A 121,896-nucleotide genomic window follows, 5' to 3' on the forward strand; every position below is an offset into this window, starting at 1 on the left:
TCGTCTTCCGACATGGGTCGAACCAGTTTGACACAACATAGAATCGATACCGATGATCATCCCCCGATCAAGCAACATCCAAGACGTCTACCGTTTGCTAAACAGGAAGAGGTACAAACACTTTTAAAGGATATGGAAGAAGGCGATGTCATCGAGCCTTCAGCAAGTTCATGGGCATCTCCCATCGTCCTAGTCAGAAAGAAAGACGGCTCAACAAGATTTTGCGTCGACTATCGCCGGTTGAATGAGGTTACGAAGTAAGACAGTTACCCTCTTCCTAGAATTGACGACATTCTAGACACTCTTTCTGGAAGCAAGTGGTTCTCAACACTTGATTTAAAGAGTGGTTATTGGCAGGTAGAAATACACCCTGAAGACCGAGAAAAGACGGCATTTACTACGAGTCAAGGGCTTTGGCAATTCAAGGTGATGCCGTTTGGACTGTGTAATGCGCCGGCAACATTCGAAAGCCTTATGGAGACTGTTTTGAAAGGTCTTTCCTACGAAGCTTGTCTGATATACCTGGACGATATCCTCATCGTCGGAAAGAGTTTTGAAGAGCTCTAGAAAATCTTAGAAAGGTGCTTCAGAAACTGAAAGAGGCCAATCTGAAGCTGAGTCCCGCTAAATGCAAATTGTTCCGAAAGGAAGTGACTTACCTGGGACATGTAATCTCTGCAGAAGGTGTGTGCACGGATCCTGAAAAGGTGACAGCCGTTAAATCCTGGAAACGTCCCGAAACTGTCCATAAGCTGAGAAGCTTCCTAGGGCTTTGCACCTACTATAGGAGATTCGTGAAGAACTTTTCTTCCATCGCAAGACCACTTCACAAGCTGACAGAGAGCAAGCAAAGATTCTTGTGGACAAAGGAATGCGAGGATGCATTTAACAACTTAAAGGAAGCTTTAACATCTACTCCAATCCTGACGTATCCTCAGCTCGACAGACCATTTATTCTCGACACCGACGCGAGCAATGAAAGTGTCGGTGCTGTTTTGTCCCAAGAAATAGACGGCCAAGAACGTGTAGTAGCTTACTGGAGCAAGTGCCTGTCTAAACAGGAGAGGAATTACTGTGTCACAAGGAAAGAGTTGCTCGCCATAGTCAAAGCTGTAGAACATTTCCATCGTTATCTATACGGGAGAAAATTCCTCCTCCGCACGGACCATGCCTCATTGGCCTGGCTTTTAAATTTCAAAAATCCTGAGGGTCAAATAGCCAGGTGGATACAGAGACTCCAAGAATATGACATCACTATCCGCCATTGTAAGGGATCATCACATGGAAACGCCGACGCCCTGTTTAGAATACCTTGCCAAGAAAGCTGCCGATATTGTTCCAGGGTGGAAGCGAAATACGAGCTGCTGACTCCGGTCGCAAGACAAATTACAACATCAACATCGGCTGATCGAGAACCGTGGAGTGATCATGAATTCAGGAAAGACCAGCTGAAAGACCGCGACATTAAATCCATAATTGATTTAATGGAGTCATCAAACAGAAAACCTACCTGGCAGGACATTTCTATCTGTAGTCCTACACGGTAAAAAAAAAAGTTTGCTCTTTACAGGCAAAAGTTTTGTAAAGTTACAGAAATCGAAAAGTTACAGAAGAATTTCCTGTAATGGTAACAGGTTGAAAGCAAACTGTAGCGGTGACAGCTGATTTGCTTGTAGCATTACAGATAATGTTTCAGTAGCCGCGCGGAAGAATCACGTGACTGACTGGAAATTAGCCAATCAGGAGAAAAGTGTTTGAAAGCTAGTTGCAGAAAAAAAACATGGCTGAATGCATGTTGGTTGCATAGCTCAGGTAAGTAAGAAAATGTTTACAATTACTACATGAAATATTTTTTGTTCATTTTATGCAGATTTTTCTCATGCATTTTGCACTGTTATATGTAGTGAGTAAGTATTTAAACGTTTAAGCTTTGCGATTAATTAATATCAGTGTTCGTAATGTCTAATGAGTTGAAAGAGTGCAAAATATTTATTCCAAATGCAGATCTAATAGTAGTATTTTGTTATTGTGCATTCGATAATTACGCCTTAAATTGCCCGTATTATTATTTAAAACTAATTATTCCAAAATTTAATCACTGTTTGTGGTATTTAATTGAAATGGTAATGTTGTTGTTGAAAACAAAACTAATCATGTTAGCGTTCTTTTCCAATCGTCTGACCAAAGAACGTTTGATATCTTTTTCCTGGCAGGCCTTGCGAGAAACGTTTATATAAACATTTAGAATTCTGAATGTAATGTATATATTTTTTGCTTACTAGATTTAGTTTATTCTTTTTCTAGGATTACCTAATTAGTTATACCTGGTTTATAATTCAGTCTAATATGTTAATGTACGAGTGTGTTATGAAGTAAAATTACAAAAACTTTAACAACGCGGTCGAGAATCTCGTTTATTCCTTTAGTGTAATAATATTTTTTTCAGTGGTAGTAATTTCTTACGAAAATATTATAATTCCAAAATGAATAATTATATTGATAAAAAATATGCCGTATCATACTTTTCGTAATGTTTTGTTTTACTAACTAGATGCAACTTAATTATTCCATATATTTTAATATACGAATATCAACAGGGGAAAAATGGAAATGACCTAAAATATTTTTCTAACAATTCGTTAAACTAATTATAAAACAAAACTAAAATTTTGTGCATTATTTCCAAAAATATCATTTCATTAATATTTTATAAATGACAACATATATTATATTGTATATATAACTACCACTGCATACTTATAAGTTTTTAAACATTTAATGTAGAATTTATGTTGATTTTATTTTGCCCAATTTTAATACAGTTTTGAAGTATGATAGTCTTGTTACTAGGATAGCATGAATCTGCTAATACAAGTTTAATACATTTCTTGACGAATGTTTCTCTTATTCATGTAATATAATATATAAATCATAAAATAAGTTTTCTTAAAAATAAATTATTATTTTTTATTGGAATTTAAAACAATTCTGTATCTATATGTTGTATTAAAAATAAAATAATAATGAATTTTTAATGAAGCATTGATTTTAGCATTAACAATGTAAATATATATATATACAGTGTCTCAAAAAAGTGATGGGACACTTATGCTTTACAAAAGGAAACTGCAATAAAATAAATTAAAAAAACATGTAAATTTTTTGTGGGTGTGTTTCATACTTAAATTTAGTAACAATTATTACATAACATACATTTTCTCAAAATATTAAAATATTAATTTAATAAAAGTACAATTGTTTAGAACGGAGCAGAAAATGGCTCACTTAAGTGATGGGACACTACGTACTATGCAACAAAAATCGTCTGAAGTAAGCAATAAAAATATCTTTTGGAGTATTTATTTTTACTCAAAAGCAATTGCCAATAATTTATAAAATCGGCCCACCAGCGGCCGAGCGGTAAAGTCGCTGAACGCTGGTAGTTCGGTCTGAGGTTCGAGTCCCGCGAACGGGCTGGCTGCATGGGCGTTTTCGTGGTTTTCCCCATGTGTAACATGTATACGAGCCAGTTTCCCTTAGAAAGTCCTCCACGAAGGCATCCCTCCTCTTAGGCAGATAGCCCTAGTGTGCTTTGCCATAATTAAATAAACCAAACCAATTTATAAAATCGTCTGAAGTATTTCTCTCCAGTTTGTTTTGGAATTTTTGTGTTTTTTAGCTCTGTGCAGCCATGAATGCTAAACGAAAAGAAACTTTGCCTGGAATTCGAAAATTAGTTATTAATTTGCATATTGAACGTGGAAAATCTATTAGAGAAACTACTGAAACAGTTAGCCTGTGTCATTCAACAGTTTTCAATATCATTAAACGATATAAAAAGAATCATATGATTCAGGATAAAAGAAGACCTGGCTGACCATCAAAGCTATACAATGGAAAAAAGCGAATTATTGTTCGAAATATTTAAAAAAAATCCAAGAATGAGTGCTTCTAAAGTTGATGCTGATTTACAAGCATTATATGGAGTAATTGTTAATTCTGAGACTATTAGAAGAGTAATTCGATCTACTGGATATCACGGTAGAGCAGCCAGGAAAAAATTCTTCCTAAGTGAAAAGAATAGAAAACTCAGACTGGCTTTTGCAAAATCCAACATAAATAAGAATTCTGATTACTGGAATGAAGTTGCTGATATCTGCTGATGAGAGTAAATTTAATATATTTGGTTCTGACGGTAGAATCTTGGTGTGGAGAAAACCCAGGGAAGAATTTCGCAAACAGAACTTGGTGCCAACAGTAAAACATGGTGGAGAAGGAGTTATGGTATGGGGATGTATGTCGTACGCTGGAGTTGGTAATCTTGTTTTTATTGACAGTATAATGGATCAGTACAAGTATATTGACATTTTAAATCAAAATTTGAAATCTTCAGCACGAAAATTGACCCTTCATAACGATTTTAAATTCTACCAGGACAATGACCCCAAGCACAGTGCTTTGAACGTTAGACTCTGGCTGCTGTATAACTGTCCTGAAATAATATAAACACCCCCACAATCTCCACAATTAAATCCCATAGAGAATATTTGGCAAGAATTGGAATCAAGAATTCGCAAACACACCACTTCTTTAAAACAACAATTAAAATCGGTGCTTCAAGAAGAATGCGGTAAAATCACTCCAGAAATCACAAAAAAATTAGTCGAATCCATTCCAAGAAGATTAAATCATGTTTTAAAAGTAAAAGGAAGTCCAACAAAATATTAAAACCTTTTAAAAAGTAAAATTTTTGGATAAATATTTGATGGAAAAGTAAGTGTCCCATCACTTAAGTGAGCCATTTTCTGCTCCGTTCTAAACAATTGTATTTTTATTAAATTAATATTTTAATATTTTGAGAAAATGTATGTTATGTAATAATTGTTACTAAATTTAAGTATGAAACACACCCACAAAAAATGTTTACATTTTTTTTAATTTATTTTATTACAGTTTCCTTTGGTAAAGCACAAGTGTCCCATCACTTTAGTGAGACACTGTATATACACACATGAATAAATGGAAATGCAAGCTACGTTTCCTTACAAAACCTCCTATGAATATATTCTTCCCTTTAGGCTGATAGCCTTTGCATGCTTTGCCATATTCTATCAATCCAAATGATGCAAATATGCAGAAAATTTTACTTTCTTTGAAAATTAATACCGGAAATAAAATTCAGTGCATTTGTAAACTACATTAGTTCTCTTATAGCTTGGCATTTAATTGCCCAATGATTTACTAGTCCAAACTAAGGCAGAATTCAGATATCGTTCAAATAAAAGAAAATTAATAAGATCTGATTTTTAGACGTATATATGAAGATTTATTTTTTTAAATATTATTTTAAGTCAACCAAATTAATTTCAAATTTAAGTAAGTATTCATGCCTTTCAGTAGCATTATTTTTGTTATCTTAAATTAAATAACTGAATGCAATATTTCTTGTTAATAAAAGAAAAGCAATGTTATGAAAGACTATCGAAGTGGATTTGCAAGTTCTAATTACGAAAGGTCCCATGCCTTAAGGGGTCATTTTTAAAAATACTTAATTAAAAAAATATTTAACGTAAAACTTCCAAACTTCACACATGTGGAATATTAATTCTATATATTTTATCTCATTCTTATGTTATTAATTAATTTCATAGCGACACTAGTAGTAATTATTAATTAAATTTTATGCAATTTCTGATCTATGTTTTGATTTTGTTATAATTTACGTTAGTTTACATAAGATTTAAAATTATGTAAGGTACAAAAACCTTCTGCATCTATTAATATACGCTGAAGTGAATGAAATTATGCCAGTGAAATTTTTTTAAATCAAAAACAAATTTCTGTGGAAAATTAAAGTTATAAATTCTAAATGCAAACAAAGGAGTGAATTTGAAAGTTATCAAATAAGCCAAAGTGTTGGTAATTTTTTCAGTTTTGCAGAAGAATTTTTATACTTTGCAGAATGGGAATATGATGTTTTGTTTTGTTAGTATTAATTATTACAACTTACATTGCAACACGTAATTTAGCTTAAAATTTATTTGAACTTAATTTTCTAATTTATTTTGATCATGTATATTTCATGTGACATAAGTCTTTGAAATGAACTTAATTCTCATCCTATTTATTTACACAATTTTTTTAAAGAAGAAAAAGTCACATTTGTTTTGCTTAGTTGCACACGAAGATACATGTCTATATATAGAGAGAGAAAGAGGAGTTATGTTTACTTTCAGACTTTTTTCCTCCTTTTATATTATAGTATGAAAATCAAGGGGGAAATTAAGCAATCAATTTAATTTTGAAGGATGTAATTACTATAAGATCATAACCAATCAAAAATATTCATGAATGAACTACTGGTAACTATCATAGTATTATTATTTAAAAGAAACCTACATTCCAATAAGAACGCTTAGTAACATAACCATTTAAGTTATCTGATGAAAGTAATTTTCATTCCTACTTCCCTATACTTTGAATTTCACTCTTAGTATTGCCCACTGCTACTCCCTAGACCTCAAAGCATTTAATGCATCTGGAACTGCAATTTGTGTCTTCTTCTACAGCATGCAAGTTATCACCGTTTAGTTTGTACTGCCACGAGCAATGATCTTCAGAATTACCGTATTGCGTTGCATATTCCACCCCACCCAGCTTTTTTAAAATGGATTTATCAACATAATGATTGTTTTCGTCATACTAACAAAGTCAAACTTTTGCACACTTAAGGCCCCGTTGAATCTTTCTCTTCTAACTGTTGAATATTATGTCAGCCTAATACAAACAATGATCTATGATAGTGAAAGCAAATACCAACTGCCATTCACTGTGCAACTTTGCCAGATCAGCTGAATGTTCACCCTAGCAAGCATCGGACCACAACCTTCTCTAATTATTTATGTATGATCTGAGGCCTAAGGATTTGCAAGAATAACAATGAGAATGACAGAAGTTCAAATTATAAAGAAGAAATGAAATAACTTATTAGATGTTGCAATTATGTGTATTCTTATTGAAATAGAGGTTTCTTTTAAATAAATAATATTGTGATAGTAGTAGTTTATCCGTGATTACTTTTCATTTGTTATATTCGTACTGTGACTGTGTCCTTTGGAAATTAAATTATTCGTTTAATTTTTTCCCTCTTAATTTTCGGAAGATAAAATTAGTAAAAATAAGTGGGAATATGGCATCAAGAGCATTAGATATCCCCATTTTCTTGAAGCTGTTCACTATTATTGTTTCATCAATGATAGGCCATGCACCCAAAATCCACTAGCAAATCAGTTAGTAAGATGAAAATGACCACTATGCGGACAAAACATTTAGGATAACTTGTTTTGTGAGCGCCTTAAGGAAGACAAACATTACCTAAATCATTAAACCATATTCAGAATCCTGTGCTAAAAGAAAGCTAGGGGGAAAATGTTGTCCGAGTCCCAGTGATTCCTTTGGACGAATATGTAATATTGTTTTAGAAATTTAAGGTAATAAATATAATATTTTTCGAATGCTAAAACAGTTCGAGAAATTTATTCAAGTTCTGAATTCTGAATGTATGTGTACTGTATATTATATTTAATAACTATGGTGGCTTCATTTATGAAAATATTTGAATATTGGCTGTTTTTGTACAATGAACCTTCTCTAAGCTAGCTATACGTGATTCCTGAAAATTTTGATTTTTAAATGATAGTAGGCATCCTAGAGAAGTTATGTTTACTAATTAGTTATTTTATGAGGAATGCTGGTTAAATTAAAAAAGTGATTGACTGAGGTAGCTTGTCGTAATGAGACGGTTCACTGTAATCCAATTTTTTAAAGAATTTAAGCTGTTCTTAATTAATTAAGATATTATAAAGAAATATGATTAAAAGCGTTATATAAGCACATGTTTAAAACATCTATTAAAATAAATTTTATAAGCTTTTTAAGAGCATGATTATGATTTTAAAAGAAATGTTTTTTTCTTTATTTAGGAGACATGGTTTACAAAGAGGGGAAAAACCTTTCATTTTTTCCAAGCAGTCGAAACGAATTTTTATGAAATGTTTATTAAATTATATTATGTTATTTTTTAATTAATTCTTTTTTTCAGGTTTTATGCAAAGTTTATGAATTAAGTAATAAATTATTTTTACTTCTGTATTTTAATTAGCATATTAGTTGCTTCATAGTGTTTCACAATAAAATTAGAAATTCAATAAACTTCTTAATTAACATGCTGTAATATAGAGAGAGCATAAAGTTTGTTTTCTGTTGTCACATGTTTATTTCACAATTTTGTATGCGAATCTCGAAATTTATAATAACTAGGAATACTTTTTTAGTATCACTTTCGAAATGGTAAATATTAAGCTTAGATTTATTACATATTATGTTTGTAAAAAATTATAGGTAAAATTAAAATGCATTAAATTTTAAGCTAAACTGAAGTATTAATTTTAGAAATAAATTTCTTAAAGGCATAATTGTATTAAGAATTTTAAGGGAAACAAGGCTTTAAAAATTAAGGTCAGTTGGCAAAGTTTTATGCTTAATCAAAAAGCATGACATTAGGTTTTTAATGAAAGACTTCTATCTGTTAATTCAAAGGAAATTATTTGAAGGTAAGTAAAAAAGTTATGCATTATTTTAAACAATAGCAGACTGTTCACAAACACTGAGTGCAGATAAGAATAAAAAAAATTAGTTAGACGTTGTAATTCAAGCGTATGAACAAAATTTTGAATTCCTTATAGTAACAAAATGAAGTTCATTGCTATGTTGAATTCTTTAATTTACTGAAAATGTCATTTTTTAGAAGGAGAGAGTATATTTTTGAAATATGAAGAACAGCTGTTCTGAGTTCTTCATAGAAATATTTCACAAAATGTCTTTTACTGTAATAATATGCAACACGCAATATCAACATGCAACACGTTTACTCATATAAGTTAAATTTAAAGCAACATGTGTCTATTTTAGCTAAAATTACTAAAAAGAAAGTTCTCAACATATCTTATTAACTGACACTAAAACATGCAAATAAAACATACTATTTTTTTCAGCTATTTTACAGGGCAAATCTAAGGAGTAGCATATCAGTTTGAACTTTTAAATTAATCAAAATGATAATATGAAAGGCCTTTCAATAATATCAGACATAAGTTTCTCTTCGTAAAACAAAAATACTCTTCAACAGACTAATGTTACTTTTTTAACAAAGAACATTGCTGTTGAAAGCACATCTTTTAAATTAATGCTATTCTGAGGTCAAATTGACTAATTTAAAAAGCCAAACTATTATGCTTCACTTGCATATATCTGTATAATGATATACACATGCAGATATTGTTTTACTCAAAACATCTTGATTTCAGTATATTTTATTATAATAAGCATCATTTTAGACAAAAAAAATTTATTACTTTTATAGGCATATCCTTTAGTATTATCTATGAAAAATATATTCTACATACATAATTACTTAATGGGATATTAGAAGGAAATAATCTGAAACCTTTACAGATACAACCATTGGAATTTTACGTAAGAAAAGTATCTTCTACTCACATAATATCTTGCTATAATAATACAAGCAAATAACCTGTAACGGTTACAGATATATGTGTTGAGATTTTACATGAGAAAAACATGTTCTTTTTACATAATTATTTGCTGTAATATTACACGCAAATAATCTGTAACCATTACAGATATATCGTTTGGGATTTTACATGAGAAAAACATATTCTTTTTACATAATTATTTGCTGTAATATTACACGCAAATAATCTGTAACCATTACAGATATATCGTTTGGGAATTTACATGAGAAAAATATGTTCTACTTACATAACTATATGCTGTGATATTACAAGAAAAAGATCTGTAACCATTACAGGCAAAACTCTTGTAATGTTACAAAGAAAACACCTGTTTCTGTTACTCAAATAACCCATGGCATCCCAGTTTCCATGAGTTTTCTTAGTAACCTTACAGATTTTTTTTTTACAGTGTACAACCAAACAATATTGGGCACTCTGGGATTCACTTCACATTCCAAACGGCGTCTTTTACCGGAAATTCGAATCGGATGATGGGAAGACGTTCCGATGGCAGCTGATACTTCCAAGATCCCGCATTCCTGATGTCCTTAAAGAACTACATAACAGCCCTACGGGAGGTTACTTTGGAATAATGAAGACCTTACAGAGAGTTCGTGAGCGCTTTTACTGGAATAATGCAAAGGATGACGTGCAAAAGTGGTGCCGATCTTGCGATGCCTGTGCAGGTAGAAAAGGACCGAGAAAACGTAGCCGAGGCAAGCTGCAACGTTACAACGTAGGTGCGCCTTTTGAAAGTATCGCTTTTGACATCTTAAGACCTCTGCCACGAACTGCAACAAATACATACTCGTTGTCATTGATTACTTCACCAAGTGGCCTGAAGCGTATTCTATACCTGATCAAGAGGCTGTTACAGTAGCTGAGGTGATGATACAGCACTGGATTTCCAGATTCGGAGTGCCTCTTCAGTTACATTCAGATCAGGGAAGGAATTTTACCTCGGCAGTAATTAAAGAACTATGTAAACTACTCTGCATTGACAAACCCCAAACGACGCCATTACATCCCCAGTCGGACGGCATGGTAGAGAGGTTCAATCGAACCATCCTTAATAACCTCTCATTAGTGGTTTCCAGAAACCAACAGGACTGGGACAAGAAATTACCACTCTTTTTACTGGCTTACCGCAGTGCTGTCCACGAGACTACCGGCTATTCCCCATCGCAGATGCTCTTCGGTCGTGACCTTCGTCTGCCTTATGATCTCTTGTTTGGTCGCCCTCCGGATGCTCCTTCATCGTCTGAGGAATATATTCAAGATCTCCAGGCCCGGTTTGAAGTGATGCACAACTTTGCACGAGAGCGAGTCAACTTGGCGACGGAGAAGATGAAGACCCGATACGACACAAGAGCTACTGAACATCAATTCCACGAAGGAGACAAGGTGTGGTTGTGGAATCCGACTCGACGGAAAGGACTTTGTCCGAAATTACAGTCACCTTGGGATGGCCCGTACACAGTCCTAAACAAGCTGAATGACGTCGTGGTTCGGATTCGTAAGTCTTCGAACTCTAAACCTAAAGTCGTTCATTACGACAGGTTAGCTCATTGCTATGGCCATAGTACGTAATGTAAATAATTGTAAATAGTATAAGACCATGGTCCTTTTTGTTTTTAAATGTGTATTTGATTTTATTTGTATTTAGTATTTGATTTGCATTTAGTATTTGATTTGTATTTGATAGCATTTGATTTGTTTTATTTATTGCATTTATTGTTCATGTTTATTATTGTGATGTAATGCTTATTAATGCATTTATGCCACAGTTGTAAGTTTAGCTTCCTGTCCAGGGATTGTACTGCCCGGAACGTGCAGTTCTTGGGAAGAGGGCAGTGTTACGAATTTGGTATTTAAAAAGCTAATGTTAGTTCAATTATAAATTAAATGGTTTTATTTCTCGCGCAGTGCAGCGCGTGACGAATATTAAAAGAAAGCTAATCCGGAAAATTGAAAATACAAGAGCGCGTGCATTAAATAAATAAATATCTCTTTTTGATTTCGAGAAAGTACTGGAAAATTCTAGCGCGTGATTTTAAAATATTATAAAAGGAGGAAAACATCTCAGTTTGTAGTAGTTGCTTAGTTTGTTGTTGTTTAGAAAACTGCTCTTGTTGATTGTAGCGAACTCGCGGATTAGCGTTCTTTAGCTGTTTTGAATTACGTTCTATTGGACATTTGAGTAGTTAAAAGATAACTACACTGTGAGATAATGTAATACTTCATGATAATTTGAGAAAATTTAAGCATTTTTGTTGTGATAATAATAAAATTTTGTTCATTTTTCATCGGACTTGTGCATTCATTTCATAACGAACCCGTACGCACACAACAATATGTTTTATAAGTTAAATATAAGGGTAAATGTGTAAATGGAAAGTGTAAAAATTACATTTGTCAGACATAGTTTAGTGAATCCTTTGAATAAAAGTAAGACGTGTAAAAGAAAATCAGCGAAGTTTTGTATAGTTGGCCAAAAAGTTGGTATAGTCATTAATAGTTAGTACAATACATTAGAAGAGAAAGTTCTGAGTATCTCCAACTTAGTAGTAAAAAAGTAAGAAATGTAGTATTAAAGTTAAACTATATAGAAAGAGCATTGTGCGTATTGGTTTAAAATTACAGAAAATATTATTCATCCAGAGTGAAATTATATGCATGTAAATTCCAGCTTAAAATTTCAAAGACTGAGAAATGTAGGTAAGTTTACTTTTGGAGAAATGGAAATGTAACATCGTACTGTATTTAAAACAAGGGGGAAAAGTTAAGGGTAAAATAAAAATGTAACAAGGAAAAATTTTAAAGGAAAGAAAAAAACTAAAATTTACGTTTGGAATTAAATGCATTAGGGAAAAAACAAGAAACTGCGTTTGTGCAAACGAAAAACTGAAAAAAATTTAATTTATGAAACTAAATATTACTTTTGTAAAAATAAATAAAGTTAAAAATAAAAAGCGAAAAGGAAAAATTAAATTTGAAAAAATAAATATTACTTTTGTAAAAAAATAAGTTTAAACAAAAAAACATTTTTAAAGTAAGAAAGTTAAATGTAAAGGTTTAATCCTAGTATCCGGTGCACACGGGATTTGGCGACTTTATGATGAGCAGTAAAAACGGGACATATAGGATGAGAGTAAACGGGTCATTCAAAGAATATATATAGTTATACATAGTATATACTATGTATATAGTGTATATACTCTGTATATACACACATATTATATAGTGTATAGTCTATATACATAGACGTTCTTTGGATCATTTTTGGTGTTGACGATAATTTTCAAAATCGCGCCAAGGCTGCACCGTATACTAGGATTTTACCTAGTCTACGGATTTAAAAAATTAAGTAAAAATACAAAAAGGAATAAATTTGAAAAAAAAAACCTTTTGCGAAATAAAAAAGTGAAAAGGAAAAAATAAATTCGTAAAAATAAAATATTACTTTTGTAAAACCAAAAAAAAAAAAAAAAAAAAAAAAAGTTAAATATAAAAAAAATTAAAGTAAAAATACGAAAAGGAATAAATTTGAAAAAAAAAAAAAAAAAGAAAAACTTATACAAAATAAAAAGTAAAAAGAAAATGTAAATTCACTTTTGTGGAAGTAAACGTCAATTTGCGAAAATTAAAAAAATTATGTTTGGAAAAGGGAAACATAGAAAAATTAATAAATTATCTAAATAATATATTAATAAATTAGTAAGTATGAGAAGAATAAAGAAAACAATTAAAAATATCCCAATAAAGTAAAAAGAGAAATTTAAAATGTGGGAAAATCTTATATTTAAAACAGCAATGAATAATGTAATGATTAAGAAACCAAAAGAAATCCTTGCCGTCGTGTAAAAACAAATGTGTGCCGCGATTTTCATGTCAAAGCGCATGCGCAGACTTTCAGACTTATGACATCAATGGTGCAAATAAGTCAAAGGACAAATAGGGTTTCAAATAACAAGTCTGATAAGATGACCGGGTAGCCGTGTGGTAACGTTCAGGTCTTTCATCTCGGAGAGGGCGGGTTCGAATCCCGCTCGCGGAGTTATTTTTAAAACTCACAGAAAATAATATTAAATTCAATAAAATTTAATTAAAGGTAATAATTAAATAAATAATGACGTACTAAATAATTAAGATACTTATTAAAAAGAGTAAATAAGTAAAATTAATGACATACAAAATAATATTAATATTAATCAAATATCAAACTAATATGAATCACGTGTCAAATAATTAGAAATAATAAATTAAGAGGGATGTCATTCCAAACACGTGGTTCAAGAGTTCGTTGCCACAAAACCTAAAAATATATATTCGATGCCACAAAAAATAAAAAATTTTAAACATAAAATCGTTGCCACAGCATCAAAACGAAACTTTGATGATGTCATTCCGTCTACGTCATTGCTTCCATCTACGTCACTACCGGTTGTCACGTGATTCAAGATAGCTGTTACCACGCCCCTTTTCTGTGACGTCACTTCCGCCGGCTGAGTACCTCCGCTTACTACTGTTGTGCTATCTTGGAAAAATTCTCCAGATAATCCTATATTTTGTCCATAAACCATTTCAGCAATGGTGTATGCAGAATCATATAAACTGCGAAACTAGGAAATCTGCGTGTTGAATCAGATTGTAGATAGTGTTACGAATTTGTATTTAAAAAGCTAATGTTAGTTCAATTATAAATTAAATGGTTTTATTTCCCGCGCAGTGCAGCGCGTGACGAACAGCGCGTGACGAATATTAAAAGAAAGCTAAGCCGGAAAATTGAAAATACAAGAGCGCGTGCATGTAACATTTAATAAATATCTCTTCTTGATTTCGAGAAAGTACTAGAAAATTCTCGCGCGCTATTTTTAAATATCATAAAAGGAAGAAAACCTCTCAGTTTGTAGTAGTTACTTAGTTTGTGGTTGTTTAGAAAACTGCTCTCGTTGATTGTAGCGAATTCGCGGATTAGCTTTCTTTAGCTGTTTTGAATAAAGTTCTGTTGAACGTTTGAGTAGTTAAAAGATAACTACTGTGAGATATTGTAATACTGCACGAATATTTTAGGAAATTTAAGCATATTTGTTGTGATAATAATAAATTTTTGTTCATTTTTCATCGGACTTGTGCATTCATTTCGTAACGAACCCGTACGCACGCAACAATTTTTGGTGTCAGAAGTGGGATTTGAATGCCAATAACAAGAGCGATGGAAGAGCAATTAAGGCAGTTGATATCAGCCTTTGCCTCGTTTAAAGAAGAAATTAAAGAGGAAATGAAAATTGGGCCAGGAATCCGTTAAGGAAGAAATGAAATTGGGCCAGGAATCCGTTAAGAAAGAGATGAAATCCGTTAAGACGAGAGGAAAGCAGGTCAGGACGAAATGAAAAGAGAAATTACCTGCGTAATAGAAAATAAATTTGAGGCTATGGAAGGCAGAATAGACGCGGTCGAAATTAAAGTTGTACAAATTGAAGAAAACGTTTCTTCTGTGAAAGAGCAAATAGAAGACAGAGTTTCGGCCGTGGAACAACAAATAGGTTACAGAGTTGATTCAGTCAAAGAAGAAATAGAAGGAAAAGTTTGTTCCGTAAGCAAGGTATTATGACTTTGCACCGGGCCTTGTAGGGTTCAACTCAATTTTGTTTCAATGGCAATAAGGTTTTTGTCAATTGGAATGATATTATTCGTCATCAACAGTCCGGAATAGTCGGCTCCTATTAAAAATCCGATATCTGGTGTATCTCTACCAGAATTACAGATTTTGATTTTATGTTCTCGAAGTGAGAGCATATATGTTTGAGTTTCACTCTAGAAGTGTATCCACAAGTTTTGTCTTTATCTAAAACCGATAATTCGTATTTGAATTTATTTTCCGTTTCTTGTATTTCGATATCAAAAATACCATGGACCTGAGATTCAGTTTCAACTCCACCAAACTTGTGGTGCAGCTTAAAGCACTCATAAGAATTATGTGTTTCCTTGTCACACCAAACACAAAAATTAAGCTGTTTCTTCTTTGAATCTCCTGCATAAATACAAGCTGCTGTGGTTGGAACCGAGTCAAATTTGTCTGGAGCAAAAAACTTGTACGGGCCAACTGAAGATGCTCTTCACTTTCAACTTCAATTCGGAGAAAATGCAATAAATTTTCCAAATTTTCAGTGTGTGCAATACTTTCCCTACGCTGGTGAGATCGCTCCCATGCCCTCAGAATTTCTTCAGGTAGTGAAGACTCTGCAAGGGCATACAGCATAGCTACATAAATCTCACTTTTTACCCCCAACGTCTCCAAAGTTCTGAGTTGTGTCTCTAACTTATCATATAAGTTGGATAGAATCATATTTCCTTTTCTGCCAACTTTAGTAATTCGCGAACATAGATTTTTACCAGTAATTCGTCTCGTGCAAATCGAGATTTTAGCTGCTTGAGGGCTTCTTTATAATTCGCGCCTGAGGGAGGATAACTATCTATGAGCTCTCGCTGGGGATCCAACGACCGTTGCTTGTAATAGGTACTGAAATTTGTCATCGTCATCTATATTTACATCTTCGTCGATCTTCTTAAACTGTCTCCAAAATCCTAACCAATTTCGGGTCTCCCCATTAAATTTTTGAAGCTCCAACTTTGGTAATTTAAAGTTCCTTTTCGTGGAATTTTCTAAAGTTCCAGGTGTAATTACAGGAGTGGAATTCACCATTTTATTTTCCACTTTTGTGTTTAAACTGATATATTTATCGCGATATGTTTCATTCGAGTCAAAAATCAGCCAAATATTCATTTTCGTTTTCACTTTTCAACAAAAGTTCCGAAATTTGTGATTGAACTTCATTTAATCTGTTGAATTTTCCTTCCAACTGTGAGCTCAATACTTGGGAGTTGATTAACCTCCACGTCAGGCTTTAGAATTTCAGCATCTAAAACATTGGCAGCAATCGTAAACGATTGCCTTAGTGGCTTACGCTTTTTTAATAAAATTTCCATGATTTTAAATTCAATATGTCCAATATATTCAAATAATAAAGGATATAGTCAAATAAATTATAAACTCACTTGATAAATTCCAATACGAAATCGATGTTTCGTTTTCAAACCGTTGTTTCGTTTTCTTCAAATAACCATTCCGTCCTGTCACCGGACGCCAGTTGTTTGAAATTAATCAATTTCTTTACTTATTTAATAACTTCTGACGAATGGTAATATATTTAGCAGAGAAAACCTTTTTAATTAACAACGAACTATTTTATTTAGCATTCTAAACATAACAAAAAGAATAACATTCAGTGCGTTATCACGCTCAAAGTAATATATAAAAAAGCATCGCTGTCGCCACAAAAAATCTACACTATAATGAACATATTAAATTATTGTGTATTAACACAGTTCGTGCACGTTCCTTAACACTCTCTGCCTAACTAAATACGAAATTAAGAGGGAAAAACTATTGACAGATTATTAAAAAATGTACTACAAAATATCTGAATTTAGTACGAAGGTTTATAATTTACAAAATCTTGATAATAAAGAAGGCTTCCGAATAGATATGGGGTCTAGCCAGGACACCGGTCGAGATCGATATCGGAAAACCAGTCGGGATTCTCTTTCCACTCGACAGCAGAAGGGGGAGCGAGTCTGGCCCCTTGAAATTCCGTCGGCGAAAATTGAAGTGGAAATTCCGTGCGGAAGTGACGTTTATTGCATAGCAACCAGTAGATCTCACCTCTACATTGCTCGAGGCTCAGGGGAAGAGGGTAGTTTGTTGTCAAAGCGGCTGTTTCGCACGTGTTTATTTCTGAGGATGGCGATAGAAAAAAAAAAAAAAAAAGCAACGAGTTCCAGTAAATGGTGAAATTTTCCGAAAAAATCCGCTGCTGGATAGCACATTTAGTACAGAAAATGGAAAAAAGAAATGGTGAACGTTAATGGATATTTTAAGCGCAGAAAGAAATGGCCTTTTCAAAACTTCACGTATGTGAAGAAACGTAAACATAATTTTACGCATGATCTTTTGCAAAATGGAAATTTTCTATAAGGTTACATGTTTGTAAACTGTTTGTTAACAGAAATTTTATGATTAAAGTACTTTATTTTGTCTGAAAAGGTTATGCAACAACGTCATAAGTCAAATAATTGAAATATAGCATCGCGTACGCGTGTTTAATATTCCTAATGAAAATAATAATTCTTAAATTATTCAATACTAATTCCAAAAAAATTTAATTTTTAGCAACCCATGATTATATCAATAATTTTATTTATTCAGGAATTATGCTTATCACGTAGCTACAGATATACTATGTATCGTAGATACTAATAAGCAGAAAACTGGTTTGATGCATTAAAAGACGATTTACTAGTGAGTAAAAATATAACAAATTTTTAACAAAAGTAATAGGAAGGAAAATAAAAAGAATTATGGTTAAATCATAAAACATATCATCTTGCACACACACAAACATATATACATATATATATATATATTAACATATGCAGTGAAAGGAAATAGCAGTATATATTCCTATTTATGCTCTTTTTAAGTCGATCCCACTAGCGGCCGAGCGGTAAAATCTCCGAATACTGGTAGTGCGGTCTGAGGCTCGAATCCCGCGAACGGGCTGGACGCATGAGCGTCATTACCAATGTATCTGTCATTACCAATACATCATTGGTAACTTCCGGAAGCAGCGAAGTTTAAGGCACACAAAATCTGTTTTAAATAAATATATATATATGTATATAAAACTGTATTATAAATCTATTAACAGATGCAGTGAAAGAAATTGCAGCACATATACCTATTTATACCCTTTTTTAATCGATCCCACCAGCGGCCGAGCGGTAAAATCGTTGAACACTGGAAGTTCGGTTCAAGGTTGGAATCTCGGGAAAGAGCTGGCTGCATGGACGTTTTCGTGGTTTTCTCCATGTGTTACGTGTATAAGAGCTAGTTTCCCTTATAATGTCCTCCACGAAGACATTCCTCCCCTTTGGCAGATAGCCCTCGAGGCTTTGCCGTAATTACATAAAACCCAAACCAAGCACTTTTTAGATCTGAATAAAAATACAGAAAACTGATGTAATATCTAAAAGTAGACCACATTAAAAAATCTGATAACTAATTAAAAATCATGCATTATATTATTTACAAGAATTTAGTTTAACCGAAAATTATATAGGAATTTAACTTGTTTTATATAGGAGATTCTAAAAACTATTGGAAATTGTCATTGATATCGGTACAATTAAAACTACTTAAATAAATGTTTTAACTCAAAGTAATTTAATGTAAATGTTGAATTTAGGATGTGCATAGTTTGAATTATATACTGCAGATTCTTTAATGCATGTCTAATGTATTACATTTTTATACACTACAAATTAAAATAAAAGTAGAGGGAAATACATTATAATTTAAAACATAAAATTTCAAAATTTACAAATTACTCATCAAAACATGAAATTTAGTACATTGATATATACATTAGTTTAAAAATTACAATTTTAAATTAAAAGTATGCACCCCTTCTTTATATGTGAAATAGGAAAACACGAAATATACTATTTTCACTAAAATTTAATTAAGGCATTTGTAAAGTAGAATAAATAAATAATGTAGAATCGTCAGCATCAAATGCGTTATTTCTATTGCGAAGTACTCGAGTTTTTCCCAAATTTTAATAAATTAAAATATCTATTACGCACACTTCCAAAAACAATCCGTGACCTCCGCCGTCCTCAGTTTAGCTCTAAAACGACAGTCGGAAACATAAACGGCAGCTGTCCAGCTGACGGAAAAATTTCCAACGCGTCGATCTCTGTAATGATTGAGCCCCCCCCCCCGTTGGTCGACGTAGAGAACTCTGCGAAACTACTGGCTAGGATCTGTACCTAAACAGTCTCGGCCACGGGGGTATAAAATTTATGAACTTGGTGGTTCTGAAGGCTCTGGGAAAGGTCACTTATTGGCCGGCCCCGGAGTCTGGCACGTCCTAGCGCGGCGTGGTACTAGTAACCCGGGGTTCTTCCCCGGGGTCGCTGGGTAATGTCCCGCTGCGACGGCCTCGCCCAAGCGACTGGTAGGAGCATTAGACGACCGGTGCTGCCTGGGGTGCGTCCCCAGGTGGTGCGCTGCTCTCCTGGAGGGTAATAGTGGAGGTTGAACCACCACGACGTGCCCAAAGGGGGAGGGGACCCGGAATGAGATTGAGTTCTCGATACGGGGAATGCCTTAATCTTCTGTAATGATTGAGACGATGACACCAGACTCGCTCTCTGTCGAGTAGATCGCAAAAAACGACCCGTTCTTCTATCTCGACGGTGTCCAGACTAAGGCCCTACTGTTCTAGATTTTCAAGAACTAACCCTTCTCCTAATAAACTTAAAATAAAATAACTTTACATATAAAATTCTACAGCGTCATATTTATTTTCAAAATTCAAAGAACTACAAGAAACTACAACAAAGATCAGAAGGTTGCCACTCTTACAGTGATAAACTATGAAAAGAAAAATAACAACTGAAGCTGGGTTCTAACAATACTCCCACCTTTTGATTGATGACATATACTTAATCAATCAAAACAAAATATAATAAAAAATACTGTTCACACAAATATTAAGGCTAAATAATAAACAAAAAAAATTAAGTTCTTAAACTTCTACTCTAAAATAACTAAAGTAGTGTTCAAGTTAGAAATCTAGATGGAATTTTAATTTGTCGTCCACTTCTAGTCACGACAGTCTTAATGTCCTTTGATAAATCTGCAGCTGAATTATTCTTTGGTAATTTTGAGACTAAACTGTCTTCACCCTGCGTCTCAGTTTCATTTGCCTCATCTGACTCCAAAGATGAAGGTATTTCGAGATGGAATATTCTCTGGATTGGTCGAACTAATTCTCCAGACATGGTTTTGACACGAACTACTCGAATGCTGCCTTCTTTTCCGGGATATAGTTCAATTACTTTTGCTAGAGGCCACAACACCTTGCGTTTGTCATCACATTCGATAAGAACTATATCACCGATTTCTATCTGTTGAGAAATCGGCACTGTAGATGGACGTTGCACTAGCAGGCCGAGATATTCATTTCTAAATCTCTTTCTCAAGAGCTCTCGTAAACTCTGTAAATGTCTCAGTTTCTTGTTGAAATCAACTTTATCAAGATGATCCAAGTCAGGAACTCCAAAGACTGGAATTTCACCTAAAAACAAGGACGGTGTCAAAGAGATGAGATCATCAGAGTCCTCTGACTAAGTGAGTGGTCTGCCATTCACAGTTGCTTCGCAGTCGCACAGCACACTCATCAATTCTTCATAATTCAGACATGACTGGCCTAGGACTCGACGCAAAAGCTTCTTATTCATTTGAACAAGTCGTTCCCAAAGCCACCCCACCATGGTGCTGCGGGTGGACTGAACTTCCAGTCGATCTTGTTTGTGGAGGCTTCTATCTCAATGGTATTCCAATTAATCGATCTCAAGAGATTATTGGATCCGACAAAATTGCTTCCCTTATCGATATAAATTATCGATGGCCTCCCTCTACGGACAATAAATCTTCTAAGACAAAGTAAAAATCCTTGAGTTGAAAGGGACAAAATCAGTTCCAAATGGACCGCCCTGAAAACAGCACATGTGAAAAGTAAAATCCAAGCTTTTCTTTTATCCTTCAAAATTAATGGGACAGCTAAATCAACGCGGACAATCTCGAAAACACGAGCCTCTCTAACTCTGTTTTCTGTAACTCTCTCTAACTCTGTTAGAGTAGCAGGCACAGTCTGTAGTCGTTTACCTCCATGTCTCCTGCACCTGACACATGTATATAAAGCTTTTCGAATCGTAGCTCTACTTTTCAGGATCCAAAACGTCTCTCTAATTATTGACATCAGTACGTGAATTTCTGCATGAGACATAGAGATATGTTTATCAATTATCAATTTCTCGGCAATCTTATGATTCTTCGGAAGTAACATCGGATAAATAAAATTTTCATGGTCTTTCCTTTCAGTCAACCTACACCTGACACGTAAAATGCCTTCGTCATCTTTGAACACACTTATTGACTTCAGCTTCTTAATATCATCAGATGAATCATGTTGAATAATCTTCACGATAGATTTCTCAGCCCTTATCAATTCATAAACTTTTAACTCTCCTGATTCTCTTTCTTCTTTCCTCTTTCGGGTATTTCCTATGAATCTGTGTATCCATCCAATCATTCTAAGTATTTTCTTATACTTTGAAAAATAGCCAAAGAATTGTGAAGACATATCGCTAACATTGCTTAACGAAACTATAACTGCTTTACGTTTTTCAGTATTAACCTCTTCTTTATTATCGATTGGGATAGAACGAGGTCATTCTTCTTCCGGCAGTGCCAACCAAGGTGGGCCCTCCCACCACCTTGATTCAATGAGTTTCTTCACAGAGCATCCTGTTGATGGCATATCGACTGGGTTTTCCGCATCTGGTACATGATGCCAATTTTCATGATCCGATAGGATTCTAATTTCTGAAACTCTGTTATTCACAAAAGTGCTCCAAACTTCTACGTTCTTTATCCAGAACAGTGCTGTTGACGAATCGGTCCAGTAATATTCCTTTGAAATTTCGACCTTAAGGTTAATCGCACCCCAATAAGACAAGCAAGCAATTCAAGTCGTGGTATACTTATTTTTTTTCAAGGGAGCCACTCGTGCTAGGGTCACTTGCACTAAGGTCACTTTGATTTCTTTATTTTGACTTCTCATATATACTGCACTTGCATAAGATCCCTGTGAAGCATCGGCAAACGTATATAAACTAAAAGATTGTCCTTCTGTCATTGAAAGTAGTCTCTGGGAATCTTCACAGAGGATAACAAGGGCAATTCTTTGACCCACTTCAAGAATTTTCTTTTAATTCCTTCAGGTAGCTCTGCATCCCAGCTCAATTTAGTTTCCCAGCTCTTTTGCAGGTATAACTTTGGAAGGAGTGTAAAAGGGCATGTGAAACCTATTGGGTCAAAAACTCTCTGTACAATCGATAGAACGTTTCGTCTTGTCACTGAGAGATCAATTAAGTTGATATTAGGGATGTGACAAAACAAAGAATCTTCATATTTATCCCACAGAAGACCAAGTACTTTCAATGGTTCGCTCATTGTAGATTTTCCACTGTTCAGTTCTGTTTGCTCCCACCCTCTTAAGTCAAAGTTAGCACTTGCCATTAACTGAGTTGATTTTGCAATAAAGTATTCTGCTTCTTCATTCGAATTTATTGAAGTGACACAGTTGTCAACATAGAAGGAATGTTTCAATTTTGTAGCCACTTCCTTCAAAGAAGGTTCCCATTGGTCTAAATGAGAGTTGATCACTGCTCCTAAAAGAAACGGACTGCATTTTAGTCCGAAGACTACTCTGCAATGGCGAAATTTTCTTATTTCCTTTTGTTCCGAGGTTTTCCACCATAGGAATCTTAGGAAATCACGATCAGATCTTTGAACAGATATTTGAAGAAAAGCTCTCAATATCTGAGATAATCCCTATTTTTCCTTGCCTAAATTCAAGAAGCAATCTAGGTATTAATTCAATTAAATTTTGACCTTTTGGTAAACAGTCATTAAGTGACAGGAAATCCTTTTGCTTGCACGAAGCGTCAAATACAGGCCTTACTGCTGTTGTACAGTTATCTTTGAAGACCGGTCTGTGGGGAAGATAATGATTGTTAACTCGTTTCTCTTCTTCTGTTACTTCTTCTATTACTCCAGATTCGAGCCATTCTTCGAACACTGCATTGTATGTTTCAAATTTATCTTTCAACTTGAGCTTCTTTGTCGTGGAAATCAATAGCTTTTCAGCAACTTCTCTGTTACTTGGTAAAGCTTCTTTATCGTTGATCCAAGGTAAACTGACTTCATAGCGATCATCCACCCTCTTCAGAGTCTTATGAAAGTGATCCCACACTTCTTCTTCTAACTCTGAGCCAGTTTTACTTTCTTTGGCATCTGTAATTCCCAGTGCTTCTAGCTTCCACAAGTTTTCTATGTCACTGCTATGAGTCAACATCGACGTTATGGTAGAAGACATGGACAAGGAGTTTCTGAAACGTTATCTTTTATCTTTCCCATGATTGTCCATCCAAGTAGTGATTCCACAGCAGTCAGCCCATTTTCTAATTTCTGAATTCTTCCGGTTAACAGAACACCTGCTACGTCAGCTCCAATAAGAACTTCTATTTTCAAATCCTTTTTTCCTACATCAGATACATGGATATTCTTCTGTCTTAGTTCTTCTATCCATGGTCCAGGCTGTAAACTGACTACTGGTCCACAAATCTTCGACTGTTCCAACAAGATTAGTCATCTAGAAAAATCACCTCTTAGGCTTCTAACGTTCACTCCATAGCGTTTGTGAATTTCTCTCTTTGTTGTTACTCCTCCAAAAGTGCATGAATTAAAGATTCAGATCCAATTACGTGGCACCCTATGTCTACAGCAGTCTCCTTTAATATGTATGAACGTTGCGATCCTGTATCGATAAGCACTCTTACTGTCTTCTGCTTTTTGTTTGCGTCTATATTAATTAATAGTGTTTGAAGAAACACTTCATCTAGGAAATTAGTGCTCGCAAGTGATATGTTTTGTGTTTCCTCTTCTTTATTCTTTTCAACATCATTGCTCTTTTGATTGGTGGGCAAATCCGGACACATGACACCCCAATGTCTTTTCGAGCATATCATACATCGTACATTTGTCTTACATTGCTTGGCCCTGTGTCCAATTTTGAGGCAGAAGAAGCAACCCTTCTTTTTCTTAATTTCATCATTCTTTTGACTCAGAGGCATCTTCTGAGCAACAAAGCAATCTCGACTTTCATGAAATTTTTCACAAAATATGCAAGAATTCTTCTCACTATAATTGGTAGCTTTATTATGGCCTGAGAATAAATCATTTGCTGTAGGCATGAAATGTTCACTCTGGTACATTTTATCTCTTCTACTTTCTCTCTTGGCACCCGAATCAATTAATTTAAATCCAGCTTTTGCCAAAGAAATTCTCTGCTCTAATTCCACTTCATTCTTTAAAAACAATAATAATTGTTTCAATTTATCAGAGTGAGAATTTTCTGCTGTAATTATTGATGCATAATTTCTAAGCCAAACTCGTAAAATTTCCTCGGGAATGCAGGATTCCACGAGCGGAAACAGCATTGCAGCGTATTTATCGCTTGTCATTCCTATTGACTCCAACGATCGTAAATACGACTCTAACTTGTCATACAGTTCTGATATACTGCATTTTCCCTTTTGATCAGTGACATTTGTAACAATCAAACCTAATAATTCCCGAATATAGAATTCTACCAACAATTCTTCCCTGCCGAACCTATTTTTTAAGCTTTCTATAACTTTTTCATAATTTTCGGCAGTTGCATGGAAGCTGTTTACAATATCCCGTGGTCTCGTACCGGGTACGGTCGCTTGAACGAGATAATGCATCTTATCCTCGTTTTTAATTTCTTTATCTTCATGTATTCGCCGAAATTGCCCCCAAAACGGTAACCAATCTTCAATTTCGCCACCAAATTGTTTTAATTCTATTTTAGGTCATTTCAGTTTCCGTTTGTTCGAATTCGGCGGAACACTGCCAATATAGTGTCGTTTGGCGATTGAAGAATAATTCCGTTTCTACTCGTATTAAATCTAATTTTTCTTTGTATTCTTCAATTTTCGCCCATTCACTTTCAAACTTATCATTTGAAGAAAATTCTGAATTTAATATTTGAGTATCAAATGCATTAAGTTCAACAGATAAACGTTCTAAAGTAACTGTTTTGAGGTCGCTGATTAGACTCTATATTAAAGACAAATTTTACAACAACAACAACAATTTTATTTCGTGGACTGTAATATAACTAAAATTCTAAATCGAAAATGATAAATTCCCGACCATACGGGATCAAAACATGTATGCTACGCAAGGAGTTCGAATCTTAACTAAATTGCGCAGAAACAATGCGCTGTACATAACTTATATTGCCGCGTAGGAGGAAACATACCGCCCCACGTTGCAATATCTATGATATGCAAACTAAATCTAAGTATACAATTCAATATCAAATGCTAACAATTCAGCTATTCATTTTTTTAAGCATTAACAAAAGACTTAAAGTTAGTAAATCATTTACAGAATGAAATAAACAATTCAGAAAATTCTATAAAGTTTGAACATTTGCAAATTTTTTCAATAATTATGGTAAGTATATCAACATTTCAAGCAGTAAAAATATTGACAAATTTTATCAAAATTACCAAAATATAAGTATAATAAAGAACAATGCATATTTTATTGACAATAGAAATTAATCCTTGAAGTTATCCTCAATAGACAATAAACAAATTTTTGATATTGGCCTTTTAATTGGACCAAAAATAACTGCTAATCGTATTTTACCATCTTTGCCAGGAATCGTCTGATCAATTCTTCCTAGTAACCATTTAAATGGAGGTAACTGATCATCTTTAATAATAACCATTGTATTTTTCTTTATATTGTCCTTTGAAAAATATCATTTCTTTCGTTGTTGTAAGTGATTAAGATAGTCAGTTATCCATCGTTTCCATATAATCTGTATCATTTTAGTTAACTTTTGCCATCTTGACAATCTGCTTTCTGACAAGTCTAAAATTTGAGGTTCTACAATTGAAGGTTCGTAATCTGAAGGTTCAGACGATAAAGGAGAAAGAGGTCTCGAATTTAGTATTCCTTCAATTTGATCAATTACGGTTAAAAATTCTTCATATGTTAGTTTTGCATCGGAAATAGTTCTTTTAAGATGAAATTTGAAAGACTTGATTCCGGTCTCCCAAATTCCACCAAAATTGGGAGCACGAGGAATAAATTTCCAAGAGATATTTTCAGATGCCAAATACTTACCCAAAACTTCATCAGGGACAGTAACTAAAGAAGCAAATTTCTTTAACTCTTTGTGAGCTCCTACAAAATTAGTTGCATTGTCACTAAACAGACATGAGCTTTTACCTCTACGCGAAAAAAATCGTTTTAAACATGCAATAAAGGCTGCAGATGTTAAGTCAAATACTATTTCTAAATGAATCGCTTTTGTAACTAAGCAAACAAAGACTGCTATATAAACTTTATGTAAACTACCTTTCCTTTGATTTCTATATTTGATTAGAAAAGGGCCTGCAAAATCTATCCCTGTGTTATGAAAGGTTAGATTTGGATTTACACGTTCAGGAGGTAAATCGGCCATTAATTGGTCTGAAATGATAGGTTTATGACGAAAACAAATTACACACTCGTGAACTGTTTTTCTAGCTAAGTCCTTGCCACCAATAGGCCAAAACCTTTCCCTAACAAAATGTAATAATGCTTGAGGACCAGCATGAAAATTTTTCAAATGATAATGAATAAATATTAGCTTGGTAAGCTTATGATTTTTTGGCAATAAAATTTGATGTTTAGAATCATAATTAATTGTGGCATGAGTTAAGCGACCGCCCACACGTAATATATCTTTTCCATCTAAAAATGGATTTAAAGCTTTTACCTGACTTTTGATTACTCTCTGATCTTGAAGTGATTTAATATCCACTGCAAATTCTATTACCTGAACCATTTTTATCAAGTGCATTTCCGTATCTTGATATTCAGTGCTACTAATGGGGCCTGTTTTCTTCACTGGACCTTTCAGATTGGACAGAAACCTGAAAATAAGACTTAAAATTCTAATTAGTTTAACATAATTATTTGTTAATTCAAAAAAGGTATTCCAAAACAAGTTTAAATTGCAGTTCAAATTAACGTCTAAAGGTTTTTTATGTTCATCCTGATAAGAAGGAGAATCTATGAGAGTCTTGTCAAGTTCAAATAAAGAAGCATCGCTAAGTTCGTTCTGTTCAGGACCATTCCACCACAAGGAAGATGTCACAAGTTCATGAGGATAAGCACCACGAGAAATCAGATCTGCCGGATTATTTGCTAATGATACGTGCTTCCAGTGCCGCGGTTCTACTAGTCTTTGGATTTTGGAGACTCTATTTGCAACAAAGGTCTTCAAAAGATGAGGAGAAGTCTTCAACCATGACAGTGCTATCGTTGAATCAGTGCACAGAATGATGTCATCTAAATGCATCTTCAATGAGTTGCTAACTTTCGAAATCAGATGAGCCAATAACAAACATGCATAAAGTTGCATCTTGGAATAGATAAAGTTTTCAATGGAGCCACACGAGATTTTCTGGCTAGTAGATGAGATGACGAGGCGTGATCTTCATCGAGACAAATTAAGTAGACAATGGCACCATAAGCGGCTTCCGAAGCATCTGCATATCCAATGAGTGAAATCTTGCTTGGATGATTGGAGAGGATGCAACGATTAATTTTTATGTTTTCCACAGTCTTTAAATTTGAAACTATCTGTTGCCATTTGTGAGCAATATTTGCGAAAAGTGGTTCATCCCAACTCAGTTTTTGAACCCATAATTTCTGTAAAAATATCTTGGCTTTGGTGATTACCGGACCAATCAGTTCTAAAGGATCATAAAGTCGGGCAATTGTCGATAAAATGTCTCTTTTGGTATATGATGATTTCTCCTTGATTGAGACTTTAAAGCTGAATTCCTCCTTCTGAGAATTCCATTTAGCTTTAACCACATTATCACTTTTGGAAGAGAATGGAAGCTCAGAGCTTGTAGAAGGGCTATCCAACAGTTCAGGAGAATTAGAGTTCCATTTGTTCAAAGCCATTCCACAACTATGAAAAAGCTGTATAAGCTGATTTTTCAATTTCCTTGCTGAGTCTATGTTTGATGAACCAGAGATGACATCATCAACATAACAGTCTGACTAGACAGCTTTGGCAGCTTCAGGATATTTATGCATTTCGTCATATGCAACTTGCTTTATGCATCTAATGGCTAAAATGGAGCACTTTTAGTACCATAAGTCACCGTTTTGAGTCTGTATGTCACAGGTGAGTCGCTCAGGTTTCTCTTCCATAAGATTCGAAGTAAGTCTCTTTGGGATTCATCAACTAAAATTTGCCGGTACATTTTTTGTTTATCCACAATAACTGCAACTTGATGTTTTCCAAATCGCACAAGAATATCAAAAGTACCTTCTTGGACTGCTCCCGCTAAAAGTAAATAATTCAAACTTAATCCATTTGAGCTTGGGGCACTATCATTAAACACAACTCTTAATTTTGTACTTGACTTCTCTGGTCTATATACTCCATGATGGGGGAGGTAATATTCAAGTTGCGGTTTTGAATTATCATCGACCCTTTCCATATGGTCCAAACTTTTATATTCTGTTATGAAATCTTGATATAAATGTTGCAATGTAGCGTTTTTGCTAAGACGTATAACTAATTGATTGAGTCTAATGTTGGCTAAGTGCTTTGAATCTCCTAATTGTTCATCTTTAATAGACATTTTTACGATAAATCTGCCATCTTCATTTCGTCTGTGTCTTTGAAATGTTGTTCACGGAATTCTTCTTCTTGGCTAAGCATTGGCTTTTCTTCACCAATATTTTCCACTAACCAAAATTTTTCTACTAATCTATCAATATTATCAACATTGCCGAGAAGTCCACAATAATTGTGACAATTTTCAAAGAACCAGTAGCTATATAACCAAACACAGAATTTCTAAAAACGAGCGATTTAGTAGAAGATTTAACTTGGCCATTAATAAAAATGTCATAAAATATTTCTGCTCCTAAAAGCATAACTACACTAGATGGAGTTGCACATTCTGGATCACCCAAACTTGATGTATCAGGAATATCTATACTTTCAATATTTAATTTTGTAGAAGGTACTAAATATGTGATTTTATTTACAACTAAAAAATTTAATGAAGCAGAGAACGAATTATTTCCATTAAAAATAGAAGCAAAAGTACGAGATTTAATGTTTGAAATTTTCCCATTTAAACTAGAAACGGGAATATTTATTCTTTCCTTTTTTAAATTTGCACGCTCACAGAATTCCTTTGTAGCAAAATTTGACATTGAGCCTGAGTCAAGAACTGTTCTTGCTTTAACGAATTGGCCATAAATATTTCTAACCCAAACAATCGCAGTTGAAAGGAGAACAGTTTTATTTTTCGAAAAAAGACACGCCGATAAGGCTTTTTCTGTTGATTTATTGCTATTCAAAACAGCCTCATTTTTGCGGTTCTCTGGAGAGGGCGTAGTTTCACTTTGCTTTCCCCCACTTGTTGCAGACGACATGGATCCATCATTCCGATGAAGAAGTGAATTATGTTTTAATTTGCAAACCGAGCAAAAGTGTCTAGACTGACAGGAAGTTACTTTATGATTTGAATGTAAACAATTAATGCACAAAGAAAGCTTTTTAATCATTTCGTATCGTTCCATTGGATTTAATGCTAGAAATGTTTCACATTTAAAAATTGCGTGATTATCTTTGCAAACCGGACACATAAATTTATTATTATTCGTTTTTATCACTAACGATCGAACCTTATTTGGAGGAATGTTTTGTTTTGTTTTTGCAAATACAGTTTTGTTTTGCATATTATCTAACATCTGGCATCGCTTTTGAAGAGATGTCATGAAAGAATCCCATTCACATAAATCATTACTATTTAATGACATTTCAAATTGCTTACGCGATTCTTTATCTATTTTATTGAGAATAATATTAATCAGCAAAGCTTCACTTAATTTATCCATATTTAATTCCATAACTTTTAATGCTCTTAAATGTTTCTTAACTTTATCAATTAATGAGCGTAAATCTTTAATACTCATTATTTGCATTCTTACTACATAATGAAGTATAAAGACATTTCAGGCTTACCTGAACATTGGTAATATCCATCTCGATTTCCTCAAAAGCAGCTTCGATGTCTGATATTTCTTCATCTTTACACACTTTGTAATAATTCAAGCGAATTTCATCAATTTGTTTATTTAACTTGTGCACTTTTTCTTGCAATACTTCTATTTGTTCGAAACCAAAATCATCACTTTTTCCACTGACAGACGACTTTAACTTCGTTATTAGAGATCTAATACCACCATGTTTTCTGTTCAACGTAGTTACGTTTTCATTAGACATTTTTATTCTAATTAGCTGCGTCTCGACGATAACCAATGTTTTGAGGTCGCTGGTTAGACTCTATATTAAAGACAAATTTTACAACAACAATTTTATTTCGTGGACTGTAATATAACTAAAATTCTAAATCGAAAATGAAACATTCCCGACCATACGGGATCAAAACATGTATGCTACGCTAGGAGTTCTAATCTTAACTAACTAAAATTGCGCAGAAACAATGCGCTGTACATAACTTATATTGCCGCGTAGGAGGCAACAGTAACAAGTTCCGTTTTTACAGATTTTGCATCAGGAATTTCCTTTTCTAATTCTTGCGAAATTGCATTAATTGTTCTCGTAAAAGACGCTCTGACAGGTTTTCGTTTCTCAATTAACGATTCCATTTCAACAAAAATAAATTCAATAAAGTCAAATAGAATTAAATTCTATAAAACCAATAAAATTACCTTGACTTGTTTTACCGATCACTTCCGTCGTCACCAAAATTGTTCGAGATTTGCAAGAACTAACCGTTCTCCTTTCTCCTAATAAACTTAAAATAAAATTCTACAGCGTCATATTTATTTTCAAAATCCATAGAACTACAAGAGGTCGCCGCTTTTTCGGATGGCCCAGACTGTACTTTCCCCATCGATGACGAATAGCTGATCCCTTTGGGAAGTGTCTACCCGTACGACGTCGGACGGCTAGCTCAAACATGGTAAAAATGCTAAACGTACGACTGGTTGCGCAGAGACCATCTGCGCATGAACATGCCTCCAATGTGCCATGCGAATCGAGCGCCATTTTGTTCTCGAACGTGGTCTGATGGTGTGGTGGTGAGTATACGAGTGATATCTATTGTTCCAAATTTTAAGTTGAAATTCAAATAAATTAAAATTCTAATGCTTTTTCCACTTAAATGAATAGCCTTTTTTTAATTTAATTGTCTTTTTGATTAATTTTAATCATTATTTTTTTTCTTGCACAGACCGCAATTATAGGCATAATTCTTTTTCTGCTGAATGTATAGGTAAGAATTATTTTTGATTTTGTAAATATTTAATTAATTTTGAATACAAAATTATTTATGAATTGTATATAGTTTATCGGTTTGTGTGTGCAGTTAAAAGGAAGAAAAAAAAATCGTGTCCTTTATGTACTTATTCACCCATTTTTCTTATTAAATACTGCGAAATGTAATATATTCTTGTATTTCTGTGTTCTTTTGAACAAATATACTCATTTTTTCATGTTCTCTTTGATAGCGTATTAATAGTAATGTTAAATATCTGGCTGAGCAAATATTTTGGTTATCTGCGCTCAACTTTCCAGACATTATTGGAAATCAGCTTTAATAATGCATCTAGTTGAACATGCTTAGCCAGAAACATTAACATATTAACTTCAGCCTAGCTAGAGCGTGTAGTAATAATACCAAAAGTCTAACATTCTATGTATATTTATTGTAAGCAATTCTAGTATTATTCTGTTATTTGTAGCGAAATTAAAAATTGCAGCAAGAAGCAGTAGCTTTTGCTGTGATGTGGTTTTGTTATTAAGCCCAGTTAAATGTTCTCTTGCCTGTATGCAGCGTGGTGTGGGTGTGATGCGGGTATTCTCATTCTTGATTGTAAGGTAAAATTTATAATCCATTATTTGCTTAAATGAATAGGTTTTCAGTTGTAATTATTTATGTTAATTCATTTTTTTAAAGCAAACTGGTGAATGCGATCTGTTTTACTTGAATTTCTGCATGTATAGGTTAGTAAAAACTATCTTTGTAATTATTTAATTTCAGTACAAAATGTGTATTAAATGTATATAATTTGTGTGTATTATTAAATTTCAGAATGTAGTCGCAGATTAAATAATTACATGGTTCTGTTCGATTCAGGGTAAGAAATGAATATGGTGTACTTCAAAGGTATTCTTTCAATGCTGTGCGCATAACTCTATTTTCTTATTCAAATATAATTGTATGGTGTGGCAGTGATATTGATGTGCCCTTTTTTTTTTTTTTTTTTTTTTTTTTTTTTTTTTTTTCCTGCTGCTTATGTGCTTATTTACACAAATTTCTTATTACATTCTGTGAACAAATTTATAATTTTGTTATTGTTATTGGATGAGCATTGGTACTAAATGTCTAGCTGAACAAATTAATATTTAATATCAGCAAATATTTCAGTTATGTGTTCATTTGGCAGCATTTACTGCAAACCAGTTTTAATGTTGCTTATACTTAACCAGAAACATTAACATCGAAGTTGAGCCAAAGTATGTTTTGCCAGGAAGCTAATGTGTGCTATTTTTTATGAGATTCTGGCCATGTCTAACCATATGCTTTTGCAGTGCCTTTTTTATTTTTTTGTCTGCCATGGTCCATATAATTTGTTTTTAGGATTACAGTATTTTTAAATTGTTAAACTTGTACTCATCTTCAAACATGTCTTTTCACAACAGCAATATGGTAAAACTAGATATTATGGTCCAGATTGGTGAGTTTTAAAAAATTGCCAAATCGATTGTTTTCGTGCTCATCACATCGCCGGTTACAAATTTGATTAATTCTGTAAACATGCAAAAATATCTAAAACAGGACTTCAAGAAAAACAATGAAGAATCGCCCACTGCTTGGTGCATTTTTAAGAATTACACATCCTCGGTATCCATGTACACATCGACCAATTTTTTACTTGAAGAAACATCTTAGAATTGCAGAACTGCAGAGTCGTAGGCGAGAAGTTGAGTATGCAGCTGAAATCATAGAATGAATGTCAGTTTGTGTTTGCTTCACTGTGTTTTAACAGTTGTGTTAAGTTGGCATTAAGGTAAAAAATTACAAGAAGAAAGCTTCAATGTAACCTTTGTATGTATTTATGGGATTTTGTCTAAAGTCCCTATTCTGTTTTGACATTCAAAGTTAAAATATGCATCAGATGATTGTATAGTTCATTAATGCCATATATTTTGTTAATTTCACAAAACTGGATCAAATTATTTCGTAACAGTAGTATATAAATTTCATAAAGTTGCCAGCTGGAATGTCCTCTGGAGCAGGATTTTTAATTTTCTTTTCTGTTTCAAGGGCAAACTTGCTAGCAAATTCCAATCTGTGTAATTATTATCATATATTAACTCATTAAATGCTGTGGTGCTCGTTTGGTTATCATAAACAGTTAAAAGTCTTTAATTTGGACTCTTCGGCGATTTCAGATTATCGGTTTTTTGTATTATAGCTCATCAGTTTAAATCTTTTAAGATGGCATGCAGAAATTATAAAATTAAAAATATGAAATAAAGAGCAATTTTGATCTAAAGGGTATCAAAATTTACAAAAAAAAGTTTAATATTTATTTGTTTACTTTATTTAACTTTCTTTCAACGTGTGCATGCGTAAAGCATACGTTACGCATAGTCGAAATTAGAAAATTGCAACCAGAAAACTATTTCATGTGTATTTGTGATATTTATAATGATGAATTTGATTTAAATCATATCAAAGACGGAGTACATCGAGATGAAATACTACATTTAGTGAGGAATTATAAGCCGAATAAAATAAAAACATCTGCCCTGAAGATGAGGATAGTGCTGACAGATCAACTTCCAGTTCATTACACGCTGCGACGTACCCCCCCCCTCTCATGCAGAGCAGCGCGAAATTGATAAACAGATTTCGGAATGGTTAGAGAAACAAATCACCTCTCTGTCACTTTCTTCATGCCTTTAACCATTTTTTGCAGCAATTCCACTTTTTGTTTGATGGACATCAAAACATGCTTTCGCTTGTAAATCCTTTGATATCTCCAGAATCGGAAACTCTTTTTGACATAATCGAAAGTTCAAGCTTACTTTTTATAAAATTGCTCTAACAGTCTGCAAAAAATAATAAGCCGGATCCAATTAGAAGATTAAGGAACAACGCGATATGCAACATTAACTGAAATAGATCATTTTAGCTTAGCTTATACCGTCCATTATACATTAAACGCATATGCGCATGCGTTTAAGCATGTGCAGGAAGTTTGTAGCTTTGAGGTCCAGATTATAGATCATTCCGGATTAAAGACTTTTGACTGTACTTTAAGCCACCTAGTAACACCATCTAGCTATCTTGGAGGGGGAAAAAGGCAACATTCAAGTCATCCACTGAATGTCATTTGTAGAAAACCTAAAGTGATCACTACCTTACGCTCTTATGCTGAGCTCATGTTCATTTCCACATTCCACTCTCCTCTTATCACAAAAGCGAAACATGTGTTTTGAAAATGGATTAGACATAGTGGATTGAGGCTAATTTTGGTCATTGTGATTTCACTATATTATTTGTGAGTGTTGATTAAAGCGGTTATTTACTTCTAGCAACAGTCCCTGCTAGACGGGACTTTCCTGGGAAATAAGATTTTTAGTAGCACTGGTTTAAATGGGAGGATTCTTAGAAAAAAAAGAATCCCACCTAGTTACAGAAACAATGTAGCGGCTATGTGATAGTTCTTCAAACCTCGCCAAAAATGTCTCGGCTGAAACTCTGTCCTGGGTAGAAATGAATCAATCAGATGAAAGTTCTGCTTCTGAAGGATCACATGGTCCCAATCTGAGCGATAATCGATTATTGTTTGGCATTGTCTTTGTAGTAAGTGAAAATGGTAACCTAGCTACATGGGTTTCCTGGAAATGTGCGGGTTCTGAGAATTGCCCCTTTCGTCATCCAGTTCGGCATAGCCGAAAGATAATGCGATTTTAAAAATTAGATAATGCTTTTTTTTTTTTTTTTTTTTTTGTTTTGTTTTGTTTTTGGTCAGTGTAATTTGTATAGATGATGGACACAAATTCATAAAGCCGCATTTGGAGATTACAGTTGATACTGAGTAGAATTTCAACAGGAATTTTATGATTGCATTGTACAAGAAAAGGCTTGAGAAAAGCTTTGAAAGAATTTAAAGATAATATGGGATTCTCAGAACCTCTGTAATTCTGCCTTTGAAGATGACGGCAATGATTTTATAAACGTGGAGCTTCCTCCACAGCAGGTTCATGGAGTTTTCTGATGATGGACTAGAGGCAGAATGAGGCATTGCTAGGAGTGAAAAGTGTTATTTAAGATTCTGTGCTTAGCAATGAATCATTACGGGCATTTCAATAGAGATTAAAAATTGTCTTCAGTTAGTCATTTATCTTCAGTAACATACGAGAGGATGCTGAACAGGCACTGGAAGCTGTAGACACACTAATGTTTGTGAAAAATGCAACACCATGAAGGAATTGTCGGAAATGAATGAAATTTATTCCGCATATTACCGATAGTGATACAAGTAAATGATCACATTTACAAACGAAAAAAAACGAAAGTTGGAAAATCAGTACTTTGGGTTTCTGTCATGCTGAGTGAGAGCCTGTACACATCGTGGCATTGAATCGTATAGGTTCTGAATGTAATCCTGGGGAATGGCTTTGACTTGATGTGAAAGTTCAGTTTCAGTGTGTGCCCCACTAGCTGTACGTGCAAGTCGCTAACCGATGAAATCCTAGGCATGCTGATTGAGCAACATATCTGGGGAAGATGCAAAACCTGTTGTACCTTAAAGAAGGCTTGTGCACAGGTATTTTTTTCCCCTAAAATATAGTGCCTGGAATGCATCGAATAATGCATACTCTGTCATCATTATACTCCAGATTGTAGCCAGATTTGTTGGAGAAAGCAACTTGTTGCCACAGAGCACGCCACGCACTGAGTTGCAGTGCTCACTGAAGTCGGTGGCATATGTTACTCAGTGACAGGGCAATCCTGCGTAGAGGAACCGTTGCATGCAGTTCATGTTGCAGCAGACAGTGACGAACACTTGTAACCGTGCTCCAATATTGTACTAACATATGAGAGGATGCTCTACAATCCATCACAGCCATGCAGATGAGGTGTTTGTCGTCCTGTGCTGTTGTGTGCCCCATTGCCAGGTTTGTTCCTTACCTTTGTTCCATACCTTGTTTGGTTCTCGCTGTCCGTTTCTTCCAAACATGCATCACTGTTGTGGCATTGTGCTGCGTGCGGGCTGTGATTGTTTGATATGAAAGTCCACCCTCTTGCGTACAGACGATGTGGCCTCGTTCAAACTTGTTGGTATGGCATCCTCCGCTGTTGACGAGGCATACTGAGCACAAATTAAATGTTCACTGCAGACGGAGGATGATAAACAGATTTCAGCACAACTTTACAGTCCTTTAGTACTGCCAGTTCTCATTTCATGCATGCATAATCCCTTTGTAATTCTAATTCTTTATTTGTGTGTCTTAACTCACTTTACATTTCATGTAAGTTTGGTTCAAAGTGCATAATTTCTTCATGCTTGTGATATTCACAAACATGAGTGTATATTAGGTAGTCCTAACTAAAAAAGCATCTTGAAATAAAAGTATGCAGTTGTCCAGATCAAATGTTTGTTTTACAGAAAAATATAAACAGCTTATGCATACATGCATTGTTTTTATAGGATTCTGATCATACCTGAATAATAATTTTTCACTAAGTTGTATTTTACAATAATTCTTTCAAATAAGTAACAGTTACTTATCCATTATTTTAATTAAAAGAATTTTGTATATATTTTTGTTCTTATCAACTAATGAAAGGGATGTATATGTATTAATTTTATAAAATTCATGTGAATGTATGCAAATAAATTGTTTATAAATGCCACATAAGTTTATACCTCCTTAAACCATTTTCATGTGAAACAGAAGCCTTATTCATAACAATATAATCAAACATACCAAGGTATAATTTTATTAAGACCCTGAGTTACATCAGTATGAACTTATGATGGAACTATTGGAACAATACTCATCATGATTTGAGGATTACTTATAATTTGTCAGTAGGCATGTATGAAAATGGGTTTTGTAATTAATATTGAATGTATAACTTTTTCTTTTCATATAAATACAGAAGGATTTCATGCCTGCAGATAATGTATTACAAGAGGCTGTTGTGTGCCAGTGGACAAGCTGGTGAGAAGCTGAACACTAATAGCTTGAATCCTGGTGAATGGACTGCCTGCATAAGCGTCGTCATGATTTTTCCACGTGTAATATGAATGCAAGCCAGTTTGCCTTAAAGCATCCTTTCTCGGAAAATATCTTCTAGTGTTTCATCACAAAAATCAGTCAAAAACTGTTTCTCATGATTTGAAAAATGCATATAAAGGAAGTCAAATTTAATTGATAAATTGTGCATGCTGAGATTGTATACTATATCATATACATTTTTAATATATTTTTTGTATCTCTAATGTTGAGAATTTTGGTGTTTTAATTTAACCCTGAATAAAATGTCAAGTACTATAAGCAAAGTAAGCAGTATTGTATTTGATGTCAGAACAATATTTTTTTATTTTATACTTGTATATTTTTGCTTATGATTGGAATTTTAGTACAAATTATTTTGGCATGATGTGGCCTGTTCTCATTTAAAATGCATTTTGTATTTTTTTTCTTCTATTATTTGCATTATAATAGTTTGGCCATAACAACTATGGATGCCAAATCAACATGTATGGGAATAACTGTATTAAATTTTGAGAAAACCTTTAGGTGTCATTTATTATAAAGGTTGAGATGATTGTTTTTATAAATTCGTTCATTCTTATCTATTTAAGAATTATCATTTAACATAAAAATATGAAAAAGAATAATATATTATAATACTAAATAAAATATACTTTTATATATATATATATATATCCAAGCTCACTATATGCACACTCAAAGAGATACATTTCTTTTTTGTGATGTATGTGATGATAATTTACTGTTAAGTATCTTAAGTTGTTCATAAATAGTGCTCATTTTTCATAATGCACCAAACAAACCTCACATAATTAATTTAGTAAAATATTATTGCAGAGACATATTTTTGAAATTGACATTAGTCCTCTATCTGTCCGTCCCATAGGGATAACTATGGGCCAGCTTCTGGGCAGATTCCTACTGTCATCTACAATATGCCCAAGCCCTTCGCCAATGACAGCTGCTTCTCAATACCCGTATTTCACAATTAAATTCACGAATCTGATCTGGCTGAGTTTCACATCAGGGAAATTAAAAAAGCAAAATACATTCATTACCTAAAACCATTTTTCTCCAACTAGCTGGATGATTATGTGATTGGTGTGCATGGATGGTAATGTGAAAGGATATGATTAGATTTCTTCTAGGTCATAACAGTTTTTAATAATGAAAAGCTCTTGTTCTTTTTTCTTTAAATTCTTGTTTTTTTTTTTTATTATTATTATTTTTATTTTTTTATTTCAATGCACACTTTTTTAAAAAGTAAACTGAATTAGCTGGATGATCACTACGAGTTTCATGACATATTTAAAAGTAAAATATTGCATCTACATTCATTTTGAATAAATTGTTATTACTATAGTCTGCAATCATTGAGTTCATTTTAAGATTATTTGTCCTTTTTTTGTTTGTGGAATAGGAGGCTGTATTGTTTAGATTTTCTGTTTATTTAGCCAGTTTTCTATATAATGGCTAACATAAAATATAATTTATGTTAGCCATTATATAGAAATTTATGTGCCCTGTTTTAAAAATTATGTATATCTTAATTTAAGTTTGTCTCATGTCAGATGAACAATGCTGCTAGTCTGGTTGAGAAATTAAGAAAGTCTGACCATTCCATGAAAAATCTTTTAGAACAGCTCACTGATTAAAATACATATACACACCAATTAACTGTGCTCATCAAAAGTGCTGTATTATTTAATGCTTCTTCTCATGAGCAAAATTCAAAGCATTATTTCTCTTGTTTTCTGTGTATGAAGTTTGTAGCAAAATGGAATTATTTTTTTTTTTTTAAATTTCATTCACTGATCTCACTATTTTTATATGTCTGATAATGATCTACTGCATAAGTAATATCTATATGCAAACATAAACCAAAATCTTGCTTTAGAAGAATTCCACCGGTTTCGGTTCTCGAATAGATAAGACCACAGAATACTGGTGATACAATTTAGGTTTGAATTCTATCAAATGGGTTAGTTACATCTCTGTTTTTACAGTTTTCGCTATGTTTAATACGAATACAAGTCAGTTTCATTCAAAAAGTGCTCAAAGAAGGGCATCTCTTCTTTTAAGCAGATAGCCCTCAGGACCTTTGCCATAAAAATTCAACAGCTGAGCTATATACAAGACATAAACTATATACTAAAAGATAACATAGTATACAGATGTCCATTTTATAACTTTCAAATGAAGTGGTCGATTTAAATTTCACATCTAGTGCTATAGCAATATATGTGACTTGGGTAAACAGCCAGTTGATATGGTCTAAGGAACGGGGTTTTTAATTTTATTTTCTTTTCGTATAGCAAACTAGCTTGCCTATGCATATATGCAAGTCTAATTTATTTTTTACAAAAGATTCATATTAAAATACATACACATATGACAAAGAAATGTATGCACATAAACTATAACTAATAAATCAATTGAGCAATATGTGAACATAGATGCTAATGGTTCAAGTGTCGTGTAGCAGGGTATGACTGCAAACCCTATAGTGATGCTGCAAACAAAAATTAGTGTCTGATTCAAAGCAGGCATAAAAACTAGTATACAGTTTGTCCCCATATGACACAAAACAAAAAGTATGTAATCAGAAAAAATATCATGTAGACATTGATTTACCCAACTTATAAGCTTCGGTAAAGGCCTTATCATTCGCCTTAAATCTGTAGAATGATCAGCACCCTTCTGCTTTGGAAACATCTCCAGAAAGACATGTTAACCTAATCCACACTACAGCAGAACATGTGCCTCTGCACCATTACTATCGAAACTGCAATTTCAGAGTCACTATGTACACTAATCTCGATATTAAAACACTGGTAGCTCTATTTGCGATTGTGCTACTGCAGATGAGTGTAGAGTACCATAGAATGGTGATGTATAATATTAGGTTTATTTAGGAGAAAAAAAAAAATCAGAAATGACCTATCCTGGATTCGAAATCTGGGCTTAAAGACTGCCATCCAGAAGTGCTTCTAATTACATCATGAAAGCATGCGTTGAGAAAAAAAGAAAATTCCGTACATTCTTCCCCATTTAAAAGGCAGTTGGGGAGGTGGTAACCTAATCGCCACCTGCTGGTGGTGAAGAATTATCGTCTACCACATTTTAGTTTGGGAACCACTTGGTTAGTTGGTTGAGCCTTTAGGTATTTATTTCAAATAGAAAATATCAGCGAATGACCGCCCCAGGATTTGCATTCTGGACTTACCTATTGCCAGCCGAACGTGCTTCTAATTAGAACACGAAGCCAAGCGGTAAGGAAAGAGAAAATTAGTGACTTAGTATCTTATTTTATTTTGGCTGCACACAGTTCCTATATGTAGCTAAGCGAATTTCCCGGTCAGTAGCATAAATCCCAACCTTCCTAGTGGACAGCGGGCTTCCGCTCCTGTAAAATATTGCGATTTAAGAAGTCATCCACGATAGCTGATCAGTTCTGCAATTATATAAATAATAAAAATTAAGAATGAAATGGAGAAATTAATGTAACGTTAGTACAAACAAGAAGATACAACAAAAAGATCAATTAGGAGATCACTTAAGGTCCGGTATTGTACAGCATGCACATATACGTGGCATGACATCTATGGGGTGTAGGAAAGGGTATAAAGCATAATGTATGCTCAAAACATGAAAGGAAGCTACTGCACGGTACATTTGGTTTTAACAACATCGATTTGTAGTCTCAGCGTGACAGTTCTATAGACAATATCTGGACGACTTTGTCTGGAAGTTTGAAAGAAGGCCAAAGTGCGACTATACACATCATGTCAGTAGTTTGGATTACATTTCGAACAAAGGGAGCAGCTATCTGAAGGTTTAGTAATGCTCATCGCCAAATTAAGACTTTTATATGCCCGTAGCACTTCAAAGATTTTGCTGCCTCCACATACCCATCTATAGTATAACGCCTCTTTCTCATCATTCCCTCTTTCTTGGGCTTGGATTAACTGCACTATGTATTCCCTTCTAAAATCTGCAGTGAGAATTTTATTTTTGTGGAGCCTTTGCACTCTTTCTTTGAATCTTTAAGCACCTTTTTGTAACGCCGCTTTTACCTGATGCCCTAAGCACGTGCTTACTTTCCTTAATGGATAATCCAACTCTGGTAGTGGTTTTCCACAAACAACCACGCCAGGATATGAAGAACTGATATCTTCTCTTACAGATGATGAGTTGTGTTCAGTTTATTTAGTTATGGCGAAACATTCGAGGGCTACATGTCTAAGGGAAGGGATGGCTTCGTGAAAGACTTTCTAAGGGAAATTGGACTGTATATAGGTTACACATATGGAAACCATGAAAACGCTTAGTTAGCAGCCAATCTGCTCACCGGGATTCGAGCCCCGGCCCGAGTTTATCGGCTTTACCGCTCGGCCACTGGAGAGCCGTCTTTAGATGATGCGATATCTATGCTAATGACTCCCATCATCTGGTGGTGGTGACAGTGGGTGACATCCTAAGATGCATGCAATCTATTACTAGACATCCAATATGGCTAAAGACTTGCTATAGTTTTCAGCGCCTAAAGACAACTGCAGATTTCGTACACCCTTCTGTTTTCTAAGTATGGAAACTGTTTCATTCTAAAACTTCGTCAGTTTGGCATTTCCGTGACACTACGCCCAGGGACAGTTGTCCACTCTAGCCCCTAGTCGGAGGCAGTGTCTTCTGTAGTGTTGCAAACAAAAGATTTGAGTAGCTCCAGTGGAGTGGCGAGCATAACTGGCGCCCGGGGCAAAATACCTTTTTGGCGCCCCCTTCCCGAAAAAAACACAGTGATATGATGAAAATCTTGTTTGGAGACCATTTGGTGCCCCTCTGCGACCGGCGCATCATACACCCCCTTTACGCCACTGAGTAGCTCAGCAATCGAGTTGAGCTTTAAGGATAGCAGCAGTCGCTGGCAAGACTAAACAGGGAAAGGGGGGTGTCATCCAGTTTTCTAGGACAATAGAGCAGCCGCTGCAATATTATATGAGGGGTTATCATCCAGGTTCAAGAATAAGATAACACCTTTAATCTTCCGATATTTAGATTATCTAGCCATTCTGGAAGTCCAAATATCTAGATAAAGCAGAGATTACGCAGTCGTCCCTCTAAGATCATCGAAAGGAAACAGTTTGCAAGTGCTCAAATTTTCGTTTGTGGAAGTGAAATGCTTGGTCGCTATATGAAGCTCCATACATCTGAAGAAGATTAATTCACTACTGACTGCAGTTGTGCTAATGTTCTTCTCCTCACGTGCATCTTTTCCAAGATTCTTCGCGAACAATAGTGCTACACTTCATGGTATACCAACTGTCGCTAGCTTGTTAAGGAGTGAAGATATAGTACCTGTCTTAGCGTAGGCATTCTGAAGGCTGTCGTATGCTCCAACTTAATATATGGTGTATGGTCTGGGGACTTTTGACAGCCCGTCGCTAGTGCCTTTCAATGCTTTCATAGCTGTAATCAGCCCTGCAAGAAGAATTGAACATAATTTCTCAGAAATTCGTGGACGATCTCGTACAGAGCATGAATATACAGTAGAGAGACTGCATCACAATTAAGTAGGATTATATTCCCTAGTGATAATTGAGTTTGTGTTACCCTTATCATATGGGCATTCACCTTCTAATTTGAGTAGAATACAGATGTATTTCGAATCTGCTTTTGTATCTTTTGCATTCCTTTCTTAGTCAGGGTTGTCACATTTCTCACTGTCTAATACGTTGACGATGTTATACTATGCTTTGCACCATTCTAATTACTGCTTGCACATGAGACATAACATGCGAAAATCTGTCTGTCTCAACCAATATACACCAATACCTGACAAAGAATCCAAGCACGATATTTCAGTAGGATAATGAACGCCACTCATAGCTTATTGCCCAAGACTGGCTATGTCATTTACTGACACTTACACAACCTACCTGCTCCAAAAATATGTCCCTTGTTGAGCATAAACCTACCAGTAAATTTGGTGAATACTGTTAGTTCGACTGGTTTGAAATTCCAGCGAACGGACTGGTCGCATGGGAGTTTTTGATGTTTTCTCTTGCGCAATGTGAATGCCAGCTAGTTTTCTTCGAAAAGTCCATCCTGAAGCCATCAAGAATCTTTGCTCTTCTTATACAAATAGCCCTCAAGTGCTTTTCTAAAATCAAGCAAACCAAATCGAACCTTTAAAAAGTGCTCCACGAAAGCATCCCTGTTCTTAGGCAGAAAGCCCTTGAGTGCTTTGCAGTGATCAAAATAATGTGACTTAAGCTCTATCTGGCCTGCGTAGGCTCAGTGCTTCGATTCCTCAATGTGAAACACATTATCTAGCAAGTGTGGAATGTTTGCCATAGGATTATACGAGTGCCTGTTCAATTTTATGCCTCAATGCATTGTGGTCAGTACTTAATTTCTAAAAGAAGAAGGACTATGAAAGGTCGTCAACAAAGATAAAAATAAAGAAAAAAAAATAAAGATAAAATGTAAATTAATAAATAAAATTAGATAATTCAATTTAATTAATGAAAATAGTTCAGTAGAAAATTGAAATACCGGAGCTCATCTTAATTTAGACTCCAACAGGAATTATACTTTTGCTCAAAGAGTGAAAAGTACTGGGACTGGATTTTAGGTGAATTAAAGACGTGACTATGACTTGAGATCGTACTGAAGATGATTGCACTGCATGCATATCCTTCTTTAATTGACCTGCTGCTCTGTTTTGAGGAGCAGATCTCAAAACAAGAGAATAGATAAACAAGAGCTAAGTTCAGAATCCAGAAAGCAAACAGAATTAACATTTTTTATGAAGAGCATTGCTTATAGATTATAGGTCACATAATATCATGATAAAAGGTGTTTATTACGCTAACCTGTTGACTCAACTTGTACTAGGCCCACCAGCGGCCGAGAGGTAAATCGCTGAATGCTAGTAATTCGCTCAGAGTTTTATCTTGACGAATAGGCTGGCTCCAGAGGAGATTTTGCTGTTTTCCTCATGTTTAAAGTGAATCAGAGCCAGTTTTCCTTATATTGTTCCTTTGAAAAGGCATATCTTCTCTTAGACAGATAGTTCTCACATTTTTCTGTCGTAATAATCCAATACAATTCCTATTAACTATAAAACTGTGTAGCAAACTCAGCAGTAAAATTCCGCTATGCATAAAAACGCTGCAGCACACAAGACTAAAATTTGCCAGATTGCTGTTCCAGGAATGATAATTTCAGCTTATACCCTATGCACAATGTTCACTAGACCTTGTCATCAAATGATTTCTTTTTTGTTTCAAAAACAGAAGAAGTATTTGTATATTTCATACTGCAGTTTGATGATGATTTGAATGATGATGTTCAGGAATGATCTGAAGGCTGTGATAAAAAATATTTTTATATTGGAATTCAATGCGTAATTGATTGCTGTACTAAATGCATTTAAGTCAACATAGGAAACTGAGAATGGAATTTTAAACATTCATCTTCTACAAATTTATTATGCTTAAACTTACTGAATATATCTATATATGGAATAAAATTAAGCAGAGAGAAGGAATATTTCACAAATGGCTTGACATGACAAAACTAAAATGTACATAGGCTGTACAATGAAATTTTCTACCATTATGAAGATGTAAGACACAGAGCTCTTAAGTTGTCTGAATAATTTAAAAATAATACACTTGTTATGAATCCAGGTAAACATTGAAATTTAAAATGGAAGTTAGATTTAGAATGTTGATCATAAGTTTCAAGGCTATTAAGTTAAACTGCAGAAAACGTTTCAAAAGAGAAATTAAAAACTGAAAACAACAAATTACAGAATTAATGTATTCAAAAAAAAAAAAAAAAAAATCACAATAGTTCACCAGCAAACCAGGAAGTAGCTGTTATTTTGGAAACAAATGAACAAAAACTTTTCATTTGAATAATAATAAAAAAATATAGAGAGATTTTAAATCATTAGTGAAAAGATCATTAAAAATGCCAGTGTGGTAACTGTATTAGAAATCTCAGCTCTTCTACATATAAATCCATTAGTAACTTTAAATAAATAAATAAAGGTAGTACAAGACATTCTGGTGGTTTTGATGAAGTCATACATGTGTGCTGATTCATTGCAGTTAGCAATATTTCTTGAAATGTGTTGGTCCTGAAATCAGTTTCTCATTTCAAGGTTTTGAAAAGAAGTAAAAAAAGTATCAAATTGGTTAAAATTTATTCAAAGGGGTTAAAACAAAAAGAGTGCCATTTATCTCATGTACATATTTTAATTCTTTTAGAACTTGTATTTTAGAACCATCAAAAATTGTTTTCAGATTTTTTCATTAAATAGCTTCACAAAACTCACTTCATTCTCTGACGACTGAAAGTATTAAATTATATTGCTTGTATTATTTGTTACTGTACTAAAAATGGTCTGCCTTAATGGATGTTGTGCATTATTTATTTTTAGATTATTATATTAGATTAAGTTTATTCTTATAGGAAAAAAAAGTAATAATGTATATATGTGCAAGATAAGTTGATAAAAAGGTTAATTTTTTTGATTGTTTACTTAAAACATCCAACAGAAGTCATACACTTAAAATTTATATGTATAAATTGATTCCCATATTTGCATTAAACCGAATATCTTTAAATACATTATCTTAGAATAATAATGTACTTATGTAGAATTTACTAATATTTTACTCTATATACATACAAATATATTGCATTATTTCAGACTTCCATATTTAGATATTTGGATAAAAAAGGCCAAGCATTTTTAGATGTCCATCTGTAAATAGTATAAAGCAAAACTCTTAAAGAAGAAGAAAAAAAAAAAAAAAAAAGGAAAAGAAAAGGACATTTGAAGTACAGTTCTTATACTAGAAATTAGGTGCTTTGAACCTATAAGTTCTTTTGATAAAGTTAATGACAAGACATAGTGCTGCCATTTATTTAAATAGAATATATAAATATGTCATCTATTACTTGAATATAATATATATATATTAATATATAAATATGCCTGAATATAATGTATAATTATTTTCAGGAAAATATTCATAACATTATAATTTTTCTAACAAAAATAATCATCTGTTATCATACTTCAATACCATAAAATATATTTGGAGGTAAAATGACTTTCCTGTATAAAGTTTTATTTTTGAGCTTATGAGGGCAGGATATGATAATAAAACAAATACTGCATAAGTCATTTGTAAGCGATTATTTTTTCTATATTCAGAGTGTGTAATCAGTCACATATATTTATAAAAAATTCCTTAGAATTATCTTTATTATAATTTTGTACATATCCCCCTCCTTCTTTTCAATATTAAATATAAGAGAGTCAATTGTGTTTTTAATAAATCATCATCAGGTACACTATGAAAAGGTAAAAAATTTTCACGTCTTTATATTAAAATTTGAGTTCTTCTAAGAGTTTAAAACAAACCCACACACAAAAGTTTGCTGTAGAAACCAAAATTATGATAAAAAATTTCTAAACTGTTTTATTTTAAGGAGCTGGGTGGTTTGTTTACATTCTTTTTCAGCAAAACATTTTTCGAGACCAGACTCAAAAATGTATTTATGCATGTATATCTGTGCACACACACACATACGTATGTACACACATATACATATGCTACATGAACACCTACATCCGTACATACAAGCATATGCACATACATTTCTGAATTAATCTCCTGAACACACTCTTTATGTATATAAATGCTTCTGTATGCAATTTTATAGAAATATTTAGCAACGCATGACAGAAAAATTACACAAGGTTTTAAGACAATTTTTCAATTTCGTTTCATAAGAATGTGATTTTACTGCTTGCATGCATGATTTATTTAAATCTGCTGATAAGAATTTCAAGAAATTTTGATTATTTGTGTAAACTCCGCATCAGTATAAAATGATCAAACATTAGCAATTTAAAAGAAGAAGAATATTCAGATATATTCAAAGTTCTTTATTTTATATAATGTTTTAGATATCTATCAAAGAATGATAGTAATTAGTCATCAAACGAAATAAAAAATAACTTTTTCTTGACATTCTAGCACTACACGGTAAAGCAATTCACCCTTCCGATAATCAACACAAATGTAAACAAACATCTCTTTACGACTGGTCGGAATGCGCAGAAATCACGAAAGTGTCTCTGCGCAACTAGTCGTACGTTTAGCATTTTTACCATGTTTCAGCTAAACTTCCGACGTCGTACGGGTAGACACAGCCTCTTTTGTACGAGGTCGGATATCTTGAGTAGGAAGTAACAACTAATTTCTTTAACGTCCTATTTTTCTGTTTCTATGTGCGCATGCGCCAGCCAATTGGGGGTTTTATCGAGTGTTTGACTTGTCAAAATGGGTAAATGACTGTTGTATATGTATGATCGATAAGGTTTGATTGTTTTGAGCTTAACCATGAATTATTATTTCCTATACTGAATTTCATCGTAAGGTGTATGATGTAATTTAGTTTAAAAATAGACCCTCGTCTTTCCGTCATGTAAAAGAAAATTGTGTGATTTTTTTTTTTTTTTTTTTTTGTATTTCCTTGTGACAAGTCGTGGATTTACGATGGATGAACATAGCGTTGAAAGTTTGGCTGAGGTCTTTAGATGCTTTATTTGCATGGAAAAACTTAAAGATGCCCACTTATGCCCACATTGTTCCAAACTGTGCTGTTATACTTGTATCCGAAGGTGGTTAACAGAGCAGAGATCACAGTGCCCACATTGCCGAGCTTCATTGCACATGCATGAGCTAGTAAATTGTCGTTGGGCTGAAGAAGTGACCCAACAGTTGGATACTTTGCAGTTAGTTGGGGCTGTGAAAGGTGATACTTCTGAGAAAGAGAAGTGCAAAACCCATAAAGAAAAGCTAAGTGTTTATTGCTGGAATTGTAAACAATGTATATGTCACCAGTGTGCTCTTTGGGGTGGAACTCATTCAGATCATATATTTAAACCATTAGAGGAAATTTATGACCAACATGTAGCTCAAATCAAGGAAGAATTTGTAAGACTACGAAGACGCCTATCTGAATTAATTACATTAGTGCAAGAAGTTGAGAAAAGTGTGGAGAGTGTCAGAGTTGCTAAAGATGAACGTGTTCATGAGATTCGTCATGCTGTGGAGCACATGATTTCAAGATTGGATGCTCAACTTAAAAGTAAACTTCTTACTTTGATGGCTCAGAAGAATTCATTATCTCAAGAAACTGAACAGTTGGAGACTGTATTAAAGTTAGTAGAAACACAGTTGAACTCAAGCTGTAAAAATGAATTAATATCAATGAGCAGTGAAATTCTTCAAAATATGGCAGAAATTCAGAGGAAGCCCATGGCAAATTTTGTTACTGCTGCTGTTCCAGCAGATTTTCCCAGTGAAATTGTACCTCCTTATGATGGTAGTACATTTGTTATGCATAACTTTAGTGCCTTGCAGCAGAGGGCAGATCCAGTATATAGTCCTGCGTTAAATGTATGTGGTCTGACCTGGCGTCTTAAAGTATATCCTGATGGCAATGGTGTTGTTCGAGGCAATTATTTATCTGTTTTCTTAGAACTTTCAGCAGGCTTGCCGGAGACATCAAAATACGAATATCGAGTTGAGATGATTCACCAGGGTTCTAGAGATCCATCAAAAACAATTGTGCGTGAATTTGCGTCTGATTTTGATGTTGGTGAATGTTGGGGCTATAACCGCTTTTTTAGACTTGACCTTCTTGCAAGTGAAGGCTATTTAAATACTGAACGTGATACTTTAATCCTTGGTTTTCAGGTTCGTTCCCCAACTTTTTTTCAAAAATGTAGAGATCAGATGTGGTATATTAATCAGTTGCAAACTGCACAAGCTCAATACATAACTCAAATCAATGATCTGAAAGAAAGGCTTGCTATAGAATTATCTCGTAATCAAGCAACTTTAGGTAATAAGGCAGATGTTGGAGATGTTCAAATAGTTATGCCTGAACAACCATCAGGTCTTGGCAGTAATGTACCAACAACAATGAGTATTTGTCCTTTAATTGGAAATGTAGCATCACCTTTGCTGTCACCAACTTTTAATATAGCATCTCCAGTTCAGTCATCATTATCTAGTTTTTCTTCTATGCCTACTAATGAAAATTTTATTGCCCCTTCACCAAATTCATCTGAAACACCAAAGAATGAGAATAGCGTTGATTCAGATGTGGTAAATAAATGTATGGAGAAAAGCATTGACAGTGAGGATATTGCTCAAGGATGTAGTGCTCAAGCTTCTGGAACCAGAATGAAAGTGAAATGTTTAAAAGGTAGTAACAGCCGAGAACATGATTGCACTCAGATTGAACAGGTATATAGACAACAAAATAGAAATGTTTGTGCACATTCCAGTGCCCGTAAGTGTAATTATAAAGATGTTATTCTTTTAGATTCATATGATGCTTCTTGTGAAGCTGATTCTTCTAGTTCTGACAATGAGATTGTCAGTGAATGTAACAGTGAAGAAGCTGCAGCAAGTCATTCAGCATGTGGCAACAACATTAGTGCACCATTAGAGGAAAATTCAAATGATGAAAATGATATAGAAGAAGAAACTATTTCTGATGACATTGAATTTCAATTTAATTCAAAACATGCATCTCGCCGTCAACGTTTGCATTCGTGGAACTCTCTCAGTAATCATAAGAGTAATGAAAAGAATATGAGTTCATCATGTGAAAGGAATAATGTATTTGAAATGCCATCAGATGATGATGAATCAGTATTATTACGTCTTTTAGAATTACAACATCAAAATCAGTATCGTAACTGGACTGTAAGTACAGTGAATGATATGCAGAAACACAGTGAGAAGCAAAAAAATAGTCATAGTTGTCGTCATTCATTGTTATTATCATCTTTATTGGCAACACAACGAATGAATGGATCCTCAAATGATCAACAGCCATTATCTGCATCAGCTTCTCCTTCTTCTGAATTTCCTACATTATCTAAAATAATATCATCTCGAAAAAAATGGGAAAGTGGGATGAATAACACATGCTATCGTGTTTCTGAAGTTGAAAGAGGGGTAAATGAACAAGAAGCACTAGAGTCACCCATGTCTTTATATTTATTAGATGATTATCCTTTTCTACCTTCTACATCAAATTTCAGTGGCTCCTTTACCACAGCACAAGCAAATGTAGTAGATCAAGCACAAGCAAATGTAATAGATATTGTTAATAAACAACATCAGAGACTTCAGAAAAGTGATATTCCAGGTTCTGGAGATTATAATCCTCTCCTAAACCTGGGAAGTGGAGAAGAAGTACCAAAAACATGTAATTTATGGATGTCACCTTCTCATAAGCCACTTCCAGGCCCAAAACCAGCATGGGCTGTTCTCCAAAATGCTGCTAAAAGGGAGCATCCAGTAACATCAGCCGGTTCTGATAGTGTTGCATCTCTCATTCAGAATAATTTTCATGCATCTGATAATAATGAAGATTCTAGTACATCTAGCAGCAGCTCATCATCAAATGATAGTGTTTGTGAAAATACTGAAATTGCTAGTTCTGGTAGTCAGAAGTAGTACTGGCAGATTGAATCACAATTTTTACTTTTATTGCATTCCATTTATTTTATTAAAAAAAGTCATTAATCACTCAAAAAATTGCTTTTATTTCATTTTTGATTTTGTTTCATTAAACCATAGAAGTATGCATTTATATGTAACAGGTATTATATGTGTTTATATTTTGTATTTATAAGAATTTCTGTATTTGTATTAAGGCAATATGCAAAGTAGAAAAATAAATTTGATAAAAGTAGAATTATTAATAAGTTATCTTAAAGTTATTTTAATTTTCCCTGTCGATATTCTTTCTAAATGCACTTTTGGGACTTGTTAAGATTTATAGGAATTACAGTGTAGAACCTGTTTCGGAAGCACTTCCGCAGAGAACCCGGTAAATGTAAACATCGCCAACTTTGGCGATAATAGTTCAAATCTGGTAACCCAGCGGAATTATCCTATTTGCTTGTTCAAAGTTTGCAACCATTCCTCTTGCGTTCACTATCACTGTCGTTGTTCGCATTTGCAGATTTATATTATTCTTCTCTTATTTATTATTATTTTTTCTGAATTTTTTAACAACGAATAGATAGAAATATTTTCGTAGATAGATGCCGGTTCTTTATTCGGGATGAAAGGAAGAAAATACGGCGGGAGGGGTGAATGCTAATTTGTAACACGGCTGTTTACGTTGTGTTCTTAATTATTAACAGCTGTAAGCATGCAGACCTATGAGGTTTCCAACCCCTAAAATAATTTTTTGATAAAATCCTAGTATACGGTGCAGCCTTGGCGCGAAAATTATCGCCAACACCAAAAATTATTCAAAGAACATCTATATGTATACTATACACACATAGTATGTATACTATTTATATAGTTATATGTTTACTAAATGTACAGTTATATGTTTAACTGTACATTTTCTTTGAATACTCATCGTAAATGTCCCGCTTTTACTGCTCATTATAAAGTCGCCAAATCCTGTGTGCACCGGATACTAGGATTAAACCAATTTTTTTCGTAGGTCTAAAAAATATACGTGTGCATTTTAAATAATTAATGCTTTTATTTTTATTATTGGGTATTGTCATCTAAAATTATGAGAATAAATCAAATTTTATGGCGTAAAATTTTAACAAGATACTATATTGTTAATGCTTTTCTAACAATAACCTTTCAGAGGATGGCAGGTGTGACATAAATAGATGATTAAATTGAAATAAAAAATATGATTGATTATCTATGCATAACCATGGTCATCAAAATTAGCAAACCACTGCTGGTGTAAGGAATATATTGTTTTTTGTGTTAACTGGAATTTAAGACAAATTGTTTTCGTTTATCACGTTTAACCGAGTAATTTTAGTACATTAATACTGATTTATATTTTTTATTTCCGTTATAAATGCTTATGTATTGTCTTATGCTTAATATATTTTTTTCTGTGCTAACTTGAATTTAATACAAATTAATTTTCATATATCACGTTTAACTGGTTAGTTTTACATCTGCATGCTTATTATCTGTGAATTTTTACTACCATATGCTTAATATATTGTTTTGTCTGCTAACTTGAATTTACATGCACTAAGAATCACGTTTACGGCTCGGCTCATCGTCGATGAACCGTGAGCTTGGTGAGTAAAAATGCAACAGCGCCAACGGGTTCTCTGCGGATGAAAACCCCCTGTTTCTTTTGTAATGTACTGTCATATTACAAATTATTAAGTACTTGTTACTTAAAAGTAATCAAATTGTATTTCAGTTGTGCAATTTAATTTGCATTATATTAATGTAATATGCAGTTATATAACTAATAATGGTATGTTATGAGATATAATTTTATTATAATAGCGAAACGAATTCACTAAGACATTAACATATCAAATCTATCATTAGTGGCATCTTTAAAATTAGTTATTTTCTCTGATAAAGTTATTACACAGACAAGATTTCATCAAAATATTTTTATTTTTTTAATGTGTTTTGATATTTATAAACACTATAATAAATAATTAAGACACAATGACACGCTGAACAAATACTAATTCAGAAGTCAAACAACAAAAATCAGCGTTATATTTTTAAATTTTCACAACTGTGAAAATTTAAAAATGTAATGCTGATTTTTGTTGTTTGACTTCTGAATTATTATAATAAATATTTTTTGTGGTTGCACTAATTAAGCCAAATGAGTAAAATATTTCTTTATTGTTTAAGAATAACTTTAAAATTTATAAATTTGTTAAATTTAAGTATTATGCTCAATATATGTCTTATCTGAAGTTTGTTATAATTAGTAAATAACATTGTTATTCTGTGCATCATTTCAAACGTTGATGAAAAGTTATTTTTTAACTTTATATAGTTTCAAATTGCAAGATTTTGGTTTTTACAACAGTGTTTTTAGGTTTGTGTTTATACAACATTGAGTATAAACTATTACCCATGGGTTAAAAACAAGCACGATAAATTTGTTTGTTTCGTATAGTTTATCTACATTATAGCTTTAATGTATTTTTCATAACATATACTTTATTGAGTATTGTATACATATATGAAGCACTGAATTTGTGCTTTTGGTAAAAATTTACAGTATCCCTTGGCTAATCATTTCTTTTTTGACACGAAGCTCGGCGGCAGTTTCAAGATGGCTGCTTCAGAAAACCAAAATAAGAAGTTAAAGACTTACACAAACTCGGTGTCCATGTATATATAGACCTATTTTCACTTAAAAGAACATCAAAGAATTTCACAAACTAGGCATCGTGGACTGCCCTAACTTTGTCCATGTAGACATTGATCTATTTTCATTTAAACACAGTGGCGTAGCTAGCGTGGGGCAAGGGGGGACATCTGTCCCCGGGCGTAGCATCCAAGGGGTGCCAAATTGATGCTACGAAATTTTTTAATGAAATGTTTTCCATTCTTGGCACACAGAAAGGGCTGCAAATTCTTCAGTTGCCCCGGGCGCTGGAAACTCAACTATGCCCCTGCTTAAACAAAATCATGAAGCTAAAACAAAGTTAAAACTATCATAGTAACCAGAAAAAATTCTCCGCTGTCTTAACTCGCAGAGACAAATGAATAACCAAAAATACACAAACAGAGAGGAATAAATAATCAAAAATACATATTTCCTAGCATAAAATCATTAAACAACAAATCTTTTAACAAAAATTAACACACAGAGACGAATCAGTAAATGAAACATATTTTTTAACATACCTTTTTTTCGCGTGCATATGTATAGGCTTGCCACCACAATCTCCCCCCATCCTCTAGGTAAGCAATTCAATTAAATTTTTTGTCATTTCTGCTCATCTGCTGTTAATCAAAATTCATCTTCTTACCCACCTCAGACATACTCAAATGATGGTATCACAGCAAAATAATAGCAAGTTCAAAATCCAAGAACATACCATGCAAGTGCAAGCAAACACAGCTACAGAAAAGAATAGTAAAAACCAAAAACCTGGGTCCATATGAAAGGGTTACTATTACAATAGAATTGCAGCAAGCTTCCAGATTTCACGAACAACCAATACCGCTTGGCAATTTTTTCAGAAAAAAACCGAAGGGGACCATACAGTAAAGATTAGCCGTGCTTTTCAGTAATGAGAAATAATCTGTTAATGTTTTTTTTAATAGTATTTTGTAATCATTTTATGCTATTAAATTTTCTTTTTCTGATTGGGCCGAGTATGATATGTAATGTTTCTACAAAGTTTTAGGACTCATTTCTTTTCAACAAATTATAACAAACTTGTCAAACAAAAATTGACAGTATTTATGACTACAGCATCTCAGCTTGCCTTTTTGAAAACCTTAACTGCTTATGGACATAATTGTTTAAATATTTAATCACTTGCATTGATCCAATGAACATCGGCAGTCATAGGTTCAAAAGCTGAGCAAAAATTGCAATAGGGTTTTACTGTAAAGCTAGCAGAAATTACAGAGAGAAAAACTTGGTCCTTTGTTAAAATAAAGGAGCAATTAGCTTTGAAAAGATTCAGTGTCGTGTCACAAACATCAGTTTCAGAAATCTCAAGTACTCGTAATACTTTTTGAATTGGAAAGAGATACCTCACGAGATATTGGTTCCTGAAGGACAGATAGTGAATTCCATATATTACAAAGACTTAATTGATTGACTTTTTAAAATAATGCAAGATATTAGGCCTGAAAAGCTGAATCAAGTAGCAGGTTTCTGCTTCATGACAACCCATCATTACATAATTCCATTTTAGTCGAGCAGTTTCGTATAAAGAAATGTGTAGCAATTTTCAATCACTTCACCACCTATTCTCCAAATTCAGCACCTGCAGACTACTTTCTCTTCCTTAAAATGAAGTTTCATCTCAAAAGTTTTTTTAATAACACTGAAATGATATAGGAAACCATAACCAGAGATTTAAGCAGCATTCCAAAAGATGAGCTCTTCAAGTAAAAAAATTTTACTTTCTTCATTTTTAATTTTTTTATGAACTTTCAAAATTTTGTAGACATATAGTGTGTGCTGCTTTTCTCGTGTAGTAGAATCTGTGTGTTAAACATTAGGATATCTACATCTGAGCTGTAATATGAGAGTTTGTATATTAAGGTGACCAGATTTTAGCATTGGTAAAGCGGGACACCATTGACCGTGGCGAGGAGATTCTTGATTAAAAATTTGGTTTATATGGAGCAATACAAATTTTCATAGAAGGTAACAATAGTATTGCAATATATATTTTTTAAATTTCAACATAAGTACATTTTACAAATATAATACATTACAAAATTACGTATAGTATTATTTTATTCTTTGGAATATTTCTCATTTGAGTAAATTCTTTTAATAGATTGCTGTTGTTTTTGTTTTTTGTTGAATAGCTTTTGGACAACTAACTTGTAATGTACAAGATCTAAGTTACAAAATGTTTTCGTCAATGCGAATGCCAAAAAATGCCTTTAAGTCAAAAACAACGGTGGTCGAATTCTAACAACTGATCAACAATACGAACTTTGATAAGCAGTTCTCGATAATCATTTGTCAACAATTATTTGCTATTATTAAAATTTAACAGTATAAAATTAAGAAAAATAACATAAGACACATATCCTGATGAAGTAGGCACATGGCCGCCAAAAACCGTATTCTCCCGCTGTTCCATAGCTTATCGTGTATTCTTTCCAATCTGTCCCCGGGTGCAGAAACCAAGGGGCGCCAAACTGATGTTACGACATTTTAGAATTAAATGTTTTCCATCCTTGGCAAGCAGTAGGGGGCGCGAAATCTTCAGTTGTCCCTGGGCGCTGAAAACCCTAGCTACGACTCTGGAAAATCAGTTAATGTAAGAAAACTATTGCATAATATAATTAAATAAGGTTTATCACTTTCCATAATGGAAATATTGTACTAAAAAGCTACTTTTTAACATAGAAATCATACATTCTCCTTAGAATATTACCACAACTGAAAATGTGACTTTTCCAGACTTGAAATGCTTTCATGGTTAACATGGTTTCCACTTTGCAGAAAGTTACTTGATGTAGGCTGATGCTATCTTTGTTTATTTTAATTCCTGTTAGTTTTTCATTAGTATTCATAAATTTAGAGTTAAGGCTGACAAAAAGTTGGAGGAAACTTCATAGAATTTATGAATCCAAGCTGAAAAGTAACAGCAATAAGTGTATTGTAGTTTGAAATAAAATAACTAATAATGTGGAGGCAGAATTGCTGGCCACATGTGGCATTACTGTGTCACTAAATTCATAATTCAGAGAAAAGATAATGTAAATAATAAATGTGTACGTGGTTAAAATTCCATAATCGGGGTGAGCGCCTAGCTTGGCGAGAGTTTTTTTATTTGGTGCGATTTTGATTTGTTTGTGGTTTCCGGTTATGTTTTCCTGTGGCAAACCTAGAGTTTTATTTCAGTAACTGTAAGGGCCCGAATTTAGTGTAGCCAGATTTTGTTTTAATTTAATTTTGAAATACTGTGTTTGTTTCTAAAAGTTATACTGTTTAATATTATTATTATATATATGTTTAATATATTTATGTAAATATTTGCAGAAGGTTAAGCTGTTGTTGGTGGGAGAATGTTGGATTTCGAATGAAGTGAAGTTTATAATTTATGAATGTTTTTATTTAGTTAATTATTATTATTATTATTATAGTTTTGTTTCTGGCATGTGACAATCGAAAGATGTGGAAAATTTAAAGCTTTGAAGTTTTGAACGAAAGTTATATAATGTGTTGAATTTTTCGACGATAGTAACTTGAATATTTTAATGAGTTTATGATGCATCTGTTATAAGTGAATTTCAATATATTTACTTGGTTGACAATTTTTGAGTTTGAGGAAAGTGTTATAAAATTTATTTCAGAAGTTGGTTTAATTTCATCAATTGAAACTGATGTGCACTGTCCGAAATGTTCTACAAAGATGGTTGCTAATAAGGATTCAAGTAAAAAGCTAGGTTGGCGTTGGATTTGTAAGAATAAGAATAGCACTTTGAGATGTAGTGGTACAGTGAATCCATTGAAGGACACCTTCTTCTATGGAACATGAATATTTTTTAGGGATATTGTAGCCATTATTTTTGGTTTTGTTATGAAATTGCATGTACTTTTCCTTTTGAATAATATTAATGCATGAAGAAAACAGAGGAATGAAAGTAGTATATCATCAGAAACTGTTACTGACTACTTCAACTTCTGCAGAGAAATTTGCGAAGTTATTGCATCTCACGATAGCCACAAACTGGGAGGTAGGGAAAAACATTTCTCTTGAATGATAGTTTTTTAGCTGTAGGAAATATGAGCATGGCTGAGTTAGAGGAGGAATGAAAATTATTGTGTTTGGTATCTATTGTAAGGAAAATAAGGAAGGCTTGTTTTTCGAAGTAAAGGTAAGAGCAAAAGGAATGTGTCGCCATATGTGAAACGTTACTGCCACGAGGAGACAAATATTGTGTGTACAGATTCGGTGAAGCAGTGTGCTGGAGTGGAGAATCTTTTTTATATTGCTATTCATAAAACTACCAATCATAAAAAGGGGGAATTCGTTTCTGCTGATGATAAATAGAATACTATTAACGATTTAGAGAATAAATAGATTACTGAAAAAAATGTTTAAAAATAGAATTTCTCGGAATTCCTTACATCGTTTCATGGCTGTATTCTTTTATTGGCGGGTTCGGATGAGCAATTTAAATTCAGAAGGAGGAAAAATATTAAAATTTTTGAGGATTTTAAATTAGTTTATCCAGGATGTGGAAAAGTACCATTGAAATTGAAAATGATTAGCTCTCCGACTGTGGAATCTGAAGGAATAGAACATCTTATGGCGAAAGGAGTTGTTTTGGATGACTGCGATATTTTTGAAGAATGTGATGATTTTGATTGGGGGATCTTTATGTTAATTTGGAAATAAACATTTTTGTGAATGTATTCACAAAAATTTATTTTAAAGTGTGGTGAGTTTCTTTTTATTTTTAATTACATAGCTATCATGTTTACCATTATAATAATTGGTAGAATTCAGTTACTGTATCATGGCAGTTTGAAATATAAACAACTTATTTCTATATCTGGTAGGGAATACATTGTGACGTCACAAGCTTACTCAGATTTAGTTGTAAAGACAGGACTTTGCTTTTACTTAGAAAGCTGATGCACGTTATTTTATCATTTAATCAATTGCATTTACTATTCTGTTTGCACATAATAATCGCTGTTCACCACTGTAAACAAACATTTTAAATTCTGTTTACGTTTAAAACTTGCTTTATAGTTCTCTGATTTGATAAGTGTATATATTTATTTACTCAATAATTATTTACAATAATTACTCATTCTACTATTTTATGATGAATTATATACATAGGACTATGTTTTTACTCACAAAGCTGTTGGACTTCGTTTTACTCATCTAGTATTTTATCGTTTCATTTTACTATTCTGTTTACACTAAAGGTAGATAGTTGCATGGATTTTGGCGATTTTTTTTTTCTGGCGAGCGATACAACTTATGGTAAACCCATTGCTGGCCAAGTTATTTATGGTAACCAATACTTTGTTGCCATTTTATTTCAAAAATAATGCATTTTATTATGCATAAATTCTGTGTTTTAAATATTATTTATGGCTTCTAAATATTAAAAATCAATTTAATTTTGCATTTTTATTTGAAATAAAAATTTTATTACGATATTTTATGTAATTTTATGTTGTGGATAATGTAATTATTGATGTCACCTGACTTTAAAAGTAATTGGTTTTAATATCTATAAATTTAATCTAATGTTTTGAACATTATTTATGGCTGTTAAATATTAAAATACAATTTAATTTTGCATTTTTTTAAAATGATTTTATTATGAATGATTATTTAAATAAATGTGTGATGTAATCAGCTCTCTGATTGGTTACTGAATATTTGTGCATTACCGCGCCATTTTAAAATTTTATTAATTATCTCTTTGAAATCTAATAAAGCGAATGGATATGTCCATTTCGAAGATGAATATTGTTATTGGTAATTACCAAGGATTATTAGTATCGGAATCAAAAAATTGTCCTTTGAAACCTTATTTTGGCCAACCTGGCTTTCCTAATCAAAGATTTATTTATAAATTGTTACAAGGGTTAGAGGAAATTTATTTAAAATTTTTGGAGGAAACCTCTCTAATTATTTCTTCAATGAATTGCGAGAGATGTGGGTCATAGATGAAGATCGTTAAAAGAGCCGATTCTGAGGATGGCCGTATATGGTATTGTAATCACGGTGGAAGAAATAACCGCTGTAATGGTAAAAAATGTATTAAGACATTCCTTCTTTTTTACCAACAAATTTTTTTCATTGATATCTAAATTATGAGTCCAATTTTTTTGTGGTACTTATGAATATGCAACAGGTAAAATACTCAAAAACTGTAAGTATATATTTTTCTTTTACTTTATAATTGTATACTTCAATTTTTATTAAAAAATTAATAAACTGTTTTCAAAAATTAATGAGATATTTATTGCCACATATGTTTTAATGTTAAATAATTATAGCCTATAAAACTTAAAGTATTTTAATTCTTTTAAATTTTGGTATGATGTTTTAAATTCAATATTCAATTTAAGTAATATTTTAATCCAGTTAAACGTTGGCGCTATGCTTTTATAGCAGTATTTTTATTCTATTTCTTTGCTATATGAAAGTAATAATTTAACCTTACTTTAGTATTTTATACATTTAGTAAATGTATTTATTTACATTTGCCAGCCATCTTAAAAAACGCTTTCAACAAAAAATTAATCCATTAGGTACTATTCGGTTTTGAGAGCCGTAAAAAATCGCCAAACTATTGTTAAACTATTGCCAGTGCTGCCAAAAATAATTACGGCAACCCTAGTGCAAGAAAGGAAGTATAATATAATAGTAAATAACTATCTAAGATTGATGTTTTAATTTAGATGAAAAGTTAATTTTCATAGGCTAAACATGACTGAATGGAAGCATAAGAGTAAATAACTATTTCAGATCATTATTATAATTTATATAAAAATTGCTAAACATAACTGAATGGATGCCTGCATCGCTATTTCACTACTGATACTAGTTATCGCTAAAGCATAATCGCTAAAGCAAGGAGGTTAGAATAGATGGAGTAAGCCTTCCCCGTATGTTCCCATGCAATGAAAATGAAGCCATGATACGTCACGATGCGTGACGTCACGACTGATATGTGTGAGTCGTCAGCCATGTTTTTGCGACCCTTTAGGGTTGCAATTTCGGTTGGGGGCCAATCTTTGGCTCTTTAGCCGTATTAGTTAAAACTTTAATTATTTAACATTTTAGAGGACCTTTTAGAGAATCTTAAGTTCCGATTTTTCGCACTCATATAAAGATGTGTGACTTCTCTCTCGTAGTTTTTTAAAATGACGAATTTCTCATATGATTCATGATGCGTTTTTAAAACATTTTCACATATACTTCAAATTCATATATAAGTTACAAAAACTTTTTTGTCAACTTACTTCTGAATTTTCAGTTTATACTTTTACATACATGCATACAATACATGCATAATGTTAGACAACTAAAAATGTACTTTTTGACAAGAGATTTACCGCAGCTGTATTCTTAATTTCCATGAGGTTATAATGGGTTTGAAATCACGTTTTCATATTTATGTAACTACTTTTCTTTTATAATTCAAGGTAGTTTCATGTATTATATAAAAATTATAAGCCTTTCAATACAGTACTTGTATGATAATTCTTAATATCTTAACTATACCATTTCAGTACTGATGGAGTTAAGCATATTACTTTTATTTACATTACATGTTAAATTATTTAGAGAACATTAAAGCTGTGGCTACAAATTTGTATGAAGAAAACTTCAGTAATTTTTAAGTTTCTAAAGCTTTTCTGAATCAAAAGTTACTTTTCTAAAATTGTAAGCAAATTTTATATGATAAGTGGATAAATACATGCTGATGCTTTAATATATCTAGCAAGTTCGCATTTTAAACTTCTGAAAAATTTAATAGCTTGTCTGCATAATAATTCTTGTTTTTCATTTTTAATCTACTTCTTGTTTATCATTTTTAATTTTTAATATGCAGTTTGAAGTTTGCTCACATGGAATCGAATGTTTATTATTGCAACAATTTGGTTAAAAATGTTATTTTGTGTGCATATCCAGAAAAAGGTAGCTAAAAGTTTTATGATTTTAAATACTGATTTGAGATATACACCTTTAAATTTTGATGTTTTAGTAGAATGCTATAAAAACTATTTCAATGCTCTAATGGCTGTGGGAATCTATATTTTAAAAATATATTTTTATATAAATTTAGCAATGTAAAAATTCCATATCAAAAATACTATTTTTGTTCTTTATTTAGCTAAAAAGAAAATTTTAAAAATTAATAAATAAAAAATAAAAAGAATACCTTTCCACACAAAATTTAGACACTATTTACCGATAAATTTGCTATTGAGAAAATACTTTATACAGTACATAGAAAAACTGGTAAATTTATGAATTAAACAAGGAAAAAAACATACATAAAATTTAAAATTTTAATTTTATATTTGCTTTATATGAGTAGAGAATTTTATATTTGCTTTATAGAAATAGTGAATATTTGTTAAATTCAAATTTCATTCCTTGAAGCAATGGCACAAGAAAATTATTAAAATTAATTAAATTTTACTATTTTCTCGTGAAACAATGTTGTTAATATATTATTACACATATCTGAATATTTAATGATAATTCAGTACTCTTCTGTTATCGGGATGGAAATCAAAAATGTATGTATACACACATACATATGCATGGTTCATATATACATACATTCAATATACATCTATATAGAGATTTCTGAATCCGGTCTCGATAACAGAAGAGTACCAATAATTCTATAATTAGTTAATATCCTTATTAATTAATTTGCATAAGTAAAAACAAAAGTATTATTTAGCTTTAAATGTACATCTTTTGATAACAAACATATGCAAAATACTTGTACTTATAGTGAAAATAAAACAAAAATTGTTATTTTTCACTCTTTTTTTCTAACACAGTGCAAGTCATTCCATTATAATCAAATTTTATTAAAACACAGTAACTGGATTTTTTCCATTAAAGTCAACACCTTTATGTAGAATATACATAAAGTCAACAGCTTTGTATAGAATGATATAATGCTAGACCTACTTTACCTGAAATTTTATTTATATTAATTTATGGGGAAATGCCGGAATAAATGCAAAAAAAACCATCTGAATAAATCTTAGCGGACACTGTTATGATAGTATTTTTGTTTTCAATAAAATGTTTTTAAGGTATACCATTTTAGTTCAGTTTTCCCCCCTATTAAAGGAGCTACCCTAAGAGACATATTTTATTTACATATATCTCATTAATATGTTAAAAATATAGCTTAAGTGAGTTTTATGTGCATACTGTAAGGAAGGGGAAAGCCTTAATTCAAAACCTGTTTTAAAGCAGTAAGTAAATAAATAAAATACATTGCTTTTATTAGCATCTCAAAAAATAGTGTTTTGGCTTCTAAAAACAAATCCTAAGCATCACATCATGATAGATAATAATCTTACGTAAGAAGAAATATCTGATTAGGAATACATTCTTTATATTTATTTGATAAGATCAAAACATATATGCAACATCACATTATGAAAAATCCTGCGAATCATTACAACACTGTAAGACATTGATTAGTAAGGTAAACATCAGTTGATCATTCTTTCACAGTAGCAATAAATTTTTCATTCAAATTCTTAAAAATATGCCAAAACAAATTTACGATTGGTGCTTAAGATTTAAGGTCACACAAAAGTAAATTTGATTTAGCAGAGCTTGATATCTTCCATAACATAAAAGTAACTGCTACATGATGGAAGTTTTTGTGAACAAAATACAAACATTTTATAAATACTTAACCTTAATGACTAACTTCAAATTAATCCAATAATGATGGAAACAATAATGTAATTGAGTACTGCAAATTTACTTTGTATGATATTTCTATGTAAAATCTGAAATTTATAATAGGTGAAGGACTTTACATTATTTAAACAATGAAGCCCCACTTCTGAAAGCGAGGACTTAGACAAGACATATAGGACATTAAAACATACATTTCGATATTATTATATTACTCAAAATTATTACTTTCAATAATACTGTTCTTTTGCTTACTTAATGCATATTCCTATATATATGTAAAATTTAAAATTAAGCAAAAAAGTTATTTTAGTTTAATCCTGATTTTGAACAAACCTCTGTAGACTTTGAAGGCAATCAAATACAGGTTTCTCTTTTTTAGGGGCAAATCTGAAGAAATGAGACCTGTGTCTGATAGGCCTCGAAATCAGTAATTTTAATCAAAAACTATATCAAATTGAGGTTGCTTTTATGCCTCATTTTAAATATGATTATTATAATAAAATACACATTTAATTATATATATATAACAGCAAAATTTAAACAGTATTATGAATTATTATCTATTAAAAATTTCAATTTTTAATCTATTCTTAAGCACTGAAATTAAAGCTTAATCATATCATGCCTGAATTTCAATATTTTGATTTATTTATAAAACAAATTAATCCATTTTTAATATGAAACATTTTTTATGAAAACTATAAAACTTAAAAAAACATACATTTTAAAAACTGGATATCATTGAATGGTAGTTTGGTAAACCCAATGCCTTTTACATGCTGTGGGGTCAACAGTTGTGTTGGATTAGGCACATTAAACAAGGCTTTAGTTTTTTAAACCCATCTTTCCTAGAACATTCAAAATGCACCTTCAAATTTAACAAAAGCATGTATGAAGTTTAACATTAAAATCAAAAACACTAGTATTTAATTACAGTTGCATGTACTAAATGAATTTAATCACACTATTAAGAATGAAATTTTGTGAAAAATTTTAACTTTTATATGAAAATAGGACAAAATTAAGAATAAATAATTAAGTTTATGAAGCTTCCTGAAGGACACAGAATATATTTACCTCACTATACAGAATAACCTAAACAATTTATAATTTATGTTATACTTACCAATTTTTAAGACTGGCGCCAACTGATATATTTGGCGACAATACATCAGAATCAAAATACAGCATAGACCTTTAATACACTATTCGTACAGTAAAATTTAAATAAAAAAACGCCTATTACAATCCCAACCGAGACAAAGTTTACATGAAATATAGAATACAATTTTACAAACAGTATAAAGTATTAGCAACAGTAAAAAACAGTATTGGCGATATTTTGCTGCACAAATGCACACACATTCCACAATTGATTTTATATTTGTAAAATCATTTCAGCGTCAATAAGTGAGAGCTAAATGAAAGTACACATTTTGAAAAAAAATAATAAGGGAATTTTTCTCATATGCTATGAAAAAATACGAAGCTGCACTTACTTCACAAAAACACGCTCCTGCGACCGAAATCCATTGATCTCGACCAGAAAGAATTACTTCTTCTTCGTCTTTTTTCATTTTTTGCTAAACAAAACATCCTAAAGTTATTTCTAGAATGATTTGACAATTTGGTGCAGCACATCTATCCATATTTCTCAAAATCAGGTCGAAACGATCAACAAAGCAATGCTGAACTAATAGCGAGTAGCAATAAAGTCAGAATAATAGAAATACTAAAATACCTGTTTATGGCATTTACTTATGAAATTAGCTGCGTAGCAGCGGGAATGATTGACATCCTTCACTACATTCACCAATTTTATCTGGCTGAGCAGTTTTAATACAATCATAAACAAAGCTTTCGTCTTATCCGTACGCTACACGGCAGCCATGCTGGCTCATCAGTCGTGACGTCACGCTGTCGATCCTTCCTCGGCTTCAATTTTGTGACGTCATGCTTACTCCGTCTATTCTAACCTCCTTGCGCTAAAGCATACCACACATCGCTATTTCACTACTGATACTAGTTATCGCTAAAGCATAATTTCATCTCTTTGGTTGTTCAAACATAATTTTCTATAATGAATGACCCTTTTTCTTTGAAAAATTTCTCGTTAAAGTGCAGAATCGCCCACTTATTTGTTTGCCGCTTTTTACAAGGGTAAAAAAAACAATGAGATACATTCCGGTGACGTCGGAGGTCACGTGATGTAAGGACTGCTAATGTAAACAAACAAGCTTGTGCTGTTGTAGCTGTGTTGAAAAATCGGAAACTTTGTTTATTTTTAATTAGTTATGAAATTTGCATTTCAGTTTTAAGTATTATTTCAAACGTTAATTAACTGTTCATTCATTTGGTTAGTATAATTTTTGCCACTCTTATATGTTATTGTTATCTTCATGATACTCTCTTGTTCGCTGCTTTACCATGTTCTGATTGTTAATATTTATTTATGAATTCTTTCCTTGATCTGATAATTCATTTATCATTTTCCCATTATAGTTTTAATCTTTAGTTTGATTTCTAAATTCCTGTTTACATTTCCAGTTTTTGAGTGTTGACAATGCCTACTACATGTTGTGCATACGGTTGTTCAAATAACAACATGAAAGACAGATGTAAAGAAAATAAGATTTCCTTCCATCTGTTTCCTAAGGATGAAAATCTGCGTAAAGAGTGGATAGTAAGAATAAAAAGGGAAAACTTCAATCCAACCCCCACTACCAGAATTTGCTCTGAACATTTTGAAGAAGAATGTTTCACATACCAGCCATTCACGAACAGGAGGTCATTAAAGGCAGATGCTGTGCCAACGAAATTTATTTTTATTTCGACTAAAGGAACCACTCGTAAGCGAACTAGTTATGTATTTGGTGAACCATCACAGGAAAGTTCAAGAGAAAAGAGGTATTTATCTACTAGTTTCATCAGAAATACATAGAGCATTTGTATGTGAAAACTAAAGATTTTTTTTTTTTTTCCTACACTTTTGGTTTTAGAAAAAGATAAAAGCATAATTGGTGTGCTATGAAATTTAATTACTTTCTTTCTGTTTCAATGTTTTTTGCAGCTGATAGTTTTCGAAATGAAAATTGCCTTGATCGCAACTTAATTGCTGTCTATGGCATGATACATATTATTTCGTATTTGACAGGGTTTTTATTGCTTATGTGTTAAGGACTTGTTGTTTTATTCTTTTATCATGTTTCTTACTTCAATTCTTACAACTTTGGTAGACACTTCACTGACGAAGCAGTTAGCGAGGTTTCCACCTAATTTGAATACTTATTTCTATAATATGACACTTTCTATGCTTATTTCTTTGGTGTTTCTTACTTCAGTTTTTACCACTGCTAATAATACTTTTTAATAAATTCATTGAATTTGATTTCTGGGTTGTTATTATTTACTTCACCAGATTCTGATTACTAGCATCACATTGTAAGGTATCATATTAGACGCTAGCCTTAAGTTTATCCTTGCAAATAGCTTACTACATAGAAATTTTAAGCTTCTAAATGCTTCAGTATTGCTGATTTAAAAATAATTTTTATTGTTAGTTCGTCCTCTATTTTGTATACCTTATGTTTATTTGCATGTAAAAGTTTCACAAAAAAATTGAAAATTTAGTAAAATGTCCCCCAAATTTAATTACTAATCAACCAAGATGTAACATGTAATGAGGTATGAGAAATATGTGGAAAGATTTCAATGAGATGTTTCAGTTGATTAGTTGATTAGATTTTTGGCAATTTTCTTTCACTTTTTAGGTGAAAATAGGTTCCTGTGTACATAGATAAAGTCAAGGGTGTGCGCAGTGCGATTTTTATGCAATTCTTGTGTTTTTTGTTTTTTTTTATTAAGTAGGTCAATGCGTACGTGGATACCGAGTATGTGCAATTCTTATAAAGGCGTTAAACGGTGGATGATTCTGCACTTTACCCAAAATTTTATTGGAGACTTTTCGTCATGGGCAATTTCCAAATTATTAAATCCATAGGATTAAAAAAGGATTTAAAATAAAAAAAAATTAAACTAGTATTTCAATGGCGTGTTAAGAAATATAGAACTATATAAACTTATGCAATCTAAAATCAGCGCGTACGCTACATTTGGCGCTGTTTAATGGGCGCGTTTGCTAGATTTGGAGCTTTTGCGCATACATTTTCGCTGCAATTTTTTTACGATCCTCTAAACGAAATACAGTCAAAAGTCGTTAATTCGGACACCCATAATCCGGAATGATCTATAATCCGGACCTCAAAGCTACAAACTTTCTGCGCATGCGCAGAGGCGTTAACACGCGAAGACATTACGGCAGCGAATATGCATGTGCATAATACGTTCATGCATGCGCGTTAAATGTATTACGGACGGTTTTAGCTAAGCTAAAATTATTCAATTCAGTTAATGTTGCAGATTGCATTGTTCCTTAATCTTCGAATTGGATCCGGCTTATTATTTTTTGCAGACTGTTAGAGCAATTTTATAAAAGTAAGCGCCGCGGCGCGCAATGAATTGGAAGTTGATCTGTCAGCACTATCCTTATCTTCAGGGCAGATGTTTTTATTTTATTTGGCTTATAATTCCTTACTAAATGTAGTATTTCATCTCGATGTACTCCGTCTTTGATATGATTTAAATCAAGTTCCTCGTCATTATAAATCGCTTCCGATAGTGAAGAAAGTGACACAGAGGTTATTGAAAACGAAAAAATTTTGATTGACAAATTAGTCGGTGTTCTCGACACAGCAATTATAGGACTTGAACAGCGGAACTTTGTAACTAAACAAGAAATTATGTCTGTTTAATAGAATTAAAGAGAAAGTATTATCACATGAAACGAAGCAACTTAAACAACTTACATTGAAAGAAATGTTGAATAAAGTAAACAAATAAATATTAAGCTTTTTCTTTTTGTAAATTTCGATACCCTTTAGATCATAATTGTTCTTTATTTCATAAATTACGGTTTCATATTTTTAATTGTATAATTTCTGCATGCGATCTTACCAGATTTAAACTGATGATCTATAATCCGGAATCGCGGAATTCCGGATTAACGACTTTTGACTGTAGTACCATCCATTACTTTTAACGATATTTATTTTTTAAAGTTTCGACTACTTTGCTATGCGTAAAATACGTAAAAAGAGCGTTTTTCAAGATGGCTGACGATTGTAAAAACCGCGCCAATGTAAATCGCCAAAAATCCGTGCAACCGTCTACCAAAGTAGGATCACATCAAATAACGGCGTTTCACTACTGTAAAACTTAAAAGTTGCTGTATTCTATTTACGTTTAAAAATCACTTTCTAGTGCGCCAAAAAAATTCGGCAAATGTTGAAGGCCAAAATAGTTTGGTGCCAACTTACCCAGCTTATGGAATTTTAACCGTGTACATCCCATCAAATTGTTTTTCCTAATGAAAAGTATGTGAAATATATTGTTACGGTTTTTGTATTTATTTAGCTATTTTTAGTAGAATTTGTAATTAAAATTGTTTTATTTTCCTGGCAATGCAACACGAGATTTATTTGAAGAGAAAGCTACGTCGGTAAAATTAAAATACAGGAGCACACGTATTTAACATTTTAATAAAGATATATCTCATAATTGTACACTTTTGCTATTCAGAAAAATCTAGAAATACCAGAACTGTAGCGAATTCGTGGTGAGATCGGATTTGCTTTCTGTGTTTTTTTTTAATTGAGTTATATTTAACGTTTTAGTAAATTAAAATAGAACTACTGTGAGATATTGCGATATTGTACGAATAACTTTGAGGAAATTTCAGCCAACTCCCTCAATTTGCTGCATTCCAAGAAAAGATGGAATTTGGCCAAGCATCCTTTAAAAAAAAAGATTAAAGCTCGCCAATTTACTGTTAAAATAGAAATGAAAGCCGTTCAATTAAAAGATACAAGCTTTTCAAGTTTCTGTTTAAAAAAATGAAAGCGGTTCAAAAAAAATGGAAGTTGTTAAAGTAGAAAAGAACGTGGGCCAAGAGGAAATTAAAAGAGAAATCACATGCATAATAGAAAACAAAATTGAAGTTATAGAAGTCAGAGTTGGAGAAATTGAAGAAAACGTTTCGGCCTTTCAACAACAAATTGTTGACAAGGTTTCTGCAGTAGCGAAACAAGTTGATACCATGAAGATATTCGTGGCAAAGGCATGGAGCAATAGTGATGATTTTAAATTTTCACTTATGCCTGCGCGTTCCTTTTTGAAGTTATCCACGTATGATGGGGAGACCTCCTATAAAGTATATAAGACGCAATTTTCTATAGTGGCAAAAGCGAATAGATGGGATCCTCAAACTAAGACCTGTCACCTGGCCGTCACCTTCTCTGTGGTAGCAGACGCTGGGGATATCCTTTAGACTCTTTCCGAAAACAAAAGGCTAGATTTCGAAGCTCTGTCCGGTGCGTTAGAGCTGCGCTGTGGGAGAAATGTTTAAAAAGACTACAATTAAAAGGCAGGCTACAATTAAAATCCCATCAACAGAAGCCAGCGGAAACGCTAGAGGAGCTTGCCTCGGATGTTGAAAGGCTGTCCCACCTTGGCTTTTCGAAGTGCCCAACAGAATGAAGAAAACTCCTGTCCCTGCACTTCATCGAACGGCATCCGGGACCCCGAAATACAGAAAGCTGTACGAAAGGCGAATGTCAAGGATTTAAAAAGCGCTTTAGTGTAAGGCTCCTATATATAGAAGAGCCTTACACTAAATACTACTCCTATACTAAGAGTATAGGATATACTAGGAGTATAAGGACCTACTACTATATTATAGGACCTATTACCTACTACTCCTATATGTAGAGCTGCCTTACTTTAGTGTGCGCTATAAAATTCGAGGCAGCCCAGCAAGCAACTCGCAGAGACCGCCACCCAATCAGAGCTGCTTAAGTCCAGGAGCCAGTGTATTAAGTCAATTTTAGGAATTAAGCCCAGGAGCCAGTGTATTAAGTCAATTTTAGGAATTAAGCCCTGAGATCGATACATATCTATTATATATTTGTATATAATTTTCACCTTATTTACCTATTTATATGCATATATTTGTTATTTCGTACACTAAATTACCTTATTTTTGGCCTTGCTGACGATTATGGCTAGCTCAATGACACTAAATTATTCAGCGTTACACTCCTAATTAGAGGTTTTTTTTTTTTTTTTTGGTTTTAAACACATACACTTTATTATCCATGAAGGCACTGCTATCGAGACGATGGAGGCGGAATCTTAGCAGAACTCCTGTGTTAGCAAAAGTTAGTTTTTCATCTAGACTTATACAGTGGCGTAACTAGAACTCTTGGACCCCTATGCCAAATTTTTTCCTGGGCCCCCCAATAAATTTAATGTGCTTAAAAATAAAAATAAAAATAAAAAATTTTTAAAAGTTAAAAAAAATCAAGGATTTCACGAGCCAGTGTTTTTATGATGAATTTTATTACATCTGGACTATTTGTTAAAAAATAAAAGCACATCCTTAGGGAACCAGTTGAACATGAAGAAAGAATAAAAAGGAAAATATTTTCCCTTGATCAACTGTGAAATTTGCTTTAGTCTGGATATTTGATATCAGATGATTTTAATCAGTTATTTAAGACTTTTTGTGTGCGTGCGAGAGACAGACTTGTCTCTCCTTTCACTGAGATACATACTGATAATAAATGAATAAGTCTATATAAAAAAAGGAACATGTCACGTAAAGTATAGCATTAAGAAAAGTAAGAAAGCTTAGTTTTACGGAGATTTTTATATAAAATCCAAGAGGTTTTACATACAAATATGTTTTGAATTTTTATATAAAATCTGCACCAATTTAAGTTTTTTTCGCTTAATTTAGCAAACTTAAATAACTGGTTATATTATAAAACATTGAAAACAATATATTCTGTGAAAATAGAAGAGAAACACGCCGAGTGAAACAAAATTAGTAACACAATAACCTTAAGTTTGGTCTAGATTTATGTTAAGATCTCAAACAATTTCTAGGGCAAGCAGGTTTAGGTCCCTCTTCGTCAGAAGTAAAGAAATCTACAAGACTGAAGAATAGTCATATTTTTCAATTGCGCCAAAATATGTGTAAATATTTATTTTTGAATATTTTTTTTACCAGGGTAACAACTTTTATTTTATAATATTAGCTATAATTTTATAAAAGCTCCTTGCCTTCATTTCCGAAAACTCTCGAACATTGTCAGAAAGATCAATTTCTTTAGGTGTATCTTGCTCTATAGAAATTAGAGCAAGATTTGTCAGCCTAGTCTCTGTCATAGAAGATCTTAAACAAGTTTGTATGTATTTTAATTTTGAAAAATATCTCTCTCCACTTGCAACTGTTATAGGAAAGGACAGCAAAATTCGAAGTTCCACTCCAGTATATTTGCAAAACATTCCAGATTTTATACATATTCTAAAATGACGAGGGGCTCTGCTCCAGGAACGATGTATTTTGACAGATCTTCCAGTTCACCACAAAGTTCCGAAGCGTTCAAGTTACTCGAATGTTTATTTGTGAGTTTCAATTTCTAGTCTTTGCGTCTATTCAAAAGTTCTCTGAAAGATGTTTGAGGGTTCCTACGTCGTACGGGAAAATGTACCGTAGTACGTATTCCCGAGTAAGTTCAAATCTTTCTTCTACAGAACGAATAGCAATGTCTAACGTGTAGAAATACAGTTCTACTTTAAATTACTCTTCCAACACTTTGTATGTTTTCATATGAAGCCTCGTACCCAAACAATCTACGTCGCCTTAGGGTATGATGGACTGGCTAAAGGAAGGGTAGATTTCTAACGTTTCTGCCATTTACTTTTCTTCGGAGATGAAATCTATTAAATTATTATTATCACTTCTACAACTTTCTAAAAATGTTTTCTCATTCTGCAGAGCTCCGACAGCTGACTGCAGATTCGTCTTTATACTTTGCAGAATTTACTCGCGTGGTTTACATGAATGAGTGTATCATTCCAAATAGCAACTGAGACGAGGAATTTTAAATTTTGTCTGTCAAAGAGACGCCGAATGCCATAAAAAACTAGAATAAATATTTTTAGCAAGCTATAATGGTACAGAATAAATTTCCTCCACAAATAAAAAAAAATGAAAATGTAAACAATGATGTGTGTTAATTTTTATTTACTTTTTGTTTAAACCTTTAAAAAATTTTGCAAAATTTGTAAAAAAATAGCTCTTTTTGTAACGTTATTTTATTGGCAATAAAACACTGAATAAGATGAAAATAAAAGAATAAGAGCAATTAACTTAAAAAATTTCCACTTAATTAACCAAACAGACAAAATATTCTGCTTCTGTGCTATGATTCGGGGGAGGGAGCGCCATATAAGTTAAATATATAATGAAAAGGAAATGAATAATCAAGCCAGAAACGAAACAAGGGTAAAGCCAGTGAGAAACTTACTGCAAGTAAACGGCTAAAGGGGCAAAATTAGTTCATACGAAATTTACCAAAAAATCTGAAAGCTTTCAGGTTTTACGTTACGCCCAAAGGGGCATTTTTTAAAAGTTTCGTGTGATACTTTTATTTATTAAATATCATGTTCTTCCCGTTTAAACAATTAAATTAAATTCAACAGCAATATCGCATGAGCATATCTTTAGAATTTCCGATACACAGTCTCGCGCACTAGCGATAATTTTTTTTTTCGTAAAAAATTTCCATTGCGCGCTTTGAAATCGTTGAGTTTCTTAATCAAAAAAACGTTAAAGAGTTATAAAATATGAAATCGATAATAAAACATTTATGTTTTATTCCAAATTCGGGCTTCCAGATGCCCATATTTGGTGCAAGATGACATGATTCAAAATTGGATGGCTCTAGGTACCGTTGTTTTAGCCCAATGCGAGAAATATAGATACGTTTATGCAGATTTTTCATTATTTAATTTCTTTAAATATAATGCAGCGTGATAATGTTTGGTGGCAACAATTTAAAAAGTGATGCGCCATTTTAATGAATCAGCGCAAAATGCCGTTTCGAGACTAATAGGCCTTTGGGCGAACGCTCCTTTGGGCTAATTATGCAAACTTTTAAAATCTTCAACTATTAAAAGAATTCAAAATAAACAAAATTTGAGAATTAAAACTTTTATATAATAATCTTAATATTAATGTATTGCATTACTTTCCTGTCAATTACAATTTAAGCTGCAGTATAGTTTTCATTGTTTCTAAGCTGTGTAATTAAATTCTCAAATAAGAATGTTTCAAAAATATTTTAAATGTATGCAATAAAACACGAAAAGCATTAATATAAAAAAAGTTTTCAATAATTTCAGACACTTATTTCGTTTGTTAAACGAATTGTTTATGTTTTGAGTTATTGGAGTTCAGATTTGCCGATGAATTTGCAATTCGAAGACAAAAAAACCACGTTTGCATCATCTCTTAGACAAAACGCTCAGAATATGTGAACTACTCGTATTTCGGGGCATAACCCAATTTTTGAGTGTTGTTTAAATGACAATTTGGTTTAAAGTACATTTGCTTTGCTCTTTATTTGTAATTGCTTTTGAATTTCGGATTTGCATATGATGGCTTTAAACCATTTTTTTTAAAGGTCAATTTGCATAATGAAAAGTAGTCAATTTTTTTTTTGAGTAGTCAATTTGGCACAATGTTATGTTTTATTCTTTTTTCCAAGTGTTTCGAAAGCGTGTAGAGAAAATTCTCGTACATTTCAGATTCGATTTTTCGGTTTTATATCAATTTTAATGTCTTAAATGAAAATTTAATTGATTCTTTTTACGGTTTTAGATCTCAAATGAACCAGGACAACGAAATATGTTTTCAAAACGTATTAATCGACTATTAGGAAGCTTTAATTCATTTTCTCCTGATGAGTTCTGAATTGGAGTTTCAGTAAAAGGAGAATAATTTTTATAATTTTGTATGTTTTCCCTTTTGCATTTTTATTTTTCGAGTTTGTGCTACTATGAATTCTTATTTTAAATTTGTCAGACAGACACAGACAGACAAAGTAGACAGATGTCTTGTTTTGCACCCGCTAAGTCTTTCTGCACCGATGGGCGAAAAATCAAGCATAGGTGCGAAGGAAAGGTATATAGAAAGAGGGGCAATTTCGTATTTGAGGAGAGTAAAAAGGAACTTCGTACATTTTTTACGAGTTCAAAAGGCCAGAAAGAAAAGATGGGACAAAATAAAATTTAAAATAAATGGCCCAAAAATAATAGAGGAGAAAAAAAAGGGCCTATAGAAAGAAAAGGAAAAGAAGTAGAAAATATCCTAAAATACGATTGTGTCCATGAGTGTAGTTAAGGAGTTCATCTGCAAAAATTAGTGTCTTTAAGAAGCAAACTTTAGCTAAGTTTAAAAAAAAAAAAAAGGAATGAATTCCTACATGGTAATGTGTATGCCCTTATCTTGAGACCTAACTAGAAAAGACATATATCATCACAAAGATGTACATAATATTTTAACTAAAGTAACATTAAATATTACCGTTCCCAAAAAAATTCATGTATATTTCAGAAAAACAGTAATTGACAAAATTATAAATCCATCATACACAGTGTGAGAGCATTTCAGCAAAAATAAATTATACAGTTTATTTTTCTTAAATATTAGTTAAATATAAAATTAATTTATTAATTTAACCGTTGAAATTTATTATAGTACAAGTTGAACAAATTCCGTCACTGTATTTTTATTTGCTCGTAACTTTAAGTTTGAGACCTGAAAAAAAAAGAAAAAAAAAAAAAAGTCGGGGATCTTTGTTACAAAAATCACAATCTATACTCGTCGATGATCAAGAGATCCCCATTTTTCCCTCACAAGAAATTCCTAAGCACGAAAAGGGGGGGCCTCCGAAGGGTGTGAGTTGCTGATAAGAACGGACTACTGATAAGGAATGTGGCGTCTCTACGGAATAGTTACGAAGAAAAGAACCACATGACCTGCTACTATTACCAACTATTGTATAATGCTAGAATCTTATGAAAAATAATAAATAAAGAAATTTAATGACACTCTAGTGATAGAGAAACAGATATTTTATAGAGAACAGAATGTTACTTATCTGAATATTCTGTGTCAGGGCCTCTTTTGGATTTCTGGTGTTCATAGTGAACAGCTAACAAAACACCTGAAGTTTCGAAGAAGCGAAGTTTCCTTTTTCAATTTGATGAATGAGATATTGCATAGGAAAGGTGCATTTAACTATTTTAGAGAGTTGAAAACATTTTTGAAACACTTATTTAAAAAATTTCGGAGCTGTGTTTAGACACTGCCTCCAGCTTTCGTGATCGCAGCGCTCCCTCCATAGACAGCTCAATCATTTTAAATTTGTTTAGATATTGTGTTAAACCTCTTATACACGGTTGTAGTTATTTATGGCGTCAAGGAATTGCCTTCCTTTGATTCCAATTTAATTTTAACTTTAGATGCTTTAAGTTTATTTTACTTCAATCCTGCAGCTATAACGCAGGACAAGTTAAAAAAAATTTGTTTTTTATTTTTGGCCTGTCATTATGTTTCTAAATGTATGGAAACATATATTAATATTTCATGTTAATATAACAATACGTTATTAATATTAGAAGATATTTGCATTGTTAATGGTGATAAGTTTGGATTTTTAGATAAATGGATTAAAAGTTTAGTTAATTGAGTTTTTAGTAAGTTTGAAATTACAAGAATTTAGTTTATGTAATATTACAAATCAATAACTTACCTTTATAATGAAGAATTATATTTGAGATCCCTTTCAAATTTAATTTTAAAGAAAAACTTCTTTATGCTCTCGATGTAGTGATGTAGACTAGAGAAATGTCATTAGAATACGAGCAAGTTCAGTTTACTGTTCTGAGTCATCAGCCAATTACAAGTATACTGAAGATAGCATTTCACATTTCAACGCAGCTGTTTAGCAAAGAAAGGGACCCCGCCTCCACCATAAATTTCCAGTGTCTTCCCAAGTTGAGTCACAGTAAAACTTTCATTTAAGATTTTACTGTAAAGATGTCCACTTTCCTTTCTAAAAAGCTGAAACATCTGTGTTTTTTTTTTTTTTTCTTCCAGTCAAATTCTACTATTATTATTGTCATATTCCAATGACACATAATATATGACCTGCAATATCTTTTAGTATTTCCTCTGTACTATAAATGTATTTCAGTTAATGTATAATTAATTATTAAATATTTAACAGGAAAAATTATGGGTATTCGAATAATTTTAGGAAATTCTTCCACAAGTTTAGGATGAAATAATAAACAAATTTTATTGACCTGTATCCAAAGAGCTTTGAAGGTGACTGTGTAATATGTGAAATGGAAATTTTAAAATTAAACCTTCCAAGTTTCAAGTTTCCAGAAATGTTTAATAATTTGTAGTTAAACTTATTGACACTAACGTATTTGAAGATGAGTACTCTGTCGCATAGATTCTAAAATTAGTATAAATAAATACTTGTTTAGGAAACAAGTATAAAGTTTCTTCATAGTTACTAAAAATAAAGTTGTATGAAACAAGTTTTGCGCACTTTTTAGAGAAATGCGAAAAACATCATTTAGTGAAAATAGATTTTTTTTTTTTTTTTACCCCAGGTGGATCAAAAAGCAAAAATCAGTTAGGAAAACAAAAATCACGATATATTTTAGGAGCATTAATATTTCTGATAACTGTTATATTTTTTATTTACGTCTTAAAACAACTATTTCTGGCTCGGAAATTAATTACGTCAGATTTCCAGTTTTTACATTGCTTATAAATTGAGCCGTATCATTTTTATCTTAAACATTAATTTATTAATAACAAAAATATGAAAAATCCATATAATGTATGGGAACATATATTAACGGAATCTATTTATGTCTTAGAAAAGCTATGCAGTGGTGCCAAAATGAAAGAGAATAATGCGAAAAGGGATTTTATGAGTGAAAATCGCATCATTTTCCACTAAAACGTTTTAACTAATTTTTTTTAATTGCAAAAATTATTGAAATATTGCAATAAAAGTGGGAGAATTCTTTTCCATTCGTCTGTGTAGTGAACATTGTATTGTAATTCGTGTTCTTTCAGATGTTGAAATGCAACTTAAACTATTAGGTCCAACGCTGCCATTGATATGCTTAATATTTTCAGTAATTAATTTATCGAAATTTACGAAGTAGTATATACTTTTAGTTATATGATGTCATTTTATTATAATTATTATATTATTAATGATGATTTCACGTACTGAATGCTCTGTGCAAAGTAAAAGTAGAATAAAAATTAAAATAAATTAAAAGCAAAAGTGTAAATTTAAAGTTTTATTTCAAATAACGGCCCACTAGCGACCGAAACTCCTAATTACTTGATCTAATTCTCTGTATTCTTTATTAATGAAGGCCCACCAGCGGCCGAGCGATAAAGTCGCTGAACACTGGTAGTTCGGTCCGAGGTTCGAATCCAGCGAACGGACTGGCCGCATGGGCGTAGTCCTCCACGAAGGCATTCCTTCCCTTAGGCAGATAGCCCTCGAAACTTTGCTACAATCAGACACACACACACTTTTTCATTTCAAATAACGATTAGAAAGTACTCCACGAAGGCGTTCTTCCCCTTGTTCAAATATTCCTCGAGTACTTTATTATTATATAATAATTCAATTCAGTTCCGTTTAAATAACGTACAAATTATTGCGCATTACTGAATTCTAAGCTTAAATGTTTCACGTTGTTAAAATGAATTGTAATTTATTATATTTTTTCAAACGAATGGAAATTAAAATATTTCTTTCAAAACAAAATTAATATCTTCAGAATTATCTTTTACAGAATAGTGTGCATTTTTGGTAGATGAGTAATTTACAGACTAAGAAACACCACAGCTCTTCTCTTTCCTAAAGCAAATCAATTTACGAGTTCTATGCCTTCAGATTTAATTCTTGTTTAGGAATTTTAAAGAATTCTTAACCTGCACTTTATCTGCAATTTGAGAATATTTTGTAAATTTTGGTATGAAAAATACGATAAATATTGATTTACTCATTATTTCAAGTAAAAATATCCATCCATTCCATTTCCTATCCCCATAAGTGAAGAAGAAGTCATGAATTTCGATAAATTTAAGGAAAGAAATTAACTGGAATATTTGCCGCTTAATTTTTAAGCAACCAGAATGAAACTTTGTGTTCTTTGTTGAAACACAACAAAACCCGTTGAATTGGGATTGCAAAGGGAGTTAGCTTTGTCGTATAAAACATGCCCCTTTTTTCTTTGACCTTGAATTCATTCAAAGATCCCTAAGAAACAGGAAATCTCTCTTTTCTAAACGTGCTGTCATAAATTCTTTGCATTTCCTGGACGAGGACACCATTTCGACATGTGGGTGGGGCAAAGTCCTTTCATGCCACGACTGCTCAACTTACGTCAATGATTTTGTGTCCCTAAGAAAGGAAAGCATACATTCTGGAGTTAGCAATTGATACTTACGAATGATTTCCCCCTCCAGATTATTAGTCTAAAAAAGAGAAAAAAATCAATCCGCCTTCCAATGGGAGAAACCTTTCCTTTTCAGGGGGTGTTGCCTTTAAAAATTTTCCGGTAAGAAACTAAGAAATACAAAGGAACCTCTCCTATTTTCTGCTTGACTCCTATGCCTGAACTGAGGTAGGTCACGAAGTTACTATTTGATAGCCGAATGATGGAATATTAACTTTTGCAAACACTGAATTTAACTGTTTCATGTGCTTCCAAGGGCCCCTTTTCTGCGTCTTATACGGAACTGCGTCACTGCACCATATAGGAAGATGGCCCTTAAAAACTTAAAAGAAGACGAATTCTATTATATTAAAATAAGTATTCATAGTAGTACAAATTCTAAAAATAAAAATGAAAAGCGAAAGAGAAAAAGATACTTTTAACTTTAAACATGTAAATGTAATTCAGCAGGACATTTAAGGGCCCCCTAAACCTCCGGGCCCCTATGCAACGGCATTCCTTGCATACCCTTATTTACGCCATTGGACTTATACTGTTATGATACTGGACCCTCAATCTTTATTTTATATTTGCTCCCCCCCTCATCATCACATTTATTCAGCTTTACCAAACACACTCACTACACACATCTGAGAAACACTTTTTATTGTCAATGAACACAATTTCCTCCCCTTTTCATTACATTCATGGATTCAATCGAATTTTAGGATAATTTTCTACTTCCTTTCCTTTTTCTTCAACAGTCCCATTTTTTTCCTCTCTCTTTCTACTTTTGGGCTATTATTTTAATTTTATTTTGTCCTGTTTTTCTTCCTGGCCTTTTGAATTCGTATAAAATGTACGAAGTTCCTTTTTACCTTCCTCTGAAACACGAAACTATCCTTTCTTTCATTTTTCGCCCATCGATGCAGAAAGACTTATTGGGTGCAAAACAAGACATCTGTCTACATTGTCTGGTTGTTTTATGAGTGGCAACACCTCAAATTGGAATTTTCGTGTAAACGCCATTAGTTTTCTGGTGCTGAGTCCGACTTGTCGGCGTCAAAAGATTTAAAATCATGGGTCGTATGCATGCACCTGGGTAACTATTTGTATTTTGATTAATTTACGTAATTTTAACTGGAACTGCTTTTATTTTCTAAATTCTCCTGTTTTTGTGTGAACTGTGAAGATTGTTGTGTGTGTTAATCCGATAGGAATTAGGCTTAAACATAAAGCACCACGTTGAGGAATGGAACTTCTGCATACACATGCTACAATTTTTTTTTTTTTTTTTTGCATGAAAACAAATAAAAACTTTGTATTATAGTTATTGCTTTATCTTTCAGTTTTTAAGCCAAAGGTATCCTTTTTTTAGTAAAGTGCGTGGTAACTTGTATATTAGATGGGTTTGCTATTAATTGTAATGAAATTTTCTTGTAGGAAATATTGTCTTGTAAATCTGTAATTGAATAATAGCGTGATATTCAGTTATGTTTTATAAAAAATATGCGAGAGAAAGTATTTTTGGCCTGGTAACATAAGGCAGGTTTTCTGATTATTCTACCCTTTGTAATATTAAATTGGAATCTTTAACATAACATTAAAGCTGATAAATTATTTAAACTGCAAAATATTGATCGTGTTTTAGAAAGCCGATTTCTACTTTTGAAATAAACAGTATGCTTAAAATTAATAAAATAATCCCAATAAGGTGTCTGCGTTTAAAATAAACTGGTTACAAATCAAGTCACACACATCTCTTGGACAAAATAAAGAGATTGAACACTTTTCGGTAAAATCCTAGTATACGGTGCAGCCTTAGCGCGATTTTAAAAATTATCGCCAACACCAAACATGATCCAAAGAACGTCTATTTTTTTATAATCTTCTATGTTTATTTCAACCTTACTTTGATTTCGATTGCATAATGACAATTTCCAATGTTTAATTTCTACAAATAATATAGTTCTCAAATACATAAAGATGATAGTGTCGGGACGATTACTCGAGTTTTACAGGATTTCTCTACAGTAATTAATTTTTACTCCAAATTGAATTGACTAAAATGCTACATGAGAATAAGTTCTTTGAGTAACAACTATTCGCAGAAATATTTGGCCTGACTAGAATTGCCGATTTGGCTTTAACTTATAACTCGAGTAAAGACGAAACACTTTCATATTTACGTATTTTTATCAATTATTGATCATTGAACGGGAGTTGGTTTGTTCCCCTTGAAAAGTCAGCTAATTTCCGATCAATGACAATAATTACATGTTTTAATTTTTACTATTTTAATTTTTACTATTGTAATATTATTCTTCGTGATGATTTAACTCCAGTCCCCGTTAAAACATTATTAACATTTTGCTTTCAAATTAACTTACCAATATGGATGCACACTTTTAAAATAATTCTACTTTAATTAAACTTAGGAGATAATATAATCAATTAATCAATACTGTTTAGGAAATAAATTATTATTAACTAACTTTTCAGCAATTGCGCAAGTAATAATAACTTGTATTCGCACTAAATGGATTTAAGTTCATACTATACAATATATACATAGTATATACTATACACTATAGTGTATATACATTGTATATACACTATATATATTCTTTGAATGACCTGTTTACTACTCATCGTATGTGTCCCGTTTTTACTGCTCATCATAAAGTAGCCAAATCCTGTGTGCACCGGATACTAGGATTAAACCCACTTTTCCACAAATATTTCGAGAAAAACTAGATAGATATCAATGAAATTAAGTATGGTAATAATTTATTATATGACAATGTGTACAAACCAACAACAATGAGAATGCCTTTCATTGGCGTGAGTTATGGCCAAGAGTAAGCTTGAGAGATGGCAATGAAAATGTGGCTAGTATGGTGTGCAGTTGCCATTATTTAAGAAAGCAATAAAAATTATTACTGTGTTGCAGTGCAGAATGAGCTGAGCAGCTGGGAGTGGACTTCTATACCTCCTGCTGGCGTAGTGAAGACCACAGGAATAATATAATATCACTGTGGTATTATATGCAACCCAGGTTTTGTCTGGTATTTTAAAAGAAATGTGAGAAAATGTTTTCCATCTCTTAATTTTGTCCACAATTGTGTACACACATGCATGCATGCATACATACATTTCTGAATCTGGTCCTGATAACAGAAGAGTTCCACAATATCTTTTGAAAGAGCTGTATAACTGTGTTCATGTTCTAGATGTTGATTCCAAATAGTAGTCTCATACTTTAGAATTTCTTCGTCTCATTTTCATAATTTTTCTCATATTAAAAATCTAAAATATTATAATGACTTGAATTTTGAATAGTCAAGCTTTTATTTGTAATTGGATATATTAAAAACTGCTCGCTTTATTAATTGAACTAACTTACTTTCAGCAAAGGTATTTCCCAGTCATCTCTTCCATATAGACGTAGTGTACCAACTGTAAGTATTAAGATATGTTTTTAAATTAATATTTAATATTTTACTCGTAACTTTTATTTAAAATATAATGAAAATGTCTGGCTCAGATGTGGTAGTCAAACATGTACAATTTACAAAATTGTAAAAACAACCTTGTATTTAAGCGTGAGTATATTGAAACACTCAATCAATTTCGAGGGCTGCTAAAGGTCCCTCCTCATCAGGAGAAAGAAATACCTAGAAAGAAGAAAACTAAAGGGAAAGGAGTCTCAGAAACACGTGGTACTTATCAGCACTGCACGTGGTTATAACTGGACTTTTAATCAGAGTTACACTGACCGCCTACTTTTACTGAGCCAGGCTATCTGATCAAACATATAACACAAAGGACAAAGAATTAGCGAAGTTAAAAATAGGGAGCGAGGGGCAACTGCACCTTCACGCTCAAAATCTGAACTTCAAATAATGGAAAGCAACCACTGAACGGATTTTTATACCCTCTGGTAGTACCAAACGTGAGGAGGTAACGTCATATATCGGCAAAAATAGTAACTGAATTAAGATAGTAAAATTTTAAAAGCATTAGGAAGGACTGGATTGGACTTAAAATCATTAACTAAACATGCTAAATCTTTGTAAATATGAAAAGCCTCAAGAAAATCCAATTTTGATTGTCACATTAGCGTGTTTCCCATGTACAGTTTTTTTTGGGGGGGAGGCTTAACCCTTTCGGTCATAATGTGCATACATGTCCAAAGATTAGATTTCATGCCCTATTAGGAAAATAAAACCCACTTATTTTTTTATTTTTCATTTATTTATTTTTTTTACATTTGCAGTGTTTTTAAGGAATTTGCGAACAAATATATGACTAAACTTGGTCAACAATTTAGATTCCAGATGGTGCATGCCAATTACTCAAGCTTCGATTTGTCTATTTTCAAATTTTACAATAAGTACAATTATATTTAAGGCACATTTAATATGAAATAATTCTTATTAAGTAGTAATTTAACATTTTAATGTCAAATTTAAGAAATTTTAATAAATTCTTTTGTGGGATATATTGTTCATATGGTATTTACTATGTCCCATGAGTGATCAAATTACTACATGCTGATATACACTACAAAGTCCGAAATTCGGACGTCCATTATCCAGAATAGTCTAAAATCTGGACCTCAAAACCACAGTTTTTCTTGTAGGCTTTACGCAAGTGCATTTGATTCTCCCCTTCGTGCATAATAAAACTTCTGGAGAGTCCCGATTCTTAATTTCTCTTCGACACTAAATAAAATACCTTGTTATTAAAAAAACGATGATTTTGGCATAAGTTTGTATGATCAGTAATTTGGCTCCGTTGCTGCGTATCTGCTTTGGCACACATCTCAAACTGAAACATTCTACATAGATACAGCATTGATCTGACGCCAACTTGGCGAATCATTATTTATTATACTTTCCTTTTATCATCGCATGTTTATGAAACTATGACAACTTGAGTTATGAGTTATGACTCCTGTAGTGAGTCCTAAGCAATTTTTTTGTTAGTACTTTAATAATAAAGGAGTATGGTAATCTTTTATGTTGACAGAGTCGCACAATTTACAACCCAGAGACTGCATCAGGTTATAAGATATCTAGCACCGGTTTTCAATAAGGCTTAAGTATATGTGGGAATTTATTTTTTCAGAACTCTGATAAGCCTTAAGCATGTGCAAGAAATACACATAAATATAATAAATAACTAATGCAATTCAGGCTTAATTGTCTCAGTTCGCTATAGAAGCAAGATAAAATTTAACAAAACAACTTGTCGTTAGTCACCAAGTTCATAATGCATAGCCAAATATGTATAGTGAAGGAAAGCTAAATTTGATGATGATAGCCACTAATTTTAAAGGTGTTCGGATATCGCAAAACAAAGGTGAAATTTTCCAATTAACAGATTTTTGCAAAGAAATGTGGAGAAGTGGTAATAAATGATGATGATATAAGTTTTTCGTTGTGATGACAATGCTTCTCAATAATGAATGGTGAAATCTGTAGTATGGTTCTAGATCTAGAAAATATCGCTACTGATAATGAGTGACAGAGAAGTTACTAGAAACGAGAAAATTTTGATTGACAAGTTCGTCGGAATTCTCAAAACAGCAGTTACAGGACTTCAACAATGTAACTGAATAAGAGATTATGTCTGTCTGCAGAATTAAAGAGAAAGTATTAGCACAAAAAATGAAGCAACTTAAACAACTTGCATTGAAAGAAATGTTTAATAAGGTAAAAAAATAGATATGAAGCTTTTTTTGTAAATTTTGATACCCTGTAGATCATAAATACTTCATAAATCATGATTTCATATTTCTAATTTTATAATTTGAACATGCCGTCTTACAAGATTTAAACTGATGATCTAATATCCGGAAAAATCCCAAATCTGGAATCGCCAAAGTCGCGATGAGCCCAAATTTCGGACTTTCTACTGTATTATGTTTGTGTTTATGAAACATAATAATTTTTGTTATATATGAACTAGTGCATGTGACAGAGTTTACATTTTGTAATAATCACTTTATGTATTATCATAAATTTTAGTTTTGTTTTCTGAAGACGTAATACCCTAGACGAGTGGGACAAATATTTCCAGTTGACAATATGATTGGGACATATTGTCCCAGAAGATTTCTAGGAAACTGGAAAAGTTAAAAACTGTAAACTCGTACACGTCTTTTAGTATGCCAACATTAAACTATTTTTCATGGTTAAATTTTAATCATGCAGAAGTCAGGTTGAAAGGTTTAAATCAAGTTTATGAATTTGTAAATAAATAACGTAGTTGTGCAAGAATAACATTTGCTATTTTTAAAAATAATGTCTTTAAACATTTAACTGCATTTCCCACTCCTTTCAAATTAAACTATCAGTTTAGCAAATGAATTTAGGGGAAGAGTTGCTTAATTATCACTATGAAAAATGCAGACATAGGAAAGAACACATCTTTCCTGTGTCTGTATTTTTAATATCTTCAAGATTTGCAGGCTGATAAATTCTTTTTTGTGTGCAGAATATCGTTTTCCTGAAGCATTGAGTTAATAATATTTAGATCTTTAAATGCTTTCAGAATGCATGTGCTACTGGGCATGGCTCCATTGAAATGGTTTTCTGTCATTTCACATCTTTTGTGTAAAATTTAAAAGGAACCATATTTTGAAAAATTTAAAAAAATGTTTTAAAGAGGGTTATTGGAATAAAGAATTTACTTATGAATCTGAAATGGTTTTAGATTTGTAGTGTGGTGGTAAATTAAAATAACGAAAAAGTTGTAAACTGGTAATCAATTGCAAAAGAGTTTTTTTTATATAGGTAACGTAGGATTTTTATACTCATTTTAGACCGAGTGGTGCTGTTCATTCATTATTTTTTTCTGTCTAAAATATTGTCTGTATTTAACAAGCCGTTTAACCACGATGTCAAAGGTAATAGTTTCTCTACAGCCCATTCTTTTAAACCCTTCATTACTCGTTTTCTTGTTGTTTTTTGAAATATTAACCATAATTAATTTATCATCGACTGAGAGAAAGAAGCAAAATACCATTTGTCATTTCTATATTCCATAGTTCTATTTGGGAGAGCTTTCGATTTCTATATTCGATTCAAATCACTACTTCAATTAAGTCTTAACGACTTTTACACACATCTTTTATATTACAATATAAACATAATTCGAGATTAATTTCAAATCAAAAGATGGGGATTATCTCCCCTTCGTATCAAAAGAAAACCGAGTGAGCGACCGCTCTCTTCCAAGTTCGTTTTTCGACTCCTCGTTGCCACTTGCAGAAAAGAAACTTTCGCTCATTTCGCGTTCGAGTTGTAACATTTCTCCCACCTTTTGATTTTTGACAAAGTATAAAAAAATCAAAACAATTGTGAAATGAAAATTGAAATACGAATATAAGATAATTTAAATCTTACCAAAATCAACAATTTTATCTAGGGGTAACAAATATCTTGAATATTTTTAACTTACTTAATATTCTGCAAACTTACATTCTTTAAAGAACAGACAAAAAATTCTTTTCTGAAAAATACTAGTAAAGAGATTAATTCACTAAACTGGAAAATCAAATTGTATATAAAATTTAAATTCAAAGAAAGAAATAAAGAAAACAAGTAATAATGGTACTGAAACAAATTTAAACTAATTAAAGTTCTTTAGTTTCATAATTTTTCTGCCATATCTACTAAACTGAATGTTTTTATCAGAATTTTCAAGTTCACAGTTTTTGTTATCAATTACTAAATCATTCATTTTACCAGTATTTCTCGAAGATTTGGATGATTCAGTAGTTTTAAGCTCGAAGATAGATTTTTTATTGTCTATCTCCATTGCAAGTACTCTTTGAACTGGTCTTAACAGTTCACCACTAGATGTTTTTACTTTCACCACTCTGATGTTGTTGGTATTCCCTGGGTATGTTTCGATCACACGACCTATAGGCCAGTCTGTTCTTTTCCTTTTATTGTCCTCTACAAACACTAAATCACCTTTCTTGATAGTTCGCGAATGTACAGTCTTTGGTCGATGTACTAACATACCAAGATATTCATCTCTAAATCTTTTACTAAATTCCACACGTAACTTTTGGTGGTATCGCCATCTTTTTGATAAGTTGATTTTATCCAAATTGTCCAGATCCAGAACACCTTCAATTCGCACATCCTGAATAAACATAGATGGAGTGAGTGCACATAAATCAATGGAATCTTCTGACTCGTATGTTAATGGTCTGGAGTTGATATTTGCTTCTGCATCACATAGGATAGTTCATATGACATTTCTTCATATGAAAGTAATGCTTTTCCCAGGACTCTTCTCAATAATTTCTTGGATCATCTGAACCAGTCTCTCTCACCAGCCGCCCCACCATGCTGCGGTTGGTAGATTTAACTTCCACTGAATTTTCATTATCGAAGAACTTCTGATAATTTGGTTCCAGTCAACAGATCGGAGCAAATTCCGTGCCCCTACAAAATTTGTGCCATTATCGCTGTATATTACTCTAGGCCGTCCTCTTCGTGCTATGAAACTTCTAAATCTGAGAAAAAATCCGTTAGTCGATAAGCTTTCAATTAATTCTAAATTAACCGCACGATAAACTCCACAAGTAAAAAGCAAGATCCAAGCTTTTCTATTTTCTTTTAAATAAAGTGGTCCTGCTACATCAACACCTGTCACCTCAAATGCATAAGCATCTCTGACTCGATCTTCTGGGAGAGGACAAGGCACTGTATCAAGAGCTTTCGCCGAGTGTCTCTTGCACCGAACGCACTTCAATATGACTCCTTGTACTGTTTTTCTTCCTTTTATTATCCAACATTTTTGACGAATATTAATCAAAAGAACTTGAGTACCAGCATGTAAAAGTTGTAAATGGTAGTCTTGTATCATTCTTTCTACTAATTCATGTTTGCCTGGAAGTACAATCAGGCATCAGAAGTTTTCATCATCATGTCTTCTCAAAATCTTCGTTTTCAATCTTATAATCCCTTCTTCATCTCTGAAAGTAAAATGTCCCTTCAACTGTTCTTCACTAGAGAATACTTCTTGTTGAACAATCTTCACTAATTTCTTCTCAGCAATGTCCAATTCTTCAACACAGGGTTTTGCCATAATTTCTTCTTCCATGTCTACAATTATTTATGAATCTTAGAATCCAAGAAATCATTCTCACAATTTTAAAGTAACTTGAAAAGTAAATCAGATATCATTCAGATATTAGCCAAAGTCGAAATAATGTTCTTTCGCTTTTCTTTCATAATTTCTTTGTTATTAGTAATCACTTCACTAGTTGGCCATTCTTCCTCGTTCTTCATAAGCCATTCTGGCCCTTGCCACCAACGAGATTTCACAAATACCTCGTGATGGTATATCTGCTGGATTCGAATTTCCTGGAATGTGACGCCATTCAGATTCCGATGACAATTTTCGTATCTCTTTTACTCTATTTGCGACAAATGGCGCCCAATGGTCATCTCTTTGGATCCAAGAAAGAGGAGTACTCGAATCTGTCCAATAGTTCCTTGGAACGTTGTCTAATTTGAGTGTTTGTAAAGCATGAGCTGCGAGTCTGACTCCTATATAGCAGGATAATAATTCTAGACGATTTATGGTCATTTTTCTTAATGGACTCGCTCTACTTTTGGCTAGAAGAAAATACACCGATACATTTTCACTTGTTTCTTTTCTTAAATAAATCGCACATCCTTAATTTCTTAAATAAATCGCACATCCTTAATTTATTAAATAAATCGCACATAGGCTTGTTTGCTTGCATCACAGAACGTATGAATACTAAGACTTTCATTTCCATTTATATTAAAAGCTCTTGGAATTCTAACACCAGATAAAAGTGACAGATCATCAATCCACGAATAGAACTCTTTTCCTAAGTCTTCGGGTATATTTGTATCCCAACCAATTTTTAACAACCATGTCTTTTGTATGAGTAGTTTAGGTATTAGCGTTATAGGGCAGAGAAAACCCATGGGGTTGAAAATGCGATGTACCGCAGACAATATATTTCTTCTAGTAAGATTCACTGGTTTGTTAGTATCAGTCTTCACCTCACAGAAAAGGCTATCATCTTCCTTATCCCATAAAATTCCCAATACAGGAGTAGGTTCTATACTGTGTTTAGATTTCAAAAGAGATGTGTGCTCCCACCCTCTCAAATCGAACGACACAGAATCTAATATTTGTTTCGATTCCTTGATGAATCACGTAAGTGTCTCTTCATCAGGAACAGATGTGATGCAATTATCTACGTAGAATGATTCTTTTAAATTTTCCGCTGTTTCAGGATATTTAGACGAATTTAGATCAATGTGATGGCTTAATACAGCAGCCAATAAAAAGGGACTGCAATTCAATCCAAAAACAACGCGTTTATGTCTAAAATCTCTAAGTTCCTTCTTGTCAAAGTCTTTCCACCATGAAAATCGTAAGAAATCTCGATCACTCTTATTCACTGACATTTGCAAAAAAGCCTTTCTTATGTCTGAAATAACTCCTATTCTATTCTTGCGAAATCTTAAAATTATAGGAATAATTTGTTCCAGCAAATTTGGATCCTTTTCTAGGCAATCATTAAGTGAGCGCGAATTTTTTTACAGGAAGCATCAAAAACCGGTCGCAATTTCGTGGTCGAAGTTTCTTTGAATACTCCTTTATGTGGTAAATAGTGACACTGATTATTCATTTCGTGTTCAGGAACTTTCTCTATAATTCCTTCATTTAACCAATATGTGAAAACATTTTCGTAATCCTTGAATTTGCCCTTTTGTATCAACCAGTGTGTCGTACTGTTTAAACGCTGTCTAGCAGTATCGAAATTTTGACTTAAACAGTCCTTTTCTGTTACCCAAGGCAACTGAACCTCATATCTTCCCTCTTTAAAGGTAACAGTTTCGTTAAAATGTTTCAATGCGGCAATTTCCATTTCCTTTCTACATTTTGTTTCAACAGGGTCTTAAATCCCCAATAAATCTAATTTCCACAAATTTTCAATCTTCGATGTGTGAATTAATAAAGAAGTCACTGCGACGGCATTAGTCACATTTTCCTTGTCGTAGATATGATCAGATAATTTTCCCATTAAAATCCAATCCATTTTGGTTTCCATTGTTCCACTGTTCCAGAGTTCAAACGTTCAATTTTGTCTTTTACTAATTTCCAATAATTATCAGCTCTAATGAGTAAAGATATGTTGTTGTCATCTAAAGATTAGTGATCAACATCCTCTAAAATTATTCCCCTATCTTTTAAGAACTCCCGAATATTTTCTGGAGGATATTTCTTCCCTTCCCACGACTTTTAATCCCAGTTGTTTAGACAGACGTTTCTGAATATACGAGGGTTGACTAACACTGTCAAATAAACAACGAACTAATTTATTGCGTGACCTACTTTTAAGTTCTACTGTTGCTGTCTGTAAAAATATTTTATTCCTAACGATGCCAATGTGATTGCACGCTGAATTTTCTACACCTTTTGATTGCGATGCTTCCGGTTTTTTCTCATTTTTGTAACAAAGGGTTGCATTATGTTTTTTGTGGGAGTATACACAAGAGTTTTTCTCAGAACAATCAGAAAATCGATGACCTTGAGCAAGACAAACATAACAACGATCTTGTATTCGCAGTACATTTCGTTTTTCTATTACACTTTTCACTATTATGTGTGTTATTTTTGCAAAAAATATAGTTTTCTTCTTTTACAGGAGCTAATAATTCTGCCGCCGATGAGGGGTTAACTTTAGAGTTCTATTTTTGTAATTAATTTCGTAACGCTACTGCGTTCATTCGTTCGTTTCTGCTTCAGTTTGTCTAAAGCTTCCATGTTTAAAATTGACTAATCACAATATTGAAACTCAGTTTTTTTTTTTTTTTTTTTCAAATTTTTCAAAGAAAAAGGAATTGCTTACCTGTTTACTTCCTTATCACCCATTTTCTCCTGTTTGAAGAAATTCTTTAATGATGAGCTACATGCAGCAGCAGAGTTTGATATTTTATGTTTATTACTATTTATATGAAGTTTAATATCTGTACATCCACTATGGTTTATTAAAAATTTTGAAGAACACATATTGCACCGCACATAGAAATCACTTATAGTTTTTAAAAGTTCTAAGCACGAATCGTAATTGTGTTCGGTTAATTGAAATCCTTCAACGAAATTATATGCTTGCCCTATCAGTAATGATTTCAAGTATACGAATTTTTCAATCTTGGTTAACGCTTTGTTCTGATCAATCGCAGCTTGAAAACTGTTAAAAAATTCTAACCATTTTCCTGCATCTCCTGAGAATTTTGGTATATTTAACTTTGGCAATTTTATAGCCGATGATGATACATTTATTTCAGAAACAGAAGTGTTCAAAGAATTTGCATCTGATGCATTTATTGTTTGTGTATTTATAATTACTTTTGTGTTTGTCGAAGTGTTTATTCTTTCCGTTCAATGGAACGAGTTTTGGTTCCGGTTTGTTAACTGCGTACGCTTGTTCGCGGCATTCAATTTCGTTTTTCAAAAAAGCAATTAAACCTGTAACATCAGATTCCTCTTTTAGATCACGCTTTCGATGATATTTGAGAATCAAATCATGAGGTAATAATTTCAACAATATCGGATTTAACAAGTGTCCGTACGAACCTGAAGTTACTCCTAAATTACTTAAGCTTCGAATGTTTATTTCACAAGCGTCATGTAATCTTCTTAGTGCATTTAAGTTATAAGAATTTTTAACTGGTTCTATGTCCAAAAGATTATTCATATGTGATTTTATAATTTTTTCAGGTTTTCCAAAGCGTTCTTTTAAAAGTTCTAAGCACGAATCGTAATTGTGTTCGGTTAATTGAAATCCTTCAACGAAATTATATGCTTGCCCTATCAGTAATGATTTCAAGTATACGAATTTTTCAATCTTGGTTAACGCTTTGTTCTGATCAATCGCAGCTTGAAAACTGTTAAAAAATTCTAACCATTTTCCTGCATCTCCTGAGAATTTTGGTATATTTAACTTTGGCAATTTTATAGCCGATGATGATACATTTATTTCAGAAACAGAAGTGTTCAAAGAATTTGTGTCTGATGCATTTTTCACAGACAAATTTTCATTACATTTATTTAATCATATTTTAATTCTAAACTTTGCAGACATAATTTGTTCATTGTATTTATCACTTGCAGTAATATCTTTTTCAAATTCTTTGGCATCTTTTAACTGAGTTTCGATTAGTTAATTCAACATTTTCAACGTGTTTTCTCTTTCGATAATTGTTTCATTCATCTCCTGCAATTCCTCAATGTTTGTGTTTTCGATATTTTCTGACAACAAAGCTTCTATTTTTGTAATTAATTTCGTAACGCTACTGCGTTCATTCGTTCGTTTCTGCTTCAGTTTGTCTAAAGCTTCCATGTTTAAAATTGACTAATCACAATATTGAAACTCAGTTTTTTTTTTTTTTTTTTCAAATTTTTCAAAGAAAAAGGAATTGCTTACCTGTTTACTTCCTTATCACCCATTTTCTCCTGTTTGAAGAAATTCTTTAATGATGAGCTACATGCAGCAGCAGAGTTTGATATTTTATGTTTATTACTATTTATATGAAGTTTAATATCTGTACATCCACTATGGTTTATTAAAAATTTTGAAGAACACATATTGCACCGCACATAGAAATCACTTATAGTTTTTAAATAAATGGGTATTCCTTCTGTAGGTCTTTAGATATGCACTTACTTTTTCTTGAACCCATTACTAAAAAAAATCAATGGTAAAAGTAAACTGCTATAAAACATTCCCTTAGCATGTTCGTAATGCATTGTTGATAAATGAAAAATATATGTCGTTGCAAAACGGGAAATGTCATTACATGTTATCGTTTCGTCAGATTTAGAAAAACAAATGAAACCCTTTTGCGAAATCAAAATGACAGTGGAGTAAAAAATTTTCGATTTAAACATGACAAAAGAAAGATGATTTTAGATGTATATATCTACAATGAAATTTCAGCAAAAGACAAAAGAATTACTTTTAGATTCTGTGTAAAATTTTGCGTGGGGATGATGCATACTAACATGTAATGCATCACTGATAGTTAAATATATATATATATATACTATAAATTCAAATCACAATCTCATTAATAAATCAGTTAAAATTTGCAGTGCTGTCTGAATGAAAGTCTGAACTGCAGCTGTGAGGTGTTAGTAAAAATTCCATGTACATTGGGAGGTTATGGAGTGACAATCCTCTGTGTGACGGTGGCCCACCCATTAGGTGCCTCTATAATAAAGAGACCACCAGATTTGGCCTTCTATAGCATACCTGCCAACCTCTAAAGATAAAAATTCAGAAGATTTCTCTCCTAAATTCAGAAGAACACGAAGAATTAATATCATGCTTTGATATTAAAAAAATAACAATTTATACAAATAGAAAAAAGAAAATTGTACTTACATTAGTAGATCTGAATTAAGTAGTAATAATTAAAAAATTTATTAGGAAACATAAAACAGGAACTTAATGTTACACAAAAAAATTATTATGAATTTAGAGTGCATTTTTTGGCTTTAGCCAAAAATTCTTTGCAAAATTTCTTGTCATAACAATTACTTTCCTCATAACATTTAGCAATTAAAATGTTTTCTAGAGTTTTTGGTGAAATTGAAGAACGAAACATAGTTTTGTTTTTCTTCACAACACTGAAGACTCTCTCACACTCAGCATTACTGTGTGGAATAACGAGAATAGCACACAAAACTCTTGCTAGTCTATCATATTTTGGTGTTCCATCAGCTCTTTTTATTCTTTTTAAGGTACCAACGAGGACATCAAGTCTATCTTCTCCAGAACTGGCAAAGTCTTCAAACTGTGCAGCAGAAAATTGGTTCTGTAGTTCATCTAAAGCATCATTATGGCATTCATTTTCTTTAATTTTTAACAAAAATGGAAATTTATCAATAAAAAAAGAATCTTTTCAAAAGATGAATTTTCAATTTGTTTCAAATCTGCCACTTCAGCATTTAAAAGAACTTCATTTTTCAAAGGAAACTTCCTTACAATGTAATTCATAGGCTGAGGAAAAGTACTTTCTAACACATTGAAAAAATTATTTTTTCTCATGATCTTTCAAAGAATTTACAAGTTCCCTGGTTTGATTTCCAATTATAAGATCATTGTCATCCTTTTGATTTGCCAAACTATTATACGCAACACGAATCAACACACTGTTTTTCACAACGGACGGTGTTACAAACTTAGTCTAAAGTTCTTTCAAAAGATCATTAAGAATTTGGATAAGCAGGGGAGATTTTGGCGAAGCTGATTGTAGAAAGGTATTTACACTTTCAAAAATCTTAATGGTACTTAACACAAAACTACAATATGCTTTGTTCAAATCCGAAGAAAGAAGATAGAAAATCCTTTCCTCCCGGCTAATAGAAGATCGTTTCTCCTTCCCTTCAACTTCTTTAACAAAGTTGACCTTTGAGGAGTCTTCTAATCATTTTCTTTTTAAAGGGTTTGATTCTGTGTGTTGGCTTTTCCCTTTTAAAGCATTTTGATTAGAAGCAAAGTTGGTTTTCGGAATCTTATATGCCGACAAATTTGATGGGATCTGGGGTTTCGTTTTGGTCTCTTTGTGCAAATATTTTAGCAATGCATCCCACTGTTCAATAAACCTTCCTAGCGCTCTGCCTAAGGATAACCATCTCGTGCATAGATGTTTCAGAATTTTTCTCGTTTCACCAGAGCACAGTTCTTGGAAATTCTTTAGGTTTTCTTTCCTTTTTACACTTTTTTCCAGATAGAAAAACACATCAATCAGAAGCTGGTCAATATTTAATAGCAGCTGCAGCTTTTTCTGCTGCCAAATTAAGTGGCATGGGCATCCAATAACAATTAATTCATTTTGTTCTTTTTTGAGGAAAGAGGCTACATCCTTTTTGTCACCCACCATGACATGAGCATTATCTGCAAAAAATGAAATGCAGTTTGATATTGGGATGTTAAGTTGTTTCAACTCATTAATTACCAAGGAAGCAATGTTTTCCCCCGTAGCGTCTCCATTTAACAATGGAAGATGCAAAAGATGAGTTTTCATTTCATTAGAAACATCACAGAAATGTGTGACAACGATGGGGTAAAGCTTCCAATCGCTGTCGTTGCTGCCATCGATTGACACTGAAAATGCTGAATTCTGGAGTGCAGCTATCGTTTTACTTTGTGCATCGCAAGCAATTTCGTTCACAATAGAAGATGTTTTCGTGCGAGCACAAGCATATTTCTGAGCAATCATGGAGTCGGGGAAACATCCGTCTGAAAAGTTGACCGGCGGCGCTTAGCCGCATGTTGTGTTCGATGAGGAATGCAGTAAACAAACACTTTGCCAAAATGACATCGGCATCCGAATTCGTAGCCGAATTTGAAAAAAAATCACCCACTTTTTTTGACATTGTTGAAGCCGAAGCATTAACTTCATGCTTTTTAGACTTAACATGCTTCATAATGTCGCTTCTTCCACCGTGACTTATTGTGAAGTCACACACGCACACGTTGCAAAATGCATAGTTATTTCCTTTGAAGGATTCTTTAATTGTTGGAAATTCGGCTTTGTGGGCAGGCCGAAAATATTGAGAATACGGTTAAGAAAATTCGTAGCACGTGCAAACAAAAAGAACAGAATGCGAAAATCAACGCTCGCTGAGTCCAAGCTGAGTAATTCCCTTGCTGCTGAAGTGAACGCGAAAAAAATAATCTGGCGCCCACAAAGAAAAGAGTGGGAGAAACAAGTTCAGCGCATTGGATTGGCTGGTTAAGCGGCGAATTGGGATAAACCGCAGGTTACTGGATTCGAAGTAGTCGGTAGTTGGTGGTAAAACACCATGCAATTGGCGAAAATCGCTGAATTGGCGACAAATTCTAAAATTTCGACAAAAATCACTAAAAACACTTGAAAAAAGAAAAAAATCATAAAAATGGATTACGATCGTAAAGACAAACGCATTTTCGTAAAAATGATGAAATATTCGTAAAAGTTGGCAGGTATGCTATAGATCCTTCACATCCAATAACTCCTTCACATCCAATCCGCCCGACATGGCCCTACCTTGAAACAACCAGAACCGCCCGAAAACGGCTGAGATTGTAATCTTCTTTTCTTCTCTCTCCCTAAGGTATGCACCAGCAGGTGCACTTCCCCCAAATGCATTGAATCAGTTTACTGCAGACAGCTTGTCCTAAGAGTTTCTTTTTTTTATCTTTTGTTTGATTGCGACATTTCATTGTTGATTCTTTTGTGGTACAGTGTGCTTTTAAGCTTTAAACAGCAAAAAAAGAGCAGTTTAAAAATTTAAGGATTATATTTATTTAAAATAGGATTATATTTATTCCTATAAAAATAATGGAAATAAACAAAATCTCAGTCGTGATCATAACAACGCCGGAAAGGCTTGTTAATCTGACCTTCAGAATAGTTTTATAACGAACAGGGTCAAAGGCTAATGGAATCTTTGTTAGAAAGTACAAAGAATGTAATTGGAAATCTTCACACCTATTTTCTGCGTTAATGGATGGGGAGGGGAGGAAATTGCTGTGAAACTGGAAAAGTATTTCGGGCGGTTTGGTTATTTTGAGGATACAGCTTAGCGAAGGCTCTGGATTTTAAAGAGTTAATGGACTATGTTACACTGTAACTGTTCACAATGTGCCATGGGAGAGGATTTAGAGTAGTTATATATATTTTATGCAGTATGTTTTACTTCATGATAAAAACGAAATTAAATTTGAGTGTATGGTTGTTTTATATGTTTTACACATTCATAGAAGCATATTTATACATATTATAAATTAATACATATTTCAAAGCAAATTCATAGAAATTTTCTTTGAAAGTGCTTTCTTGATTATTTGTATGATTTCCATGTCATTTTTCACAATATCAATGATTTGTGCTTCTGATGTAGAATCATTATTGCAGACGGTTTTCTTTTATGTAGCAAGACATATTTATAATTTTCTGTTCTGTATATATTTTGTCTATTTATAACATCTTTGCTCAGAATTTGAATAACAACACTGGCACATGTTCTCATAATGAAGAAATGATATGCATTACTTCTAATATGTTTAAATAACTGCATTAACTTGTTATAATTAGAATACCTTTTTTCATATCTTTATCAACTTATGATATTGATCCTTTGAAGATTTCATATGTAGTAAATTATGAGGATAGCCTGGCATGTTTTTAAAGTACGGGATCCCTGCTTTCTCCCTTTTCAAGTATAGCAGTCAAAAGAAACAGTAGGGTACTTTTCTGTCTTGCAGTTTAATGTGTTTGCTAAAATGTATAATAAATTTTTTATTAAGTGTAGGATGCTTTTCCTACAGAAACACCTCAGAAATGTGCCAAGTAATCTTGTAACCAGTGCTTATTATTAAAAGTCTTAAAATTTCATATGGTAAATTTCCATTAATAAGACATTTAGTGATGTTTTGTAATTTGATAACCAAAACCTACCCCTGGTATTGCTAATAGAGTAGTGCACATTGATCATACATGTATGGAAATTATCTTATGTGTGTGATTAAAGAAACTGGTCAAAGTTCTATATGTAGTTTTTTTGCTTAAACTTTCACATGAATTCTTAATGCATTTCTATATTACTTTTTTTGTAATATATTTTGAAATGAACAAAACTTGCCATGTATTTTAAAAAATATGTATTTTTTTCATTTATAGTTATAATGTATTGGGTTAGCTTAAAAGTTCTGCAGTTTTTGATGATAAATATAAATAAATCAGTACAATACAAAGTCCGTAATCCGGACGTCCATTATCCAAAATGATCTATAATCCAGACCTCAAAGCCACAAACTTTTTTTTGTAGGCTTTACGCATGCGCACTTGCGATAGTGAAGAAAGTGACAGAGAGGTTATTGAAAATGAAAAAATTTCGATGGACAAGTTAGTCGGTATTCTCAACACAGCAATTACAGTGTTTGAACTTTGTAACTAAACAAGAAATTATATCTGTTTATAGAATTAAGAGAAAGTATTAGTGCAAAAAATGAAGTAACTTAAACAACTTACATTGAAAGAAATGTTTAATAAAGTAAACATATAAATATTAAGTTATTTTTTTTTTGTAAACTTTGATACCCTTTAGATCATAATTGCTCTTTATTTCATAAATTACGGTTTCATATTTTTAATTGTATAATTTCTGCATGCCGTCTTGCCAAATTTAAATTGATCTATAATCCAGAAAAAACCCTAATCCTGAATCACCGAAGTCCCGACGAGTCCTGATTACGGACTTTGTACTGTATAAACATATAAGAAAAGTACCCTTTCGAGCTATGACTTTTTGCCATCTTATAAAGGAGGTACTATTTGAGTGTTAAGGTGCTGTTTGATTGCCCCAAAGAAGTGAATTTTAGGCCTCTCGAGGAATTTTACAGTGACTTAAAGAAATGAAAATCCAAGGGGGCAAGGTCTGATGGATATGGGAGGTTACATGCCAGCTATATTTAATAAGTCTGTTTGATATTCATTGAAATGTGAGACCCAGCATTGTAATAATGGAAAGACAGCACCTTTTTAATTGGTCAATTCTGTGTGCTTCAGTTTCTGCTTTTAAAACTACCTTACTCTTCTAAAGTATTTTGATTTGGTAGCAATAATATAAATAATAGTGGTAATAATATAATAATTGGTAGTATATAACATATAATTCCTTTGTAGTCTCGTTATAAAAAGCCTGCCACCAGCCAAGAGGTAAATTCTCTGAACACTGGTAATTCAGTTCAGGGTTTGAATCTCAGTGAATGGGCTAACTGCATGATTTTCGCCATTGTTGCATTTATACAAGCCAGTTTACCTTACAAGACATCCCTGTCCATAGGCATATAGCTCTCAAATGCTTTTCTATAAACCAAACCATCCCATTGTAAACAAAGCTATATTTTATTGGGATGTAACAGTTTTTGTTGGCTTCCTTGTGATCTTTTTCATGTAGCATTCTTGTATTATATATACTTCTCTTCTCCAGTAATGGGTTTCCCAGCAGCCTTGTGATAAAGTCATTGAACACTGGTAGTTCGGTTCATATTTGCAACCCAGTAAACATGCTGCATGGTTAGTTTTTGTGGTTTTTCCCATATGTAACAAGCATATGAGCCAGTTTCCCTTAAAAGTCTTCTAATAAGGCATTTCTCCCTGTAGGCACATTCCCATAACTCCTTGCTTAGTTAATTAACATATCCAGTAATAAACTCTTTAAAAAAAGAGCTTTTATTTCTTTTTGACGAAGAATTGTGCAAAAACTCCAGCAAGCATATTCTCTGTCAGAGTATATGGTACCCATACAATGGAACAATTTATATACCCAAATATTCTTAATGATCATACAATACAATTCTAAAAAGTACATACACTGTACTTTTTAGAACATTTAATTTTTTTGAGAATTTCCGAATTGTATAATGTGGATTTTCCAGTAATAGCTTCTTTTAGTATGTCCTTGTTTACAGAAGATAGATCATTCAGAGTAAGCAGGATATTCAAAGCTGAATTTCCATGCTTAAACTTCTCAAATCACATTTGAACTGTCATCAGAAATAGCACTTTGTCTATATATAGTGCAGATTTTAATAGTATAACTAGCATTTATTTGTTTTTTAAAACAAAAACCAAATTAAGACGGGAAAAAAAGTTTTGAGTTTTCTACTCTTACCGCTATACTCAAGCAAACGGTATGCTACAGCACTACTAGAATTATTCAGTGTCAGCAGAAAAGAACATATTCAATGTCTGCTTCAATCAAGGTCACTTCTTAGTAGTAATAAAATAAGTACTACTGTTATGTTATTGGGGGACCGGGTTAAAATTGTATGGATGTGCTCATGTATATATGTAAGTATAGTGTACACACACATATACATACACTTCTAAAACCAATCCTGATAACTGAGTATCTAAAATAACTAGAAGAAATGCTCTTTGTTTTGAAAAACTGCTGAACTTTCTGGATAACCCAGTATACGTTTAATGTTTGGAAAATTATTTGTTAAAATCTTATGAAGATATTTTAAACAAATCTGAAATACTGGAACATTTTTGCATATAGTGGTTAAAGTTATCTTCAGAAGATGTAACAGAACAGTTATGCAAACTTGCTAAGAAAGGTCTTACCCCATCTCAAATTGGTAAGTTGAAATTTTTATGATTACTTGCTTTTGGCTTTTTTCATTCTCATCAGTAGTGAAAAAGGCAAAAATTTTTTATAAAAGGTTATTGTATAAATATAGGCTGTAGAAGAACTTTGATTATGCAGACTCTTTAAAATTTGCTCAGTGTGTGCTAATTTTGCAAGAAATGCCTAGAGTACAACAGTAGTTATTTATTTCTACTCTGTGACTGCAACATACTTCTACCTCTCTTTTCAGTCTGGTTGTGCATTTATTACCAGATGTTTTATAAACAGTCGCAAAAATGAAAGTGACTTATTAGTGACTAAGGGAAGGTTAGGAGTTTGTTAAATATCAGTATAACAGAATTTATTCCATATAGAAGACATTTAACATTTATTGGTATTTAATAAAATTTAATAAGCAACTTTGGTATCCCTAGTTCAGCAGTTGCTAGTAATATTGCATCAGATGCGTTACGATGGTTGAACATGAATTGTGTTAGATACGATGGCAGTCATTTTTCTGCTTTTATTTTCCGGCTTTAGCATCTTTTTCATCAAGGCAGATTAAAAATAGTAAGCATATTAAATATTTACAAATGGAAACGTGTATTTTGGAAGAATTTTCAATAGCTAGAGAAACAAATCATGTACACGTAAAAATCTGTAATCATATGTTCACTAATGTGGAAAAGTGCCAGTTTTCAACTGAATTGCTATACCTTGTTGGTGGAAGTGCTAAAAATTGTTTTGCAAGTAAGTTCTGAAATCTGAAGTATATTAGCTGGAGATTTTATAATAAGCAAAAAATAACTACTACAAACATTAATTTTGCTGAAAAATACGTGATATTGAAATGAAATGCCTAAAGGATTGAACATCAAGTATTCCAGGAATTTTGGTTTATTTGCAATCTGTAAAATTTTTAATTGATTTTTTATATTTTAAATTGTAGAAATATATTTATAGTCATCTTTATGCAATACATTGCTCAAATTAAACTTCAAATATTAATTTGTCTTGAATTTTTTTTCTTTCTTGGACAGCATACATAAGCAAAATTTGAAAATGGCCCATTTATTCATGTTTCACAAGAAAGGATGTGAAATTGTGGGTAAAAAATGTTTGGTAAAAGCATCCCGTTACCTTAAAGAATCCAGGAAGTCTTTTGTTTTAGTTTGATATGTTCAAATCCCACCCAGTGGATTATACGAAGAAACTGTTGAAAGAGTGTAATGTAGACATGGCTGTTATTCCAGGTGGATTAATGCCATTAGTTCAGCCTCTTGATGTGTGTATCAATTAACCATTCAAAGAAAATTTAAAATTACAGTGAAATAGATGGATGTAAGGTGAAAAAATATTTACAAAATGAGCCTAAATGCATAATGCCAGTCTAGGAATAATGTGCGAGTGGATAGTAAACACATGGAATGAAATTAAACGGAACATAAATCAAAAAGTCATTTAAACGTGCAGTATGTTTAACAGTCTAGATGGAATGGAGTATGATTATTTATTTATGGATTAGAGTAACAGTAATGGTCAAGATGAAACAATTCAATGATATGCCTGAATCTGTAACAAAAGATGAATATGAATTTTTCATGTTAACTGATAGTAAAAGTTTTTAAGTTCTTCAGGTATGCCTTTTTTTTAAAAAAGAAAGAAAGAAACAGCATTTAGGACCATGTAGAAATCTAATTTTTATAGCTGGCTTATATAATGCATACCTATAAATTTCAATCTTCTTTTTCACCACTGGAACTATGAATGTTTATTTAAGTAGGCCATCATCAAGTGTTTTTCACCATTGTGTCATGAAGCAGAAAATAATTAAATAATAACTTTTAGTTTAAATTAAATATTAACTTTTAGTTAAAATAATAAGAAAGTATAGAAAAATTCCTAAATCTGAAATAGAATTTTTGTAATTAATTTAGGAGTAGAGTGAAATTCTTAATTAAATAAATATAATTTTTAAATTTTAGGTGTCATTTTAAGGGATTCACACGGAGTTGCTCAAGTACGTTGGGTCACTGGTAACAAGATCCTGAGAATTTTAAAAGCGAAAGGTTATGCTCCAGATCTCCCTGAAGATCTTTATCATCTTATTAAGAAGGCTGTTGCTGTGCGCAAGCATTTAGAGAGAAATAGGAAAGATAAAGATTCAAAGTTTCGTCTCATTTTGATTGAAAGCCGCATACACAGATTAGCTAGATATTTTAAGGCCAAGAGAGTACTTCCCCCAAACTGGAAGTAGTAAGTATTGAATTTGTTTATTATTTACTATAATTAATTTTGTAAGAAAATTTCAAGCCGTAACAGAGCTACAGTTTTTAAACTTGTACAGGTTATAAAGAATTATTGTATTCTCCCATTACATGCTGTCATGGTGTAAGTACTTATTATGTTCAAATAACATAGGAAGATGCATGCTTCCAGTCCTCAAAAGACACAGCTGATTTTTCTTATTTCATGGCCTGAAAATAACTTCATGATAAATTGATTCCACAAAGTTGTCTGTTAGCATAAGTTGAGTGGGATTTGTTAGCTACGACAGTAAATGTTCACCATTTGTCCATTCATCAACTCATTTCTACCTAAATAATCTCTCAAAAATTTAAACACAACCAAACAAGTTTATTCTACCATCTTAATAACGTTTTACAGCTGTTGCCACTCAAGCAAAACTAAAAAGGAAATTAATATTACACTGGTTGAATGTAGATGAACAATGCTATACTTTACATACTCCCACCTTTTGATAACAGGATTTTTATCAAAACAAATATTTAATTAATCTAAAATATAACCTAAAAGTCCATTTTGAAGTTCACTTAAAACATTTATTTTAAAGTTCATTTAAAAATCTATTTTAAAGTTCACTTAAAAGTTTATTTTAAGCTCAAAAGTCCTTGAATCTAGAAGGCATCTTTATGGCTCGATCACTTCATCATCTAATCTATAGCACTCATTCAAATAGTCATTCAACATTTTACCATCTGGATCGAAAACTGGTTTAGCTTTAAAAATTATTTTATCAAACAAGGAGTTCTTTCTAACCTTTATCCTTTCTGTGTGAGTTGACTCAATCATTTCTCTCTGAAACTGATTTAGAATAAATTTTGGAATTTGTAATCTCAACACCTGATGTTTCAGAAGCATTTTCTTCAAGTTGTTTTTCACCACACTCATCACTTTTAATTGATCCAATTCAATGGTCCCAATCTTCATTATCGACTTCCTCATCACATGGAAATTTTGGACATTTTTCTTCTTGAATAGCATAATAATCATCATTAAAAAGCTCTTTTGTTTTCTGGTCAAGTGTTTCAGGTTCAAAATCACTTTCAGTATCATCTTCATTAAGGTTTAATTCATTTTGACCAGGCACTTCTTTCAAATTTAAAAATTTGTCTTCAAGTTCTTTTCTCATTAAATCTTTCAAATGTTTTAGATCTTCTCTTTTCTGCTCTTTCTTCATTTTTTTTTCTTTTAACATATTCTTCATGCTTCTTCCTTCTTTTATTATTAAAACATCTTCAATCAGAATCTTCAATCATCCTTGGATATAGTTTAATGAATTTTGAATCCGGCTCTTCAAATCGGAAAATATACTTACGTTCAAACAATTCTTGCCTTTTCATATCTTTTTCATCATCACTTGACACTGCAATATCTGTTTCTTCATAAGTCGGAATTTCACCATTTTTATATTTTCCTTTACATTTCTTATCTAAAATAAAATCTCTTAAAATTTTATTCTCATCCAGGTTTGGATCATTCCTAAACTTCTTCAAAAAGGACATTTCGTTCTTAACATCTTTTGGTACTTCTTTTTTCTTGATCTTTTAAACATTTTAAATAATCAGCCTCTTCATCTCTTAGATTTGCCATAAAATTATATTTTATGACCTTCTCAATTTCACTTCTAGATTTCAGTTCAAAGGAATATGTATTGCCCAATTGCTTCTAATTCCCAGAGGCATCTGATATCTTGATTGTGAATCAAGAGGGAGGTAATCTCAGCAGCAATAGAATTTTCACCTCCAAATGTTGGCGATTTTCCCATCAACACCCATCCGAGCAGTGTTTCCATGGCAAAAATGCCTAAACTTAATTTCTTTATCTTTTCTTTATAAATATTTTCTGCAAAGTCTAAGCCTATCAAAAGATCAATCTGTGGGTTGACACAATTAACATCTGTGATATGAATTTCCCTTCCCAGCTAATTCTGATATCCAAGGTCCTTTCTGTATACTAGGTATAGATGCACAAATTATAGGCTGATCTAACACAGGAATCTTGCAGGTATAACCAGTATGCAGATTCTCAACATTTATTTTATAACATTGATGACTCAGATCAGATGTCCTTCCTCCAAACACAATATGTGTTAATTTTTTATGAGCTTCTGATCTTATTCCTAGAGATTCTATTGTTGATTTTAAAACATAGGAATATTCAGGTTCAGTATCTATCAACGCTCGAAGATGAAGTTTCTTTCCTTCATGTTGAATGCATGGACCTTATAAGAAATAGACTAACCCAAACAGGTTTTCTCCCTCGTCTGAGGCGTTGCCGGCTGTCACCTTGATCACATACGGAGGAGTAGAGACGACTTGTAGAAATTTAACATTGGTTGCCTATTGCAGTGTGTATAATTTTCAAGAAAAAGCTGGATGTAGCGCCTCATTTTTAAAATGAGAATTTCTACATTTTTTTATTTTTGAAATTGAGATTGATTTTTAAAAATTTAGCATATTTATCAAGCATAATTAACATTCCAAATAATTATAAAGCTATTGCATACTTTCAGGGCTGGATATTTTTTTACCTTTTCCTATGCTGTAAGGGAAATTTGTAACCATTTATTTTAGAAAATGATAGTTTAAATCTGAACTAATAAAAAATTTCAAACAAGCAATTTTCTCTTGCAATTTTTTTGCTTTTTATTGGTGTAAATAAGTAAAAAATACTAAAATATTTAAAAACTAATTTTTGAAAGTTTTGTTTAAAATTCTAAATTGTGCTGCGTTTTTAAAATTATAGATGAGTATTATAGCAGAATTTCTAAAAAGGAATTTTTTTCAATTATATTTCATAATATATCATAGTGATAAACACTTAAAAATTTTTATACATTTAATTCTAATATTAAAATTGTATTAAACCATAATAATTAATTTTGCTTGTATTTTATAGTGATTATTTTTTAAATTTATTTTTAGTTCTGCATAAGATTTTTTTTATTTACTGTTAATTTAATTTATTAGCCCAAAGGGGCGGTAGCCTAGAAAGGCTGTTAGTTTCGAAGCGGCATTTTGCGCTGTTTTACTATAAATGTCCGTGTCTCCTTGCAAATTGTTGTTACCAAATATTATCGCCCTGTATTATATGTAAAGAAATTAAATAATGAAGAATCTGCATGAATACATGTATGTTTCTCGCACTGTGCAGTATCTAGAGCCATCAAATTTTGAATAATGTAATCCTCCACCCGAACATGGGCATCTGGACGGCCGAATCTCGAATTTGTTTTAATCTATTTCATATTTTGTAAAACTTAAACGAATTTTTGACTAACAAACTCAATGAGTTCAGAGCGAGAACTGTACGGAAAATAACAGTTTTATCTCCAGTGCGGAAATTCTAAAGATATGCTGTTTTCAAATATAATGTGGTTTACGGGCGAAGAACGTGATATTCAATAAATATAGGTAACACACAAAACTTTAAAAAAAGGTTCCTTTTGGGCATAATATAAAATCTGAGTGCATCTAGATTTTATCTTTTTTTTTTCCTTCATTACGCTCAGAAAACTTTGTGAGTTATTAAAATAACTAATCCACTTTAATGTTAATAATTTAATGATCATATAATCAAATAAATATGATCGTTTTGTAATGTTATTATAATTTGGAAAATCAGTGCCTGAAAATGTTCATTAAATTTAAAAAAAAATTATCAGATCTTGTTTAATTTTACCTTATTTATTTCAAAGCATCGCATGTTATCAATCTTATTTAATTTTACTTTATTTTTACGCAAAATTAAGTTCATAAATTTGTGCTTAGAGTTTTTACCGTTTTACCAAAGTAAAGATGTTTGTAAAGAATTAGGCATGAAAAAAATGTGCGAAATGCAGTAAAAAGTGCTTTAATGAGATATATTAAATCCTATTAAAAAAACTGTGGCTTTCATAATATCATCACTATACAACGTATCACATTTAATAATTATGTGATACAAACGTCATATGTTTGAGTGTTAAAGTAAATCAGATCGTCCTTACTCTTTCTTGCCGACATGTCGGTGACGCACTCCCCACCTACTGGGTTAGTCTATCTCTTATAAGCGTCCATGGTTGAATAGCAACCACTAAAGTTTGAAGCAAAATTCTTCTTGAAGTGCCTGTTCAAGAAAGAGTGCTAATTTCACAATTTTCTTGATTGAACTTGACAGGAACTCTTGATTTCTGCTTAAATTCTGGACAACAAACAATGTAATGCTTCCTACTACAAAACATGCGCAGAACTTTAACTTACTTAATTTTTAGCTCGATGGTTTGTTTTCAAAAACGTAAAGCAACTTTCAACATCTTCATAATTTTCAATTTTTCATCATGACTTAAACTTTGTGCTTTGTAGCAGTCTTTGCTTTGATGAGATTTTTCACAGAAAATACAATTTACAACATTGTTGTTGTTTAAACTTCTATATGGATCACTTTGCTTCATACCTGACTTTGCTAGAGTTATTCTTTCTTCCTCATCGACCTCAGCCCTTAGAAAATTTAAAAGTTGGCTCAGCCTTGCACTATATGATTTCTCTTCATTTACTGAGTTTCTCAACCAAACTCTCAACGTGTCTTCTGGAATACATGACTCCACAAGGGGGAAGAGCATTGCAGAATATTTGTCTGATGTCATCCCAATGGATTCTAAAGATCTGAGGTGGGATTCAAGTTTATCATTTAATTGAGTGATACTAAGCCTTGATTTGGTAGCATTTTTAACAACTAAAGTTAATAGTTCACGAACACATACCTGCCAACTTTTACGAATTTTTCGTAATTTTTACGAAAATGCGTTTATCTTTACGATTTTACGATCGTAATCCATTTTTTATGATATTTTTCCTTTTTCAAGTATTTTTAGTGATTTTTGTCGAAATTTTAGAATTTTTCGCCAATTCAGCGATTTTCGCCGATTGCATTGTGTTTTACCGCCAACTACCGACTACTTCAAATCCAGTAACCTGTGGTTTCTCCCAACTAACTCGCCGCTAAACCAGCCAATCCAATGCGCTGAACTTGTGGAATTACTCAGCTTGGATTCAGCGAGCGTGGATTGTCGCATTCTGGTTTTTTTTTTTTTTTTTTTTTTTTTTCCCACATGCTACAAATTTTCTTAATACGTCGTTGTTACGAAATGAGTTAAAAAAAAAACCGTATTCTCAATATTTTCGGCTGCCTACAAAGCCGAACAATTAAAGAATCCTTCAAAGGAAATAAGTGCATTTTGCAACGTGTGCGTGTGTGACTTCATAATAAGTCACGATGGAAGAAGCGACATTGTGAAGAATGTTAAGTCTAATAAGCATGAAGTTAATGCTTCGGCTTCGACAACGTCAAAGAAGGTTGGTGATTTTTTTTTTTTTTTTTTCAAATTCGGCTACGAATTCGGATGCCGATGTCATTTTGGCAGAGTGTTTGTTTACTGCATTCCTCATCGAACACAACGTGCCGCTAAGCGCTGCACCGGTCAACTTTTCAGACGGATGTTTCCGGACTCCAAGATTGCTCAGAAATATCAAACCAGGACTTGTAAATTCTTTGAAAGATCATGAGAAAAAATAATTTTTTCAATGTGTCAGAAAATACTTTTCCTCCTGTGATTACATTGTAAGGAAGTTTCCTTTGCAAAATGAAGTTCTTTTAAATGCTGAAGTGGCAAATTTGAAACAAATTGAAAATTCATCTTTTGAAAAGATTCGTTTCTTTATTGATAAATTTCCATTTTTGTTAACAATTAAAGAAAATGAATGCCATAATGATGCTTTAGATGAACTACAGAACCAATTTTCTGCTGCACAGTTTGAAGACTTTGCCAGTTCTGGAGAAGATAGACTTGATGTCCTCGTTGCTACCTTAAAAAGAATAAAAAGAGCTGATGGAACACCAAAATATGATAGACTAGCAAGAATTTTATGTGCTATTCCCGTAATTCCACACAGTAATGCTGAGTGTGAGAGAGTCTTCAGTGTTGTGAAGAAAAACAAAACTATGTTTCGTTCTTCAATTTCACCAAAAACTCTAGAAAACATTTTAATTGCTAAATGTTATGAGGAAACTAATTGTTTCCAAGAGAATTTTTGGCTAAAGCCAAAAAATGCTCTCTAAATTCATTGCAATAATTTTTTTGTGTTAACATTAAGTTCTTGTTTTATGTTTCCTAATAAATTTTTTAGTTACTACTTAATTGAGATTTACTAATGTAAGTACAATTTTCTTTTTTCTATTTGTATAATTTTTTTTTTTTTTAAATATCAAAGCATGATTTTAATTCTTTGTGTTCTTCTGAATTTTGGAGAAATCTTCTGAATTTGGGGAAGAAATCTGAATTTTTATCTTTAGAGGTTGGCAGGTATGCGAACATAGTATTCCACTAACAATGCCTCACGGCCAAATCTTGCTTTTGAGGCTTTCAATCACTTTTGAATAATTTTCTGCGGTAGGTGGATAGCTATCGATAATCTCTTTCGCTCTTGTACCTGGCGACATACATTGTATTAAATATTGGAATTTGTCTTCCAATTCCATTTCTTTATGATCGTGAATTCATTTAAACTGACTCCAGAAACATAGCCATTCTTTAACTTCACCGCTAAATTTCATTAGTTCAAGTTTGGGAAGTTTTATTTTTGATTTCTCATTATGCTCCATTGCAAACCAAAACCAAAATTCAATTAATTATTTTTTATATAAAGTACTCACCTCTTATATATTTAAACACGTACTGAGGGTCACCAAATGTTAGATGCGACTGTAAATGTACACCATTTTGTGCATTCGTCAACTCATTTCTACCTAAATAATGTCTCAAAAATTTGAACACAACCAAACAAGTTTATTCTACCAACTTAATAGCGTTTTACAGCTGTTGCCACTCAAGCAAAACTAAAAAGGAAATTAATATTACACTAGTTGAATGAAGATGAATAATGCTATTCCATACAGGGTTAAATTATATGTATAGTAGACGATCAATAATTTGAACTAAATTTTTATCAAATTTGCTTAATTTGAATTAAAAATTTGACAAAAAAATTTTTTTCCTTGTTTAATGGAGATAATGTATTCTATATTTAATAGTTTGTGTGTCAAAATCATTTGTGTTTCTTTTCTGTGTAAGGAGGCACATGCCTGCATTTCTAGACTATTGCATTTTTGCTAAACATTAGTGGCTTGTTGTCCTAATGTCCACCTGTTATCCGTGCTTAATGGACAAAGCTCCCTGGCCTAACACATTTCCTTGGCTTCATTCAAAAACCTTTATGAATAAAGAGGGGGAGAATCATTTGTTTATTTGTTATCAATTTGCTTAGAATTTCAGAAAAACCTGTCTTTACTGCAGATTCTAAAGACCTGTGTCAGTTATGCCTGCAGTGCAAACAAATAATAATAATAATAATAATAATAATAATGCTGTAAAATTTCTTCCTCACTGTGTGGTGTGAACATGTAAAAATTCAAGATGTCTTACACGTGGGAAGTACAAAACTATAACTTTGGAGACAAAGGTATAGAAATTTAAGAAAGTGGAAAACTGCGAATATAAAACAAAGTAAGCAGCTGACTATGGAATTTAAAAAAAAAAAAAATACCTTGCTAACTTATTTGGGAAAAAAATCAATTTTAGATTCATGGGAAAAATCTAAATCTGCTAGAGGAAGGAAGAAACACATGAGAAATATGTCCCCAGGAGATCTAGAAAAAGCTGTAATGCTACGTCTCAAGAGGCTATATCTTGAAATTTTCGAATAAGTGTACCGCTATTGCTGACAAAAGCCAGTGAATTGGCAAGACGAAAGATTATTGAAGGTTTTAAATGCAGTGATGGGTGGCTTTCTCGATTTAAGTCAAGATACAGTATTTCTTATCATACTGTATATGGCCAAAGCTCTGATATAAACAAAGATGTATGCACTGATTTTGGTTGGAAACTGCTAGGGCTTTTCTCTACTTAACTGCTGAAAGATATTTTTAATGTGAACAAAACTGCATTTCTTTTATGAACTCTTGCCAAACAAAACATTACATTTTAAAAGGGTACTTGCATAGAAGGTAAAAGCAGTAAGCAGAGGATTACAGCTTTAGTTTGTTCTAGAATGGGATTTATATTTCATATTATTATTCTTGAGTTAGTGATTGGGAAGTCTTGAATCCACTGTGTTTTAAAGGAACGAAGACTGCTAGTTGCTTATGTATCCAATACAAAAGAATGGATGGCATGAGACATCTTCAGTAAATGGGCAGTTTTTGAAGGAAAAGCATCTTGTTTGTGGATAACGGAGTTTGTGGATTATTTCCACAATAACTTTTCTGAATTGAGTTCCATGCAGGCTGAATGTTTGCCGCTGCAAAGCTTGAATCACTGAATCTGCAACAAATAATTTTTTCTTTAGATTGTGGTGAAAATTACAATATTGTTCTGCTAACAACTATAAATGATTGTTATGCCGCATGTGAAGCATAATTAGTAATTGCTTTCACCATGCTAAATTCATGCACACCAAAGAAATATTCTTAAAGAATGTGATGATATTGATACAGCTTTTTCTTGAATTTGAGAAATTTTAATGTGATAAAATAACTTTTCTGATTATGTAAGTGTAGGTTAAGAGTTGGAAGTCTGTGGAAAACAGTAGCAGTGGCATAATAAAAACTATCCGAAAAGAAGAAAAAGATGATACCTTAGAAGAGAATGCAGAGTTTGTTAAGTGACTTAATAATCAAGCCATAATGGACTCTATAAGAGCATTTATTCTGGTTGAACCTACCTCTGAAAATGAATTGTTTACTTTAAAAAGTGTAGTTCATATTTTTAAAGTTTACTTCCCACTGCATATTTTCTGCTTCATTTTATTATTAAAGTAAGTTTTTAGTGTTTTTAATATGTCTAATTTTGGATACCATGGTATATTTTCTGGAGTTACACATGCTAGGAAATTTTTCTTCTGTGAAACACTTTTAAAGTAGATTTTTTGTCTTGTCTTATTATTGGATAATTGTCTTGTCTTATTATTGGATCTCTTTTTCTGAGAACCTTTAAGCGAAGTTAACAAACTCCCACTGTATAGGAATAGGTGCATAATTAGAAGATGCATTTTATTTCCAATCCGTGATGTTGTTGTAAATGTTTATCAAACGAGATATTGTATGTTTGAGTGACACTAAAAGCATTATTTCAGCTATGCTGAAGATTTATTGTTTTGACTTCTGTCTTGTTTATACTATGTACAAAATTAAAATTTTGTTAAACCTGTGTTATATTTTGAAAATTCTTGTTAATGTTAGTGAAGTTTTTTCGTTTATAAAGTAGAGAGTTTTATCTTGTAAATGGTTTTTCTCTGCGCTACTTCATCATAAAATTGCCAAGGGACCAGCTTTTGTTCTTACCAGTTCAGGTTTAAACAGCTCTCACTGTAAAGCAGAAGATGTTGAATAACGAAGCAATGGCAGGATAGTTTGGAATTCTGCTTGCCCAATTAAGACTAATGTGCTTAATTAATAACTGGGATTTACATCAAGTCTTTCATTGCTTGTATATGTGAAAGACTATTCTGTATAGTCCTCTGCCTGTCATTTGATTGATTGTGTTGTTCGTGCTGCAACAACACAGTCTTGGACATAGTTCTTGGAGCTGTAATATGTTACTTAAAATCTGCCTCTCTGACTGCAAAGAGTGCATTTTGATTAGTTATTCATTACCTTGACATTCTCTATTCTGAAAGCTTCTTTGCTAGCATAATGCAACTAAAATAATGCCTATAATACAGTAATAATGTATATTTTTAATATACTTTTTGAACTAGTGAGCATTATATTAGATAGAAACTTATCACAACAATCAGGTAATACTGAAGAAAGCATTTGCAATATTATCAACTTCTTTGGAATGTACTGTATTTTTCCCCTTAAAAAACTATTTTCAAATTTGTACCAGCTGTTGCTAAAAGTGACTGAAAATTCGCTTCTTTATAAATAATTTGTTTCTTTTACACTTTTTATTAATACATTTATCCTATTATGGTTTTTGCCTATGAAAATGGGTACCTGCGTGTTTATTTCATGGCTGTGAAAGTTGGTGGAGATCCCATCAAAATAGGGCAAGTCGTTTTTGCACTATTTTGATCTGGCATCTGTTTATTTAATAAACAATCTGAACTCGACAGAATTCATTTTAGTGCTTTTTTAAAAGGCTTTCCTAGATTTCTCTTTAAGTCATCTTATTTTACTGGAAGCTGTGTTTAGAATGCTATGAGTAAAAATGCCGTTTTATCTGCCACATGCAGATGACAATATTGTGTTCATCAAATTTCACTAATTTTATAGTTAATCCCATAACTTTGAAATAACCCATTGCTTGCTGTTTTGTAGAAGTCAGGTACCAAATTGTAATTACAGTAGAATTCCAGAAATCCGCAAAGCTTGGGACCAGAGGTTGTGCGGATTTCAGGACAGAAAAGATAAAGCATAATATTCGGACTAAAAGTGCAAAATGAATAATGCGTATTAGATATATTTAATTAAATTATTATTACATATAAATTGATTATATTATTCATTGTATTTATTATATGTACACAGCATCGAGGTTTGCCGATTTTGCCTCATGCAAAGATTTCCGGTGTTAAAATCACTGTTGCTGTAAAATTTCAACAGCTTTTCTTTATTTTTCCGTATATCGTACACAATCGTGTCGCAATTCCATACTGTTCTGCTATAAATCGAGGAGAAGCACTGCTTCCATCTTTTGCAGAATTTCCACTTTTTGCATTACCGTCAATGCAACGTGTTTACGTTTTCAACGTTGGAAGCAGTAAAATCAGGAGTGCATTTCTTATCTGTCCTTGTATTAAAATGGCTGAAATTAAAAATATTCATAATTTATCCACAAAATATCCGGATAAAAAAAAGGCAGTACTAAACAATCTTGTGAAATGAAATAACAAAACAACGTGAATTGTGAACTTGTACCACAATGCAGATTAGAGGGAAAAAAACTTATCTTATTTTTTAAGGTTTTTATATCAATAATCGTTTTGACTCATTAATATTCGGTAAGTATTTTTTCCTTCGATATTTCATACTCAATGTTGCTGTTTCCGGAACCTATAAACTGAATGTTTATATTCTGAGAGGCAACATGGATTTCAGGAGTTGGCGGGTTTTTGGTATTTGACTGTATTTATTTTAAAATGCAAGGTAAAAAACAGCAAATTATAACAGCAACAGCTAATTTATAAGCTTTTTTATAAAAACAAAATGTGGCTTATCGGAAATCAGTTGGGGTTGCATCAAACCAAAGCACTGTTATAATTGTGTTGGCTACATCATGCTTCACTAAATCACACTGTTTGGCAACAGTTTCATGGTTGACAAGATAATACATAAGTACCTGGAATGACTAAAATGTTCACTTCCATATAGATAATTTTGTTTGCACTCATTTTAAATATGGTTGTATCATCATTTTCATTATTGTATTTAACACCTTCAAAAATCTGTGGCATTTCTTACATCCTTTGCATTGATAAATTTCACCTGTCAAATAGCATATTTGTGTTCAGGGCCACAGCAGTCCACTATTTAAAATCATACCTAATGTCACAGCAGAAAGTTGTAGCTTGGGTTATAAAAAGCCTTTGAGATTATTTTAGAAGTGATTGCCAAATATTTTCCATTCGAAATAGAGAACTATTAATTGTACCAAATGACTGCCAAAGTTGGGCTTCTCCATTAACATACAAAACTGCTAACTTTTTAATTTTAGCCTTTATTTAAAAAAGTGTTTTCTAGTAATAAATGGAACTTTATTGAATGAATAAAACTTAAATTGTGCATATTCTGTTCCTCCACCTCTAGTGATTTCAGACTAATTTTTCTTGTTAAATTTTATCTAAGTTGTCTTATATACTGAAGACATTTGTAGGTTTTTATATGAAGATTCAACCAGTGTTTCAGTCAATATTTATATTACTTCATTTTATGGGACATTACTAAGTTTATCCAGATAAATATTATGTACACTAATTATTAATTAAATTTCCATTGTATTTAAAAGTATTCAATAAATAAGAGCTTTTTTTTTCCTATTCAGGATTTTCTTAGTATAAAATTCTAAGAAAATTACAAAATAAAATTAGCCTAAGAGCAAAATTTATAATATCTAACTAAATACCAATGTATTTTACATCAGAGGTGTACTACAAATAGTTCAATAACCTGAATCATTCACTATATAAGTCAGTTTGGAGCTCTTTTGAAATGGCATCACTGTACAACATGAAAACTTCCCAATTTTTCAGATTTCTTGATTGGGAGATAAGACAGTTAAGTACCAAAAACCATATGTTCATGTAAAGAATAAAGAATGTGTTATTTCAATTAATGCTAAACCAAAGACATTTCCAGATATATATGAATAATAGCTAATCAAAGTGCTTTTATCTATATTTTTCATGTAACTAAATTTGATGTAATGTATAATTACAAAGAATTTTTATACAGCTAATGTAAACTTTTTCTCTTTTGCAGTGAATCATCTACTGCTTCAGCTATGGTTGCATAAAGATACAGTAATGTAATTGTAATAAAAAAGTTATAAAAATATTTTTTGTCTTTCATTCAAATGTAGTAATTTTTCATGATTTGAATATAATTTAAAGAATATTTTGTATCCAAACACAGTAGATGTTTCGTAATGTTATTCACAATTTATATCATCTGGGTATTGTAGCCGAAGTTCCTTCCAATTGCATGCGCAGACATACAAGGCTTATCGTGATTAACAATTCATTTAATATGATAAATTTTTAGAGTAAAATAAAGTCACCAGATTATGTAAAAAAAATTATAAATTATTAAATCTGCAGACAACTTTGTTTCAATTTCAGTTAGCCATTTAAAATTGGGCCAAAAAAAAACCATAGATTTTGAATAAATATCGATTTTAACCTTTTCGCAACGGCGCACCTTTGTTTTAGACGCTCTTGCGGAACGGAAGAGAATCAAAGGCAGTCACCGTACAGGATGGAGGTTTTGCATCGCTAAGCCTAATTTTATAACAAAAATCAGAAAACCAAAAGTTTCGCTTCTAGCATCATAATTTTTGGTATCATTTTAAATTATTACTTGAGCCCTTAAAACATTTTTTTCTTTATTTTACACGAAAATGTACTTACAAAATTGCTCATCTTCTGAAATAATTTTCGGAAGCGCTATTCAAATTATTCCAAAGTTTTAATTGATAAAATCCATCAATAAAGTTTAAAATTAATCAAAAGAGCACAATAAAGACTATTTACAGTAAGAAGTAACAAAATTTAAAATGAAAACGTGTGTGGTAAATCTCGAAGCGCAGAGAAGTATCACTTTGTAACTCTTAGAAAATGTATCACTTTTTAACTCTTTAGAAAATGAATCGGTACTCTCAATTGCGTTAGTAAATCGTTCACTAACCATACTAGGGTATTCTTCCTCTGATAAATAGTGCCTTCCCGCTATAATAGACTGGAGGTGAGGCTTTCCTAAATAAAAAAAGAAGGAACGGAAATATATCTGAAGGCAATGCAAAACGTAAAAATACTCCACACAGTAACCCTAAAAGACCGTACATAGCAGAGGGAAAAAATAGAATAAAAAAAGGAATTGGATATAAATCAGATACAAGAATGTTTTCATTAGCACGCAGCAATTTAAAGAGCCCGCCTCTGTTTACGCTTTCCCTTCGCCCCCCCCAAAAAAAAAAACTGATGAGTAAAATACCGAAGTGAAGTAGAATATATCAAACTCAAGGTCAGGAACCTAAAACTGTGTTCATTTCAAAAGTAATGGACACAGGATGCCATCTAGTGGCCTTCAGAAAGACGCATCATCCGTCCTTTGAATGCGATCTTTACTGATGTGTGGATGGGACGCCTGGCTGTAAGAGACGTTCTTAGGGAATGCGTATATGGGATGCCCATCCTGAAAGGGTTAAGGGCAATCGCCCCCCCCCACAAAAAATTCCAATGGGAAATGATGCTGCTTTAGTTAAATTTTAATATTAAAATCAACCCTTTCCAAGATGGCACTCCAGTCTCCTGCTGTGTTCCTATGAGATGGGGTGCCGAGATTCTGTGACCTCTCCACAAGATGGTGGATGCCCAATACTCATTAATTTTTGCCAAATTTTTAGCGAAATCAGGCTTAAATTTGTATTCTAATTAACTCAATTTTTTCAAATATTGAAGAAAATGCATTTATCTTTGTGCTTGGTGAATTATAGAATAAGTACATATAGGATTTGTAATCATATACATATGTAACAAGATGACGGTTCTGTGCCATTTTATGGTGTGAAGGCTACTGCGTAGTTAGAAAGATGACACTCGAGAGAAAGACTAGTAGACACACGTGGTGAATTGAATATAACTTTTATTGGTGGATATGAACTAATCAAAAAATATTCTTCGTCACACATGATCATGGACATCCGACAATTTTATATAGAATATTGCATTTTAGGTAAGGGATAGTTAGCATGACAAAGCAAAGGGGACACAGTAGCATTTTGATTGCAGGAGAGCTGAAGCTAAAAATGCGTAATTATCCAATATTGAGGCTTACCAAGAGGTTTTGGTTTAGATAGGTTTCATTTCTCAAAATTTTGAGTTCAGGTTCCAAGTTAGCTACATCATGAGCATTATGGATTGATCTAAAAATGACAGGCTAGAAAAGTTATTTTAAGGATAGAGAGGAGGAAATTAAGATGTTACAGCTAGTTTAAATTATAATTTTGATTTACATTATTTTTATTTTACATATATATAGGTAATAAAAGAGGAATTTAAAACAAACTTTCAGTGTTTAGACGACAATTAAAATATTTAATATAAAGCAACAAACCTATACATGCATATACATATATACATTCATAATGAAATTTAAAATTGGTTTTCTGTGTGATATATTCTGAAGAGTACTGCATTAAAAATCTTTGCCCTCAAAATGAGATGCTTTTCCTGAAGCTTGCTTCTTGTGTGTAGTTTGAGAGAGGCAATTCTTCTAATTTTCTCTTTCTCATTAAGAATTAGAAATGGAAAATGCCTTTCTGAAAGGGGAAATGGCATTGGTAAAACTAATGCTTGAAATTGACATTCTCTTCTTGATTACTTTTGACACTGAATTATAGATCGTAATGTCGAGGAGTCTAAGAAAAAACTTTTGAAGGATATTCTGTACGATGGATAGTAAGTATTGACTGCATATCCACTGCTCCTATATTTTTGTTCTGCTGCAATATGGTTTCTCAGTACTTTCTCCTGTTTTGTAATTTTGTTTATTGCTAAAGCCACCAACATTGTTGCTATTCAGATCTTCTTGTAATAAAGCTGTAGTCAGCTTCCATTATTACTTTTATTTTGATATCTTAAAGGGGTCTGAAAAATTTAAATTACACAAAAGAAAAACACCCAGCATGCTTGTTTTACATTACTGAATCCTGCTATCATTCCTTCGTAATGAAATAAAACAGTCAAGGTTAAAATTCAGGTATCATATTCTCATTTATCTTAGTGCCAAGGATATAATCTGTTAGAATTAAAAATATTTACATTTCATTCCATTAAGATTGTTGCATGCATATGAACTGAATATTACTGTAGCATATATGACAAATCCATCTGAAGAAGTTTAATTCGTTGGGAAAAAAAATAATGCCCGAATTTAATGATTTACCTATAGTATAGATTTTGTTTGTTATCAGTTGAACTGTGGAAAATAAAGGTGCATTGTTCATTCCATGTTGTAAGGGTTTTATTGACATGCAGCTAATACGAGAGTTATCATAAACATTAGTATGCAACTTAAATTTTCAGTTTTTTCAATTCAGATGGTTTCAAGAGAAAAATTCAATCTGTCTAATGTACAATAGTGGATAAAGATATATAAAAATAGTAGAATGCACCCACATATAACGATGGGCTACCGTTCTGAACGTTCTCATATATCTCTATCAACTTCTAACGTAATGAGAGGGTAGTTCAGGCATGTAATGAAAAAGTTCAACACAGCAAAGCATAATAAACAGGACTAATGACTGGAACTCATCTCGAGTAAAATTTCCAGAATTAAAATGATATTCAGCAATATTACTGGATTTAAATCAAAAGTATCCGGCCATCCATAATGGATTCTGCCAGTGACATCAAGTTTCTAGAATCAAGATAAGTGTGCAGTCTTCAAAGGTAAAACAATAATGTGTGAGGGAAATGTGAGCTAAATGATTTTTAATGTGAGGAAGTGTAGTAATCACTGCTCAGGAAATTTCTGCGATATTGAGGGGGTTGTTCCGTACGTGATATTAGGGTGAACCGGAAATGTGCAGAAGCTACAGCTGTGCAGCAGAGACCTGGTATATCATGTTTTGTATATCCGGGGACCGAAGAGCACTGCAGAGTTGTAAAAGTCAGTTGGGGAGGCAAAATTTGTCAGGAATTCCAGTAATGTCAGCACAGTGACAGTTCATTGTAAACTTCGAACTCATGGTTTTCATGGCAGAATTGTTGTTTATAAACCAAACGTTTCTGCTATTAATGCAAAAAATCACTAGTGGTTCAAAAATCAACAACACTGGCCATTGTGTTAAATTGCTATCACATCTCCTATACCTACCTACATGGGACAGCACGTCCAGAGAATCTTCATTTCTGCGAAATATGTGTAGCCAGATTACCATCTTTCTAAACAAACTTGAATGCCGAAGAGAAATCATTTACGGTCAGAATGGGAAAAGAGATGTTTTTGGATTTCATGCTGTATAGTTCACTCACAAAAGCATTTTAATGTTTTATTTTTTAACATTTTAAACTTTTTTGTTATTTAAGCAGATAATAGAAAGTTGATAACTTTGATCTCGGACACTGGAGATTCTGAAAACTAAAGAGAAGAAACGTCGAAAGAGGTTTATTTAATTATGGCAGAGAACTCGAGGCTTATTTGTCTAAGAAGGAGGGCCTCTGAATATATCATACAAAGAGCTTAGGTTCGGCACTGCAGGCCTTGGCCCATTAGGGCTGTTACGCCACTGAGTTTAGTTTTTAATATTTATATGCTAATATAACAAATTTGGAGAACTTTAAACGACGAAAAATTCGTAAACAAAGCAAAAGTACAAAAAATGTGATAAAATGCTGGGATCTTCTTCCGCAAAGAATCCGGTAAACGTAAACACTGCTAGTAATCGAGATAATTACCCAAAGGATTTGCATGTTCAGAGGTATCTTACGTTGTTTGTGGTTCCTTAACATTGTTCGTAATTTTGCATGCTAGAGTATCACATTTATTGTGCTGCTTTGCACGCATAATTTATTCACTATTATTTTGTCTGATTCCCATGCTATCTTTTTTGAATTTTCTATCTATGAATAGATGGAATTATTTTCGTTCAATTAAGAGAGTTAGGTCCACCAGTCGCCGAGTGGTAAAGTCCCTGAACACTGGTAGTTCAGTTCGACGTTCGAACCCCACGAACGGGCTGACTGCATGGGCATTTTCTTGGCTTTCCCCATGTGTAATGTGTTAATATGAGCCAGTTTCCCTAAGTCTTCCATGAAGACATCACTCCCTTCCTTATAGTGCCTTACGGCAGAACACGTAAATAATAATTAACATAATTGTCTGAGATAGATGCGTATCTGCATGGTGCATCTTGGAAGGATTATTCCTTCATCGAAAATATGTTCACAACAAAGAGTGAAGACTGATGCCGCCGATTAAGAAGCACATGGAAGGGGAACAAATATTATGACTGATGAATGGTAAACATATTCATTCTTGAGCAGCCAAGAGTATTATATGCATCAGACTATTTAATCATTCCATAAATTTCGTTAATGTGGCAATTGATGCATATACCCATTTTGGAGAATCAAACAGAGGGTTGCCACTCAAACAGGAGAATGAAATTCCCTGACTTTTCCAGGTATATTTCGAGAAAACTCCAGTCTATCCGCGTAATGTTCGTTGGCTGTGCTAAGAGGTAAATTAATTATGGTATTACTTGTACTGTGTAGCAAATTCACTTAATTATTCAATAAATCCCAGAGGACATTTATTCTTAATTATTCTTGGTACACTTTGTTTGATAATTTTGTTTACTTTTCCGCTTAAAAAACTTAATAAAATTTAAGATATATACATTGGATAACAACTGTACGTTTTATTTAATTATTACTCATGATCATCCCCAGTTCAACACGAGGCTAATCTTATAAATCACAACGCAATGCTAAAAGTTACGTTAGATTTTAGGTAAATTTAATTTGTGTGAGGTGTATTCTTAAAAGGCACCTTAACACTTGAAAACACAAATATAATTATAATAGGAGTTGTTTTCTCCACTGAAGATTGAGATTAGAATCTGCCCAATCTGGAATAAAATAAGGCTTTTTTTTGCAGACATTCTGCAACTAAACGAAAGAAAGAAATCTATTTAATATTTTTTTACTAAATTGAGGTATTTTATATTTATTTCGCAGCATACATAAGGAAAAAATATGTGCATTAAATTTCGTGATGTCATCATACTGCTAGAATTAATTTCAGGATTATGCCAGAGAAAATTTCTTGAAATTTGGAAATATTATTTACTAATGATACATAAATTTAGAGGGAAGAAGCAACATTAAATGATATGAGTAACATAAAAATAAAGATAATTACTTAAAAATTTAATTAGAATAATCAACGATATTTTAGCGAATATAGTTATATTACATGGTTATCCTAGATGATTGATTACTATTTTTTTATTTTTCTGCAAAATGACAAGGTATTTATAAAAAAGAAAAGAAAAAAAAAAAAGATTTTGCGGTAAAATCCTAGTATACGATACGGCCTTTGCATGATTTTGAAAATTGTCGCCAAAGAAACCTTTGACAAAAAAGAAAACCGCAAAAATCCGTTTTTAAATTATTGCGAAAAATCCAAGAAGAAACGTTTTATCAAAGAACGTTTTTTCTTGGATTTTTCGCAATAATTTTAAAAACGGATTTTCGTAGATTCCCCCCCCCCTCAAGATTGATGCTAAAGCAAAGTTTAAAGAAATTAAACATTTAGCAGTAGTAGCAATGAAAGCTCCCTGAGATATGTTGTGCAGACATTGAAGACAATAAAGGATTTTGAACTTAACCAATTTATT

At 32.5% G+C, this 121,896-nt stretch overlaps 2 protein-coding genes and 1 pseudogene across 2 annotated transcripts; 2 read left to right on the plus strand and 1 right to left on the minus strand.

Moving 5' to 3' along the window:
• The first annotated feature begins 48,054 nt into the window (after positions 1–48,054).
• On the plus strand, positions 48,055–51,567 carry LOC118196384 (uncharacterized). Its single transcript, XM_035367833.2, has one exon. The coding sequence runs from the start codon at positions 48,328–48,330 to the stop codon at positions 51,310–51,312; it is 2,985 nt and encodes a 994-aa protein (XP_035223724.1). The 5' UTR covers positions 48,055–48,327; the 3' UTR covers positions 51,313–51,567.
• Positions 51,568–80,199: 28,632 nt separating this feature from the next.
• On the plus strand, positions 80,200–115,325 carry RpS13 (ribosomal protein S13). The gene is made up of 5 exons (XM_035364734.2): positions 80,200–80,325; positions 82,636–82,684; positions 100,362–100,440; positions 102,416–102,686; positions 115,251–115,325. Exons 1-5 carry the CDS (start codon positions 80,303–80,305, stop codon positions 115,282–115,284), a joined length of 456 nt encoding a protein of 151 aa, XP_035220625.1. The 5' UTR covers positions 80,200–80,302; the 3' UTR covers positions 115,285–115,325.
• On the minus strand, positions 103,716–103,793 carry LOC146998267 (small nucleolar RNA SNORD36; annotated as a pseudogene).
• Positions 115,326–121,896: the final 6,571 nt, after the last annotated feature.

This window comes from Stegodyphus dumicola, chromosome 3 (genome assembly GCF_044657685.1).
Source record: "Stegodyphus dumicola isolate Sdum_Otavi_A_Nest chromosome 3, ASM4465768v1".
NCBI lineage: Eukaryota > Metazoa > Arthropoda > Arachnida > Araneae > Eresidae > Stegodyphus > Stegodyphus dumicola.

Excerpts from the sequence above, each read along its gene's own strand:
- RpS13 (XM_035364734.2), top strand. The coding sequence starts at position 80,303 with ATGGGTCGTATGCATGCACCTGG. Across the intron at positions 80,326-82,635 it reads GGTCGTATGCATGCACCTGG|CAAAGGTATTTCCCAGTCAT; the intron begins GTAACTATTTGT and ends ACTTACTTTCAG. Across the intron at positions 102,687-115,250 it reads CTTCCCCCAAACTGGAAGTA|TGAATCATCTACTGCTTCAG; the intron begins GTAAGTATTGAA and ends TCTCTTTTGCAG.
- LOC118196384 (XM_035367833.2), top strand. The coding sequence starts at position 48,328 with ATGGATGAACATAGCGTTGAAAGTTTGGCTGAGGTCTTTAGATGCTTT.